The following is a 144,179-nucleotide window of genomic DNA, read 5'->3' as shown; positions in this document are numbered from 1 at the left end:
AATCGGAGTTTGTGCTGGGTGGTTCCAGGCCAGTCACTCATCACTCTGAGACTTAAGCGGTTTTTGTTTTTTTGTTTTTTTCCTTGTAAAAAGGGATTCTTTCACCTAAGAATATGAATCTCTGCCCGAGTTCCTCCCTTCCTCCCAGGATTGTGAGAGGAGAAAATTGATGTGAAGCAGGATGCCTTCCTGAACAAGGGAGAGTTCTGCAAATATCCGTGATTCCTAGGAAGAAATGGCAAGACTGTTAGGAAATGGTGAGGTTTGGCCTCAACCCTAAATTCTGGAACTCTCTTTCTAAAATTTCACTTTAAAGCAACTGGAAACACAGTTTTTTGTTTAAGTGAAGGACTCACCACACACAGAAAAAGTGGAGAAAGCATTCCTGCCTACTTATTGACGAGCGCCTGCTGGAGATCGGCAGGCAGCCTATCAGGTTTGCACAGGAATACGGATTGCACCTATAAGCGTCCTGTTTAGCAAATTCAATTTTTTAGATTTCATTCAATGATTATCAATTTGCTAATTTGATTTAGGTTCCCATGCTTTTGTCTTGGGGGGTAACTGGAGGAAGCTGTGCTGTGCAGACATCTTGAGCACATCTGAGTTCAGCCAGCTTATGAGAAGTTGGGGGGGCTGTGGACTCCATAGGAGCCCTCTGATATCCTAGCCAACAGGGCAGCTTCTGGGGTGTGGGGTTGTCAATTTCCAGAGAAGGAGTTGGACAGAAAAACATCAGAAAAGGGGTGGCGTTTCCAGACAAGGAGTTGTGGAAAAGGCTGAGCAAACCCAGGCCTCCCTCTGCACCTTCGATTATATAGACAAGGACCTGGCAAACAATCTTTTCCCAAAGTCCTATATACCCTGGACGGCCCAGCCAGAATCTTCTTGAGCTGAATCTCGTGCTTCAGCTGCACCATGTCAGCTCATCAACCCCTTGCTGTGTTCCGGGGGAGGAAGGAGCCCCCTTGACTTCTCAGGCAGGATTTCCTGTGATGAGCACTGAGCTGGCACACCAGAGGGTCGGGTTTCGTGACACTGTCTGTCAGGGCTTCATTTCTTTGTGGTGGGAGTTCATTGTTTTATCTTTTCTAGCCTTTGTCTTAGGTCCAGAGAAGAGTTTAACATTCTGTGATTATTTAATTGGTCTTTAACCCTATTCTAACTTACATACAACTTGCCATTTTGGCTCACAGAGTTTTCTGGCATTTTCACTAGCCACGTCTCTGAGCGTCCGCTGAGAAAAGTGGGTGGTCACAGTCTAGAGACAGTAAGCTTTTACTCATTCACTTATTTGCCCTTTTCTTTACTCCACAAAAATTATGCAGTGTCTGTATGTTCCAAACCCTGCCTTGTACCCTGGGACTTCACCAGTGACCGTAACTGATGAGCCCTGGGTGTTGGATGTAAGTGATGAATCACTAAATTCTATTCCTGAAATCATTATTACACTATACATTAACTAACTTGGATTTAAATAAACACACACACACACACACGCACACCACACACACACCAATGACCATAACTAGCAAAAAATAATCCAGCCAAGTAGAGTTCACATTCCAGAGAGGACAGACAGACCACAGGGTAGCAAAATATGTACAGTGTGCTACAGCGATAAATGCTATTGAAGAAATACAGCAGAGAATCAGGTAAGGGAGTGTCTGGAGTAGGGTTTGTTATTTTAGGAAAGGGGGTCAGTGAAGACTTTCCTGAGAGGTTGATATCAAGCACTCCAGAGGCGAGGGAACGAGCCATGCAGGTATGTAGGTGGGCTAGATTACTAACATTCCAGGGACGCTTTTCATGATGCTCTCCATGTTTGGCATTGCTCTATGCAAGTGGGACCAAGAGAGGGATAATCTGGAACCTGTGCCTCACACACAAAGACCCCTTCTTGGGATCATGTGATCAGGTGTGACACTGGGCACCCACAGCAGGGCGGATCCATACCCAAAGTTGATGTTTGGGTAGCATCTTCTAAGTTTCCAGAGGTACCAAGGGCTTCTAGGACAGGGAGAACGTATCCTGACACACTGAGGACATCCCAGCAGGACTCCAAAGTCTCAACTATTGAATCTGCAGCCAGTTTCATTATCAAGTGATGCAATTTACTGAAGCCACATTTTCTTTCCTGATACTATTCCACACCTCATTGTACACTGGAGGTGAGGCTCAGGGACGGGGCAGGGTCAGTGGGGGCAGGGTCAGTGATGGGCCGGGGAAAGCTGCATGTCCGTTCTGGCGGGGCTCTGCACTGGTTGAGGGTCCGGGATAGGCAGCGTTAGGACCACGGCACGTAGGGAGGGGTGACTCCAGATGTGCCTCCGGGGGAAACAGGAGCTGCTTTAAAGATACCTGTGGTCACATGCAGAACTTTCAGGATGTTAGGAATGAAGGCACTCCAGGAACTGGTTACTTTCTCCACTCAATTTTCTTTTCTTTTGCATCATTGACCTGAACCACTTCACCGTCCGGTATGTTGATAATTTGGCAGAAGCTACTGGGGGAATAGTTAATGAGTACTTCCACTGATGCAAAGATCTCTCATAAAATGCGGAATTAAACTTTGAAAAAGCCACCCTGGGAATGCTAGTGTAGCAGATGATTTGATGTGATGCTGCTACGCGTCTCCTGGGCTCATCTCTGGCAGTGGCTCCCGCTCATGAAGCGGCTCCCACATAATGGTGAGGTTTCTCTCCAGGGGTCTCTGGGCCAAGGTCCTGGGCGCTCACTGTGCCCGCAGGTAGAGCAGACAGAATAGAGAAGCTGGATTTCGTGCCCCCAGGACAGCCCTCAAGCAATGCTTCTCCACCTCTCTGCAGCACCCTTCCCAGGTATGTTCTACCTGTGTCTCAGAGGGCTCCCAGCCGGATTAAGGCCTGGTTGTCCACACCAATAATACCCTAAGCCTTAATTCCTCCTTCCCTGATTTTTCAGCTCTCCCTATCTCTCTCCTCTGGTCCTTCCCTGCTACCAGGAATCACGTCCCAGACCTTATCTACAGTCAAATCCTCAACTCAGAGCCTGCTGTCGGGAGCTCAAACAAGGACAGCGACCTCATTCGAGAACGTGCTCCTAACAAATGCTATGAAATTCATATACAATTCATAAGAAAGCCGAGAAGTCGTACTAACATTATGGAGACATAAGTGCTAAGAGTCTATAAGTGCCTTTTAGCTGTATTGTGTACAGAAGTGTGGGAATATATGACATAGCTTGTGATTTTCAAGTGTCTACCGTAGATGCAAAACATAGTAACGGAAAAGCAAAATGACTCGAATCCTACAATACATGAAATTTGTCATTCACCAGGACCACACATGACATACACCACCAACAAAAGGTTAATATCAAGATGTACCAAATCGAACGCAAGTCATAGAGATGCTGAAATCATCTGATGAAAATCGACAACCACTTTTTCATCCTAAAAAAAAAAAAATTATAGCAAGGTAAGAGAGAAGAAATTTGTTGGCCATTCATTCGAGTAAACATTATACTTCTACGAGTGAATTATTATATAGTTCTTTTAAAAAGGAAAGAGAACAGGGTAGTTACCTACCACAACGATGGTTTTACATTTTCTTTGAAGTCAATCAAATCAGCTATGGAATATAAATACGAAGATCATCTTGGAATAGAACACTCAAACGCTTATTATTTGACGTCAGCCTGGAAGCTAAGCTCAAGACTATTAAATCTCTGAGAGTAAATCATTTTTATTAAACCATCGTGTTAAATGATAAGACTGTCCACACATAAGCGGTGCTTGATTAGGAAACGTGGTGGAAACAGAGAGGTCCTTTGTGCTCTTAGGCAGGCAGGCGAGTATTTGAGGTTCTCAAAGTGTGGTCCTCTGGGCAGCAGCATTAGCATCTCTGGAGAACTTGTCGGTTCTCACCCAGAGAACCAGTGAATAAGAATTCTTGAGAGTATGGCCTGGCCCTGTGTCCTTTAACAACCGCCCCCCACCCCCACCCCAGCCAGGTGACTTAAATGCATACTAAAGATTGAGAACCACCGTTCAGGGTGCTCTGTGGCTCTCACCAGCACTGATAGAAGCCCCTCCGTGCAGCCCAGTGGATGATCAGTAGATGAGTCCTTCTACCAGGTGCCATTTCCGACCTCCTTCCATGTTCTGTTGTTTCGGGGTCACCGAACACCGCTCAGACACGTCGTCTTACTTGTCAGCACAAATTTCCAGGAGGGTATAATTATCCCCAGCTGGAGTCCCCAGAAGGGAAGCAGCTACCCAAGATGTCACGCCCAGGGAGGAAGTGCGGAGCTGGACCCACATCGGGTCGGCCGACAGACCCGGTTCTCACAGGCGCACTTGGGGGCAGCTGGGTCCCCTGCCCCCGGCTGGCTCACAGCCCACTATAGCACACCTGCTCAGATCAGGCTGAGCTAAGATGGCAAAGACCTGATTCTCTTTCCCCATCCCACTGTGGAATTGCAGAGAAACTTCTGTTTCTCCAAAATGATTCTCATCGACGCTCAACCTAAAATAATTTACATATAGATATTTTGATGGGAGAATTCTGGGTGAATTCCATTCAGTTCTACTCCTATGTCTCTCTCTGTCTTCTCTGCCGTGCCCCCAGCCCACACATCAGCAATAGTCTGAGTAGCCAGAGTCAGGAAGGTGCCCAGGGGACTGGGTCATTTCCAGGGACAAGGACAGTAGGGGACATGGTGGCCATCACTCTGTGACTACCCTGCTGTGCTGGCAGCATGGGCTGCTTCCCTTCCCAGGACTGTCAGGATGGGCTGAGATAGCCCTGAGGAGGTGTCCCTTGCCTTTTTAGAGTCACACTCAAGCCTCCTGGGATGGCGAGGTGGGGGAAGTGAGGTGACCATTTTACACAGAGCCTATGTATCTTTCAACGCCCCAACCCTACCTCTGCCTGTGCATTCTAGAATTCGTCCTATCATGCCAGTTCACTCCGGTTTAACTCTGTGAGGAGAGGAGATAAACTGGTGTCAAGGGCCCCTACTGCTTCCCCCACCCCCTCGCTGCCACACTCTGTCCTCGCCCACCATCCATCCGTTCTTTCTCAGGCCCTGGAGGTCCAGCTCACGTGGTTCCCGTGTCCTGCACTCGAAGGCACAAGCATGCAGGACTGAGACCACCCACTGCTCTGGGTCCCTACCGGAGGAGGGGTGCAGCTCCAGGGGCCGTCCCCAGAATAGGAGCTCTAGGTATGTGGAGCACAGGTGGAGACCCATCCTTACCTGCGGATGGAGTATGGCCATCCACAAGAGATGGGTCTCACAGGGAGGGCCACTGTCAAGGCAGAAGGGGTAGACGCTGTCCAGACATCTTTTGGGGGTTGTTTCCTTAGGAAGTTCTGGGCTTCCTGAAGCCCTTGCCGTCTGCTCTGCGATGTCTGGTAATCCCTGGGCGAACATTTTTCTGGCGCTGCCCTTCTGCATTGTTCCTCCCCGGCTCAGGACAGCCGGGGTCGGCTGGCAGGCTGGAGATAAGCAGGTAACAAATCACCTGTTGTAAGAACATGTGCAAAAATAAAGATGAAGGGAAGGGAGAACTGAGTTTACCATCTTACAAACACATACTAAGTGCTGTGGCAGAGGTCTGGGTTTGAATATATGAAGTGACACCAAGACGTGGGTCAGGATGCTACATGTTCGGAGTCTATACTGCATAGACAGCTGCCGTGGGACCAGAGGGGCTTGGGGCTGCCGTGGAAGGGCTACCGTGTGGGTTCTCTGGTTAAGCGATCATCTGGGGTGGAAAAGCCTCCAGTGCCTCAGGCCACAAGCACAGGAAGGCATACAGGCATATGGGCAGGCTTAGATCTTTCCAGACTGAGAGTCTGCAGGTCTCCAGGGAAATGGAGCTGCCTGTGTAGCTGGCCCACCCATCTAGATGGATACAAGAGGTGGCCCTGACGGGATGGCGGCCTCGAGGGCTGCGGTGTAAGCAGCGTCTGTGTCTGTGACCTCACACGCAGGGCCCAGGACAGTTACCTGTGCCACTGACAAGGCAAATGGGCCGGCAACTGTGGCCTTCTCAGGTCACTGCCCTGGTTGAAAACTGGAAGCCCACCACCTCGACTTCTTTTTCGAAGAAAACATTTTTAAAAACTCCAACAGGGGCGCCTGGGTGGCTCAGTCGGTTAAGCGTCCGACTTCAGCTCAGGTCACGATCTCGCGGTCCGTGAGTTCGAGCCCCGCGTCGGGCTCTGGGCTGATGGCTCAGAGCCTGGAGCCTGCTTCCGGTTCTGTGTCTCCCTCTCTCTCTGCCCCTCCCCCGTTCATGCTCTGTCTCTCTCTGTCTCAAAAATAAATAAAACGTTAAAAAAAAAAAAAATTAAAAAAAAAAAAAAAACTCCAACAGTGAAAAAGAAAGCAAAGGGCAAGAGATATTTCACAGCCAGGGGTATCGATTCCAAAGTTCTTAGAGACTCGGGCTGTCCACGTGGGTTGGTTAAATTCAAGTTAAAAAGAGGTAAAAGGAAAAGAGTGATTTGGCCTTAGGATGTCATTTTTAAATATTTATGTCAACTGTTGGGGGCAATCGCTTTGGTGAATTTCAAGTATCCTGGTGCTTCCTTCTGTTAATGGTACAGGGAGATAGGAGCCTCAGCTAACCCCACAGTGGCTTCCACAGCTACTCCAGGCATTTCGAACGTGCTAATGTTTTTCTAAAGAGATAAAACTGGGTGGTCTGGAGGAGACGTTAAGCTCTAGTTTACATAACTCTCGGAGCTCAAACAAGAGCCTTTCCTACCTTTCCTTCCCCTCCTCCACAGCCACTCAGCCGAAGGCCCTCTGTTCCCTTCCGTATTTTCTTCAGCCTAGGGGGTGTTCTCGTAGCCTGCGGGGTGTTCTTCCAGCAGAACGGAGTTATTTCCTTGGAAGGAAGGTGAAACTTTAACTCCATTACCCGTACAACTCCACTGGTTTAAGCCGGGCAACCGTTGGAGTGAAGGGGACCCGTGACAACAGTCTTGGAGACAGGCCATGTGGACGGGTCAAAACATAACCGTGCAGATGCCAACCCTGTGCTGGCCTGAACGTGCTCCACTGATGGACACCACGTGTGGCACACTGTGTGTGGCACTAGATGTTGGGTTACAGTGTAGGAGCGTTAGGCCCTGTCACCCAAAGGGCTCTGAGGCTCTGGTGTTTGTTTTGGTTCCTTCCTTGCAATTAAAGCATAATGCATCACCCCATTTTTTTTTTTTTTTCCCTCCAGCCGATTGTTTAATCGTGAGATTATGGACTATCATAAAACCTTCACTGCTCTCGTATTTCTTTTTGGCAGGGTATAGAAAAGTTAATTTGGGATTAGCTCCAGAAGCATTCTGACCGAGCCTTCCCGTCGTTTATCATTCCAAAGGCACTGACAGTGCTAATGAATGTCTGGAGTTGTATATCATTTTATAAACACAAGGCGCTCCCAAGGCGGTGCCAATTAAATCTCCAATAAAGGATTAACGAGGACCCGTCGGAACGAGAGGTAGTGATGCCTTTTGACAACGTACCGGAGGCTTGGCCTGCATGCGGCGGTGTGTGGCTTTTGGGGGGGGTGGGGGGAATCTGCTCCTTTATGGCCCCTGCTAACTTCTGCAGGGGCTTCTGCTCCCCAAGCCCACATTTATCTCAGCTGTCGCTAAGGCTACTCGGGCGATCTCGGTGATGGGGCGTCCGCAGCCCCAAGCAGCCACGGAGAGGGAATGAGGATAGAGCCTTCCCGGGTGCTGGCTGGGAGGGCGGGTCTGGGACAGTCTGCCAAGAGAAGGGGGGAGGGAAAAGATTAGATAAATCTGAGCCAGATTACAAAGTAAGCTCGAACACGGGCAGAGCAGATCCATTCTGGAGGGAGATGCGTCCCATCTCCATCTGAGCCATTAGCGGGCCTGACAGATAGGTGCTCGGCTGGCTGGAGGCAGCTGGGTGATCTGTCGCTCAGCTAACTCACCAAAAGGCAGCCCTGAAGAGCTGTCTGGGTGGACTGTTTATTTTTAAACTTGGATTTATTCCTTGCTGTTTATTTGTAGTTCCTCCCTGTTAAAGTAAAGGTGTCAGACTATGTCTCTCCATTCAGGCACGAAATGACAAACAGTGCCTGTGTCTTGACACGCTGTCGGGGAAATGAAGACCTGGGGGTACCCTGCCCCCCAAACGGTGTGCAGGAACCAGCTGTCCATCACACCAAGAGTCGGCACTCAACACCTCTTGAAGCCATGCCCCTCAAGATCCTAGCTTTCTCTTGGCTTTCGGATAGAATAAAAATTGACCGAAGGTCAAAGTTGAGTTGAACAGCCTGATTCCCCTACACACATCTACACGGGGCCCCACGCAGATGGGCACTGCCGGAGCAGGAGGCAGAGAAAAGGTGGATAAAGTCAGATGCTGCACCTCAAAACTGGGTCCTTCACATCACTGCCTTCTACTTCCTCCTTCCCGACAAGGACGCCAAATCAGCGTTCAAGCCACTTGCCAAAGTCACTTGGCTACTAGAACGTGGTGCCGGAGGGGGAGCCCTGGTACCTCTGGTTCACTGCCCACCCCCTCCCCTCACCCCGCACCACTGCAGCACCTCTCCAGCAAAGGCAGGGCTCTGTGTCCCCAGGCACGCCGCCCTGCCCTGTGTAGGTCTGTGAAATCGGCGTAGGCTCTCCTCCACATCCATTCACAAAATATTGGCATTTATAAGGGCACTTGGGTGGCTCAGTCAGTTAAGCATCTGACCGGCTCAGGTCATGATCTCGAGGTTCATGAGTTCGAGCCCCGCGTCAGGCTCGGTGCTGACAGCTCGGAGCCCGGAGCCTGCTTTGGATTCTGTGTCTCCCACTCTCTCTGCCCCTCCCCTTCTCACACTTTCTTCCTCTCTCTCAAAAAAAGAATACACATTAAAAAACTTTTCATTCAAAATATTGGCATTTATTTTACACAAGTAAAACATGAATGCCGTTTTGTTAATAAACAAACTGAATAATATAAGAACAGAGTAAAAAGCAGAATTTTCCTTTTTTCCTACCACAGCCTACTTCCTTTCTGAAACTTTTTCCTTATTTTAATATTTGCATGTATCTTGAAGGGGGATCACGTGGTATATAATGTCCTTCAGTTCACTTTATTCATCTGCTAATTGGTGTTGCAGGATTTTTTTAAAATCAAGTCAGGACTTATAGATCTTCCTTATTCTTTTCAAACTGTGGAATAAATTGTTGCAAAATGTATGTATCTTCACATATCCATTTGCCTGTTGATGGACATCCAAACTGTTTCCGCTATTTTTAAGTCAATACTTTATCGAAGTCCAATGTTCACACAAAAATGGGCACAAATCATAAGGGTATATTTGAAAGAATTTCCACAAAGAAAATATGCCTTTAACCAAATCGGCTCAAGAAACAGCCTTCACAGAACTCCGCAAGAATATGTCCTTCCAGGCACCCATCCCTCCCCTCCAACTGACCACCATGCTGCCATCTCCCTCCCAATATGCCAGCTTCTATCATAAGGTTCAACTGAAGTGGTAACAAATAGAATCTTTGTCTTATCCCCGATCTCAGAAAAAAAGACTTTCAATGGTTTCCCTGAAAGGTGATGTTTCCTGTGGAGTTTTATAGCTACTCTTTCAGAATGAGGGTCTTCCTTTCTACCTAAGATTGCTGACAGTGTCCGTCATGAATGGATGTTGAATTTTATTAAACACCTGTTCTGCATCTATGCCCTCCTGGATGTCAGGATATGTGAACAGAGAAGTCGCCTTTCTGGACACCACAGTGTCTACAAACTCTAAAATGATTCCAGAAAAACATGGTGTTCCATAAATGCCTGTTTGACCAATGCATGCATAGTTTCTTCCTGCACATACACCCTAGTAAAGTTCTGCATGTGGAAGCAGAAACAAAAATGGTCATGGAAACCACTACAGTTAATCCGTCAATGAGAAAAGCACCAAATGATGAGACGTGTAAGCAGAGAACATTAATTATGGTAGGTGATGTGATGGTTACTTTAATGACAGTGGTCAGGGGCACCTGGGTGGCTCAGTTGGTTGAGCATCTGACTTCCGCTCAGGTCATGATCTCATGATTCATGAGTTCGAGCCCCACACTGGGCTTGCTGTTGTCAGCACAGAGCCTGCTTCGAATCCTCTGTCTCCCTCTCTCTCTGCCCCTTCCCAGTGTGCTCTCTCTCTCTCTCAAAAATAAATAAACATTAGGGGCGCCTGGGTGGCGCAGTCGGTTAAGCGTCCGACTTCAGCCAGGTCACGATCTCGCGGTCCGTGAGATCTCGCGGTCCGTGAGTTCGAGCCCCGAGTCAGGCTCTGGGCTGATGGCTCGGAGCCTGGAGCCTGTTTCCGATTCTGTGTCTCCCTCTCTCTCTGCCCCTCCCCCGTTCATGCTCTGTCTCTCTCTGTCCCAAAAATAAATAAAAAACGTTGGGAAAAAAAATTAAAAAAAAAAAAGATAAATAAACATTAAAACAATAATAAAAAATAAAGACAGTGGTCAGAGGAGTCCTAAGGAGAAGAACTTTAAGTTAAGGGGTGAAGGAAGAGAGGGAGCCAGGCTTGCAAAGATCTGGTAGAATTTAGCAAGCAAGGTAGAAAGGTAGAAAGACAGACTATGGAGCCATTGAGATATGTAATAAGTCCCTGCTAGCATTCCTGCTTGATTTTCAACTCTTTTACAAGGTTGAAAAGAGCAAAAAGGATGAAGGAGAGACAGTACGAGGGGTGGGGAACAATATACAATTAACCAAAAGGAGAAGGTTATTTTATAATGCATACAGTTATAAAGGAAAAGATGAGCATATACTTTTTAAGTGTAATTCAAGGGGTTTCTCAAGGGTAGTATATTGGGATTCTCCAGAGAAACAGAAGCAGTCATATGTATATCTCTATCGGTAGCTGTATCTGTATCTATGCATGAAAAGAGGCACAGAGACAGAGAAATAGATTTATTTTAAGAAACTGGATCATGCAATTGTGGAGGCTGGCAAGTCCAAAATCGGCAGGGCAGGCTGGCAGGCTGGAGACCCAGGGAAAAAGTGATGTTGAAGCTCTACTCCAAAGGCTGTCTGGAGGCAGAATTCACCCTTCCTGGGAAAAAGACCATTTTTTAATCTCAAGGCCTTCACTTGATGGGATGAGGCGCATCCACATTGTGGAAGGTAATCTGCTTTCCTCAAAGTTGGCTGATTTAAATGTTGATCTCATCTAAAAAGGACCTTCACAGCAACATCCAGACTGGTGCTTGACCAAATATCAAGATACTGGTCAAGTTAGCACATAACATTAACCATCATGGGTAGTATGGGATCATGTAGAAACACTTTTCTTACCCTACTTAAAAAAGAAACCCCAGCTATATTACAGAATTCTCAGGTAATTCTCAGATAATTACTGTCCTTCACAGAAAGATGTAAAATTATAAAAGTTATTCATAGGGGCACGTGTACCCCAATGTTTATAGCAGCACTATCAACAATAGCCAAATTACGGAAAGAGCCCAAATGCCCATCAACTGATGAATGGATGAAGAAGATGTGGTTTCCATATACAATGGAATACTACTTGGCTCTGAGAAAGAATGAAAGCTTGCCATTTGCAACAACATGGACGGAGCTGGAGGGTATTGTGCTAAGTGAAACAAGTCAGTCAGAGAAAGACAGATATCATATGTTTTCACTCATATGTGGAATTTGAGAAACGTAACAGAAGACCATGGGGGAAGGGAAGGGGAAAGAACAGTTTCAAACAGAGAGGGAGGCAAACCCATAAGAGACTCTTAAACACAGAGAACAAGTTGAGGGTTGACAGGGGGTGAGGGGGAGGGGAAAATGGGTGATGGGAAATGGGCATCGAAGAGGGCACTTGCTGGGATGAACACTGGGTATTGTATGTATGAATCATGGGAATCTACTCCCGAAGCCAAGAGCACACTGTATACACTGTATGTTAGCTAACTTGGTGGTAAATTATAACTAAAAATAAATAAATAAATAAATAAATAAATAAATAAATAAATAAATCAAACGAGAAAAAAATATCGGGCCCCATCAGTAGTAATCTAAGTTGCTATTGGATGCCACTGAGAGCCAAGGCATTTTTGTTGCACATGTACCCGCTTTCCAAAGGAGACAGGCTTCCTGGCTGCAGCCCTGGGGCCTCTGGGAAGCAGGCCCTGGAATGTGGAGGGAGGGACCACCTCCCGGGGCCTTGTGCTCACAGACCACACCTGAATCACGGCTTTCATATGGGAAGTGTGTGCACAGAGGGTTGACCCGGGAAGGAAGGAGTAAATAATGTTGTATGCAGGCTTGAGTGAATAGTGCTGGGAAGAGACAGACCCCTCAGAGATGAGAGTTGTGCTTTAAATGTCTTTAAGGCTGTCATATAGAGGAAAGATCTGATTTGCGCAGTGGGGCCCAGAAGGCAGATGGCGTGGAAACCAGGAAGGCAGGTGGTGATTCTGGCGAACACACACACCTTGAGCTTTCAGCAGAGTGGAGCACACCTTCCCTCCTCTGGGGGCTGTTGGACCACCTGTGGGGTGTGGCAGCAGGGAAGGAGGCCAAATGGCCTTGAGATCCTTCTCCCCTTATGTGACCTTGGCAAATGTTGGAGATGCTTCTAAGGGAAGACGATAGAGCCAGACTTCACAGATGTCAGCGACCGAGAAGGAGAAGGCAGATTCGTTTGGGCATCTTGAGTCTGAAGGGTGAAACCCTGTACAAGGGGTGGCGTCCTATCACCACTGCAAGTGTGGCCCTGGGGGTAAGTGAGAAGGCACATGGGAGACTCGTCTTGTGGTCACTTCACAGAGAAGAATGGATGGGAGGCTGGGTGAGATCTTGCAGGGGCTCCATCAGAGGGTGATAGGTGAGAGCAGAGAGCCAGGGGTCCTGCTGTATCTCCTCGGGGGTGAAGACTGCGGGTCCTAATCTTAACCTCCCTTTACCCCCGCCCCCCCCCCCACCCAGTATGGAAACCTAATCGGATCTTACTAGAAAAAGTGTTAACAGAGGTGCTATCTTGGAAAGACAGAGAAAAGTGGAAGGAGGAAGAGAAGGAGACAGAGAGGGAGGACCTGAGATGCTTTTGATCATCCTTTAACTTATTCATATATATTTAGTTATATAAGAACTCTGCTGAGTATGTTCATAAAGATCGAAGTGAAATTTATGAGGTACATTCTTTCCTCCTACTCCTCACATAGATGTTCTTTTCTGAACTTCCTAGGACTTAAAGCCAGAGAAGGGGCTGGATTTCCCTGGGTCTCTAGGCTTTGTTGGTGGGAGGAAGATGGAGTCTCTGTGTGTAGATAGGTCCTGTGCCCTTCCTTTGGGCCCCGGAAACTCCAGAATAATGGGTTGCTTCTTCCCAGGACCATTTTTTATTGCATCTTCAATGCAGATTTATGAACGTGTTACTTGCTTAAAGATTGTCCTTTCTTTAACAGAATAGCATACATATCCTGTGTCAGCACCATAAAACTCTGGGAAGATGTTCAAAAGAAAAAGATGCTTATGATTACATCCTAAACTTTGATTCATAGAAAGATAAGTGTTTAAGGAACAGTCATGAACTTCCAAGATCCTTCTAATATTCACATTTTTGCAGGTGTAGAAAAGGAGGCCAACAGCCTGGAAGTGACATTTCCACAGTTAACACAGACACTGCATGTCTAGGTCACCAGTCAGTCCTGTGTTTTCTGACGTTAGGAATAATGCTTATAATTCATCTAACCATAATGCCTGTGATGCTCATATTCCAGTAAGGGTCACGATCCTAGGAGTATGAAACTTCAAAGGCAATGGCATAGAAGCCATGGCGGGTGTTGAAAGATGAAGTATAAGCACAGGGTTGGCCTAGGATAGCATGACTTTTACTTGGTGCCAGCCTTTCCTTGCTTCTTCCTTTCACACTCAATAAAGGGTGACCTCACACAAACAGATGTTATTCCTGTTAGGAATCAGTGATATTTTGATGACTTTAGATGGTCTTATAACGGAAGCCCAGAAATGCTCGAAGTCTGTCCCAAAGCCCAGCAATGCCTGTCTATGAAATTCCAGAGGACGATGCACACCCAGGGCTCTGCCAGTTTGTAGCCTGCAGGCTGATGAACTCCCTTGCAGGACTGTCTGGAAAACCGACTCAGAACCAATGGCACAGCATCTTTCTCTTTAAGCCCAAAGTGTACCTTCAGCTGCCCATGGAGCACAAAACCCTGAGCCGGCCATGAGAACAGTAAGGATGGGGGAGAGGAGAGTGAGGGGAGGTCTGTCTGGGACACTGGACTTGGAGACAGGTGGCCAGCTGAGCTGGGGACCTGAAGGGTGAAGGAGGAGAAAACAGGAGCGAGGGAGGTGGGAGGGTGTATAGACTGCAAGAGGGCAAGAAGCTCGTGGTGTGTGTGTGTGTGTGTGTGTGTGTGTGTGTGCGTGTGTGTGTTGCAAGGGGATGAGGCTTGCCCCAGAGCAAATCAAAGGTGAAATATTACAGATAATTAGTTCTCAAAAAGGACCACGAGGAAGAGGCAAAATTCTACCATCTGGAGAAGGCAATTGAGATTTAATGGGAGGCAGATTCACCTAACTGCACAAATCTGGGTCTGAAGTTCATTCCTCAAATCTCTAAAAAATTAACATGTATTGTTTGTGAAAGGCAAAGAGGAAAGGTGTGATGTGTCCTCTTCCTCCAGCCATGGCCTTGGGAGAGCACTTTTATTAGCAGCCTCCTCTTAACTTGTACCACTGCACCTTGTCCCAGTTGTCCCATATGCCTCCTCCTTGGCCCGCTTGCTGGAGCTTCTCACCCGCTTAGATTGCTCTGACTCGCACACTCGCACAGGCACGCGCATGTGCTCACGCGCATGCACACACACGCACTCACACCTCCCCGGATGGGAAGTGGGGAATCAGTACCAGATGTGCACGTGTACTGTGGGATGGATGTGTTGGGATGCTTACTTGTCTCTGCTCACCTCATAACGTAGCTGCTCCTTTCCTTCAGTCTGGCCATCTGTGACCGGGTGACAGTGAAGCGGTCCTATGTTGTCAGCCTTGCCTCCATCTGACTGAGTCATATAGTCAATTGCCTGGCTGAGTTTTGTCCTCGGCGGACTGTGGAAAAATACCAACCCCCTCTGCAAAGGTGTGTTAAAGAGGGATACCCTCGGATGCCGTCCTAGGAGGAAGGGTTGGTCATTAGAAACGTGGGGAAGATGAGAATGATAATTAGGACATATCTTATGCTTTTACCTCAGAAATAAGCAAAAAGTTTAAGACTTCCTCATCCCCGAGCCTTTGAATTGGGAATCTAAGGCTTTCTTTGGAAAGAAATTGGCAGGGGTAGATAGAAGTGGAGTTTAGAGTTGGAAGGAAGTTTTCATCGAGAAGAGTGACTAAGTTATTAGGGATGGAAGAAAGAGACAGACCAGCTGGTAGGATTAGCCTTTCTCACCTCTCTCCCCCAGTGAATAGGTGAAAACATGGCATCTTGGTGGAGGCAGGGAGCGTCCAAACTCTCAGCCACACTCCCCTGGAATTTATCCTCTGCAGCACTGACCTGGGTGGTAGTGACACCCAGGTAGAGATGAGAAATGATGGTGACCTGCCCTCACCAGGGAAATACTGCTGCTTCTGGCTGGGAGATGGGGGAGAGGGAATCCCATCTTCTCGGCCACAGGTGCCCATAGAAAATCTAGCTGGGGAGAGTGATGGGGGTGTGTGCTGTGGCTCAGCTCTCATAGACTCTCACTGTTCTGTGACGTCATAGGTTTGCTTCAATAAATGTTTCCTCATTTTCTGTATGCCCTCACAACAATTTCCAGAGACTTTAAGTGGTTGTTTTTAACATTAGTTTTTTTTGTTTTTGTTTTTTTTTAACAGCTGTGATTGTTTCACTGGAGAGCATGTTTGTAAAGCTCTGCACGCCACCATTCTGGAAAAGAGATACTTTATTTGAAAATGTCTTACCTGGCACAAAATGTGTTTTCCCAGCACTAGAACATGCTAAAAATCTTTACTTTGTCCCTTATAAACAATGAATTCAAAATGAATTAAAGACCTAGATATAACAGCTAAAACTATAACACTCTTAGAAAACAAAAAACAAAAACAAATCATAATGGAAAAGCTTCAGAACATTGGGTTTAGCAATGATTTCTTGACCATGACACTGAAGGCACAGGCTGCAAGAATGAATGAATGCATAAATAAGACTTCATCAATATTAAAAATTTTTGTGCATCCAAGGACACGGTCAACAGAGTGAAAAGGCAACTCATGGGATGGGAGAAAATATTTGCAATCATATCTGATAAGGGGTTAATATTCAGAATATCTGAAAGAACTCCTATAATTCAATAGCAAATAAGCAATCCAGTTTACAAATGGGCAAAGGACTTGGGGTGCTTGGGTGGCTCAGCTGGTTAAGGGTCCAACTCTTGATTTCAGCTCAGATCACGATCTCACGCTTTGTGAGTTCAAGCCCACACTGGGCTCTGCGCCCAGTGTGGGATTCTCTTGGGATTCTCTGTCTCTGTCTCTCGCTCTCTCAAAAAAATAAGTAAATAAACATTAAAAACAATTTGGGCAAAGGACTTGAATAGATGTTTCTCCAAAGAAGATATACAGATGGCCAATAAGCACGTGAAAAGATAATCGGCATCGTTGGTCATTAGGGAAATGCAGATCGAAACCACAATGAGATACCACAGCACACCTACTAGGAAGGCAATAAGCAAACAAAAACCAGAAATAAGTAGATGTGGAGAAATTTGAACCCCTCTATATTGTTGCTGAGACTGTAAAATGGTACGGCCACCATGGGACAGTTCAGTGGTTCCTCACAAAGCTAAACATAGAATGTATGACCCAGCGAATCCACTCCTTGGAGTATAGCCAAAAGAATGAGAACGGGAATTCCAAGAAACATGTGTATACCAGTGCTCACTGCAGCGCTATGCACAATATCCAAAAGGTGGAAGCTACCCAGGTGTCCATCAAGAGATAAATCAGTAAACATAACATGATGTATACATTCGATGGAATATTATTCAGCCATTAAAATGGAATGAAGTTCTGATACATGCTAAAACGTGGATGAATTTTGAAACGTGATACTAGTTGAAATAAGCCAGACAAAAAGTCACAAATATTGTCTGATTCCTTTTATATGAAATATCTAGGATAGGCAAAATTGGGAGAGAAAGAAGAGAATTAAACCATTCCTCAATGGTTACAGAGTTGCTGTTTTGGGGAGATGAAAAGTTTTGGAAATATGTAATGGTGCTAATTGTAAAATATTACAAATGCAATTAAATACCATCAAATTATATACTTAAAAATGGTCAAAATGGCAAATTTTAGGTTATATATATTTTACCACGAAGCCATAATTGGCTTACACTCTTCTGCTTACCAACTGGGCCAACTTGGGCAAGTCATTTACCTCTTCTGGGTCTTAGTTTTATCAGACACGATTTTGGGTTTAAGGATGATTTGTAGAGGATTAAATGTGCAAGTATTCAAAAGGTTTTTGTAAATATAGGTGATACATTGTCTGCGCAGATGACCCTCATTATTGCAGGTAGGAAGGGTGGAATATTTTGATAACACCCTTTAATTCTTGTTTTTGTGTTTGCAACTTTTTCTTAATGTGCAATCTTTCTTTTCTTCTTGCCAAGCCCACAGGTAACCCCAGCTTACACTGGAAGGGACTTACTGCCAAAATAATCTTTTTTGTCGTTGACATCATGCAATGTGTTATTTTTTGTTGCTGCTTCCAGGACCCACTCCATCTCTTCTACATCTCCAAAGTGCCTGCACAACATTAGCTTGTCCTGATCCCTACCAGGGCTATGGAAGGAATTCTTTCTTGAATTGTTCCTGGTGAAGATTTATTTCAAGTTTCTTAAGGGAGGTCAGGTAAATTGACCTCAAAATACCCTTTAGCCATGAGACTATGATTCTTGGATTCTATAACCTACTGAAGGAATGAGATATGATCCACTTCTCTCCCCATCTGTCCCCCAATAAAATGAAGTTGACAAGGGCCCCGGGTGATTTCAAATTTCCTTTAGTAGAAAATGGAATTCAGGTTTTTGTAGATACTGATCTTTATGACTCTTTTTATGGAGCCTGAAAAGATCTGACCTATTATTTGGACTGAAATCTCTTGTGAGCCACCTTCCATCTGATTTACATCCAGTTCAGACATGTGGTGTTCTTTCCTAACCATGTTCTGTTAGAGAAGCAAGGAAATAGGAACTGTGACACATTAGAAATGCCTTCCACCAGATTTGCCCAGCTTGAGGAAGGCATGCGGGACCCACACTGACCATGTGTTGCCCCAACCACCGTGTCTCTTCTACCCTCTTGGTCCCTCAGTGCAGCATTCGGAGGGGGTCCCACATAGCCCACAGCGGGGAGGCAGTGTTTCCCTTCAGGCCCCTCCCACTGTTTTAGAATCTCCATGTGACTCTATCCATCTTCAGACCTGACTACCTCCTGCCCATCTGACTTCTCCTGAGTTTTGAGTCTCAGGTCCCTCAAACACAAAGTATCCAGAAGGGAACTCCTTACCCCTAACTTGTTCTCTGCCTTCCATTAGCTCCTCTGATTTCATTCTGGTCTCTCCAAAACTGTTCTCCACACTAGTCTCCAGAGCACTAATTGGAAAATTCAGATCATATCATGTCATTCTCCATCACCAACTCTTTCCATGGTGTCTCCATTACCTTGCAATAAATATCCAACACCTGAAACTAGCAGAACACTGTATGTTAATTATATTTCAATTTAAAAACATAAAAAATAAACACCCAACTTTCCGTCAGAAAGCCAAGCTCTACCATGATCTTCCCCACTCCCAATGTCCGACATACAAAGTAGCAGTGGTGGTGTTTTGTTTGTTGGCCTCGGTGTCTTTTTCACACCGTCCCTGCTGTCTGGGATCCAGGTCCTGTATTCTTCACCTGTTCCATTAGTATTGTCTAATGTCTCACTCAAAATCTCCCTCCAGTGTCCACTCTTAGCTCTTCCCCTTGTCCCATCAGATACTGTTCTCTATTTCCATGACATTCTTTGAAAATTTCTATCACCAGATTTACCAGTTGTGTTGTAACTTTGTTTGTCTGTCTCCTTAACTGGACTGTGAGTCTTGGAAGGCATTGGCAATGTCAGATTTATCAGTTGACGCACAGGGTCCAACACAGAGATTGGCATGTGAAAGTCCATTAAGTGAATGCGTGGATTGGTGAGCGATCACCTGACTTAGCACTGCATTTTCCCTCACGGCTTTTCCTCACACCCCCCAGTCCCCACTGCGTTACTTTGCAGATGGACCTGGGCCTCATTCATCTTTGTGCCTCTCTGCCCATCTCCCAGCACAGGCACACAACAGGAAATCAACACATGTTTGCTAAACCAACAACACTATTGCTTAGATTCGATGACTTTTGGAAGAAGGAGCCGACATAAATGAAGACCAGCCAACCTGCCTATGCCCAGCAGAGGGGAAGGAGTAGAAAGATTTTCCACATGAGCCTATTGGCTTCTTTCAGCTGAATTCATTCACGCAAGTTTGCTGTGAATAGACTCGGGCTCTCTTAAGACTTGCGTTAGTCCTCTGGTTCAGGCATAGACCCTGTATCTTACTTGCACTCATCTTATCTCCTAAGGAAGCAGATCTCTATAGCTTAAGCGCCCCAGGCCGGAGAGCAGACGCTGTGAGCCACAGGCTGTCTCTGGATGAGCTCCCTGGGAGTGGGCAGGTTTCTGCCCTGCCTCCACACTGCTGCCCGGCCTGGGGCTCCCCACCTGCCCCCACTGAGGTAAGGGTTGATTACATCTGCCACACTCCAACATCTTTGCTTTCTTACCATTAACTAGAGGGTTGTAATAAACTACTTCTATTATCTCATTTGATTTAATTTTTACTGTGAACACCCTCACAAGTATAAAAGAATACACATATAGAGCAGTATTTAATGTTTATCTAAACAAGAGAGGGGGAGTGAGAGAAAATCCCAAGCAGGCTCCACACTGCCAGGGCAGAGCCCGATGCAGGGCTTGATCCCACGAACCGTGAGATCATGACCTGAGCCGAATCCAAGAGTCAGACGCTTAGCAAACTGAGCCACGCAGGTGCCCCAGGAGCAGTTTAAAGAATAATAATAATACAATGAACACCCACGTATGCACTTACCTTCTTCAATCATGCTCTACTTCTCCCACCAGAAGTAACCAAAATTCTGAAAATTCTCATTCCTTTGCCTTTCTTTATAAAATACATGATTAACACTAAGTGGCACATTAGTTTTACATGTGCTTAACTTTAAGGAAATGAAATGTTTCCTTCCATGTTTTTCTAAAATGTGTTTTCTCACTCAATATTTCGTTATGAGAGTCGGACATGTTTACTGCCATTGCCTTTACTGGTTTTTAAAATAATGAACTGATTTCATTGCATTCTCAAAAGGTGATGAATTGGGGATTTTTTTTCCCTAAAATTTTTATGAACTTCTGGATTGAAATAAGATTTATGCTTTTTAGTCTATAACAGATATAATTCTCACTGATGCCTAAATTGTTGCATTTTTGGCCGGTCTCTTCAGGGTGCTCTCTGAATCTTTGAGCCTAACCTCAGTAGCTCTTGGTAGCTTCTTTGCTTCCTGATATTTCAAGACGCTCCAGATTTACATGGCACACGTCTTGTTCCAGATTTCGAAACACAATTTCTCCAGGAAGTCCTAGTTAGTTCCATTTAACTGAAAATGATATTTAGAGACTATACTCTAGATGATAGTGGTGCTCTTTACTACTCAGTGATAATTTCTAGACTTTTCAGGGCAAATAATTAGGAAATAAGTGTTTAAAAAAAATTTTTTTTTAAGGTTTATTTATTTTTGAGACAGAGAGAGACAGAGCATGAACAGGGGAGGGGCAGGGAGAGAGGGAGACACAGAATCTGAAACAGGCTCCAGGCTCTGAGCTGTCAGCACAGAGCCCGACGCGGGGCTCGAACTCACGGACCGCGAGATCATGACCTGAGCCGAAGTCGGCCGCCCAACTGACTGAGCCACTCAGGCGCCCCAAGTATTTTTTTTTTTTAAGATTAATTACATCATGAATCAAACTGGAAATTCCCATTCAAGCTGAAGACTACAGGATTTTATTAAACTTTATCAATCCTACATCAATCTATCCTTCTTCTCAGGATGAAAGTCTTTGTTGTCAATGACCCAACATAATTACTCATTTGTTTCATCCCACCATATATGGGCACCAATCTTCAAATAGCAGTAACTCTGCCATAAGCAATATTTTTCCTAAAAGCTGCTTAAGATTTTTGTTCAGGTCTCTTCGTCCCTAGCGTGTATTCCACTAACAACACACAAATTACTGTTTTAAAATTATTTGAAATGGTTTTTCTATGCACGGTTGGCCCACCAACTCAGTCCACGGGTAAGTACATAACCTTGGCTTTATTTTCCCCTCAATTTTTAAAAAATTACTTTTTGTTAAACTTAATTTTGTCTTATAATTATGTCAACTATTTGCCTGATAGAATCAAAGTCAAATTAATAAAAGTGGCTGTACTTGGAGCGATGGACTTTAACTCTGTCTCCCATACTTTGTCTACTCCCTTCCTCACAGTTTTAAGGTTTTGCTGTTGTCTTTGTTCTAATTATAATATAGGGAAATATGTGCACACATTCATACACCTGCTTTCTCCAACCGCAGAGTTTGCATGTACCATTGTTTATTCAACCAATGACCTGCTGATGGATAGTTGGTTCCTCTTTAAGTTTTGTTTTGGTTTGTTTCGTTTTGCCTTTGCACAAACGAGGCTGCAGTGAAGAGCTTTATGCATGCAAACTTGAGCTTTTTTTTTTTTTTTTTTTTGCTAGAATGTTATCACTTATTTCACTTTTGTAAGGAATGGAGGTGGCATTTTGTCAGATGCCTTTTCTGCATCTTAGAGATCTAGGTTTGGGTTTTTTTTTCTTCTTAATTTTGCTAGTAGGAATGGAGTACACAAATGCTTTCTCCGATAGTGAGCAACTCTTATGCTTCTAGAACATATATATCCCTCTTTGCTGTAACGATTGGTGAAATGTGCTATTAAACCGTTTGCTTTTACGCATTTACAATTTTGACATCAACATTCCTAAGTGAGATTGGTCTGTGGTTTTCTATATCCGTTCAGTCTCGGTCAGGCTTGGGGACAGGTATCTTTATGTTCTAGTTTTAGATGCCATCTATTAACCCACCCTCACAAATGTTTACCTACAGACCACACTTCTGCTCTCCACTCCAGAACCATTCGTCCAGATGTGTTTTCAATACCTCCCTCCACCCCTTCTGGATGTGTGACAAACGTTTCAAATCCAGCAAGTCCAGAACTGAGCTCCTGACCTTCTCCTCACACTTTCTTCTCTTAGTCTCCTCAACTCCGGAAATGTCAGCTCCATCTTTCTAATTGTTCAAACCATAAACCTTGGAGCTTCTCTTGGCCCCTCCTCCTCCCAGTCCACATGGAGCCAGGGCACCGCCTGCCAGCGCCACTTGGCACACGCCCACCTCTTGTACCACTGTATCCCTCTTCCCAAACCTTCCTCATCTCTCCCTCGGGTTAACTCACCTCTCATTTTTCCCTCTGCTTCTCTCCAGACCATTCTCAGTGCAGCAGCAGAGGCCATCTTTGTTGTTGTTGTTGTTGTTGTTTTTGTTGTTGTTGTGTGATGTTCCTTTTGAGCCTCAGTTGTTGAGTGGCTTCCCATCTGATGGGCACACTCTTTGCAGTGGCCTGCAAGGCCTCATCTGCTCTGGTCCCATGTCAGCTCCCAGATCTCTCCCTCCACCTGTCCTCTTACTCAACACGAGTCATGCTGGCCTTCTGGCTGCTGGTCCACTGTTCCATATATGCTATGAACCACTCCGCCTAGAAGACACTTTCCTCTACAATCCACACAGCTCTCTCCTCTCTCCCTCACTTGCTGAGATATCACTTTCTTAGTGAGGTCTTCATGGATCAATACTTCCCATGCCCATGCACCCCCCTTTCTCTGCTTTATTTTTCTCCATGGCTTTTCTCATGTGCACCTATGTATTGCATTTACTGGCTCATAAGCTCTCAGCTCCACGAGGACTACGAGGTCTGTTCTGTTTTTGTTCATTGCTGCTGTATTTCTTAGCACACAGGGGCATTCAGGAAAACTTTGTTGAACTTGCTTTCCAGGGATTAATGCACCTTGGTTATCATCTCATTTATAGTTATAGCTGGATTTGTTTGCTAATGTTTTGTTTAAGAATTTTTATTTCTGTGTAAAATTTCTCCTCCTCGCATGGGTCTTGTCTGCCTTCATTATCAAAGGAATTTGCAAAGTATTTCCTTTTTGTCTACTTTTTTTTTTTTTTAACATTTTGTATAAGCTTGGAATTGAAATAACTTTTTTTTGTTTTCTTCATGGGAAGATCTTTTAGTGAATATTTAATTTAAACCTTTTTTCTTTTATTCATGAGTATCTTAGTAAACATGTTTCTCTATGAATTTGTTAGGTTTATTTATTTATTTTGACAGAGACAGAGAGAGAGTGCCAGCAGGGGAGGGGCAGAGAAAGGAAGAGAGGGAGAATCCCAAGCAGGCTCCACATGGTCAGTGTGCAGAGCCCGACTCGGGGCTCAAACCCATGAAACCATGAGATTATGACCCGAGCCAAAATCAAGAATCAGACACGATCAACTGAGCTTCCCAGGCGCCTCTCTCTACGAATTTTATTTTTTAATTAAGAGTTTTGTACTGTTTGGCACATGCCTATAACTATTTAAATTAAAGTTAATTAAAATCAAAATTAAGTTAAATAATCAGGGGGTGCCAGGGTGGCTCAGTTGGTTAAGCATCAACTCCTGATGTGGTCTCAGGTCATGATTTCACGGTCATGAGATCAAGCCCCACTATGGACTCTGCACTGGACGTGGAACCTGCTTGGGATTCTCCCTCTCCCTCTCTCTCTGCCCCTCCTCCTGCGCATCCCCTCTACCTCTGTCTGTGTCTCTCTCAAAAAAATTCAGTTCCTCAGTCACACTGGCCATATTTAAAATAATAGCTATATGTGGTTAGTGATTACCATAGTGGACAGCACAGATAACAGAATATTTTCACCAATACAGAAAGTTCTGTTGGACAGCACTGGTCTAGAATATTCTTCCTCCAGATATTTTCACAGCTGGCTTCCTTTTACCCATCACATACTAGCACACTCGTCCCCGGTGTGGGGCTTTTCTGAGCACTCAGTCCGAAGCAGACCCACCCCCGTCCACAGTGACATCACTCTGTTTTATCTTCTTTGTTATCCTACCACTTTACAAAGGGATCTTGTTTCTCTGTCTCCCCCCATCACTGACATAGGTCCTAAGAACAGGGTCTTTCTGGCTCACTGGTCACTGAAGTCCCAGAGTACAGAACAGTGCCTTGGGCAGAGTAGGTGTTTGAAAATTATATAGTAAGTAAAATAAATTGAGTGATCTGGAAACTCTGTCAATGCCAAGTGGAGATTTTTAATTTTAAAAAAGGCATAAAGTAATATATAATGTTCTCTTTTCAATCTCTAATATCCCATTTTTTATTCTTAATAGGTTTCATTTGTGCCTTTTCATTCTCTCTTACTTATGCCTTATTAATCAGTCTCACCAGAAGTTTGCTTATGTCACTAGTTTCTTTCAGAAAAACGACTTTGACCTTACTGATGATCTCCATTTTACATTTGCTTTCTCTGTCATTAATGTCTGCTCTTACTTTATTACATCCTTTCTTCTGCCAGCTTTGGGTTTATTCTGTTGACTTTGTGTTAACTGCTTTTTCTTTTAACTTAGCTCAATAATGTAAAGACTTTTTTCCTTTCTAATACAAAAAAAAATATTTAAATCTCCTTTGATGTAAGGCGTTAGCTAAATATTGTAAGTTTAGATATGTTGTATTTTCAGTTTTACTAAACTTTAACTATTTTAAAAATTTCCATGCATCTTTAATCCATGGAGTGGTTTCAAGGATGTTTTTGTTTTGGACTAGTTTCGTTATTGTTATTATTATTCCAAAATGCATGAGGCTGTTTTTAGTTACTTTGCATCATGGGGAGGGAAATTTTTTTTTTCTTTTCCCCTGCATGTTACGGATGCTTTGGAATTTGTTGGGACTTCCTTTAAAGCTTGATACTGGGTTAATTAAAAAAAAAAAAAAAATGTACCATGTGTTCCTGAGAAGAATGTTTATTCTATGATTATTGAGTACTGCGTTCCATATGTGTCCATTAAAAACTTAATTTGGAATATATTGTTGCGGTGAGGCTGGGGTGACCCTGATAGGAAAGGAAGCAAACAAAGGAAAACAAGTCCCTTCTTCTCTTTTAGCCTTGGGGCTTTCCTCTAGCTCCCCCTGTTGGTAGAGCTTGGCTGTGACTGGCTGGTCAAAAAGACAGGGAGTTTCTGAGTTCAGCCTCCAGCATCAGAAAGCAGAGAATAGAAGAACAAGCTGGCATTCGTGCTATGCGATGGTGGTTATCGTTTGCTTATTTATGTACATCTGAGGTTCCAAAATACTGCTACAAGAGACAGCATCGACCCATGATAAATCTGTAGTTGTGGGCAAAAGGTCTCCTCTGGATTTGTAAAACACAGCACCAGAGAGAAATGAAGGAGCAGCGGAGATTCGAGAATTCTTTTGAAAAGTTTTGTCTTTTCCTGTGTCTTGCCTTTTCAAACATCTCTGTCAGCCAATACACATTGAAGTATTTCTCATTCAGTAGTAAATGACCATTGTTCAATAAAGTGGACAGGATCTCCACAAGATAGAAGAGTCTCCAACACAGTTTTGATTTGCCCATATGGTCCACAGCATCCTATCCGTATTACACTTCTCGGGTCTTATGCCTGCCCCTGATCACAGCTGCTCACTGACTGATTCACGAGGCCATCATCGCACTTTGTGACCAATGACAGGAGACAGGATCGTTCTATTCTGCTGCACTACGCTGGGCATGTGAGAGCTGCACAGACAAAACGGAACCCGCCTTTATGGGACTTACAATTTGACAATGAGGAAAGACATGTGAGGTCGACTATAATAGAAGGACTCCATCACTTTTCAATACCGCCACATTTTCATGTTGCTGTGGCCCAAGATCTCAGAGTTATCCACTTGGCTCCAGTCCCATAGCCAGTCAGTCATGGATGCAGCTGTTTTTCACCGCAGCATCTTCAGGAAGCCTTAGATCTTTTCTTCCCAAACACCTCTTTAGAGGACCTCATCAGTCCAACCCCTGTTTTCTCTTTACATGCACGCTCCCAGCTCTTCAGCAAGTCCCCTTAACAGTACTTCCCGCTTAATCTGTATGACTCAACACTTTTACCATGTTCTTCCTCTCAACAGAAAGCCTCGGGGCTCCCATTCCCAAATGTGTACAAGACACGATCTAAAGTCCTTATGCAACTTCCAAGTTCCCCTGACTGTCCTGTCTGGTTTTCCTTTCCAACTTTATCTTTTCGCGCTCTCCCACCTCCTCTCCCATGCTGTTCACCTTGCATTCCATTGACTGTGTATCTGACGTCTGCCCCATTTCCCCTCCACCGGCATGGCCAGAGAAGGATATGCTGATTACTCCTTTAGACATCTTTTGAGAAAAAAAAAATCTTTTCAAAAACCTACCCCCACGGGAAGCTTGCATTTGAAAAGGAGTCATCCCGATTACCTTATCCAGTGTTACAACTTGGATGTCGAAGATGGTTAAATAAATGAAAGAGCTCATTTTTTAAAAATTCTCTTGGAGATAAAAAGCATCGCCATTATTACTCACAATTCATAAAATAACCACCTATATATTTCGCAAAGCCCGCCTTGGAAACTTTCTGTCTTTTCCAAGAACACTTACATAATTTACAGGATCTGGTGCAGAATTCAAATGTGAGTCCCTGGTTCAAAAATTAGTAAGAGTCTCAAGATGGCCACAGCAGAGCATTACAGTTTGTGAGTTGAGGGTTTTACGTCCCTGCACAAGTTGCTTGCCCATGAATCCAGCCCTGATCCTTCCTTCATACGCTTGATTTATTCCAGAGGGAATTCTAAGAAATGTAGGCTAAATGCAATGCCCACATATATACACTGTATTACCTGAGGCTCCTGATATCTCAGAAAAAGGCAGACGATCCTCTTGATTTAGGGCCCAGCCCCAGGAACAATACTGTGTGTATCTAATCCTAATTGCATTGGTTCTTAGCAAGTTACCTTACTTCTCTGAAGCTCTGATTCCTCATCTGTAAAGTTGGGGTAATAAAAGCACCCACATCACAGGGTTATTAGAAAGGGTTTAATGATTTAATACAAGCAATGTACTTAGGACAGTGCCAGGGATATAAAATGCTCTATAAAAGTTTGGGGTATTAAAATTATATCTTTCTTTGAAACGACTTCTGATTTCATTTTATATCCTGGGTTAAATACTTTCAATATGCAGCTACATTTTATTACAAAGCTTTCGAGTATCAATTAGAAAACCCAAGCAAATTACCACTTGGTACTGAGATTGGGGCATAATCAACAAGAAGCAGGTTAACCTTGGTGCCGAAGCTAAATTAATTAATTGATCTGTTGGCTGAATTGATTAATCATTCTTTTTTTGCCTAGTGATCTCTCCCGGAAGTTGGAATGGCATACGTGAACAGAACACAGGCCCACCTATTCAGATACGATATAATGCAGCACCACAAGGAAAATAGGCAAATGCAGCTTGACAGGTTCAAGGGAAAGGAGCTTGATTCAGTCCTTGAGGAGAGTGTGATGGAGAGAATTTGGGAAGTCTTTGTAGAGCAGGTGATGATGGTTAAGCTATCTCTAAAAAGATGAATGGCCATTTCCCAAACAGATTCATTCAGGGTAAAAGTATATTCAAAAGACCGATGATAGAGGAATAAGGCAAGACCAGGGTTGACAGGAATTTTCGTGTGGTGGAAGCTTAAGGTTCAGGTTAGGAGTGAGAGCAAAGAAGTGAAACACGAGATTGTAAGCTAAGGGGTTGCCAGACCTCGTGGGTAGCCTCATACCCCACTCTAAGGAGTCTGGCTTTCATCCCGTGCATCATGGAGAATCTGGAAGATTCGGAGGCTAGGAGAGGCCGGTGGAGGGTGGACAGTGAGATGAAGGAGACACCGGAAAAACTGACTGCTTAGAAGGCAATGAATTCTCCCCAGATGATGTCTGAACGGAATCATAACACACTGGGATTTCATCCAGTGAGTGAGGTCCTGCTCACTCAACCGATCCAAGAGCAGATGCTTGATTCAGACCAAACCAGACCGAGAGAAAGTGCTCTTATTTGGTTGATTTGCTTTGGTTTTTATAAATGGAGGAGACACTTTTTCTGCTGGAGCCAATATCAAACAAGACTTTGGAATTAAAATGGCTCTTTCAATCAATGTTACTTTAGGATGACAACTCGATTCAGGAATCTATCGGTAGGCTTTATATGATAGTTTCTTTCTTGATCATAGGACTTAAATAGCAATTTGGGCCTGGAATGGTAAGAAGGGGTTATTGTTGGTGTATATTTGCATTGGAGACGGATACATTTATTTTTTCCATCACACATCCACTACTTGACTCAAAATCTACAGTGAGCATTGCACTTCAAAAAAATCTGTTAAAAGAAAAAAAGGAAAGAATGCATGGAAGAGATCCCATCTTCTCACAAATGATGGATGATTTCTCTCGTGGATTTCTGCCCTTTTTCACAACTCCCTGAGAGCTTCCACATTGGCTTCAGCTCCACCATCACCACCCTAGTTCAGTTTCCTGTGGACGATCTGATACATTTGATATAACGTTGCATTTGGAGGGGCACCTGAGAGTGGCTCAGTCTGAGAAACGTCTGACTCTTGATTTCGGCTCAGCTCGGGAGATCAAGCCTTGCGTCCTCTCCACGCTGGGCAAGGAACCTGCTTCAGAGTCCCTCTCACTCTCCCTCTGCCCCTTTCTCTCTCTCAAATAAAATAAAAAAATAATCAAGTTTCATTTTGAGCTGGGAATGGCTTCCAGTCCACTTCATGGTGATCTTTGTCGGTGGAATCGTGTCAGATACTACCGTCAGAATCAAGCTGAACACTGAGCAGCAGGGAAGAAGGTTGCTCGTAGGGAATGTGGGTCTATGTAACATAGATCATCTTGCATATCGATATCTGAGAGCACATGACGTCAGTGAATTATGGTGCTATGTTCTTTTCAGTGTGGTTGCCAAAGCCACGTGGCAAAGTCAGCAATGCCAAGTCCTTGCTGATGTCAGGCTTTATACTCCTTGGAAGCCACAGATTAGTTGACATTTGCTGTTTCCTATCAGATCAATCTGGAGATTAGTTGGGAAAAGTCTATATTGGGGTGACCTCATAGTGGTCGTGCCAAATGCCTGTGGGCTTAAAAAGCTGCACAGATATCGGTCTATATGTACATAAAAGATAAGGATTCTGTGTATGTCTAAGCATACACCCAGCTCTCAATTATCTTTGACAGAGTGTGGTACGGCTAATAAAAGTTATTTGTGTTTGCACTTGGATTGTATTAGATCAACTTCTGTGTTTATGGAGAGGCTAAAACCTGCACCTGGAAGCCAACACCAACATTTGATCACTTGCTTTAATAGTTCCAGCTTTGTGATCTAAACTTTTCTGTTTCAATTTCTTCATCTGTAAAATGAATATAATAATCCTTATATCCTATCAAGCTCATATTCTGTTTTGAAGATTAAAAGTCATTAAGTGGAAGGTTTGAATTTTAATGAAGTCTGATGTATCATAGTTGTCTTTTACGATGTGTATTTTTGTGTCCTATCTAAGGAATCTTTTCTTAACCCATGACTGAGAAGATTTTCCATTATGTTTTATTTATAGAATTTTGCAGTGTTAGATTTTATCTTTAGGTCTATGATTTATTTCAAACCCATTTCTGCATGTGGTTCATGGGAAGTGTTCAAGGTTTTGTTTTGCTTTGTGTGTTTCACAAGGTTGGCCATCTGTTCTAGCATTGCTTGTTGAAAACACCATCACTTCTCAATTAATTATCTTGCACTTTTGGTTGAACATCAGTTGACTCTTTATTCTGTCCCATTGATGTATTTGTTCATCTTTCACCAATTCCACATTATCTGGATTACTATAGTTTTGCAGTAAGTCTTGAAATGAGAGGATGTGTCTTCCAACCTAGTTCTTTAAAATGACACTATTAAGAAAATGAGGGGCACCTGCGTGGCTCAGTCGGTTGAGCGTCTGACTCCGGCTCAGGTCATGATCTCACGGTTCGTGGGTTCAAGCCCTGTGTCAGACTCTGGGCTGATAGCTCGGAGCCTGGAGCCTGCTTTGGATTTTGCCTCCCTCTCTCTCTGCCCCTCCCCTACTCATGCTCTCGCAAAAATAAATAAACATAAAAAAATTTGAAAATGAAAAGATAAGTCACAGACTAGGAGAAAATACTGGCAAAGCACACATATGATAAAAGACTTGTAACCAGATTATACAAAGAACTCGTAAAACTCAGTAAGAAGACAAAACAATTCAATTTTAAAAATGAGGGAAAGAATGATATAGACTCTTCACCAAAGAGGAGCTACAGATGGCGAATAAGCATCTGATGAGATGCTCAACAACATTAGACATTAGGGAAATGCGATATAAAACCATAATGAGATATTCCTACATACTTACTTATAATAGCTAAAATTTAAAAGACTGACAACACCAAGTGCTAGTAAAGATACGGAGCAACTGGAACTTTCAAGTATTGTGGGTAAGGTACAAGTTGTAAAATTACATTAGAAGACAGTTTGGAGTTTTCTTATAAAGTTAAATATATACTTAGCACACAATCCAGCCATTCTGATCTTTGATACATACCCAAGGTGAATGAAAACAAATCCCACTCAAAGACCTGTGTGCAAACATTCAAAGAAACTTAATTCACGATCATCAAGGACTGTAAAGAACACTCATGTCCTTCTACTGGTAGATGAAACAATGAACTGAGGTACATCCATGCACGGAACGCTTCTCAGTAATCAAAGAGAATAAACTATTGATATGTGCAAAACACAGATGGATCCTAAAAACGTTACACTAACTGGAAGAAGCCAGATACAGAGGCCAAAACCTGCATGACGTCATTTGCATGACTTTCTGGAAAAGTCAAAAGTAGAGGCATTGAAATTAGATTAATGGTTGCCAGGCATGACGGGTGGGTGGGGACCGATTACAAAGAGGCATGGGGGCTCTTTTCGGAATAATGGACTGTTCTATACTGTGTGGTATAGATTGTGGTAGTGGTTACACAACTCAAGTATTTGTCAAAACTCATAGAACGGTACGCCTTTTAAAAAGACTGATTTTGGGGCGCCTGGGTGGCTCAGTCAATTAAGCATCTGACTTCAGCTCAGGTCACGATCTCGCACTCTGTGAGTTCGAGCCCTGTGTCGGGCTCTGGGCTGATGGCTCAGAGCCTGGAACCTGCTTCCGATTCTGTGTCTCCCTCTCTCTCTGCCCCTCCCCCGTTCATGCTCTGTCTCTCTCTGTCCCCAAAATAAATAAACGTTAAAAAAAAATTTTTTTTTTAATTATTAAAAAAAAAAAAGAAAAAAAAAAGACTGATTTTTACTGCATGTAAATTATGCCTCCATAAACCTGACTTTTTAAAAAGTCATTACCCAGTTGACCTGAAGGTCCTACCACTTACAAACAATTGTTCCAGCTTTAGACTTTCCACTCTCCCTTTGGAGAATGAAGGGCCCAGATTTCCCATGTGGCAAGTGTGACTGTCGTCCTAGGCAAGGCTGTATTGTCCCCACTCTGTGCATTTTAGAACTTCTGCTTTCACCCTGTTCATAACGTGTAGAGTATTTCCAAATATTATATATCCTATCCTGTCCAATCTACTTACCCACCTACCTACCTACCTACCCATCTAGCTATGCAATCAAGATGGCACGTAAATTTGGTGAAACCACTTTGGAAAATAGTTCCTCGTTAACCAATGAAGTTAAATATTCATCTCAGGACCCACAATTTCACTTGTTCGTGTACCTTTAGGCAAAACATTCACACAAGAAGGTCACAGCAGTGCTATTCACAGAAATTCTGAAAAGAAGCCAAATGCTTATCAACAGTAGAGTGCATGAATACACTCTGGTGTGTTTACACAATGAAATGTAAACTAACCAGACAGACGTGCCACAAAATGAATAAACCTGAGCTGTAGACAATTAAATGTGAAAAATAAACCCAGGAGATGATATACAGCATCGTGCCGTTTTTATAAAGTTAAAAAAAACCCAGCTAAATACAAAATATAATTTTAAGGCACGCATAGGGATGCAATAAAACTATATAAAAAGGAAGTCGCAGAAACAATGCAAGAGCAGCGGCAGCAACAGCAGGAGCCTGGAGTGTAGACGCCTGCTTCCTGCTCACGCTGGTTCCCACAGCAGTGGTGCCAGCAGCCAGTGTGGGCTCTGGGAAAGTCCATTCTGCATCTGCTCTAACCGCTTTATGATTGGAAATGGCCTGGTGCCATTCTCGAATACCTGGGTTAACTCCCTTTTCTCCTTTTGCCACTCCATGTCCTTCACCCTATTTGTAGCCAAGTCTCTGTTTTCAAATTCTACCCTCAGAAGTGCCTAAGAAAATTGTTACTCTTCGGATTGGGCATCCGTTTTCCGGACTCCACCCGATGGATGCAAAAGATGTCAGGAAACTCTTGACCGGAGGCAAGGCAGTGCAGAAAAAATGGGCTGTAAGCAATACACGATTGTTAGGCATCAAGAGAGTCACTACACAGTGATAAAATATTCAAGAGTCAAGGTGATACAAGGGTTTTAAACAGGCGTGCCCTTAGTGAAATGCTCTCCGAACGTGCAAAGCCAATTTGGCACAATGCCAGGAAGATTTGAAAATCATCAGTGTGTTAGCAACTTCAAAACACTTCATTTGAGGGGCACCTGGGTGGCTCAGTCGGTTGGGCGTCCAACTTCAGCTCAGGTCATGATCTCACACTCCGTGAGTTCAAGCCCCGCATCGGGCTCTGTGCTGATAGCTCGGAGCCTGGAGCCTGCTTCGGATTCTGTGTCTCCCTCTCTCTCTGCTCCTCCCCTGCTCATGCTCTGTCTCTCTCTGTCTCAAAAATAAATAAAAACTTCAAAGAAATTAAAAAAAAACAAACAAACAAAAAAAAAACACTTCATTTGATTACAGACACGTCAGGAAGACAAAAATTAGCGTGAATATTAAAGATGCAGGCAAATCAATTAAATGGATATCCAATGCATAGAGAATATAGACTACTCTCAAGCGCCCAACAAATACTACAAAATTTGATTGGCACTAGGTCACGAAGCAAGCCTCGATAGCATTCACGGCGTATGTAGGACAGAGTGCAGGTTTGCTCGTTTTAATAATCAAGTCGAAGCTGAAAACAAATATCTAAACTTAAAATCTTGCCTATTTGGAAACTGACAACGCCAATAAGTTGTGGTTTAAAAAACAAATTATAATGAAAACTTTAAATTCTTTGAATGATACAATAGTAAATATACTACCTATCAGCGTTCAGAGACGTGACAAGAGAGGTGCTATGGGGAAAATATATAGTCTTCAGTACTCCCAAAAGAAAAGAAGAATGAATGGCTTACAATTAAAGGCTAAAAATTAGAAGATTCAGGAAGGAATAATAGGAACATCCCAATGAAAAGCAGCAAACAGAAGATGAATACGGCCAAGTGTCTTTTCATGGGCAAAACAAAACTGAAAAAAACAAAAACAAAAAAAAAACTAACTAAAAAAATAAACAAATATTTCTCTGGCGAGATTAAAGGAAAACTAAACCAAAGAATATTTTGAATGAAAAAGAAGACATGAATCATTTTAAGCAGAGGATTCAAATCTAACATGACAGATGCCAACAACCTTAAAAACAGAGAACCTTGCAAAAGAAATAGTCAAAAAACAACTTGCCAAAACTGAAAAAAGAAACAAGGGACAAGAATATTGAAGCGATGGCTATAAATCTTCTGAAGACGAAAAACAATTGGTTTAAATAGTTTTACCAGTAAGTTCTACCGAACTCTTCAGGTATACACGATCTCAATCTTGATTTTATTTTATTTTAATGTTTATTTATTTTAGAGACAGAAAGAGAGAGAGAGAGAGAGAGAGAAAGAGAGAGAGAGAATGAGTGGGGGAGAGCAGAGAGAGAGGGAGACACAGAATCCGAGACAGGCTCCAGTCAGCACGAAGCCTGACGCAGGGCTCGAATTCATGAACTGTGAGATCATGACCTGAGCCAAAGTCAGACACTTAACCAACTGAGCCACCCAGGTGCCTCTACACCACCCCAATCTTTCATCACCATGCCAACAAACAGAAAGAAGGAACCCTCCTCTGCTACCATAACCCTGACACCCAAAACCACACTGACATGTTGAGGAAGTAAATTTATAACATTGCTTTACTCATTAAAATAGATTAAGGAACGTTAACTAAAATACTGGCAAATTGAATCAAACCTTATAAAAAGACAACCGATGAAGATAAACCTGGCTTAACACCACTCAGGTATAAAACGCCTATTACCATACGAATGGATTAAAAATTATGTAACAATTTCAATAGGTTGAGAAAAACCTTAAGGTAACATTCAATATGCATTCATGACAATAAACTTTTGGAAACTAGGAGTGCAAGGGCACTTTTATAATCTAATAAAGGGTATCTATTAAAATACCATAGCAAATGCCACATTGAATGAGGAAACACGAGAAGTCTCCCCACGATTCCTACTTTCGCTAGACATCGTATTGGGTTTCCACAATAGCGCAGTAAGGGCAGGAGAATCATCAGTTAAGTGCAGAAAGATTAGGAAGGAGAAAATTAACCAGTCATTAATTCCAGATGATGCGATCCTTTACATGGAGAAATCAAAGAACATACACAGAGAGATTATTAGAAATGATGCACAACATTCATTTATTCATTCACTTTATTTTTTGTTTTGTACTTAAATTATAAATACCTATTAACTCCCCATAAATAATAGAAAGTGTAATTGAAAAGACACTGCCATTTAAAATATTGTATTAGAGAGTGTCAGAACCTAATCATTCTAACGAGAAGCGTGTAAGCTTCTACGGGCAGCTAAATGGTATTCAGAGATGTTAAAGAAGCCTAAGTAAATGGAGAAGTATACTGTGATCACAGAAGTGAAACAAATCTTTAGGGTGTCAGTTGTCTTTAAGTTCATCTGTAGATTCGATGTAAATCCAACCCAAATCCAAGCGGGGATTTTCTTAAAATTCAGTAAGTTGATGGTAAGATTTGTTTGGAAGAATAAAACTCCTAAGAATAACCAGGATACTTTGAAAGAGCAGCGAGAAATGATTGCAAATTGCCTATATTAAAATTATAAGTCATCAAAAGACACCTTAAGGAAAATAATGTTATAGACAGGGAGATAATATTTGTAATATATGCAACTGATCAGCGTGAATAGTATATAAGGCATTCATTCAAATCTACGTAAAAAAGGAAATACAGGGGCACCTGGGTGGCTCGGTCAGTTGAGTGTCCAACTTTGGCTCGGGTTATACTCTCATGGTTTGTGAGTTTGAGCCCCGCATCGGGCTTGCAGCTGTCAGCACAGAGCCTGCTTCAGATCCTCTGTCCCCTTCTCTCTGCCCCTACCTGGCTCATGCTCTTTCTCTCTCAAAAATTAAAAAAAAAAAAAAAAGGAAACACAACCAGGCTCGCTCACATTCCCTTCCTCTACCAGTGCCTCCTGCTTCCCACTTTGTTTGCCATCCCGACCAACCCACTCCCACAGCCTGCCCCAGCGGCACCCCTCCCATGCCCCCCAGCACATGCCCAGGCTCCCTGGCCCTCTCTTCGGGTGGTGTTTTGCCTCACTTTCCACAAGGAGATCAGTCTGTGGGCGACCAAAACAAATAAATTCGAACCCAACCAGAAGGGAGCAAGGACAGGCTGTCCTTGGACCCTCCAGCCTCCTCAGGGCAGAGCCCACTTTCAATTTTCTCTGTGGCTATGATTTCAGTGAAGTCAACTTTCCTAAGTCAAACTTGGCAGATCTGAATGTTGTCGATGGGTTTTATACTTCTACCAAGTTTTACTCAGTATCAGGTTATACCGGGAGCAGTTTTAGGTGCTGTCAGCTGGGCCTTTTATTTAATGGAGGTGAATTTTTCCAACGTGATCTTCATTACTAATTATTTAAAAGGCATATAATCTCTGTTATTTCTTAACACACGCAAGGGTCAGGTTTTGCAATCTGGACACAGCTAGACTCAGAAAAACTAAGAGATGACAGAGGAGCTACGGCTCTTCTGGAGTATTTGTTGCTAAACCCTTGAATGCACAGCCAGGTTCTAGTGTTAAGGTCAAGCATGAAGCATTTGCTAGAAAACATGCCCTTAACGTGCAGCCCTGTCCAGCAAGCTGGGGATCTGGGCAAAAGGTCCCCATCGAGTTTCCCCAGGTGGGTCCTCCCTAAAGCTTGCTCTGCGCCACCCCTAGGAAATGCTACTATAGTGTTAGAAGGAGAAGCCCCATCCCTGCTGGACTGGAGGCTTATCTCTAGCCTCTAAGCCAAGGACCACAGGCTGAGCTCATCTTGCAAAGGCTCTGACATGACTGTGCTCCTCCGTGGGGAACCGTGAGGTTGCAGCCACAAGCAACACCACGGTGCGGAAACCATCATGGAACCCGGGTCCACCGGTATTAGTCCATCCACTCCCTCATCCAAGATTCACTCTGTCATTTAATAAGAATGTATTGAGTCTTACCACATGCTATGATCCAAATCTGGCAAATGGAGGGGTTATGCCATCATACAGCCTCACCACCCCTAATTGATCAAACCAAGAAGTGGTGAACCAATCAAATTCTTGGGGAAGCCACTGAAGGCACCAGGGATTCCCCTCATACTAAATTCTTCAAATTCGTGTGATCATAGTGATTCTGGGCAGAGGTACCACCGCCCGGCACATGAGTCCATAGCCCTGATTTACCATGTTCCGAAAACCAGCGAAGGTCTAATCACTTCCCTCCTCTCTCTCCCTGGAGCAAAATACTGAGGGATGGGAGGTACCAGGCCAAAATATCTTCTGATGCTCAGAAAAATTCTTTTCAGAGCTATTTGTGTGCATGTGTGTGTGCGTGGGGGTCTGGGTTTAATAAAAGTCTGTACAACAGCCAAACTATCAAAATGTTAAAAACCCACAAGTATGTGGCTTACCTCCTCGAGTTTTTCATGTCATCAACGATTGAGATGTTAGAATTACCCAGCTAACGTGAAAGACAGCCGTGGTACATGGGGTGTGCCCTTGACTTGGCATCAGAATGTTGGGTGTTCCTGAGCTTCCTAACTGCCATGTTTCCTTCATGGTCCCCCCAAACTCCCATGGTCTCCCCTGCTCCCCAAAGGAAAGGGCCATTCCAAGGTTCTAAGCAGAACTATTATCCAATACTGTGTTCTTCAAAATTCAAGTGCATTTACCAAATTTGATCCACCTCCCTTCACAGATTAGAGTAAATACAAGATCTAGAAGGAGGTGGTGGGGGAACCTCCCTCCCATGCATCTCCCTAGGTGCAAGGTGTTTTCATCTCCTCTTGGCCACCGCCACGGTCAGCCCCTCTGTGTTCCTCATCTCGGCCTCACCTTGCACACATCTTGGCTCATTTACCTCAAATAGGGACTTAAAGTCCTCCCAGCAGCCCCAAGGTCTTCTGGTGACTTACCTCCTCTCTTAGTTTCTACTTGCAATTCCATTTTTTTTTTTTTCTCTAAGACCAACTATACCTCCTCTTTCATGAAGTTCTTATTCATTCTCCCTTTATAAGGGAGCAGTGGGCCTCATATGTAAGATGATGAAGGATTCTGTTCCCTCCAGTTCCTGGCTGGAGAACCTTAGGTGGGGAGCCCGGGCTTCTGAGGAGGCCAGGGTGCGTGAGCCCGCTGTATGACAGAAGGGGAGGGCAGGGTGGCAGTCACAGGACTCTACAGAAAGACAGAGGGGACTTGTTTAGAAGGTGTCAAATTTAAATCTTTAGGGAGAAGAAGAGGTATCTAAAGAGGGTTTTAGGGAGAGTTTTCTGTGTGTTGTGTTGTCTAAGGTCTGTGCTATCTCTTCCGGATAATTTATCATAAAGAAATGGATTCTTTCTCATGGTTTGGGGGAATACACAGATGTTCCTTTAGTAGAGACACCGGATGCCATGGTATTACTCTTTTTTCCCCTCTTTTTCCCTTCCCTTCCCTTCCCTTCCCTTCCCTTCCCTTCCCTTCCCTTCCCTTCCTCTCCCCTCCCCTCTCCCCCTCCCTCCCTTCCCCTTTCCTCCCCTTCCCTTCTGTTCCCCCTTCCTCACTCCCATTCTCCTTCCTTCCCTCCCACTCTTCCTTTCTTCCCTCCCTCCCTTTGCAGGTTCATACAGAACAACTTTTTTTTTTTCCTCCCAGTCTTGAGAAAGAAATCATGGGACTTGGAAGTAAAGTAATATAACTGAGCTCCTTTCTAGCACAAGTACCAAGCTCTTGGAAGACCAGACCCTGGGTAACCGTTGTTTGAAGCCCCAGCTCTGCCCCTTGACTGATCTGTATTTTTGGACAAATCATTCAGCTTTTCTAAGCCTCAGCTCCTTCATTTGTTAAGCAAGGCATTATAATAATGGCCCTTACATTGTCACTGTAAGGACTGAATCATAAAATATGCGTGCAAGTGTTTGTTAAACTGCTAGATGACTATAACTTAATTGATTCTTATAATTCATTTGAATGCCTGTTCTCGAGCCCTCTAATTTAATTTGCAGAACACATATTTGAAAAGGGCCACTGTGGCTGCCATATTTTACTCCAGCTTGAATGAATCTATGTGCACACACTGGCCCCCAGCCTCCCCACTCCGCCTGGGCTCTGGGCACTGCTCGTGTGTCCAAATGATCAATGGAAGGAGGAGGGTGCCCTGAACCTGGTGTGCAGGCAGGGAGCTCTGCCAGAACCATCTGCTCTGAGAGTCAGAGGCCACAGACAGAGAAATGTGGTTCTAATTTTTTGAGCTAAGAACTTTCATAGAATAATTTCCCCCATTTTTTTTGATGTGATGCCTCAAGGAAAATAATAATAAAACAAAACCGGAGGAGGGAAGGTTATCTGCCAAGTGACATTTTCCCTATACTTTCTGCTTCTATTCCTAGAAAAGAGAAATTGAAAACTGCAAGGAAAGTGTTGGCAATACACCAGGCTTTCTTGTTCCGCTCCTAATCACCGCGACAAGCAAATTTCTTTTTTGGAGCATGACGGGCTAATGCCCCCCCCCCCCCCCCCCCCACTGCTGTCTTTAGATGATGAATAAAAGTAATGATGGTGACATTTGTCAGGTGCTTAACGCACGCAGGCACCATGCAAAACCAGAATGATCATGATTAATCCTGCAACCATGCTCTGGGGTTGGCATAAAATGAGGACACCCGGGCCCAGGGTGGAAGCGGAGGCCAGCCAGGAAACCAAGGATTTCTCTCTCCTTCCTGGGCACACATTTGGGACCATGACGTTGCCTTCCCGATTTGGGAATTATAAAGGAAGTTTAAATCCTCATACTGGAAGTTCCAAACGCTCACCGCAGAAGCGCAGACACACGGCACTGGAAGCCTCGCGGAAGCCCTAGGGTCCTTCTTGCTGACCCCACTTGCCCCTGCTCCTTGGAGATCGCGATATTTGAGAACAGGCAGCTCCTGCAAATAGCAAAAACCCCTCTGAACGTCTTGTTTTCAAAGAAGAAAAATAAGGTTTTGCCGAAGAGCCGGTAGGATCCCTCTCTTTAATGTGGTCATATTACTCTTCCTGGTTTCCGAAGGAATGGGATAGGAAGTGAAAGTGTTTTGCGGAGGAGAGGATTTATTAATGGTCGGAGCTCCGTGCAACAGGCCAGGGCGGGCCCGCAGTCCCTGTCCCGGGCGAGCTGCGGGTTGCGGAGCTCTGCGCTGCGCCAGCTGGACCAGACTCGAGAAAAGAGATGGTTCACAGCTTTGTACTGGGGAAAGCCACACTCAAGGGTTACTTAGCTTAGGAGCTCTCCCCGGGAGTCTCCATTAGCCGACTCACCATGGACATTCTCTGCCTTCTCCCCGTAGTGCACCTGACCCGTGCCCACAGGGGCCAAGTCCTGCCTGGCAGTGCCCGCCCCTCTTCCCTGCTCGGCTCTGCTCCTGTCACCGGCTCCCTACGAGCTTTCCAAGAGTCCATTGCCTTCCCCCAACGTCTATATGTGTCAGTTGCACTTGTGATTTTAATTATAGGATTTAACATTTTGTAAGCCGTTGAAATATGGGATTGGTGAAGTATATGTGTGAAAGAACGTGTTTTGGTGAAAATGATCATATTTACCAAATCTAAAACACTGTTGATTTTAAGGCAAGTCACTATTTTATGTATCATTTAGAAAGAAAAAAAATACCAGCAGTCAAACCACGATACATCATTGATCGTAAGAATATTCCTATTTTTAAAAATTTTAAATATGGGGGGAAAGTGCATGTTAGGATTGATAAAATGTGGTAAGTTAAACAATTCGGAAAAACTCTATGAAGAACAGATAATTGCGGGATGTAAAATGAATATGCAGTTGACCATCCGCATACACTGTGATCCAGTAACTAAACCTCTAGGCATCTATAGAAGAGGAATTCTTATAGAGATACTATAGAAAACACATACAAGAATGTTTATAGTAGCAACTGGAACCAACCCAATGTCCATAAGTGGAAAAGAAAATGAACACAATGTGGCATGTTCACAGAATGGAATATTACATGGCAGTCAAAATAAACAACAGTGACAAAAGTTTGGATGAATCTTAAGAATGTAATATTAGGGGCGCCTGGGTGGCTCAGTCGGTTAAGCGGCCGACTTCGGCTCGGGTCATGATCTCGCGGTCCGTGAGTTCAAGCCCCGCGTCGGGCTCTGTGCTGACAGCCCAGAGCCTGGAGCCTGTTTCAGATTCTGTGTCTCCCTCTCTCTGACCCTCCCCCATTCATGCTCTGTCTCTCTCTGTCTCAAAAATAAAATAAATGTTAAAAAAAAAAATTTAAAAAAAAAGAATGTAATATTAAATGCAAAAGTGACTTCCAAAATTATTTACAATGTTCTTATAAAGTTAAAAGTGATCAAAATAAAAATTTACACACATTTTTTTGGAATGTATACTGATGTAACAAAACCTTAAAATAAACAGGAAACGAGGCAACAATGACATGATATCCAGGGTGATGGGTAAATTGCATTGGAGGAAGCAGGGAAACAGGAAAAGGGGAGAAAATATGGTTAGATGTAGATTAAACTCAAAGTTCTTGCTCTTCATAGTGTGTGGTTCGTTCACAGGTGTATTGCATCATAAAATAATTATTAACAAATTAACTGAATAAGGAAAGTCATATATTAATCAATTATGACCGTGTGTTATGAACCAGAAATTATCCAATTCTGTGCAACTGGTATCTAATTAAAAGAATTAGTTATGGGTGCCTGGATGGTTCAGTTGGTTAAGCGTTTGACTCTTAGCTTCAGTTTAGGTCATGATCTCATGGTTCATGGGTTCAATGCGTTGGGCTCTGTGCTGACAGTACAGAGCCTGCTTTGGATTCTCTCTCTCTTCTCTCTTTGCCCCTTCCCCACGTGTGCGGGCTCTCGCTCTCTCTCTCAAAATAAAGCTTTTTTTTTTTTAAAGAATCAATTTATAAGCCAAGTGGTCTAGTAAGTGGCAATATTTGAAAATTATAGTAAAATATATGTTGTTATTAATTTGTAGGGTTTTTTACAAAATTTTTTGGATACAAATCCTTTGCTGGCTGTATGTATTGCAAACACTTCCTCCTACTAGGAAAGATGCCTTTTATGAACATAGTGTCTTAAATTTTAATACAGATTGATTTGATTTATCACTTGTTTTCTTTTGTAGCATGGTGTTTGTGTCCTTTTTAGAAAAAAAAAAAAGTTTTCTTTACCCCAGGTTCTCAAATACATATTATTATGTTTTCTTCAAGTAACTTTATTGTTTTAGATTTCATTTAGACCCCAAATCCATCTGGAATTTATTTAGCATTTGGTGAAACAAGTGGTCTTGTTCCATTATTTTTTACCCATGGACATCCAGCACCTTTCATCCAATGAACTGGACTATCGCCTTATTATAAATATATGTGAACTTGACTTTAGACTCTGTTCCATTCTACTGTTCAGTCTGTCTTTCTTCGACCCAATAATAAATTTATAATATCACGTGATATCTGATAGTAATGTTCTCCTACTATACTTTTCTTCTTAAACTGTTGTAAGTATTCCAGATTTTTTGCATTTGTGTAAACTTTAGAATCATCTCGTCAGTTTTTGCCCTCCCCCCTTTAAAAAAATCCCTCCTGGGATTTTGACTGGGCTCTCATTGAATGTACATATTAATTTGGGGGAACTTGACATCTTGACAATATTGAGTCAACAATACAGGATCTATAATTCATTCATTTTTGTCTTCTTTAGTTTCTTCAGTAAATTTTTAGTGTTAGTGTAGAAGTCTTATGCCATCTTGTTAGATTCATCCTTATTTATTTATATTTTTGATGTTAACATAAATTTTCTAAATTTAATTTGGTACTTCTTTGTGATTGAAGTCCAAAAAGACAGTTCATTTCTGTAAACTAAACTTATCTCCAAAGATCTTACTAAATTTGCTTCCTATTGCTAAAGATTTCCTCTAAATTCTCTTACATTTTCCAGGCAAACAAGATCATATTGTCTGCAAATAATAAAAGCTTTGCTTCTTCCTTTCCTACACTTACATTTTTTCTATCTTTTTCTTGCTTCATTGCACTGTCTCCAAGATAAATGAGGGATAAGAGTCGTGTTAACAGGCACCTCTGTCTTATTCCTAATGCAGGAGTAAGTTTTCTAATACTTTGCTATGAGTATATCAGCTGGAAGATTTTAGATAGATTATCAGATTAAGTAAATTTTCATAGATCTCTAACTCGCTAGGAATTTTTATCATTATCATTAGGAAGTTTTATCTTAACTGATTGAATTTTGACAAATGTCTTTTCTGCAACCATCGAAGTGATCATAGAATTTTCTACATTTTCTGTTAAAGTGATGATTACATTGATTGATTTTATAATGAGAAACCAAGCTTACATACTCAGAATAGTTCACTTAGTAAAATTATAGTGTATTATGATTTTTATATATTGTTGGATTTGACTTGCTAATATTTAACAAAGGACATTTGCTATTTGCTTATGAGTGATCTGAGGTTTTCTTATTTTTAAAATGTCCTTGGGGCACCTTAGTGGCTCAGTCGGGTAAGCCTCTGACTCTTGACTTCAGCTCAGGTCATTGTCTTATGGTCATGAGATGAAGTCCACCCCCCCCCCCATTGGGCTCAGCGCAGAGCATGGAGCCTGCTTGGGATTCTCTCTTTCTCCCTCTCCCTCTCTCCCTCTCTCTGCCCCTCTCCCGCTCATTCTCTCTCTCCCTCCCTCTCTCTCTCTCTTCAAAAATAAATAAACTTAAAAAAATGTCCTTGTTCAATTTCAGAATCCATATTGTGCTGACCTCGTAAAAACAGTTAGGATGTGTTCCCATCTGTCCTCTTCCTTTATTCTGTGGAAGAGTTTTGTGCAAGATTGGGATGTTTTTTCCTTCAGCGTCTGGAAGAATTCATTAACAAAGCCAGGGTTTTCTTTGTGGAAATATGGATTCAGTTTTACGTATATCAAAATACTCAAGATTATCTTGAGATCTGTAATAATGTTCCCTTTTTATTCTGTACATTGTTAGTTTCTATTTCTTTTTAGCTCTGTTAATTTTGCCAAGTTTAATCAATTTTGTTAATCTTAAAGTGCTTTCAGTTTCCTTACCTTTTTTCTGCAGTGTGCCTGTTCTCAATTTTATTGATATTTGCTCTATGTTTAGTATTTCTTTCCTTCTCTTTTCCCTGAGCTTGCCTTAATGTGCTTTCTTGCTTTTTGAAATAGAATGTTAAATGGTTGGTTTTCAGCCTTTTCTCTTTTTTAAAATAAGCATTTAAAGCTTTAAATTCCTCTGTAAGCACTGCTTATTTTCATCCCACAAATTTTGGTAAGTTGCCTTTATTATAATTTGCTTTAAAACATTTTCTAATTTTTATTTTGATTTTTTGGATCCGTAGACTATTTAAAGCATACCAGGTAATTTCCACATAGTTGGGGTGCTTGTAGTTATCTTTTTATTAATAATTTCTAGATTAATACCATTGTGGCCAGAACCATACTATGAATAATTCAATCTTTTATCAGTGCGTATAGCCATTACAGAAGGGATACCCACATAAAATATAGCCATCCAAAGTTCCATAGTGTTAGCTCTGCGTACAAATTTGTATTTGATGCTCACCCCCAATCTTATTGTCAATTTCTATCCAGGTATGTTGTATATTGGTACCTCATCGATGCATTAATTTGCATCTCCTTAATGACAAATGTTGTGGAGCCTGTTTTACATGTTTATTTGCCATCGATGTATCTTCTTTGGTAAGGTGTCTATTCAATATTTTTGCCCATTTCTTATCTGAGTTGTTTGTTTTCTTATTGTTGAATTTTAAGAGTTATTTCTATCTTTAATAGCTAGTCCTTTATCATATATGTGTTTGACCAAAAAAAAAAATGTTTTTCCAGGATATCACATGGTTTTTACATTCTATTAATGTCTATTTTATGTTCTATTAACAGTTTTTTTGACAGAACAGGAGTTTTTAATTTAAATGAAGTCCAACTAATCATTTTTTTTCATTCATGAATTATGCTTTTGGTATCAAATCCAAAAACTCAACACCAGACCAAAGTCACTTCATTTTCTCCCATGTTAATTCTAGATGTGTATAATGTTGCATTTAAGTCTGTGATTCATGAGTCATGATTCATTTGAGTTAATTTGTGAAAGGTATAAAGTTTGTATCAAGGTTCACTTTTTTGTACATGGATGTCCAATTGTCCAAGTCATTTGTTGAAAAAGCTATCCTTTCCCCATGGGATTGCCTTTGCTCCTTTCTCAAAGTTGTATTATCTTTGTATGGGTCTATTTCTGGTTTTTCTATTCTGTTCCACTGACCAATATGTCTATTCTTTCACTACTCCTGTGCTGTCTTGATGACTGAGATTTTATAGTAAGTATTGAGATCAGATAGTCAGTTCTCTCCCTTTCATTTCCTCCTCCTCCTCCCCCTCATCCTTCTTCAGTTTTGTGTTGGCTGTCTCCTTCTTCTTCTCCTCCTCCTCCTCTTTTTCCTTCTTCTTGTTCTTCTTCCCCTTCCCCTTCATCTCCTCTCCCCCCCTCCTCCTCCTCCTCCCCCTCCTCCTCCTCCCCCTCCTCCTCCTCCCCCTCCTCCTCCCCCTTCTCCTTCTTCTTCTTCTTGATTGTGTTGGCTGTCTCCTTCTTCTCCGTCTCCTCCTCCTTCCCCTCCTGCCCCCTCCTCCCCTCCTCCTCCTCCTTTTTCTTCTTCTTCTTCTCCTCCTTCTCCTCCTCCTCCTCCTCCTCCTCCTTTTCCTTCTCCTTGTTCTTCTTCCCCTTCCCCTTCATCTCCTCTTCCTCCTCTTCCCCCTCCTTCTCCTCCTTCTCCTCTTTCTCCTCCTTCTCCTCCTCCTCCCCCTCCTCCTCCTCCTCTTCCCCCTCCTGCTCCTCCTTCTCCTCTTTCTCCTCCTTCTCCTCCTCCTCCCCCTCCTCCTCCTCCCCCTCCTCCTTCTCCTCCCCCTCCTCCTCCTCCTCCTCTTCCTCCTCCTCCTTCTTCTTCTTCTTCTTCTTCTTCTTCTTCTTCTTCTTCTTCTTCTCCTTCTTGATTGTGTTGGCTGTCCCAGTTACTTTCCTTTCCATATAAGCCTTAGAATCATCTTATCAATATCTACAAAGTAACTTCCTGGGATTCTGATTTGGAATGCAAGTAACCCATACTTCAAATTAAGAAGTACTGATAGCTTAATAATATTGATATGTCTTCCAGTCCATGAACATTAAATATCTCTTTATTTATTTAGACCTTTCGTTTCTGTCATCAGGAGGTGATTCTCAGCTTATCTCAAAAGTTTTCTCCTATCTGGAATTTGAGCTTATATACTTGTTTTTGCTTCCATAGCTCTCTGACAACTTTATAAATATTCTTTGTTGTATTTATATGTTTATCACAGCATTATCAATAACCAAATTATGTAAAGAGGCCAAATGTCCATCACCTGATGAATGGATATAGAACACACACACATACACACACACACACACTCACACACACACACACACACACACACACACACACACAATGGAATATTACTTAGCCATAAAAAAGAATGAAATCTTGCCATTTGCAATGATGCAGATAGAACTAGAGACTGTATAATGTTAAGCAAAATAAGTCAGTCAGAGAAAGATAGATACCATATGATTTCACTCATATGTGGAATTTAAGAAACAAAACAGCTGAGCATAGGGGAAAGGAAAAAAAAAGAGAGGGAGGCAAACCATAAGACAGACTCTCAACTATAGAGAACAAACTGAGGGTTGTTGGAGGGGAGGTGGACAAGGGGATGGGCTAAATGGGTGATGGGTATAAAGGAGGGCACTTGCTCAGGGAACCTGGGTGGCTCAGTCAGTTAAGCGTCCAACTTTAGCTCAGGTCGTGATCTCACGGTTTGTGAGTTCGAGCCCCGTGTCGGGCTCTGTGCTGATAGCTCGAACCCTGGAGCCTGCTTTGGATTCTGTGTCTCCCTCTCTCTCTGCCCCTCCCCGACTTGTGCTCTGTCTCTCAAAAATAAATAAATGTAAAGGAGGGCATTTGTGATGAGTACTGGGTGTCATTTGTAACTGATGAATCACTAAATTCTACTCCTGAAACTACTATTGCACTATGCTTGAATTTAAATAAAAACTTGAAACATTATATATAGTTTGTTATAGTTTATCTGGTTTTTTTTCCTACTTGTTGCAATTGCAGTCTTGGACAACCCAGAAGCAGGTAGCTAATCACCTTTTTACCCTTTGGGGAAAAATGCATATAAGCAACTATGTACTGTATATATATGTGTGTATATATATATATATATATATATATATATATATATACATAGATACACATGTATATACACATATATGTATATATGTATATATATACATATATACACATACATATACATATACATATATATACATATACATATATATACATATATACATATGTGTATATATACATATATATACACACACACATATACATATATACATATATATACATATATACATATATATATATTTGTCTTCCCTTGTCTTCAGTGTACAATAACATACTGTATACATTTTATCATCACATTGTTTTTTTTAACCACTTAGCAATAACTACTAGAGATCATTTCACAGCATTATATATAAATATTTCTCATTCCATTTTAGAAGTGGATGTACCTGGGGCGCCTGGGTGGCGCAGTCGGTTGAGCGTCCGACTTCAGCCAGGTCACGATCTCGCGGTCCGTGAGTTCGAGCCCCGCGTCGGGCTCTGGGCTGATGGCTCGGAGCCTGGAGCCTGTTTCCGATTCTGTGTCTCCCTCTCTCACTGCCCCTCCCCCGTTCATGCTCTGTCTCTCTCTGTCCCAAAAATAAATAAAAAACGTTGAAAAAAAATTTTTTTAAAAAAGAAGTGGATGTACCATAGTTATTTACAGGGTTATTTCTTATCTTTTGGTATGATAAAGAGTGTAACAGGGGTGCCTGGGTGGCTCAGTCAGTTCAGTGACAGACTTTGCTCAGGTCATAATCTTGCGGTTTTGTGGGTTCCAGCCCTGCATTGGGCTCTGTGCTGACAGCTCAGAGCCTGGAGCCTGTTTCAGATTCTGTGTCTCCCCCTCTCTCTGCCCCTCCCTCACTTGCACTCTGTCTCTGTCTCTCAAAAATAAATAAACATTAAAAAAAATTTTGTTAAAGGAGTACGACATTAAAAACTTGTTTAAATGTATGTTTTTAATTTTCCTTTCACCAAAGGGCCATTATTTTGTTTCTTTTTCTTTAAATAAATGTATTACAGTGTCTTCAGAGAAATCCGATTATATATTTTTTCCTGTTCTTTGGAATATGTAAAAGTATTTGTTTGCAGCCAGGATACCGTTAATCTTCATGAATTTTTCAAATTTGAAAATTTGGGATATTGTCTATAACTAGGGTTCAGAGTCTATGATAAAGCAATAAATTCTACTTCTGTTGATTAGGTCGTCTATATCCTTTATATGTTTTGTCCATTTTATCTGTCTTGAAGTGACAAAGTAAGTTATAATATTTTAGTAGTAGTACTTTCTCTTGCACCTCCTAGAGTTTCTGTTGTAGATACATCGCTACTATGTCGTTGTGTTTAGAAATATTAATAACCATTAAATACTCATTGTGAATTATAAGATCATTGCATAAAATATCCTGTTATTTCTTTTAATACTTTTCATGTGAATTTTACTTCGTTGGAAATCAGGATTATGATTCCTACTTTCTTTTTCTTTGCATTTGCTTGATGTATATTGGCCCATCATCTGTTGCTGTCGTTGTTTTTAATACTCCAGAGTCTCTGTTTTAGGTATGTGTTTTGCATGCAACATAATATTGGATCTAGCTCTGTTAGCCAATCTAAAACATTTTACTTTTAATGCTATGCCAATTTACATTTGTAAAGGATACATGTGTCATATTTATTTCATGTATCATACTGTTTGATTGTGTCTTTTATCATATGGCATGCCTCTGTCTCTCTTTCTTTTTCTCCCTATCTCCCTCTCATTCTCTGCAACCCTCGCCACCAACTTCCTTCCTTCCTTTCCTTCCTTCCTTCCTTCCTTCCTTCCTTCCTTCCTTCCACTCTTGCTCTTACTCACTCTTTTTTAAGCTGTCTTTAGTTTCTTCTTTTTTTCAGCCCAAACCTTCAGGATTGATCATATGCTTTTTTAAAAATCACCAGTATTCCCAAGATTCTCATACTAATGTCCAATTAATGAACTCACCCAGTATAATTTCTATCCTGAATCAATCCTACTACTTGTCTTACACTAGGGTCATAGATCAAGATTAGCCTGGAAATTCCATGAGAGATATATCTATCCAGTTATCCTCAGTAACAAGCATGACACTGGACACATCATGGATGCTCAACAAATATGTGTTGAGTGATTGAGACAATTTCACAACTGTAGACCAAAACCACCATAAAGACATGGTCTCCATTTCAGCCAGTGCCTTGCATTTGGAACATATTTTTATTTGTTTTTGATATATTTCTTCTCTTGTTTCTCTCAGTAGTTATTTAAAACTTTCAGTTTTAAATTAAATCTCTTACCAACCACTCATTCTCAAGCAGTCTTATTTATTCGTTATTTTATTTATTAATCCAACATTCTAGGTGCCAGGAACTATGTTTGGCATTGGGGACCTAATGGTGGGCCAAAGTGGACATGATTCAAGCCCTGATGGGGCTTATAGTTTAATGGGGTAGACAATTTTTAGTCAAATGATTAGGTGAATATTTTAATTATGATAAATGCTCTGAAGAAGAGGAACTTGGTTCTATCAAGACCAATAATCTAGAGGCGCCTGGGTGACTCAGTCAGTTGAGCATCTGACTTCAGCTCAGGTCATGATCTTGTGGTTCATGAGTTCAAGCCCCACATCCAGCTCTGTGCTGATATCTCAGAGCCTGGAGCCTGCTTCAGATTCTGTGTCTTCCTTTCTCTCTGCCCGTCCTCTGCTCTGACTCTAAAAAATAAATAAACATTAAAAAAAATAAAGACCAATAATCGAGTAAGTTGACGTAGATGGGAGCATTCCAAAAGACTTCCTGTAGAATGTCACTTGAACTGGGCTCCAACAGGTATGGAATATTCCAGAGGGAAGCAGGCAAGTAGCAGATAGCTTCTGCCTAATTCATATAGTCACTTTCAAAGTCCAGATAACTTTCTTTCATGTCTTTTGCCTACACAGATTGATATCTGCAGTCAGAGAATGCCAGCATCTCAATTTCTCATTTTCCTGGTCTGTCCATTAGTCTTTTGTGACCTTGTTAAATAAGAGTCTGTCCTAGGAGATAGGAGTCTTCTCCAAGCCTCTTTGTCTTACCTGATTTCCCCCACCTCCCCCAACTACACCACACCTTTCCCTCAAACATTTAGGTTAACTAAACACATTTGACCCCCTACTCTTTAAGCCTCAATTTTCCTGCTTGACACATAGGAAGTTTAGACCAAGGGGGGCTTAAGAGCCATCCTCAAGCCCAACAGCTCCTGCAAGGAGCTCCCTCCACTGGCTGGAAAGCAGTTGCACACAGCAACTTGCAGAGAAGAGGGGTGCCTTTGTCTCACTGCAGGCCCGCCGTCATAGCCCCTGCCCTACGTCTAAGGGTCTCCTCTGTGTCTACATTCCTTGTGTCTACAAAGCCTCTGATGGCATCTCCTTCTTTTCTAGAAATACAGGATGTATCAGGTGTTGAGAGAAATCTGCCAAACTTTTGCCCTTTGGGGCAGTGGGAAATGAAGGAAGAATCCCTGGGTGAAGCTTTACTAAACTGAGGGACAGACTGGAGCCAGGCTCAAGGAGTCAAACAAGGGAAGGGGTCAAGAGACCCTCCCCCTGGGGACCTATGAAAGCACATCAGGGTTGGCCTTGTCTCTCAGTTTCCAGGGTCTTCACCATCAATTCCCCGGCTAAAACACCATGGTACAAGTTAAAACAAACAACACTGTGACCAGGTATCATTAGCCTGCAACCAAAGCAAAGTAACTACTGCTCTTTGTTAATTGATTCCAGGAATCAAACATTGGATGCTCTTATCCTTAAGATTTAGGATCAAGGTCACAGGCAACTGGGGCAATGCTTTCTTTGTGGCACTGCGTGGTTTAACTTAGAGGGAGAGTCCCAAATTCCTGACTGTTCAAGGCCCTTCTCTCCCAAATCCCTTTTTATATTATCACACACACACACACACACACACACACACCACCACCACAACCTCCATGGCTGTCATGCCCCCGCCCGGGGTGCCCACCCACTTCATTTCCCCCTGCTGACCCGCACGCCTTCCCCTGGTTCCTGCTCCCTCTCAGCTGACTTCCTACATCCCTCTCCCCAGTCCTACCCCCGCCTCCAGCCACTTCTCAGACCTCATCTCTGTCAGTCGTCCCTCCCTCGCTTTCATCCCTGTCACACCATGTTCATCATGCAAGGATAAGACCCAACTCAATTTTATGGAGTCAAACTGTTTGCTCATCTGTCTCTCCCACCAGACTTGGAGCTCGCCAAGTGCAGGAATCACACTAGGTCTTTTTCCCAGCATATATGCAAGACCCAGCACGCAGTGGTCATTGATGAATATTTGTTGAATTGGATCATTCTTACTCAACCCTGCGGCCTGGGAACGGGTTCAGGAGCAGCTGCTCCCTTAGCATAGAGATGGTGTTTGGGGAAAGATCAGCTACCAGGCCTGTCCCACTGCGTCTGGCCACGGGCTCTTTCTGATGGCCTGCCCCAGCTGCCATGGTTGCAGAATCTGCAGGTCTGGGCTCAACTCCTTGCACGAGGCCCCTTTAAGGCTACCAGCCTCCTTCCCGCAGCCCCTTCTCTTAAAGAGCATCTGACAGTGCTTCAAATGGAGTGGCACAAAATGTGACCACAGATGGAGCAGCCAGGACAGGAAGGCAAGTGGGTTTTGGCTCCGGAGAAAATAGAGGAAATTGTCCTCCCAAGCTCTAGAGAGATCCTTGGCTGAAGAGCAAAGAGCCCAAGTTCAGTTCCTGGTCAGGCACCAAAGGGCCGGTGGCTATGGGTGCTGGGGGGGGGCGGGGAGCGGGGGCAGATGGAGAGAGAGAGGGGCAGTGGGTGTTAAAAAGAGGGTTACAGGAAGGGGCCCTGGGGCAACTTGTTGGCCTCCCCCGGACTCCAGGTTCATTATCTGCAAAAGAACAGACATGCAATTTGAAATTCTCAAATTTTAACCCAAACAATTACAAATCCAAATGTGAAGCTGAGATCATTTTTATCCTGACCCACTTATTTTAAGATGTCCCCCCCTTTTTTTTTTAATGAACCAGATGGCAAATCCAAACCAAATTCACTTCCCAGCCAGTAGTCAGCGTCAGCAGAAGCAGGTGGAAGAGTCCTCTCTCCCACGTGGAGAAACCACAGAGTCTCTTGAGCCTGGGTTTTCATTTATGCTAAAATCCTTAGGGCTTAAGCCCATTTATTTGTATTTGTTTGCATTTTTTAAAAAAGAGATTTCCTGTTCTTTGGAAGGTTTAATCCAGGCATCCTGGGTTTCCGATGGGCCCCCACAAAAGATAGAATACATTTATTAAAAAGAGCTCTCAAAGCTCACATAATCGATTTCCCTGTAAGCATGCAAGCCTGGGTTTAAAATTGAAAGCAAAAGGGGTAGAAAAGAAAGTGTAGTTAGAATCCATCTTAGGAAACTTTTAAGACCTATTTTTGAAACATTCGTGGAGTCCAAGGCCATGGCTATACTGACTGTGATGCATTCTTTACTTGTGTCTTTCTCAAAAACTGAAATGCTTAAGGATTTCGTTCTCCTTTCCAGCCCCAAATGTTATATAAGCTTTTAATCAACAAACATTTCCCAAGCACTTTCCCTGGGTGAGGCCCTCTGTGAGATGCTAGGGATACAGAAACACATAAGGAACTCATAGAACGGAGGGGAACAGAGCAGGAAGCTTTGGGGCGAAAGGTTGAGAGTGCTTTACTGGAAGTTCTTCTGAGGTGGGCAGGAACCAGAGTGTAAGTCACAAGGCTCCCAAAAGAGCTCATCGTGGCTCTTAACAAAAACAAAAGAGGAGGAGTTGGCCAAGTAAAGAAAACGAGTGGCATCTGAGAGAGGGAATAGAGCAGGCAGGGCAGAAAATGTGAAATTGCACGTGTTTTCAGAGAAAGTGAATCAGGCAGAGGCTAACCAACAGATGACAGGATGAGTGAGAAGAGAGACATCCTGAACAGGCCAAATTAGGAAACAATGAAAATTCCAGACTCAAGTGTTAGGAACTGATCCTCTGGTCAAGGGGGGAACAAACTAGGTTTTTAAGCAGATATCACATTCAGACTTGCTGGTAGAAAGACAGGACGGCAGGTGATGAATGGGAAGGCAAGATACTGGTCACAGAAGGTAGGAAGTGCTTGCAATCGTGCGGATGGAGACAGCGAAGGTAACAGCAAGAAACTAGGAAGAAAGAGATGATCTCAAAAACCATTTAGGAGTAAAGCAGCCCGGCCTCAGAAAGATGGACGGTGAGGAGCAGGGTGGACCCATCAATAGCTTACAAGGTTTCCTTGGGATGATGGTGCTTACAAGTGAAAATATCATGATGGTGGCCAATGCACAGAGTGTTTACGTAGCCCGTGGGCCAAGTACGTCACACCTATGAAGTCATTCAAGCCTCCCTAAGCCTATAAATAGGTACTGTGCTTATTACCGCTTTACAAATGATGAAACTGAGGGGCGCCTGGGTGGCTCCGTCGGTTGAGTGTCCCGGCTTTGGCTCAGGTCATGATCTTGCAGTTGTGAGTTCGAGCCCCGTGTCGGGTTCTGTGCTGACAGCTCGGAGCCTGGAGCCTGCTTCCTATTCTATGTCTCCCTCTCTCTCTGCCCCTCCCCCACTCGCACTCTGTCTCTGTCTCTGTCTTTCAAAAATAAATAAACGTTAAAAAAATTGATGAAACTGAAGCACAGAAAGATTAGGTAACTTTCCCAAGGTCACCTGCGAAGTGGTGATCCCGTATTCGATCCAGGATTCAAACCCACCTGATCCAACTCCAGAATCTAGAGCTTAGCTGCTCCCCAGGCATTTAGTAAAAAAAAAAAAAAAAAAAAAAAAGAAAAAGAAAAAAAAAAAAGCACATTATAAGAGGGGATGCAAGCTGTGGAAAAGAATTTTAATTCAGCTTTGGACATGTGAGGCAGAGGTGCATGTTCACCAGGACTACAGGTGCAGGGGTGACTGGGAGTGCTTCAGAGCCTGCACATGCAGGGCCACCTTTGCCCAGGAGCCCGGCCATCCCCGGAGAAGCACCACAATGCAGCTAAACCAGCCCAATCCCCACCCGGGCTCTGCCAATTCCTAGCTGGATCCAATCACTTCATCTTTCCGGACCAGTCTCTTCATCCATGCAATGGCCATACTAACACTACTCCATGATACCGGGCGGATGAGATGCTCACATAAAGCCGCAGGTGCAGGCCCTGGCACGCAGAGGTGGCTTGACAGTGATCTCAATCCTCTTCCAGGGATGTGGGATTTTACGGGAAGTGATCCACTACTTATGTGACTTCGCGATCGTCGAGAGATGTGTGGTCACAAGTATCTTTCCAAAGTTAGGAGAAGGCTAGGGTTTGGTGTGGGAACCACTCAACTCCTACACTTCTGTTTCCCCGGCAGCAGCACCTGTGTATCTGTGAATGATCCATTTCCTGATGTCCATGGACATTTTACTGTCTGCCTGGCATCACCACTGGGCTCCAAGGAACATAAAGCCAATGCTGGGGAGAGAGCGGTCACTTCCACAAAGGGACGGGGAAGGACAAAAAATATCCCAAAGAAGGGATCTCTGAAACGACTCTTTACCCAATATGTGTCAAGCAACTTTGAGTTAATGCCCTTCTTCTCTGACATGGGCCATGGAGAAGGAAAGGCTATGAACTTCTGTTAGCACAACGGGCGTTTCTAAAATGAAGCCTAGCACGACAGTGCAAGTAAAGTGCTATCTCTTGCAACAGCGTGGGCATTGTTTTCAGAAATGCCCTCAGTTTTCCCCTCCCAGGGGTCACACACATAAGGTTTTAGAGGACTGAAACCGAATGGAAGGAATGGCATTCAAAAACCTGGATGGAATGTCTGGCTCAAAGGGCCGGCCACTTAATTTAAAAGTAGCAACATTCACGGTTGTTAAAGTGGAAGTTAAGTAAAGGTGGGGCAGAGAAGTCCACCGTCTTGGCAACAATCGGTCTGGGTAACAGCAGAGGATCTGGGTCTTGCCCCCAGTTCTCCAACTTCTGCTCTAAACGCATTGTGTTCAAGCAGGCCATCTGTGCCTTCCTTGCGATCCCTGGAACACAAGGTGGCAAAGGCCTTTGTGAGTGTCTCAGGAAACCATCAGACCAGGCTACCCCACATAAGGCCTCATCTTGGCTGGGATAGCTCTAGAGGAAAGCGTGACTTTCCTCCTTGGCTGGGAATTGCCTTCCACATGCCCCTGGAAAGTCCGTGAGGAACACCTACTTCTTTCTTCTCCAACCCTCTGGGAGGCACTTTGGAGAGATTTTCATCTTCACTCCTAGCAAGCTACATTGCGATGCCCTTTTGAATACACATGGGAAAAATTCAAGCACTCCCTTACTATGTCCATTATTAATAACAACAAAGTTAGAGCAATTATAGTGGGCAATTGTATTATTTTACTAACATCGTCTTAGCTTTGTTATTGTAACACACACTTGTTTCCTTAGGATGATGCTATCTCTTCATAAAGTTTTGTTATTCTTGGAGATGGTCCATGGACCATGGAAGCCTGGCACGCTACCACCGTCTTTAGGAAATCCTCCCAAGGTTGTTATCCAGCGCTGGCTGCCTTCTCGCTGTTCCATGGCACTTTGTTCAGACCACTGTATAGGACTGATATCTACAATGACTATTGGTTTATATGACACATCTCCTAGGAAACTAGGTCATGAGCCCAGCAAGCAAGAGCACGCTGTCGTTAATCATCATAGCTTTGGGGTTGCCATAGGAATCGACCCTGACTATTCCCTCATTCCACTAGAACTGAATGTAAGATGAAGTTCTGCGACTAGGTGCCCTGCTGATGGAAGTTCTCCATGAAAACCATCATGCTCAAATCCTATCCTCTGCCTCGGAGGCTGGTTCAAAACACCACCAATTCAATATCTGATTTTTGACTTAAGGTCTTCCATTTATAAGAAAATGAAAAAAAAAAATCCAGCTGAAGCACATGAGTGTGAAGTCCAGTGTCCAAGAAATAGTTTATATTAACAGCTTGGAAAAGCTGGGCTGGCAAGACATACCAAGCACAGCTTTTGGAATGTGCTCCTGCCTCTAAAAGGGAAAACCTAAGCATGCATGGGTGGTCCCCTCCACATGTAACAATTTAGACTTTAAGATATCCAGCAACATTTGGAGCCCTCTTTTAAAAGGACTGTAAAATGAATGCTTGGCCCATACACTTCATGGGCCACTTGGGCAAGAGCCAATTGTCAGCCATAAATAGGTCTTGTTATTCCAGCGCATGTTGAGGGTCAACTGTCCCCCTAAGAACCACTCCAATCCCTAGCTAATGACTTCCCCCCGAGCCGGTGATGGCGAGAACTTTCTTTGGGAAACTCCATCTTCCTAATTCTCAAGAAGGCCTGTGTTCAGGAAGTCCTTACTTACCCTGAATGCAGTTTGGAATGCAATTATGTTCAGCGTACTTGGCAGAAAATTTAATTTTAATAAGACAAGAGGAGTTTCCATGGTGTTTCACTCTTAATGCTGTTACTATCACTCTAGTCATAGTAAAATAACAATTACCATTATGGATTGCCTACTGTGTGCCAAGCCCTATTTGTTTTACCACAAAGGGACAGGAGACGTTCTTGTCGTTTTCAACTTCTAGAGAAGGAGCCTGAAGTTTAGAGACGGTAACTCTCTAAGAAGTCATAGCTAGAAAGAGTGAGGGCTAATGTTTGAAGCAAAACTACTTAACTATAAAAACTACATTCTTGACTGTTCTGTCACACTACCCGCCCCCCCGCCCCCAGACACACCCTGAGGGGCCCAACGCTACAGGTGTGGATTCTAAGCATCAGGCACTAAAAACACATTCTGCCCCATAGTCCTTGCCTGTGCCTTTTTCTGCCACTCACTAAATCATGACACTGTTGGCCATAAGAGAAACCAGACAAAGAAGTAGTCAACAAACAGACTATTGAAAGAGCAACTTTTTTGACAGTGTGGGAGAATGTCATCTTTGTAGATAAAAGGCACAATCATTTGACAGAGAAAATGGTAATTTGTCACCTATTTTTCCATGGCTTTATGATTTACTATTCACGTTCAGATTTGTAGGTAATGTAATAATGTGAACCCTGATATCTAAGGCCAAGGTTTTCCGATTTTGTAGAAAGAACTAGCAGGAAATAAAAGTAGAGAGGTGTGTTACCAATGACAGTGAAATGGAGTACCTTCTAGCAGAGATTTCTACTGGAAATACATCAGACGGGTCTGGATTGAAAAAGGCAGAGGACTAACTCATAATTTTCTGTGCCATCAGGAATGGGCTCCTGATCTCCCCATATCAGGTGGGTAAGGGTTGGCTAGCATGAAGAGGGACAGAAAATCTATGTGAGGATTACTTCCAGGCCACATGGCATACCAAAGCAGAAATCCAGAAAGCAAAGCCTTCTCCTTTGCAGTGAGCAGTTCGGTAGATGTGAACCCAATATATATTTCATAGTTACGTTGTGACTCTTTACCAGAGGTCAGACCTGGTAGAATAACCAGCAACTGTAAGCACAGAGTGCAGAGATCTCAACAAGGATGCACGGTGCTCAAGAGAAAAAAAGGTGTTGAAATTGAGGCCGATGCGTTTCAGGCATGCACCAGGGGGTAGGATCACCCAAACTGGCAGAAAGGAACAAGAACGATTTAGATAAGTTTGAGGAGACTTAAGAACAGGAGAGCGTGGCGCCACCGCCCTGAGTGTAGCATGACGTAGGGAAGGGCACACCCTTGAGGAAGACTTTTCTTTTGGTTGCCCGCATGCCCAGAGTGAGGTGGAACAGGTGGTGTAGCACCAGTGAGGGGAGGCGCCTGGATAAGCCATCGGCGCAGATGTGTCTGGGTTCCCAGAGCTGCTGTGCAGAAGCTCCTGCAATTCCTGGGGAAGGGCCATGTGGAAGAAATGGAACTGGAGGACCAGTAGAGTCCTGGATTTAGAAAAAGGAGGATGTCAAGGGTCAGGTTATCCAACAGAGACAGTATCAGGGTGCAGGGTCGGTGACATTGAACGTTATTGCAGGCTCAAAGGCCAGGTGGCACTGGAGTCAAGACCAGGGATTTGGCAAGGATAGAGGCCAAGGTAGACCTTACTCAGACTCTAGGCATGGAACCTTATTCCCCTGCAGAGCCCCAAGGACACATAGCCACACTCCCACAAAAACCCAAACATCGTATAGTGAGAAGTAGTAACGAGAGACTATAATAAGAAAAAAAAAAAACATTTGCACTAAATAAACTATTTTGAAAAAGAAAAGATTTAGATACTACTAATTGGCAGATTTAAGTAACCTTCTCCAACACCTGTAATGTTCACTATCGCAGGGAGTTAAGAGAAATACTAGATTAGAGAATTTGTTGAAAGTAATTTAAAATTTCTTTGAAATCTGTGTAGGGTTGTTGGGGTAAATCTAAGAGAAAAATCACTGAGACACCTGAAAGATACTTGAGATTAAAAAAAAAAAAATGCCCCTTCCTGAAGAGTAAGAAAAGCTGTTTCTCCCATGAGGAAAAAAGAAAGAAATTTCTGAATCGTATTGTCTCTAAGATCTGAAAGAATATTGAATCTATACACCGAATACTGGTATTCCTGAAGGAGTAATAGTCTGTGATATATCTTTTAAACACAAATGGAAATGAGAAGTATAATCTACTGCCCTGATCTCCACAATCACGGAGAAGTAATGAGTCAAGAGAGAATTAACTTGAGAAGTTTATCCAGAAATTAGAGGGGAACAAATACATGAAAATAAAATTAAAGATGAGGGAGTTTCGAGGGGGACAATGCAGTTGTCTCTCACAGGGCAGCCCGCTGGTGTGGATGCTGTGGACCCATCGCTGACCACAGTGACTGTTTCCGGGCTGAACGTGTGATTCAAGGTTACTTGACCGGGAGATCAGGATTTCTGTTTAGTAATTATGGGGAGAGGAAGTGTGCTTGGATGTGGACAAGGAAGATGACAACCTTGAATGCTGCTGGAAGCCTCTTGGTACCATGCAAGAAGCCAGCCTGGAGAGGAAGGCAACACGAGGAAGACTCTAGAGCCAAAGAAATTGACAGAAACAGTCAGGGACTCCTCTCATCCTTTGCCTGAAGTATGAACTCCCTCTGGATGTTCAGAAACAGAACCAACATATTTTATTTACCGTTTAAGCTAAGTTTAAGTTGGACTTTCTGTCATACTCAATTAATACGGAACTGAAAGGAAGACCCAGAATATTGAATATATATTTAACAGGAAACCTATAAAAAGAAAACGGAACAGATGCAGTTAATAGGATAATAATAAAAAAAGACAACTTAGCTAGAATAAAGAAAGCTTAATCTAAAAAAGTTCGCTAAGTACTAATAAAATTAATTAAAATAATTCTGTGCCTGAGCACTTACTTAGGATTTTTTTTTTTTAATTTCAAGGATAAGGAATCCCCAAAGCATCCAAGAAAGAAGAATAAAGAAGCAGAAGGGGGAGGAAAAGGGCAGAGAAAGGAAGTCGGAGCAGGAGGAGGAAAAGGAGGAGAAAGGAAGGGGAGGAGAAAAAACTAATGGAACAGAAAGGCTGGCTTCAAACCTCTTGCAATTCTGAAAAAAGACATTTGAAGAGAACTTAGTTTTGAAGGGAAAAATCAGGGGCACCTGGGTGGCTCAGTTGGTTGAGTGTCCCACTCTTGATTTTGGCTCAGGTCATGGTCTCAGGGTCGTGGGATTGAGCCCCGCGTTGGGCTCCCTGCTCAGCATAGAGCCTGCATAAGATTCTCTCTCTCTCTCTTTCAAATAATATCTATGCCTAGCAATGTTGCTTACTTGCACAAAAAACTTACACTTTCATTTATGAAAAGCCCCCCCCCCCCAAATCATGAAAATAATCAAAGCAGAACACTCCAGCCGACTGGAAGATAAATCCGTGTCCTATAATTTGCACCAGAACTTCGAAATAAACATTGATGAAAAAGGGATGAAACTCACTTGTTTCTCTAGAGCTTGGTCTAAATAAATGTTTTGGTTTTTTGTGTGTGTGTGGAAAATGTATTAAATAATTATTAATTATGTAAAATAATGACATTTGCATAAGAGCCCCAATCTGGATATAAAGTTCTGACGTAAAAAAAAAAAAAAAACAACTGAAGAGTTCTAAAACAAATCAACTCGACACTTCATACAGTGTTTCAGAGCATAGAGGAATAAATTGAGGAAAGAGGGGAGAAACATTGCAAATCATGGCTAACAGCAAAATCTTACAAAGATTTTTTTTCACATGCAGAAAAATGACTAGCCAATCCTGTTTTTTAATCTTTGGTTTTTTTTTTAAGTTTATTTATTTTGAGAAAGAGAAAGAGAGAACAGAGGGAGGGGCAGAGAGAGAGGAAGAGAGAATCCCAGGCAGGCTCTGTGTTGCCCGTGGCCAGTGCGGGGCTCCAATTCATGAACCATGAGATCGTGAGCTGAGCTGAAATCAAGAGACAGATGTTTAACTGACTGAGTCATCTAGGCAGCCCCCCATCCCGTTTTTTGAATCAATATGCAATGTTCTAACCGGACTAATAGAATCCAGCCAGTAATTCAAAAAATGATACATACTAGGAAAGTTGTACAAGAGACCGCCTCACGTGTTCACCTGTGCAGCCAGCTACACCGCATTTCCCAGTCTCCCTTGCACCTTCGATGGAATCACGTGACTACTTTCCACCAATAGAATGTGAGTGCGGTAAGGGGCCGAGCCACCCAGGCTCCCCCTGAAAATACAACTTCTGACCTGACTGAGTTATGGACCTCTGTTCTGATGCCGCTCAAGTCCAAGCCACAGGGCCCCCAAGATCCCCCAGAAAGCTCGCCTACGCATGAGAGGCATTCCCTCTTGGCCCTGGTCCCTTGACTCTGCTGTTGGTTCAGAGCCTTCCTGGGGTGTTCACTCCCTTTTCCTGATCAGAGGGGGTTTGGTGTTTGTCCTCTAAGAACTCTTTGAACTCTGATATATATTTAATTCTACGTGCATGAGGACATCACACCTAATCTACTGCATCAGGCCAGATCATGTCTGCCTGTTCCAAGAGAATCTGTGCATTTCATTAAGACGCAGAAGGGTTAAAAGAAGAGAGCGAACGAGCGGCCACGGAACAGGGAGTCTCTTGCTCCTGCCTACATCCCATGACAGTTTCACATTTGGCGGCAGAGGAATTCTGACTGCACGCATTGGCCAAAATAGGCTTTTACTCTGATCGCCCTAAATTTCCTTCAGAGAAGTGTTCCAAGATGGATTATTCTGATTTCTGGGAAAAATGCTCCACAGCCCCTAAACACACCTACTCTGCCATCAGCATTAGTCTGTGTTCCTTTCATCCTGGCCCTGGGAAGCATCCCCAAAATAAGCAATGATTTCATTATGAGTTGAACTGAGTGGCTTCATGGTATCCTCTGCCATGTGGATTACTTTAATGTGCTGCAGAGACTAGGTGATCCAAAAAGCAACAGGATTGTGCATCCAGAATAAACTCCATGGTGAGTTAGTATTATATTTTAATTGTTTTACTTGAATATATGCTTTTGGCATGCATTAGCATAGTTGAACGGTCCTTTCATAGAATTAGAGTCATTTTAGGGATGCAGAGGGAATACAATCTCTGGCCTATCCTTCTCATTTTTCAAATGAGTTGACTGTGGCTTGGAGAGGTTAAGTGACTTTCCCAGAGTCACACGATGAGTGGCATGGCTGGCTCTGTGGCATCAAGGGTCTGTCCCATTCATGAGGAAAGGGCTTTGCAAGTCATAGATGACAGAAACATAGGGCCACCGCAGTCAGGAGGTTACCATAGACCCAGCCCTGAGGCAGCTTGCATATTTCTTCATCGTTGCTTGGCCTGAATGTAACCCTTGCTTTTTTGCTTCCACTTTCCCATGGATATGACCTATCCAGGATGGTGTGGTTTCCCTGGTGTGTTACCAGTGTCCCAGGTTCCTCTTCCCAGCTCCTTTCCTCCCTCTTGGCATGGTGTTAGCCTTGGTCTCCAATCTCTGAAAGCCACCCACTCAGTGTGGCTTGGACCCTTCCTCTCCATAGCTCCAAGCTTGGGACCTGGGCTCTAGATTGCTGCTGAATTTCAGTGCTGAGATTAGACCCAGGCTTCCAAATTTTCAGAGCCCAGTTATCTGCTTACACAACACTTTATTTTAACAATTTATTTATGTTCGAGAGACAGAGACAGAGCACAAGCGGGGGAGGGACAGAGAGAGAGGGAGACACAGAATCCAAAACAGGCTTCAGGCTCTGAGCTGTCAGCACAGAGCCCAACATGGAGCTCAAACTCACGAGCTGCGAGATCATGACCTGAGCCGAAGTGGGACGCTTAACCAACTGAGCCACCCGGGTGCCCCACACCACACTCTTATCTTCAACAAAACGGGTTACAGACTTGAACATCTGGCTTTCCAAAGGCCAGTGCTTTATGAGTTAGAAATAATTTTAAACTAGTCTCCCCTGATCATTAACCCAGAGTTTGCTTTCTTCTTATAGCTGAAACTACAGTTAAAATATAATATATGCTCTCAGGGTAGGTTGCTTTGCATTTACGAAGAAAAAAACTGATAGTCCCTAGCAAAGCATCTCCTCAAAACAAGGTAGGAATCCTGCAATACCTGGGACCCGAGCTCCAGGGCTGGCAGGGGGACACGGAGCCAAATTCGATCACCTTGCAGTCACAAGTAGGGTACCGGCGGGCCCATGGCAATGGCATCGTCATGCCGAAGAACGGAAGCCCACCCAGGTGTCCAGCAGGTGGAGCTGAGGGGTGCTCTAAGATGCCACTGCTAACCCTGACCTTCCTCTGCCTCCCCCCCTTTGCCCCCCACCACAGGAATTGGGAGCTGTCAGCGAAGATTTGGCAGGAGCCGCTCAGTGGGCACCATCCCCCTGAGCTGGCTAGAGATGGAGACCATTTAGGGGACCGGGGCTCATCTGTGAAGCTGGAAAGTTTGCCCGCCGCTCACAGACAGACACATGTCAGAGTCCTGCTGGGACTTGGAAACTCGCACATAAACTCTCCTGGCTCTGCTCCTGATCAGCCTGCTGCACGATCCACCTGCCCAGTCTTCTCGCTGGGTCTCCGTGCCTTTCAGTTCTTGTGCTGCCGCCTGAAATAACAGCACGGAGGCCTCCAGAGCCCCTTATTAAAATGCAAACACCACAGGAAGGGTTCTAATTTACAGAGACGTTGGCCGGAATCTTAAGTTTGAGCTAGTTAAGAGCGTAAGAATTTTGTAAAACGCATGGTGTGAAGAAAGGGTGCGGGTGGAAAGCCCGGAAGACAAACCCAGCAGCTTCTCAGTTGACATCAGGCTGATGGCATTTGCAGACACATCAAAGTGGGGGAGAGGGAGAGAATGCGGCAGAGGACAGAATCGGATGCCTATGGTGCCTGAGGCCCAGACAGAGAAACTGAGGGCAAGATGATGAAATTCAACAAGGTGGAGGGACTCCCTCAAAACCGAGATGGCTGGCAAATGTTACAGGTGAAAAAGGAAGGTGGAACAGCTGCTTTTCACCTGTTCTAATCAGACCTAGGCTGAGATTGACATTGTTAAAAACACCAGAACAACAGCGACAAAATGCACAGAGAGGGTGCGTGAAGAAAATCAAGATATCTAATTTTGCAGATAAAATACTCAGAAAACATGGCAACATGGAAGCGGGGGGCGGGGGGGGGTAGTTAGACGACGATCAGTCAAGCAATTGTTGGTTTGAAAGTTGCCTTCCCCACCCTGTGGCCAGACATGGCTGAGGGGATCCATTTCTCTTCCCTGAGGAGCCACGAGGTAGCTTTCACCTTCCTCACCACAGTCCAGACGGTCACTGCCAACCCAATAGAAGCTGACATGGAACACATCTGTCATTCCAATGTCAATATTAGCTTTGAAAGTAAGAGGGAACCAGGATCAAAGGAGAGGTTCTATAGGGAAATGGGTTTTTCTCAGTACAAAGAACTATTCAAAAAATAGAACAATTGGAATCACCCAAGCACAGAATGAGTTTACTCTGTGAAGTGAGTTTTCTGTTACTTGAAGTTGTCAAGCAGAGGCTGTTCAATCATTTTCCAGAGGAATCCTGTGTGGGTGGGACACTGAAGCATGATCATTAGGGCCCCTTCCAGCCTACAAAACCTGTGATTAAAAAGAAGGAAATACAGCTGCTGTAATTCATCCACAAGGGTACTAACCTCTGGACTTCAGACAGAAGTGTCTCCAGACTCATGGGCTTGCAGAAACCAGACGATGTTCTCATCCACACAGCTGAAGGAGGACCCCTGTTGGATTCCACACACCTTAAAGAAGAGAAGGTCAAAATATAGAAAGGGAAGATGAGTCAGTCTATTCTGGATTCCTCTGAGCAGTGAGGAGCATGAGACCATATATATTTATTATTATTATTTTTAATGTTTGTTTTTATTTTTGAGAGAGAGAGAGAGAGAGGAAGAGAGGGAATCCCAAGCAGGCTCCGGCTGTCAACCTAGAGGCAGAGTTGGGGCTCGATCCCACGATGGTGAGATCATGACATGAGCCAAAATCAAGAGCTGGATGCTTAACCAACTGAGCCACCCAAGCGCCCGGAGAATGAGACCATTTAAATGCAAGAGGCCAGAATGAGACCATTTAAATGCAAGAGGCCACTTGATTCAAATGAGCTGATATTTACGGAGTGCTTTTCCATTCACCAGCACTGGGCTGAGTACTTAATCCCCACAAGAAACCTGAAGGTGGATACCAGGGACGCCATGATTTTCAGACAAAGATACTAAGGCAGCGCTGGACACAGATCTGGCTGATGTTAGGGCATCTTCCGGTGGTAGGATGGGAGAGAGAGAGAATGCATGACACTGGCTCCAGAAGGAACTGAATGTAATTGATGACTCAGCAGACCCCAAATTTGGATTTGAAAGGTGGCCACAACCGTCTTTTTCTGCCCCATGCACTACCTCATTGTTCAGTCACAACGACCTGTAGGAACCTTGTGGGGTTCCCATCTCTGTCCTCGGCAAGAACCACAGGTCCCAGCCCATGACAGGGTCCTTAGCGAATGCGAGAATTCAGAAGAGCAAATGTGCATCTATGGCCTAAATACTGTCCACACTAGCTGCACATGAACTTCATTGAGGTGAGCTTTTGAAGCTATTCACGTCAGGCCCTTGCTTACAGGCTGGCACCTGGGCATGGGTATTTTTTTTTTTTTTTTGTAGCTTGCCAGACGCTTCTAACGCACAGAACTGCCACAAGTCCCGCGAGACCAAGGAGAGTCTAGACCTTAGTTCCAGCCCTGTTTTCCTCACCTAAGCCCATACTTACTGAATGTTAACTTTGCGTACAGAACAGGAAGGAAGAAGGTACTAACTGAACAAGTGACAGAAGGATGGCAGTGTGATTTTAACATGTATTTTTAATAATACCTATTGCAAAACAAAAACAAAAGCAAAAAAAAAAACCCAATACCTATTGCATCTTCACATTCAGGGAGACCCTGATGCTTTACCCTTGGAGCCTTTGTTCACTTACATTCCTCTCATTAACGGAGTCCGCCTGGTTTGGAACCCTGAACTGGTCAGCAAAATTTAATTTCCTGTTGGGAAGATTAAAAAAAAATTTATTAAAAGAAACAAAATTTAGCGTTTCTCTTTAATAATCTCCCTGGATCTTCAAGGCCTCTGAATGTCAAAGGCCTGTTGCAAACTGATATTCTTATCACACTTGAGAAACAAAAGTTCCCCTAAAGGAATAGACTTTTGGCAGCTTTGACCCCATTATATTTTTTTCCACAAAGTAAATAATAAGATGAATATGAGTAGAGACGCCTAAAACAAGTCAAGAGAACCAGACTCCAGATTCCTGGGCCTATGTTCTGGTCCTTTCCCTTTTGCTTATTTTCCCTGCGAACTTGCCCCAACCACGGGATCTCTAGGGACACTCTAGTCCCCTCTATGAAATGAAGGACAGCGGGAAGGAGATGCCGTCGGGGCCTCCTAGCCTTGACATCATGAGATCATGAATCTCCAGCGATGAGGAAATCATAGGAGTGAGGAGGCACAATCTGTAAGGCGTGTTCCCAAGTGGAGAGAAAACCCCACCGGATTTGGGGTCAAAATCACTTGTTTCCGGCCAAGGCTAGATGATTGTGAGCAAATGTTTGGGTGTGCACATCAATTCAATCGTGTGCATGAGGGTATGTGAGTGTGGGAAACGAACTACAAGATCTTTTGAAACTTTAATGTGGGGTTGCCTTTAAGAATTTGAGGTTGTGGGGAGCCTGGGTGGCTCAGTCAGTTAAGTGTCTGACTCTTGATCTCAGCTCAGGTCTTGATCTCAGGGTGGTGAGTTCAAGCTCCATATTGGGCTCTGCACTGGGAGTAAAGCCTACCTTAAAAAAAAAAAAAAAAAAGAATTTGAAGTTGTTTCTGGCTTCCCAAATGCCTATTAGAGAGTTCGCTCTTTTGTTTGGGAAAGCCCTTGATTGGGGTTAAGACTAGACTCATCATTAACCTGAATGAGGATGTCAAAAACAGTTCCAGCCAGGCTCTTGTCTGGCAGAGCAGGCCAAGTGCTGCGTTTCTGAAGATCTTTTTACTTCTGGGGGGAAAATTCTTTTTGCTACGGATCTCGATGGTGCTCGATTACTGCTTATTTCTTTGAAAGCAGTCAATTGTGTGTCTTGAGTGCACTTGAGTGATTACATGTTTGCATTAATGCAGTAGGTCCCAGAAGACCAGAATGCACCACTAGATGTACAGGCCTGGGCACCGGTTTCGCTCCTGCTGGAGATCAGCCTAGAAACAGATGCACCTGGCTCGCTCTACTCCACTTCTGACTGGGCGATATTCGGTCTCCAGGTAAAGGTATTTAAAATGGAACAATTCCAAACACACTGTTTAGGGACCATTATGTTCTCAATATAATGTATATAAGATCACATTCCTGTCGTCAAAGGAAAAAGTTTCTCTTCCAAAGCACAGATCCTTCCAGTGCCAATCACTGTAGCCAGTCTGTGCCCCTTTCAAGGGCAAGGGAGTGGTTTGTTTAATGGAAGAGACTTTAGACTGTGATACTGAAGGCCCAAGAGGAAGGTGCTTGGGAAGGGGCAGCACCAGCCAAGTCAGCTGGTTTCAAAAGCACCCTAGATGTGAGCTCTCTGCGGTTCTGCCTCCTGCCAACAGCAGAGGACTTTCTTGGCGGATAAAGATGCTGCCAGATAAACTTATAGGCAACTTGTTTTCTCCCAACTCCCACACATACGCATACAACCAATAGGGCCAAGGGGTGCTGGCCCAATGCAAGCCCTTCAAGACTCAATCTTGCCAGATTTTTTTTTTTTAAGTTTATTCATTTGGAGAGAATGCGCATGCGCAGAGGGGCAGGGCAGAGAGAGGGAAAGAGATAGAATCCCAAGCAGGCTCTGCATTGTCAGCACCCAGAGCCCAATGTGGGGCTCAGACCCATGAACCCAGAGATCATGACCTGAGCCGAGATCAAGAATCAGACACTCAGCCGACTGAGCCACCCAGATGCCCCAGATCTTGCCAGATTTTCAACTCATAAGAGCAGTATCTACAACTTGCTCATAGGGGTTTCATCTTAACATATCTTTGCCCGAAGCTGTCCGTGGCCAAATCTCCTCATTTTCCCTGTGTGAAAGGAGACAACGCCCCTTGGGAGACTTGACACAAGGTGTGGGACCTGTACCACCTGCTTCCTCTCTATCAGAAGATGGACTGTGCTACATTGGGGTTCCCAGAGGCTACTGGATTGGGGACCCCAGGGATCATATCTGGAATCACCTTCTGAAGCCAGTTCTCTTCCCAGAGCACACTCCTTGGGAAACAGCACAATTCGAAAAATGTGATCATTTTTAAACCTAGTTGGGTTATCTCAGACTTAATATAAAGATGATTTGTAAAACATCTGTGCTTCATATGGACGAAGCCAGGGAAAATATTCAGCTAGAAGCGACATTTATTTCACATCTGCAACTAAAATGCTCTACAATTACGCAGTCTCTTGGGAAGAATCCATCCACGTGGCCACACGGGAGACTTGAATAAAATATATTGCACCTTCTTTTCCTATTATGCACTTTATTTTCATTAAGGCTCCATATTCCTCTTTCTCATGATTTATTGAATAGCCTCCATATTTCTCAAAAGCAGACAGAGCCATGGCATATTTTGTCTCTCCATTAAAAAGATAAGGAAACTGAGACATACACACCAACAATTACCTTTCCCAGCACAATTCAAGTGGTCGGAGGCAAAATCCCTCTAGGAGGCTCTCCTGCTCTCAGGGCAATCGCTCCATCCACTTCAATGTCAAATATAATTACATGCACATAGAATCAAAAGCTAGAGAACACCGGTTCATGCTACATAATAAATCTGTAAGTTTTCTAGTAGGGCCCTGGCTCAGCATTTATGAGTGAATGACCATATCCTCAAATTAGTTCATGCAAGGTAAGTATGATTGCATGCATTATCTCTTGCCATAAATCTACACAAAACAAGTATTTTTTTTTCAGAACAATCACGAAAAGCAAGATCCAGTTGCTTCAAGACACCCCAGTTGCCTGTCAAATGTCAAATGATGAAAAGGTTCTGAGATAGATTCCTCAAATCTTTGCACAGAATCGATCGCCCATAATCTAACAAACTTATTGGATAATATTTCCATGGAATTCCTTTACTTTGCTTTCATGGACAGCTCTGAGGAAGAAAGTTCATCAATATTCAAACCAGCAGTGAGTACTAGAATGGCAGTCGATATTTATCTAGCACTTCCTGTGTGGGGGACACTGCGCTTAACACTTTCCATTAATAACCTCATTTCTCCCTCTTGACCATCATCTGGGAGGATGCATTGCACTTGGGGAGTAATTTGCATGGGATCCTAAAACTGGAAGAGTCAGGATTTGCATCTGGACCTTTCCAATTAACCTTAAATTCTAGACCGGCACTCCCCAATACAGTAACTACTCCCCCCATGTAGCTGCTTACACTTAACTTTAACTAAAAGATTCAATTCCTCAGTCCCACAAGCCACATTTCAAAATTCTCAAAAGCCACGGGTTGCTAATGGTGACTATGTTAACAGCACAGGCAGCGAACCTCCCTATTATCACAGGCCTTTCTGACAGGCAGCCCTGAAGTGTAGCCTACTCCCTTTCTCAGAGGCCTCTTCAATGTAGAGTCACCATCTGTCTCCGAATTTCCTTACTCATATGGGAACAGAAGCGAAGAGGGCGTGGGGGAGAGACCCCTATGGTGCAAACTTGGGAAATAAGTCCATTGGCAAATCCCAATCCCCCTCTGTCCTCCAAGGCAAAATACCATTCAACTGTTTTATCTGCTTTGATATCTTTGTAAATCCCCTCCTCTTCAATTACAGGAGAGGAGAGATGGGAGATGGGAACTAATGTGTATTGAGTTCCCCAATATGGGTACACATGATCTCTTTTAATCTCTCCGGTGGTATATTTGAGAACATACTATTATCCTCAATTTCCCATGATGAGAAAAACTTGAATTACTTGTAGAGATTCCCAAATAAACTCCAACTCTTAAAGCACATCAAGTATTAGCATTGAAAAGCCAAGGGTTCCTCATCCCATCCTCTCCTCAGGGCACACACGGGTAATGCATAATAATTGAGACCTGCTCCCAGGCTGTTACACAGAAATATAGAGAAAAACTTTGCTTTTTTTCCCTACCACTCAGGAAAATATACTCAAACATTATGAGTAAAAACAGCATAACTATAGGGCTACCTGTTCTCATATATTAAAAAGGTAAATTATTTGTAAACTCTTGCATTTTCTGGATCATCTGGACCAGAGGAGCCACAAACTTAAACAGGAAGAGGGACTATGTAGAAAATGTAAATGAATGAAACAGACTGCTATGGGCCACTAGTTTTAAGGACCAGGAGCATTAGCATCACCTGGAAACTTGTAAGAAATGTATCCTCTCAGGGTCCACCTGGCTTATGAAATCAAAACTCTGGGGTGGGATCCTACAATCTATGCTTTAACGAGTCCTACGGGTGATTTAAAGTGGAAGTTTGAGCACCCCTATTTAAGCAGTGGCGATTGGTAAGGAGAGTGATGAATGGAGAATGCACACCCAATTTTCAGGGGCAGCCTCTCTCTGGCTCCAGTCATGTATTGCCTTATTGGAATAAAGGTCCAGTGGTGCCAACTCTTCCTCTGGCTCGAATGTCATTAGTGGGAGCAGAAGAATAACTGTATGAATCAAGATGTATATTGTAACTTAGAGGTTAATTACTGTGCTGTTCTATTTCCATACGATGTTGTTAGTAAACTGGATGGCATACAGATTAAATGCCCCTTTTTATTTTCTTGTTGTCTCTAATATTTTGGAACATGCTATCTTAATAGTATCACAGCCATTCTTGGTGGCCTTTCAAATCTCTTATTACATCTAGATTCTGTTCCATAGTTAGCTTATTTTTAGTCCATCGTTTTGAGGACTCTAATAGCATTCAGCAGTTAGTGAAGTCACAAATGATATTGTTATAAGATATACAAAATGGGCCATTTTCTAACAACACCGAACGTTTAATAAAAACACCAAGATCACTACAATTTCTTACAGAAGTTCTGGGAGGTAATGTCCTGAAAAAGAATGGTGGGAACTTCTGTTTATCAGCTTAAATAGCGCTCCTTTAAAAAAAAAAAAAAAAAAAAAAAAAAAATTAAGTGAAAATAGTTTGCCGTGTGTTTGGCGCCCCCTAGGTTAGAAATTATTTAATTTGGGGCTTTCATTAAAACTTTCAATTTTGTACAGACTGCAACTTTATTAATATTTTCAAGTAGCTCTGTTTCAAATTGACCTATTGTGGTTGCACTAAATAAGTTCTCTTTTATAAAAATTTTACAAATTTTACAAAAGGTGTAATGCACATTTATGTAATAACTATTCAGATTAATTTTCTTTTATTTCGGAGAGAGAGAGAGTGTGTGCGAGTGGGGGAGAGAGCTAGAGGGGGAGGTAGAGAGAATCGCAAGCAGGCTTCACGCCCAGCACAGAGCCTAACATGGGGCTCTGTCCCACGACTCTGGGATCACGACCTGAGTCTTAATCAAGAGTCCAATGCTCAACTCGCTGAGCCACTCAGGTGCCCCAGCTATTCAGATTAATAAATCAAACATTGAAAATATTGTTTGAAGCCATTTCTGTATCCATCCTGGCTATCATTCTTTCCCTTTTCTTCTTTTTAGAAGAGGTAAGCCCTCTTCTAAATATGTTGTTATTCCTTTTATTCTTTTATGTGTGTGTACATTTCCAGAATGTATTATCTTGTTTTTCGTATTTTGAAACATTTTGTGAGCGGAATCATTCTCTACACACATTTCTGAAACCTGCTTTTTTACTCTTATGTTTATGAGGTCTGTGGTTGTTGATAATCCTAAGTCTAATTCACTTGTTTTCATTGCTGAAAAATGTTTATTAAAAAGAGCCCATCAAAATGTAAGTATCATTTATTTCATGATAGGCATTTCAGCTGGCTCCAGTTCTGGGCTCTCAGAAATGCTGGTGCTGATACTTTATGTTTTCATTGACTATGTGTACAGGTGTTTTTCCAATTTACACAACCAGGAGAGGAAGTGCTGGGTTATAGAGAGCTTTTAGTGGGTCTTCTCATTCATTAGATCTAAGTGGATCTTCTCATTAATGCCATATCATTTCCAAGTGGTTATAATTTATATTCCTACAGTAAGATATGAGTGTTCCCATTTCAATATTTGTGCGCAGTACCTGGCATCGTCAGACTTCAACTTTTTTGTCAATCTTACAGGTATGAAATGGTGTTTTTCAAAGAGTATACTTAATGTTTATTATTCACATTCAAGTGAAACTTCTGGAGGCTAAACACAAGTTTGACCATAACATACTTTTTTTTTTTTAATTTTTTTTTAACGTTTATTATTTTTGAGACAGAGAGAGACAGAGCATGAACAGGGGAGGGGCAGAGAGAGAGGGAGACACAGAATCTGAAACAGGCTCCAGGCTCTGAGCTGTCAGCACAGAGCCCGATGCGGGGCTCGAACTCACAGACCGCGAGATCATGACCTGAGCCGAAGTCGGACGCTCAACCAACCAAGCCACCCAGGCGCCCCAACATACTTTTTAATAAAGTTAGTTTGGTGCTTCTTTACGTAACATGATGCAAAAAAAAAAATCTTCATTTTTAAAAATTAAAATCAAAAGCTTTTAAAAAAATATTGCTAAGTTCCCAGTTATAATGCTATTTGCACACTAATTCAAAATGTATGCACATGCACACACACACACACACACACTTTATCTACCTTTTTTATATTCAGTAATATAACTTATATGTAGTGTAAATAATTTGATTCTCTGGGTATTTTCTTCCTTCCAAGTGATTTAAAAGCTTAGAAAGGCAAGAACTATAGTAAAACAGAAAACTTATATTAGAATTAGAATATTTTGCTTTTAAAAACCTGTTTCCCCTTCCCTTATACAGTCTGTCCCCAACGACAGCCATTTCAAATCTACCTATGGATAACCTTTTGGTAAACTAGCCCTTTCGCCCCACTCCCTTTTCTTAAGGCACCTGGGAAGGGAAGGCAATGAAAAACAACACCCCCAAAAAAACAAAAACAAAAAAACCACTAATGCCTCAGTATGCTTCAATCTTGAAAAATCTAAAGCAAAGGAAAGGGAATAAAAGTAGGCACAAAATCATTTTAAAAGGGTCCCCACAGAATTTTTCTTCAGTATGAAGTTCCACTCTCCAGTTTGTGTTTCATGAGAAAGCACACACACACACACACAAAACCCTAAAAATTTCACTGGTTAGTACTACCAAACATTTAAGGAAGAAACTATACTAATTCTCTATAATCTCTTTCAGAGGACAGAAGTGAAAAGAATATTTCCTAATTCATTCTATGAGGCCAGCATTATTCTAATACCAAAACCAGGCAAAAACATTACAAATTTCAGCCCAATATCTCTCATGAACACAGATTCAAAAATCCTCAACAAAATATTAGTAAAACAAATATGATATTGTATAAAAAGAAGTATACACCAAAACCAAATGGGGTCTATCCCAGGCATGTAAGGCTGGTTCAACATTGGAATATCAATTAATGTAATCCATCACATCAACACAGTAAAACAGAAGGATCACATGATCATATCAATAGACACAGAAAAAGTGTTTGACAAAATCCAACACCCATCTGTGCTAAAAACACTCATAAAACTCAAAATAGAGTGGAACTTCCCCAATTTCATAAAGAATATCTACAAAAAAGCCTACAGCTAAAATCATATATAAAGGTGATAATATAGAAGCTTTGTCACTAAGATCAGGAAAAAGTCAAGCATATCTTTCCTCACCACCCCTTTTCAACATCATATTGGAAATACTAGCTAATGCAATAAGAAAAGAAATGAGATACACAGATTGGGAAGGAAGAACTAAAACTGTTTTTGTTCACAGATGACAGGATCTCCTATAGAGAAAATCCCAAAGGATCAACAAAAGAACTTCTGGAACTAATAAACAATTAGAGCAAAGTTGCAGAATAGAAGGTTAATATATAAAAGTTCAGTCACTTTCCTATATACCAACAATGAAAACGTGGAATATGAAATTAAAACCACAATATCATTTACATAGGCAACCCCCCCCCAATGAAATAATAAGTCTAACAAAATATCTACAAGATCTATGTGAGGAAAACTACAAAACTCTGATGAATAAAATCAAAGAAAAACTAAATAAACGAAGACATTCTCCATGTTCATGGGTAGGAAGACTCAATATTGTCAAGATGTCAATTCTTCAACACTTGATGTGCAGAGTCAATGTGATTCTGATCAAAATTACAAGAAATTACTTTACAGACATTGGCAAACTTATTCTAAAGTTTACATGGAGAGACAAAAGACCCAGAATAATCAACACAATGTTGAAAGAGAAGAACAAAGTTGGAGAACTGACGCTCCCCAACTTCAAGACTTACTACACAACTACAGTAGTGGAGATGGTGTAGTACTGGTGAAAGAATATACACAAATCAATAGGACACAATAGAGAGCACAAAAATAGACTCACTTTGATCTTTTTTTAGTATAAAGTTTATTTATTTTGAGAGTGAGAAAACGAGCATGTGCACAAGTGGGGGAGGGGCAGAGAGAGAGGGAAAGAGAGAATCCCAAGCAGGCTCTGCACTGGCAGCATGGAGCCCGACGCAGGGCTCGAAGTCACAAACTATGAGATCATGACCTGAGCTGAAAGCAAGAGTCAGATTCTTAACCATCTAAGCCACCCACTCACCCCACTCACTTTGATCTTTGACAAAGAAGCAAGTGCCATATAATGGAGCAAATTTAGTATTTTCAATAAATGGAGCTGGAACTATTGGACAGCCACATGGAAAAGTAAATAAATCTAGACACTGACATTTCACCCTTCACAAGAATGAACTCAAAATGGATCATAGACCTAAATGCAAAAATTCAAAACTCCTAAAAGATAACATAAGAGAGGGGGGCATAGATGATCTTGGTATGGCAATGACTTTTTAAATAAAACACCAAAAACATGATACATAAAAGAAATAATTGATAAGCAGGACTTCATTAGAACCTAAAACTTCTGTTCTGTGAAAGGCAATGTCAAGAAATGAGAAGACAAGTCACAGACTGAGAGAAAATATTTGCAAAGGCATATCTGATAAAGGATTGTTATTTAAAACAGATAAAGAACTCTTGAAACACAGCAATAAGAAAAGAAATGACCTGATTTAAAATGGGCTAAAGACAACAATGAGGAAACCACTGTACTAGATTAGAATGGCCAAAATTTAAATCACTAACAACAGGAAATGCTGGTGAGATTGTGGACCAACAGAAACTCTCATTCATTATTGGTGAGAGTTTCTTTTATTTATTATTTATGGTTATTCGTCGCTTCTTACAAAACAAACATACTCTTATCATGTGATCCTGCAATCACACTCCTCAGTGTTTCACCAAAAGGAGCTGAAAATTTCTATCAAACCAAAACCTGCGTGTGAATATCTATAGCAGCTTTATTCTTAATTACCAAAACTCAGGAGCAACTGAGTTTTCCTCCCAAGGGTGAATGGATAAATAAACTGTAGCACATCCAGAAAATGCATGTTTAAAAAGAAATGATCTATTGAGCCAAGAAAAGTCAGGGAGGAAACTTAAATGCATATTTACTAAGTGGAAGAAGTCAATCTGTACAATTCCACCTATATGACATTCTGGAAAAGACAGAACTATGGAGACAGTAAAAAAAAAAAAAAAAAAAAAAAAAAAAAAAAAAATCAGCGGTCGCCAGGAGTTTAGAAGGGGGGGAAGACAGGTGGAGAACAGAGGATTTCTAGGACAATTAAAATACTCTTTATTACACTATAACGATGAATACATATTATCATCCATTTGCGCACACTCACCGAACATTCAATACCAGGAAAGAGTCATCATGTAAACTACGGACATTGAATGATTATGACGTGTCAATGTAGGTTCATTGATTGTAGCAAACATATCACTCTGGTGGAGGGTGTTGATAATGGAGGAGGCTGTGCATATGGGGCAGCGGGGCTGTATGGGAAATCTGTGTACCCTCCTCTCAATTCTGCTGTGAACCTAAAACTGCTCTTAAAAAAATAAAATCTTACCAAAAACAGTGAGGCAAAGCATTGTAAATGTGCTCAGTGGTGAACTACCGTATGTATCAAAGGAGATGTGGCGAGACCTACACACAATATTTATTAAAAAGGAAAAATAAATAACAATGTATCAGTGAAACAGTGTATTAGTTTTTAAAGTGGAAATGTTGCTAGTAAGTGGCCAACATCTTTATTTTATTTTATTTTTTACTGAAGAACAGTTGATATATAATGTTACTTTAGTTTCAGGTTGTACAGCATAGTGATGCAAAATTAGGTACATCGTGAAATTCTCACCACAATAAGTGGGTACCATCTGTCAGCATACAAAGTTCTAATATTGTTGCCTATGTGGCACTTTTCATCCCAGTGATTTATTTATTTTATAGTTGGAACTTTGTACCTCTTAATACCCTTCCCCTACTTCACTCTTCCCCCAATCCCTTTCCTCTAGCAACGACTACTTTGTTCTCTATATTTATGAGCCCATTTCTCTTTTATTATTGTTGCTTTTATTTGTTTGTTCATTCACTTATTTTGTTTTTTAGATTCCACATATAAGTGAAATTATATGGTATTTTTCTTTCTTTGTCTGACTTACTTCACTGAGTTTAATACATTCTAGTCCACCTAACTTGTCATGAATAGTGAGATTTCATTCTTTTTTTATGGCTGATAGTCCATTGGGCATATACACATCTTTATCTGTTCATCTCTTGATGTACATATATGCTGTTTGCATAGCTTGGCTATTATAAATAATGCTGCAATTAAATACAGGGGTGTATTAAGCTTCTAAAAACTTCACACACACACACACACACACACACACACACACACACACACGATGAAGGAAGACATCTGGGAATCACTGACCATTCCTGATGCGTGATCACCGACATCAGAAGGGAGGAAGCCACTTTTTCCTGAGCGTTGAGAGGGGTCTTACAGACGCTCAGAGTGTTTCATGTTGCCCCACAAGTCTCCTTTCTCTTCCTTTTTCTTCAATACTTTTCTCTTTATTTTTTACAGCAGATGATTTCTACAAATCAATCGCCAAGTTCACTGGTTATTCTATTTCAAATACTATTTTGAAATCATTTCATGATTTGTTCACGTCAGTGATTCAAATTTCCATTTGCTTTTCTTTATAATTTATATTCCTTTATAGAAATATCTTTGATTGTGGAATTGCTGTTATTATATTTTTCTTCTATTCTTTTAACATGGTTTCCTTTTATCTTTTAACACTTAAGTGTTAAGATGGGAGTCTCGGGGGTGCACCTGGGTGGCTCAATTGGTTAAGCGTCTGACTCTTGGTTTCGGCTCAGGTCATGATCTCATGGTTCGTGAGTTTGAGCCCCACATCAGGCTCCACGTTGACAGTGCGGAGCCTGCTTGGGATTCTCTCTCCCTCTCTCTCTGCCCCTCCCCTGCTCGCGCTGTCTCTGTCTCTCTCAAAATAAATAAATAAGCTTAATTTCAAAATAATTTAAATAAATAAATAAAATGGAATTCTTAGTGCTCATTTAGGCAGTACATATACTAAAATGGACATCTTGGCCTGCCCAAAACAACCTCCAGGATCACTTGGAGTCAGTTTCTATTGACTTCTTTCTTTCTATATTTTTATGTTTGTTTTTACCTTATTTTTATAATGAGTAGGTGTTGATTTTTATTAAAAAAAATAGTTACTACTTTTTAATATGCTAAGAAGAAAGTAGCCTAGGAGATAGAATAAATCAGGACCAGGGACTTTGATGGTGGGGCTAGAATATGCACACATGGTCAGGTTTCTTGCAATGTGGCAGTGTTTCTACGCCAAGTGGGTATGTATTTACAGTCCTGATAAATAAGAATTTTTCTAGTTAAAAATAATTAGATTCAAATGCTGATTTCTCTTACTCACTATTTTTTTCCTTTATTCTTTTGATGTTCCATTTCCTAATAATATGGGGCCAATAACCCCAACCCTTTGTCAGTTTTAATGAGATAATATAATATAAATTCAAGTCTGTTTGGCTTTACTTAAACCCCCATTCCATGCCCTTGGAAGTCAAATTTCTCCCAACAGTTTCTGTGAATGCCTTAATCTAAACGTGTATGCATCTCCGATGTTCAATTCCTATTATATTGTCTCTGTTTTGCCCCCACATCAACTCAGACATGAAGCTGCAATTATTTATGAATTTCCATGCAACTGAATCACGATTAATTTTAGAAGCACTTTGGAAGCCCTCGAAGTTCACTGTCTTCTGTGATTTCTACTGATTCTCTGGTCTCTAAATTCTGCTCCAAACTCTGTACCAATGGGAATGACCCAAAAAGTCAACAGTATTTTGGTGCCAACCAAACCACACCAGACAGACAAACAATAAAAGGCAAAACCGAAACTCAAATCAAATGCAAATCACTTTGGAAGGTGGTTGTTACGAAATAGTGTATGTGCATGTTACGTGTGTATGTCAAATGCAGTACAGTGAATGTCTAGACACTAGTTTAGTAAATATTTACTTTCTTCTTCCTAGTTGATAATCGATTTTAAGAATGCATCACCATGTAGATGCTTCTGGCATAGGTTTCAAGGGCCACATCCTGGCCCCCTTTCTCTTTTTTTGCACCTTACCGTATCCTGCTGGGGGCAGCCAGTGGCCACATCTCAGACTCACAGAGACATGAACACCTCCTCTGGCCAAGCTCCGTTTCCTGTCAGCCATCTTCCTCGGTCTCAGCTAGCTATTACAGCGACTGAGGAGTGAGAACAGGAATCGGGGTTTACGGAACATATAACTGCATTTTTGGAGACAGCATTTTGTGGTCTTTGCCTTGCCAGCCCATCTGTTCACCATTAGCCCCCATTCAGATGAAGTCGTCATGTTCTGTTCATAATGAACCACTGCTGGTGAAACAAAGCTTTGTGGGCTTCATCGTTCTAATGGGCTTGCTCACCACGGAGAATGCTCCTCAACATGTGTCAATGTTAACAGCCCTCAGGTTCACTTAGAATCCCCTCTTGTGGGCTGAGAGAGACCCAGGGCCCTGCATGCATCCACAGGCTTCTCTTCTTCAACTGCACGTAATGGCTGAGCTCTGCAATCATCCATCTGACAGTGAAGAATTCCACTTCTTTCTGGGGCAAATGAAATCAGAAAATTATTCTTGCTCCTGCTTCGAGTTGCAAAACACCTACTTTCTGTGAGTATTGTGTCCCCAACTGCTATGAAATCATTGCTTATAATCTTTGCCACAGATTTATGAGGTTGAAGATCATTTTACAGCTGAGGGAATGGAAGCTTTGAGAATTTAAAAGCTTGTTCAAAAGTACACAGATGATAGGTGACAGAGCTAAGATTGAACCCCTCAAACGTTTGCTGTTTCCACTCACCACACAACCTGCCACAGGCAAGTTGTGCACAAGTGAGCAGTCTCTTGCTATTTCCGCTAGAAGACTGAGGAAGGGATATGAAAGCCACGGTCACAGAACACAGCAGTGTGCACACTGGGACCCATGCCCTCAGGCTTAATGAGATTGTTCTTTTCTGTGTTAGTCAAGGAGGTTGGGAAAGGGTGTGAATTGGGGTTACAACTCCGTGGTGACAAGCTGTTTGAGTTTTGAGCAAGTCATGTTGTTTGGGTCTCAGAATTCTCACTTGAAAGTGATGATAAAAATGAGAATTCTACATTCATATATGATCATCATGAAGATCCAATTCCGTCCCCATTAAGAGGACAGACACACAGATTGCAAGGATGCCAAATACAGTTGAGATCAAACAAGATAATATATGTTACAAGTCTTGGTAAAACCATGGGAATGGTCTTATAGTTTTATGTTATAAACCTCAAGAATTGTTCCCTGACACTTAAGTACAAAAAAACATCATTTTCCTGTAATTTCCCATGTGAAATTAAGTCTGGGAGAACACTTAGTCTCAGTCATTTGCTTGGGAGGAACATTCTTCCTTCCTTGGCATTATTTGAAGATTGACCTCCAATTTCTAGTCAATCATTCCCTCTTCTGCCTCAGAGATGTTCCCTGTCCAGGGCTCCTATGTATGTCCATCTTCACTGGTCACCTGCCAGGCCAAGTTCAGGCACCTCCCCCCTCACTACAGCTCCCAAGGCTGTCAGGCTCAACACATACACATCTTAGCTCCTGACTGCTACTCTTGAATCCATAGTAACTTTGTCCTTCATCTTTTGGAATCCAACTCCCTCCCAGGGTTTGCCATGCCTATCTTTTATCCCTGGAATACAAAACCTTCCATTTCTTCCATCTGAGACCATCCAGCCATGTTCTTCTGGATAAGCAACCACTGATCCAAATACTTACACAAACCAAACTGAAAGCCACTGGACAGGAGCAATATGGAGTTCCCTGGTGAACCGAGGAAAAGGTGCCTATTTGGTGAGGCATCCAATTGTCAGTGGCAGCTGATCGTTTTCTTGAGTGAACGTGGCTCTATCTTCCCAGAACTTCCAAATGCAAAAGCTCCTAACACAGACTCGGGAAAAGGAGCCCAGGTCCTGAAACATAAAGCCCCACTGAAAATGAGTTTTCACTGTTTCACTAGTTAAGACTACTGCGTCCAAAAAGAAAAAATCAAACTAAAAAATAAAAAAATAGAATTTATTGATTGGATACTGATTAACTTATTACAAGGAGTGTTTTGGATAGAAAGAAAAGTATTTTCCTGAACTTTCGCAGGTCTTATACCCAATAATTGTGTTAGAGGGAAGTTTCCAGGAACATTAGCGTCACCGTCACTGCCAATCACTTCTGCTGGGAAAGAGGGATCTACGGGAACAGGTGAGCACGTGGGCACCAGCTTCCTTCCTTGGCACAGAGAGCCCTGCAGTGGGTCACCCTCACCTTGGGAGCTAGCTCCACATGCAGGTGGAGGTGTCTTTGCCAGTGGTCTCCAGTTTGGCTGCACCTTTGGATCCCCAGAGTGAAGCTTTCCAGTACATGGATGACCCAAGTCTGTAGTAAAGCCATGGCATTGTTTGTTGGCTGACTGGTTGGTTGGTTGGTTGGTTGGTTGGTGTTAAGCCACCTCAGTGATTCTAGTGTAGCAATTCCTACCAGAAAGCTATTTTGTGGCAAGACCTGTCTGATCCGACGTGTCTCTCCTACAGGCTCTGCCTCAGGCTTCACACTGGCATTTCCTTCTTTCAACGTGCAGGTACAGCAGAAGGAGCACAGAGTTGGGAGCTGGTATGGCTGACGTTCGTCCTAGTTCTGTCCCTAACTAGTCATGTGATTTAAAAAGATTGTCTGATGGGGTGCCTGGGTGTCTCTGTTGGTTAAGTGTCCAACTTCGGCTCAGGTCCTGATCTCATGGCTCATGAATTCAAGCCCCATGTCAGGCTCCATGCTGACAACCCAAAGCCTGGAGCCTGCTTTGGATTCTGTGTGTGTGTGTGTGTGTGTGTGTGTGTGTGTGTGTGTCTGCCCCACCCCTGCTCACACTCTATCTCTCAAAAATGAATAAACATTAAAACATTTAAAAAAAATAGGGGTACCTAGGTGGTTAAGTCATTTAAGCATCTGACTTCAGCTCAGGTCATGATCTCACCGTTCAGAGTTCGAGCCCCATGCCGGGCTCTGTGCTGACAGCTCAGAGCCTGGAGCCTGCTTCAGATTCTTTGTCTCCCTGTCTCTCGGCTTCTCCGCCACTCGTGCTCTGTCTCTGTCTCTCAAAAATAAACATTTAAAAAACATTTTTTTAATTAAAAAATAAGAATAAATAAATAAATAAATAAATAAATAAATAAATAAATAAAAAGATTGCCTGAGCTGTTACCCAGCAAACTAAAGTGATGGGCCAGCAGAAAGCTATCTGCGTGGAGGCAAAGGAATATGCTTGAACTATAATGGAATCCATGTCGATTATGAAGGTGCAACGCATCTTGCATATATTAGGGTGAGTCAACAGAAGTCCTCTTCTGTGAAAGAATATTGGAAGAGATTTGTGTCAAGTTCGCCTCAGAAGCCAGTCAGTAGCTCCGCCCCCAGCAGAGGACAGAGGCAACCCTACGTCAAACAGGGTAACTAGCCCTGGAATGTCATAGCCCAACACCCACGGTGTCTACACACACACACAGGTGCACCTTTTTAGTACAGACAGCCACAACCTGATGATTCCTGGGACAGTCGTAGTATCCCTGAGAGGAAAGTATACCAGATCGAGCAGGAGGGAGAGGACTGCAGTAACCCAAGGAATGGGAGATTTATGAGTGTCCCAGAAAATGTTAAACTGAGGAGTCATCACCTAGGCAGAAGCTGCTTGGCAGCAGGAGGAATGGTGACTCAGAACTAAGGAGTCAGGAGGAACACAGCTGCGCCCAGACAAAGGGAGGTGGGTCATGAGCTTTGGAATCATCTTCTAGACACTCCCAGGAACACTGGGGTGTGAGGGGACGATGAGGAACAGTAGAGAAGGCTGGAAATCCACACCTGTGGCTTGGATCATGAGTTATGTGAACTTTGGTGTTCATGGGACCTCACTGGGAGTCTAGGTCAGTGGGTCCTTTAGAAATTCTGTTGACACGCTGGGTTTCTTGAAGCAGGATGTCCCTGAACAGTGCTGGAAAGAGACTTTGTGAACCACACCCACCCACACAAACACAACTTAAACTCTGTCCCCTGTTTCCAAGACTAAATAGGAAACATGAGTCCTGCGTCCTTCATTGCTTCAGATTCGTTCTTGTTGGCCATGGCACAAATCATAACGCTAAGACTGTGGCCCACATTGGGCCTTCATCGCATGGCAGACATTTAGCACTTAGTCCCTGTTTGTGCAGATCCCCTTAGACTCTGAAGGGATTTCTCCTTGGAAACCAGTGAGTAGAAGGACAGCTAATACCACATTACTGGCGATTCTGGGACTAATAAGTTAAAATAGTTTCAGAAGGCCTGCAGAACAGAGGTTTCCTCTTGTTTGCCAACTTCACTCAACTGCAGACAGATGAGTGCATTGAGGAGGACCCCTACCGCCCAGTCAGGCAAGGCTCAGAAAGAAAATTAAAATCTGACTGTTTAGAGACAAGAGCCCCAGACCTGAGAGAGTAAGAGCACCTGTCCTACTAATTTGCTGATTTAAAACAAACCTCTGGTGTTCTCATCTGCAGGTTAGGGAGCTTAGATGATATGCCCAAGTCACACAGTCAGTGGCAGACCCAGGGATGGGTGACTCCAAGAGTTGTGTCTCTTCCAGTAACGCCCACAGAACCCTTGGAGTAGGTCAGGACCTGTCAGAGTGTGGGGAGATTCAACCCCAAACACCCATGGAGAGGTGGAGCCCACAGAACCATGCAGACAGTATGGATGAACTCCATTAGGTCAAGGCAGGTAGCAATCAAGGTGGGCCATCCCAGGAGGAATGGATTGTTGTCTGGGACTGCACCTTGTGGATTGTCTTTGTGTCTTCCAATTTGATAAATTTCCTATGGTTCTCTAGCTGCTAAAAGCTATCAGCTTCCACTCTTGCTCCGTTGTTGCCTTACCTGTATCTTCCAGAATATCAGAAACTTCTTTGGCTTTAATGCCTGATATCCAAACATCAGCTTGAATGTTTTCAGAGTACACTGATAAAAAAAAAGAAAAGAAAGAAAGATGGAGAAGTTAGGAAAGATGGAAAGGAAGGAGAAGAAGGAGGGTGGAGGAAGAAATAATGGCAGTGACAATGACAACAATGACAACGATCGTGATGATCATGATATTAATAGCTTCTATTCATTATGCCCAGTCATTGAAATGATCAGTTTTCTCATCTCTAAAGTGAATAAAGTACCCCTCACTGAATTGTTTTTCTTTTAATTTTTTTTAATGTTTATTTCTGAGACAGAGAGAGACAGAGCATGAGTGAGGGAGGGGCAGAGAGAGAGGGAAACACAGAATCAGAAGCAGGCTCCAGGCTCTGAGCCGTCAGCACAGAGCCTGATGCGGGGCTCGAACTCACAAACCATGAGATCACGACCTGAGCCGAAGTCAGTGGCTCAACCAACTGAGCCACTCAGGCACCCCTACCCCTCACTGAATTGTTGTAAGGACTAAATGAGATAGTACGTATAAAACACAAGCACCCATGACTGACATATGGTAAGCTCTCAAAAGCAGTAGTTATCTATCTTTACAGATGTTATTACTAATATTCTGTAAAAGATGATTACTATGGCAATGTTATTATGTTACAACGGGGCTGTTTGACACCCACATTCCTATGCTGTCCTCAGTAACCTTATCTTCAGGGTTGAAGGAATTAACCACAAGCCCAATCCAGGGATATGGAGGATGAGGCAACGATATGCACAGAGATCATTTTGTCCATTTTACAGATCAGGAAGCTGAGGCACTGACTGCTGAGATAAGGGAGCCCTGAAACAACAGAGGATGCTTCCCTGTCGCGCATGAGGAGCCGTTCTTGCCATGACTGTGATGGAAAAGATACGTATGGTTGTTAGCCCTGATCCTGAGGGAGCCTGGACCCAGAAGAGGTGTCCCCTCACTTCAGACAATGAACCTACGAGCCCTCTCCTTTCGGCCACTCTGAATCCAACACTGATTCGTGGAAACCACCTTCCCGTTGTGTCCCAGCCAGGTTCTCCTTCCTGATTCTAAGTCCTGCTTCCCAGTCAGATGCTCTGAGGCGTTATGTGACTGGGTAAGCCCTGCCTCTGGGACAGAGAAGAAGGGCACGCCGGTGCAAGGAAGGACTCCTGGGAGGGAGGCCTTGGTGAGCCACAGAGACTCAGAGAGATGGACAGTGCCTGGCAAGAAGGGCCCCCAAAGAAAAGGAAGCCCTCGAGGCAAGCAATGCCTATGGTTTCCCCTTCTGAGATTGCAGGTGCAGGAGCCTGACCCGTGGAGGGGACAGAAATCAAAGAGGTAGGAGTGAGGCTTGGTGACCTACAATGTTAGGAATGACAGCAGACAGGAAAAGTGTGAGGGAAGCTCCAGAGTCACCTTAGAAAGAGGTGAGAATTCTGTATCCCTTTCCCAGGACCGTTACATTTGCTATTTCTGTCCTTATTGTTGTTTAATAGCAAACCACTTAAAATGAAAATGAGTGCAGGAGTATTTTCACAAAAGGAATGAAAAGAGAACTCAGGACTTTGTGTTCCCCTTCACATGCAGGCACACACACACACACACATGCACACACACGCACACACATACGCACACACACGCATGTGCAGCTCCCATCCAGACATGTCTCTGTAATCACAGACCAGTCTCTGTAATTGAGACAACAACCCTGATTCTAGAAAGGAAACTACTCAGGATGAAGGAAGCTATCTATCACCTCTTTCCTGTTTTGTCTTCTCGTACGTCACTGTGTTCCTGCTTCGTTTTGGTGTTAAACAAAGTTGTGCCAACAGCTGCTTTGACATCCCAGCTTCCGGCCCCAGGTGACACATCTGACAAGTGACACAGCCAGGACTGAAACATGGAATGGAGGGGCCTCTTCCCTTGGGACTGCGGTTAGCCAGTGGGTGTGCTCGGTCGAATCAGGGCAATCTGAATGACAGGTGGTATGTGGGTCCATCCAGGGAGAAGAGCTCATCAATGGAGAGAGAAAATCAGTGTAAGCCAAAAAAGGGACCCTCAGAGCCTGGGAGAGAAATGCCTTTTTGTTTTCTGTCAAGGACTGACCGCGTATATGGCAAGAGCTGTCCTATGGCCCATAACAGGGCCATCCGAACTCTGTCCTACACCTGGGGAAGTCAAGTCCTCCCACCCCCAGGTTTGTTTCAGGTAGGTCTGCCTCTTTGAGGGAATCCAAGCCACTAGACTAACTTTTATTCAACTTCCTCATTGTTCTGATGCTCCTCAGTGGCTCCATATCAGATACACTTTCTTTTTCTTAATTTTTTTAATGTTTATTTATTTTTGAGAAAGAGAAGGACAGAGCATGGGTAGGGGAGGGAAAGAGAGACAGAGACAGAGACAAAGAATCCAAAGTAGGCTCCAGGCTCCGAGCTGTCAGCACAGAGCCTGACTCAGGGCTCAAACTCATGAACCATGAGATCATGACCTGAGCCAAAGTCGGACACCTAACCTACTGGGCCACCCACACGCTCCGCAGATACAGTTTTAAAGAAGACAAAACAGATGAGGGAATAGAAATGGAAGGAAAACCAAGAAAGTTGTGGGTCTTCGTGCCACATAGACAAGAGCAGAAGTCCTCTCTGAAGGGGAAGGGAGGACACTGACTTTTACTGGAAAGTCATCACGTGTCCAATACTTTCCATTAGTTATCTACTGATGCTTGAATTGCAAGCAGGACCAGCTGGGGGGAGCATTCCAAAGAAAGGGAAAGCCTACGAAAGCTTTAAGGCACACATGGGGACTTATGAATCCTCCCGATTGACTGAAATCAGTGAAGATGGGACGAGACACACAGTCAAGAGCTTTATTGTCCGAGCAGATAAGGAGGTATACTCCCACGACATCATCATCTCTGCGTTCCTAGACTAGGATGCCTGCCCGCCATTGGCTGTCCATTTCTCTCCATCACTAGTACTGGGAAGCTCCCATCCCCAGGGAGCACTTGGGCCGAGGCTTGGGCTTTCTGGGAATCCTCATGTAAGGTTCTCTTTTTTTTTTTTTTTTTTTTTTTTTGTAAGGTTCTCTTTCTAATCCTCAGCCCAGCCACTAAACTCTGACAGGCGTGAGCACCAAGCAAGTTCGAGAAGTGTTTATCCTGAGGTTGGGAGCCGTTTTCACATTGTAGCTCTTACCTTTCTTTGCCGTATCAGGGAGATTGTGCTTTTATAGCCTGGCGGGTATTTATGGCACCTCTGTGAGTTGATTAGGCTCAGCTGGTTCAGTTTTACCTTTCAAAAGATACACGGAGCCTTTTGTGTGATTTTTTTTTTTCTTTTTGTAATCCTTCAAGCAGGAGACAAAGCAAACTGGGGGAAAAAAAAAATGTGGTCCTGGAAAAAAATCAAAGGATGTTCTCCAGTGCTGTGAACCCCTTTTCCTTGCTTTTGTGATTCAGTGCGCCCTGGGGGCTGTGTCTTTATGGCGTCTCGCTTCCAAAGAGCGAGGAATGGGCTACAGGAAGGTGGAGGACTTGACTTGGACCCAAGCCCATAAAAAGGCCGAAGGAAAGAATAGCTTACGCTAGAAACATACAGATCTGGCCTCCCCGACACTTCACTAGAGCGCTTGGAAAGTTCTCTACGATGCGTCTGCATCGAAGACTGGCTCTCCGAGCCCCTGATTTATCTAAGGGGACTGGTAGGATTGGTGGTCTGACCTAGGAAAGCTCCCCTCTCTAGAGAGAGGTAAGTGATTATTACTTACTCTGTGCCCGGCACTCTGATAAGCCCTTTCCTCATGATTTTATGTAATCTTCACAATCAGATTATGAGGGGGGTTAGCATTACATTTGGTGTATGGGCAAGGACACTGAGAATCTAAGAAATTAGGTAGCTTGCTCAAGCTATATATATATATATATATATATATATATATATATATAAATAATTTTTTTTTTTTTTAACAAAGCCGGGACTGGAAGCCAAGCCGCATCATTTTAGAACAACAGGCCCCAAGCACCATGAGGTCCTGCTGCTAGTTAATCAATACCGCCAGGGAGATACGCAGAGCCATTTGGAAACTGTAAAGCTCTCACCAGGCCGGAATGTTGGTGCTGCTCCTGCGGCGTCTGTCCACGTCTGCCTGCCAGCTGCACGCCTCACTCCTCTGGCCGTGCCCAGCCTATGGCTAAGCGCGCCAGGAAAAGTTGCTCTCATGCCCGCCTTATGACCTCCTTACGACCCCAGGCTCCGCCTCCCACCCTGCCCCTTGAATTCTCTTTCCCCTCAGCTCCCACCCTGCCACATCTGAGGCCAACCTCTGTCTCCCTAGCCTCCTTGTGGTGGGGGCCTCTACGTGGCTGGCCTTGACCCCCTTCAGTCTGGCTCAGCATGGAGGCAGCGTCCTCAGGATGGCCACCTCTGCCCTGGGCTCCGGACTGCTTCCTGCCCCGGGTCTCTGGCCTCAGCAGCCTCTCCTTGCGCCACAGTTCTTGGGGACCTCCTCCACGTCCCTGATTGCCTCCGGGTTCCTTGGTCTGCAGCTTTGCACATGGTCTGTTCTGCACCTGTAACCGTCTTCCTGGAATAGTCTACCTGCTCTTAATTTCAATCGTCTTTCTCCCTCAGCTTCTGAATCTGCAAGCCGGGTGCTTGGCCTTGCGTGGGGTCCCACAGCGCCCTTCGTTCACCTCTTCCGTCCGCTCATCAGCCTCCATCACCTCACACCATGACAACAGAGGAGCAACTGAAGCAAGGATGACCCAGATTTCAGTGACCCAAATCCTAGCATAGGCCTGGCACACAGCAGGTACTCCCTTGAAGACTGTTTAGCACCGGACAAATAGCAAAAACCCGAGTGAATTCTGCACTCCACACCACCAAACCCAAGACCCAGGAACCCACGCTGCTTTGTCAATTAGCCGAGAGTCACGCTCCTCCCTTTACCTGGACTCCTCACCGGAGGGTCAGGGGAGACTAGAAGATGAGCAGCCTCCTGCTCCTGCTCCTGCTCGCAGATTCAGAAGCTGAGGGAAAAAAACGATTGAAATTAAGAGCAGGTAGACTATTCCAGGAAGACTGTTTCAGGTGGAGAACAGACCATGTGCAAAGCTGCAGACCAAGGAACCCGGAGGCAATCAGGGACGTGGAGGAGGTCCCCAAGAACTGTGGCGCAAGGAGAGGCTGCTGAGGCCAGAGACCGGGGGCAGGAAGCAGTCCGGAGCCCAGGGCAGAGGTAGTTGGCAGCCTACTGTGGTCTGTAAAACAAGGGGTCCCAGGGCACGGTCTGCATCAAGAGGCTTTTTTTTTTTTAACTTTTTATTTTGAAATAATTATAGAGTCACGGGAGGTTGCCAAGAATGTGTAGGAAAGTCCCGTGTGCCCTTTAGCCAGTTGCCCTCAACAGTAACATCTTACCTAACTACCATAAAAGCCAGAGAACTGGCATTGGTAGAGGCCACAAGCCTCACTCAAATCTCCTCAGTCTCGCCTGCATTCAACTGTGTGTGTGCTTGTGTGTGCACGTGTGTGCTATGCAATTTTACTACGTACATAGATCTGTGGAGCCACCACCTCGACCCTGAGAACCCATTCGTCCCCCCGCCCCAACCATTTTCCGGGTATCATCTCTTTGCAGCCACGGTCATCCCTCTCCCCATCTCTAACTCCTGGCCACCACTCGTTTGTTCTCCACCCCTACGATTTTATTTTGAGAATGTTACATAAATGGAATCATACAACATGTAACCATCAGAGATCGATGTTAACATTCAGCATCACCCCCCTTGAGACCATCCAAATCGTTGCGTGTCAATACTTTGTCCCTTTATATTGCCGAGCAGTGTTCCATAGTGTGGAGAGACCACAGTTTGCTTCACCAGTCACCCTACGAAGGACATATGGGTTGTTTCATTTGGGCTATCACAAATAAAGCTGCCAGGCTCTCCTGTGACCATAAGACTTCATCTGGGGGGGGGGGGTGGGGAGTGGATAAATATCCAAGGGTGTAATTACTAGATCTTAGGATCGTTACATGTTTCTGCTCTTCAGAAACTGTTTTGCAGTGACTCAGCCATTTTACGATCCCACCAGAAATGCACGCGTGATCCAGTACCACCTCTGGCACTGTCCCCGTGCCTTATTTCAGTCATTCTGACACATTCTGGGCAGTGGTATCTTATTATGGGTTTAGTTTGCATTTCCTTAATGGCTAATGACATTGAACATCATTTCACGTACTTATTTGCCTTCTGTGTACCCTCTTGGCCTTTCCATCTGTCTTTCCATCCCTTCTGCCCATTTTCTAAGTACATTTTTTTTACTGTTGAATTTTGAGATTTCTTTATGTATTCTAGAAACTAGTCAGATCTATTATTGGCAAGTATTTTCTCCCAGTCTGTGACTTGTCTTTTCGTCCCCTTCACAGGATCTTTTGTTGAGCAAATTTTACAATTTTTGGTGAATTACAGTTTATTATTTTTTTCCTTTTATGGGTCATGCTTTTATTGTCAAGTCTAAAGGCTCTTTACCTTGTCCTAGGCTCAGATGATTTTCTCCTAAGTTTCCTTTCCTAAAATGTTTATAGTTTCACCTTTCATATTTTAGTCCACAATCCATTTTAAGTTAATTTACATAAAAGACATGAAACTTAGCTTGAGATTCTCTTGTTTTTTCTTTTTCCTGGTGGATGTACAATTATACCAGCACCAATTGCGGAAAAGGCTCTTTCCTCCGATGAATGGCTCTTGCAACTATGTTAAAAAATCACTTGGGTTAATTAGTGTGGTCACTTCTGGATTCTCTCTTCTGTCCCATTGATCTTTCTGTCTATTTCTGTACCGGTACAACACTTTCCTGATTGCTGAGTTACTCTTTCACTAAAGTTCTTTTTCAAGAAGACTGTAGTTATTAGATGGCCTGTGTCTTTCCATGTAAATTTTAGAATGAGATTCTCTAGGTCCACAAAACTATTATTGGCAGTTTATTAGTAATTATATGAAACTTATCTTGATCTAGGGTGATTTTATTTTGTTGCATTTCTTTCCAGTTCCTGTCAGTCATCTTTGAGAGGCTTGCTGTTGGGGCAGTGTGGCCACACGGACGAAACCCAGTTCTCCCTCTTGAGGATGTTGTTACTGTTCTATTCTGCACCAGGACTGGACAGGGCACAGCAGTCTTAGATCCTAAAGGCAGCAACACTTCCCTGTAACCTGCCCACCACATCTCCCTGGCCCAGCTGCAGGTTGCCTGGGAGTAAATTGCATCTGAAGTGGTATCGCGTCGCCTTATCATTCACAATCCTAGGCCGAAGTAGGGTCAGAGCCTCCTTTTGTTCCCTGCTCCCCTTGGCAAGAGTACAGCTTCTGACTTGTAAGTGTGGTATGGAATGAACAAAGGCACCTGCCTTAAGTGGGTCACTAGAGCTTGGATAATGAGCAAATCTATGGCCAACATAAGCAAGTGACATTGACATTGAAAGGGCCCTTCTCTCATTTTCCTGCCATGAAGTCTTTTCCATGCCCGTGTGAGTCTACAGAACAAAACTAGTCAGGTGATACTGGACTATTCCAAGATAACAGATTCACTCCGAAATGCCCCTGGCTTCACTCAATGAAGATTCCTTTGTTGCTTCCAGAAAATTCGATGTGGACCTAGTGGCCTTATCCTGTATAGAGCAACGCCATCTGGAAAGCAGGATGTTGACGCTTGCTGAGAAGGGAAAAGAGAGCTGGGGGGTGGAGCTGAGACTTCATACTGCCTCAGCCCAGAGACGGTGCACATCCCTCTTGTAGTTCATTGGCCAGATCTGGTCACACGGCTCCACTCAACTTCAAGAGTCAGGGAAATGCAATAGCTATGAATACGACACATCTCTGGCAATGGCAATGAAAATTGAAATTCCTTCCACCTAGAGGTAAAATCCAGTTTGATTTAAGAGAAAGAAAGTAATCTAACAATTCCCACACACACATTTTTTAGGTGATACCCTTGCCATATGTTTTAGGCTAGGCGGCTTTAAGCTGAAGCATATGAATGATGCGGCTTGAAAATGTTTAATGCGTGTATCAACACCACACTCACTTCTACATGTCATGCTAACACTATTGCTTTGTCTCCTCTTACGTACTCAAAAGAGGGATCAACGGCCAAAAGGAGGATTAGCCCCACATAAAAGTCAGGTTTCAGGTGCTGACTGTTCCTGGGAGGTGTAAACATCATACTCCAAGACTGCCGGGCTGCTGTCTGCTCTGCTTCATCACGACATGCGGTCGACGCTGGTGGACCAGAATCGAAACTGCTGCACATGGAACTCAGACCCTGGATTAAGTTAATATTTCTGCAAAGGCCTTAATGTGCTCCTTTAAGGGCATTTCGGTGCCTTTAAGGAGCTGCATGCGGTCATAGCTATCTGAGGCAACCATTTAGGCCGTGTTTTGTTTGGTTTGTTTTGGTTTCTTCATTATCATAAGAGTTGCTTTCCCCTGATCTCCCTGAGGATGATTGTTGGGGCAAATAGAGAAAGGCTGAAAAGAGAAATGAAGTTTAAATACATGATGCTTTGCAGAGGATGACGAAAATGCCTGCACAACGTAGATGTTCAATGTCGGGGCCGGTGGCAGCTTTTTCTCCCCAAAAGCAGAGATGGCTGAGCTGGATAAATATCATTTCTGATTTTTCCCCAACAATTATTTGGAGCATATGTGTTTTTTTCCCTTTTCCTTGAACTTCCTTGTCGTATTAATATTCATCAGCACAACGCCAAGTTTCTGGCTTTGGAAATTGTCATTTTGACAGCTGAGGCAGGAAGGAGATGGGGAGCACTCTCTTGGCACTCCCACCTCTCCCTGCCATGACAACCTCCCTTCGGATGCGTTTACTTTCAGGGACAGAGTTTGAGTGGCTACACGGTGTGTGTCTGATAGACAAATGCATTTCATAATGAATCCTGGCTGAGTTTATTTAAAGGGGGTTGGGGTTTGCCTCCCTTCCCTCAAACAGCCTGGGAGTGAGGCCAGCGAGAAGTACGACCCTCAGGTCGGGAGGAATCGCTCTCGGGGCATGTTCTCAACTCAGCATGACAGGTTTCTCGATCACAGATGGGCCCTCGGGTTGTTCGATGTCCAGGGGCCCGGCTCTGAGAGCCAAGCAAACAGCCACACCCCAAGGGGCTGGAGTTGGTGAACTTTTCATCCAGGTTTCAGTTTGCCTCAGCCATTGCCAGTGTGGCACTAGAGATTCTGCAGTAGGTGGGGGAGGGGTGTGCATGCACGTGTGTATATATACATGCATATATACATGTGTGTTTATATAGGTATGCATATATATGTGTGCTCATGTGGCATGCATGTGTCGGTACACGTGCATACACATATAAATACGTGTGTATACATACGCGTGTATGTGTACATATAATGTGTGTATTTAACAGAAATAAAGGTTCATTTGGCGTATTTATTTGTGTTTTTTTTTTAATATTTCAAGGCTGGAAAGGGCATGCTTCCCATCTTGTGTGCAGAAGGACTCCACAGACATAGAACTGTGGCGCAAGTGAGCCTGACTGAGAACACGTATTTGCCTCCCGTGATCAGTTCCTTTTGCCTCCCGAGGGCCCCACCTTCCACCAGAGACACATAAACGCCATGGGGCTCTGTCACTTTCCTGGAGACTATGCCCACATCAGCATTCTGAGCAAGGAGATTGCCCGGTGTGACAGGGGCAGGAACACCTTTTTTGGAGATTGGAAGGCATTACCAAGCTTACACTGATCCCGTTCTCCTCTACGACTAAAACCTCAGAAGGGAAACGATACAAGGAGAGCTCTGAAAGTATTCTCTTTGGAGGTCAAGATCCAGCTAGGTTCAAAGCGTGGGATTGGAATAATTGCCCCAACTGGAGGATGAGGCAGCCTTGGAGGTAACTGGGAATTCTGGGGCTGTGTAAGGATGAGGGGCAGTTGAATCCCACGGCATACTTCTAATCCTAGGATTGCACAGAAAATCAACTATTTTCTTTGAGTTACCTTGGAATGTTGGTTGTTGCAATTGGAAGGGTCCAGGCCGTACCATTTGTGCAATTTGGAAATAAAGACCTCGGCACTTCTCGGGTCAGCTACGTGTGAGTGCCGTTCTGCATACTTCATTTCTTACTGGTCTTCATAAATTCCAGTGCTGTCAGCTCAGGTTTTATTTGTGGGAGCTAACACAGGCAGTGGCCAGGAAGAGCAGAGTGAGCCAAATTGTCCATCCGAATCTATTTAGCATCTAATACTGCGAAGTAAAGAAACTGAGAGAGGGGGAAGGCAGATGAGATACTCTGGTGGAAACCTGTTAAACATTGAGACCACTTGGCAAGAGAACCTCAAATAAATCACCAGTGGTCTGAACCTCACAAGGAGACACTTTGGTCCCTGGAAATCTTGGTGGGGGGTGAGATACAGGATAGAGAAGGCAGGCAGTTCTCAGGGAATTTGGTGAAATCGTTTTTACACAAAGCTCCATTCTCTGGACCACTCAAGTCGGCCATGCACAAATCCCTCACCTGTCAACTTGCCCCCGCACTGGAGTTATGGCGCGGGGGGTTGGGGGGGTGAGTCACACAGGGTGGCGTCACCGGGTTCCATGGACCCAGGCAGATGCCCCACAATCTTTCTGCTAGCCACGCTGTCTCCAGGACCAGCCAGTTCAGAAATCATTCTCCTGAGTGCAGCATGCGCCGTGGAGCCCAGAAACATGCCAGCTATAATGGTAGTTAGATGATTCCCGCTTCTGAAGCACAGAGAATCTACAGCCTTGCACTTACCATAGAGATAGTAATAGTGATCGTATTAGCTAATATTTATTGAATTCTATATGCTCATCTCTGTGTCACTGAATATAAGTTGCTTCATTAAATATTTATAAAAACTGTGGTTTTCTAAACATTCCTTTTGAGTTCTAAACAGATTGGGGAGGGGGGGTCTTCTCTCCAGAGTGTAGCACAGGGTTGACCCTGTATTTGAGTTGTTTAATAAGGAAGTGAACACTAGACCAGTGCTTTCCAATGAAAAACAATGGGGGACCACATATGGAATTCTAAATTTATTAGTCCCCATATTAAGAAAAGAAAAATATGCAAATGGAATTAATTTTAATAGTAGCCCAATACCTAAAATGTTATCATTTAAACATGTGATTAATGGGGCACCTGGATGCCTCAGTCAGTTGAGCATCCGACTTCATCTCGGGTCATGATCTCACGGCTTGTGGGTTCGAGCCCCTCATCGGGCTCTGCGCTGGTAGCTCAGAGCCTGGAGCCTGCTTCAGATTCTGTGTCTCCCAATCTCTCTCTCTCTCTCTCTCAGAATAAAATAACATAATAATAAAAAAGTTTTAAACATGTAATTAATATAGAGTTATCAACAGATATTTTGCATTCTTTTTCTGTATTGCATTTTACACTTACACTCATCCCAATTTAGATGTCACATTTCACATTTGACAAGTTGAGTAGCCTCCTTTGGCTGCTGGCTACCTTATGCCCCAGGTTAAGCTTCTCGAAGCTCTCTACCCACAACAAACCCCTAACTCTCTAGTTGTTACTCACGCCGACGTGAAAATCTGGAAGAACTCCTACGAAAAGTTTTTGTTCCATTAGTGACAATAACAACAGTAAGAAAACAACAGCAAATTTTTAGAATCTATATTATTATAGATACTCTACTAAGAGCTTTACATGGCAGATCTCAATGATTCTTCACTAAATCTTGGGAGATATCTGTTGTTACCATATCCTTTAGAGTTGAGCAAGTTCAGGATTAGAGTAGTTCCGTAGATTCCTCAAGGTTACACAGTGAGGACAGGCAAGGCCAGCTCTGAGTCTAGGGAGGCCATCTGGTTCCAAACCTCCACCAAAAAAAAAAAAAAAAAAAAAAAAAAAGACAAAAGAAGATAGGCCCAGAGGTATTCCTCAGGTCTACCTGGGATTTAAGGAAGCAGAATATGCCGGGAGCGGGGTGGGTAAGAAAGGCGCTTAAGCATACACTAAAGACATAAAGAAATATCCCAATGATCAGATGAGGCCAAGGGATATAATTGAGACTAGGCAATCACCTGTCCCTCCCCACTGGAGATACTCTTTGTCTAGCAAGCCTTGAAGGTTCTGAGTTAAATTATTAAGCAAAGCTTTCCTGTTGTTGACAGTACATTTGTGTTCTTACAGGGGACTTGAGAATCTTGAAGAATCAGTTATGGATTTGTAAGGACAGCAGCAGCATGTGGGGGTAGAGTGAGAGAAAGACAGCTTTGGGCATTGGGGGGAAACGTAATGCTTTAGACATTCAAATATGCAAAGGCAAGTTCTCTGTGGAAAGCCAAGGGGAAGAAAAATCTATCATCCTAATTTTCAAAAGTCTTAGAGTTAGACTAAATACATGAGTCCAATCCCGCACTTCTTGCTTTATGCTTCACAATTAAATCCCCCCTAAATATGTCAAGCATATGGGAGGAAGAGTGATAAACTCACAGCATGAACTTTGAAGTCAGGAAGACCCCAGTGTAGTGTTGTACAGTTTACTAATTTTCCTCTCTGCACCTGTTTACTCAATCGCAAAAATGGAAAAATGCAAAGATCACTCAGTTACTTTGAGTTTTCAAGGAGAAACTAAAATAGTGTATGGATCATGGGAGGTGTCCAAAATGTCTAATGACAGAGAACTCTTCGAGAGAACATCTTTTATTTCTGGATATGGTGTTAGTCTCCTGTTGCTGCCGTAACAAATTACCACAAATTTCATGGCTCAGATGATATAAATGTATTAGTTTGCAGTTCTATGGATCGGAATCTGGTACGGTCTCATCAAGCTACATCAAGCTATAATCAAGGTAATGGCCGGTTGCATTTCTTTCTGGAGGGAGAATCCCTTTCCTGTTTATTCAGATCATTGGAAGAGTTCAGATCCTTGCAGCTGCAGGACTGAGGTCCCTAGTTTTGCTTGCTGTAAGCTAGGAGCTATCCCGAACTTCTGGAAGTCACTGCCATCCTCAGCTTATGGCCCCTTTCCTCCCTCTGCAAAGGCGACAATACTGGTGGATGAGTCCTTCCCGTGTTTTCTCTCTCTGACCCACTCTTCTGCCTTCCTCTTCCACTTAAAAAAGAATTTTTTTTAACATTTTATTTATTTTTGAGAGCGAGAGAGAGAGACAGAGCACAAGTGGGGGGAGAGGCAGAGAGAGAGGGAGACACAGAATCCAAAGTAGGCTCCAGGCTGTCACCACAGAGCCCGACGTGGGGCTCGAACTTCACATACGGTGAAATCATGACCTGAGCCGAAGTTGGACACTTAACTGACTGAGCCACCCAGGCACCCCCTCCCTCTTCCACTTTTAAGGACTCATCTAATTAGATTGAGCTCAACCAGATAATGCAGAATCATCTTTTCACCTAAAGGCTCGTAATCTCAATCACATCTTCAAAGTCCCTTTTGTCACACAGGGTAACATACCCAGTTTCCGGGGATTAGGTGTGGACGTCCTTGGGAGGGACACCGCTATGCTTACCACAAATACCTTTTGGAGACTTTCATCTACTGATGCTACTTGGGTTCCATGTCATTCCTTTGTTGCAAAGTACTGTTCTAGTTTTTTAAGTTTTCACTTAAATTCCAGTTAGTTAACATAATGTGTCATATTAGTTTCAGGTGTACAATATAATGATTCAACATTTCCACACGGCACCCAGTGCTCATCACAAGTGCACTCCTTAACCCTCGTAACATATTTAACCCATCTCCCAACCCACCTCCCCTCTGGTAACCATCAGTTTATTCTCTCCAGTTAAGAGTCTGTTTCTTAGTTTGCCTCTCTGTCTCTTTTTTCCCCTTTGCTTATTTGTTTTGTTTCTTAAATTCCACGTATGAATGAAATCACATGATATTTGTCTTTCTCTGACTTACTTACTTCACTATGACTTATTTCATTATTAGCGTAATACTCTCTAGCTCCATTCATGTCATTGCAAGATTTCATTCCTTTTATGGCTGAATAATATTCCATTGTATATACACCACAATATACAGATGTACACGGTCGATTTTGGACACAAATATACAGTCTTTTTTGTAACCTGTTGGTTCTTCTCTACATTTTCGATGTCCCTCTTGAAGCAATAAATTTTATTTTCAGAAACGGGTTATGTAATGGTGATGATGATATTGATAACTGCTATTTATCATGCTTTTTATTGTGTGTCATGCATGATGCCAAGCACCAAGTCTGTTGGCATCACGTATATTATATAGAAATACGTTAATATGTATGTTTATATGTATATATATCATCTAATTCAATCCTCCGACATCCCCATGAGGTAGGGTCTAATTGTCATTTTACAGATGAAAAAACACCTTAAATATTTACTACATGGCAGCTTTTATTAATACATCAGATGAAAACTTCAAATATAAGTTATTTTTAATACACTGGGTTCTAAACAACACCATCAATTCACAGTTCTGCCTTCCTAACTGTGTGCAACAATAATATTCACATAAAGCCTTGAAATCTTCCAATCAATAGGTAAATTTCTGAAGGTTATACTAGCCTGCACTCTTCTCTGACAAATGTTGTCTCTTTCTTGTTCAAGGTTCTAACTCCTTCTAGCTGACTGCCTACTTCTGGAGATTTCCTATTTTGAGATTTCCTATTTTGGCTTCATCTCTCAGCTGCCTCCTGCCGCATTACCTCGACCACATGCCCTTGATTCGTGCACTGCGCAAGCTTCCTTTCTTTTGCTATAACAGCTCATAATCATTAGCGTTTTGTTGCTTGAAAATCACTTGAACCCTCTGCTTAAATGATGTTGGTCTTTCCTTCAAAACATCATACAATAAAACATCCCAAGTCTGCCTGCCATTTCATTTTACATCTTAGTGAGAGCTTTTTTTGGCTTGTGAAGACCTTGGCTTGCGGCTCAAGGACTGGATTTCTCTCTCTCTTTTTTTTTAAAGTTTAATTTAAATAATGTTTTCCCACCACATGGGACAGCATAATTCAAAGGAGAGATGTGCTGTAGAAATGAATTTTGGTACTGCAATGTGAAAGTAGCTGACATATATCAAAAAATGTTCCAAATCCATGGGCAATTGGAAAATGCTGAAGCCATTGGAGCAAAAACCTCCACATCGTCCACAGGCCCAACAGGTCAAGTGAAGGGTGTCTGGAGGTACAGTCCAGAGCCTGTTTACTCATTTCTCTTTTCCCTGAGGCTTTCCCCAGACACCTCATCTGTTATAGACTGAACTCTTCAGGCCAGAAATCACAGTCCCATGTCCTCCTTAAAAAAGGGCTATGACTCAATAACTGCCAAATTCGGTTCTTGCTCTGGAAGCATTCTCATACGAAAGCCTTGGGTGGTGGGTGGGATGGGAAAGGACACATGCAGATGAAACATTTCTGAGCCATTTGTGTGGTTCCTGAGATACTACAAATGCGGAAGAATGGTTCAGCTTTAACTTTTATGCTAACATTTTTTAATAGAAAATGTTAGGTTTAAACCACCCTGGGTATGGCCACATACACAGACTTGGGAGTCACCCAATCACTGTGCATGTGGATCTTACTTCTCATCCTGGACACCTGAGGACCTCACATTGCATTGGGCAGAAAGGATCGTTTTCCTCCAATTATTGTTTTCTGTTAATAATTTAATGACAACACGATGGGAATAAGGACAAATCATTGGTAATATAACAAAATATTTGCCTCTCTTCGGAATGCAAATACATGAATGCAATTCATAACAACAAGTGTTAAATGAGTTTGCATTGCCAGAAATTAAACCAATTGCTAAGAGAGCAAAAAATCAGCATGGAAACATTCTTAGGCAATAAGACGTAGTCAATTTGGTATTAGTCTGCAGGTGGATGTACATACTCAATAAACATTTATTTAAACAAATATTTATAAATTATTTACCATGAGCAAAGTAATATCACTTTACCTGAAAGTGGCAAAGGTAGGCATATGAGATGTATAAGATATACTTCCGATGTTCAGTGAGTTTATTTGTTTGTTTTATATATTTTTAATTGTTTTTTAATTTCAGGAATAGAAGTTAGTGATTCGTCACTTACACATAACACCCAGTTCTCATCCCAACAATTGTCCTCCTTAATTCCCCTCACCCCTTTAGCCCTTCCCTGCACCCAACACCCCACCGGCAACCCTGTTTGTTCTCTGTATTTAAGAGTCTCTTATGGTTTGAGTCCCTCTCTGTTTTTATCTTCTTTTCACTTCCTTTCCCTTATGTTCATCTGTTTTGTATCGCAAATTCCACATATGAGTGAAATCGTATGATAGTCATCTAATTATCTTTTCATCACACCTACAGGAGGCTTCAACTGCGGGAATGCTGGACAATGATAATGTTCAGGGTCTGAGGAGAGATGTTACATCATGTGCAAGGTGGAAGGGCTTTCTTGTATAAGGGCTAACTTTTTCGACAGAGTAAGTGAAGAATTGTAAGTGAAGAATCTTGAGACAACCTCCTTCAAGAAGAAAAGGGATCTGCCCCAGGGAACACTCACAGGACGTCCACTGGTGTTGGAGGAAAGACATACAGAACCAGAGTGGATGAGACTCTGTTGGCCATCCCATCAGGGGCAGAAAAGGCTGCTGACCATCAGGGAAAAGTCTGGGCCCAAGGAAGCCACAGCCACACTTCCAACTGCCTGGCAGAAAGTCTGAGAAATGACAAGAGTCCCAAAACACCAGGTTGATGAAAGCCAAGATCCTGTTGTCCTAGATAGGAGTGTTTTCCAACCCACCCCAGGCTATGTGGGTCAGTTTGCTTTTGAATTTATTTGTCCAGATCTCTTTAATTTTTACTTCTAACAGACAAATATCAAAGCCTATTCCTGAATTTTATATGGATAATCAAATGAGGAGAGGCCAAAGGGTGCAGAGTGAGTGTCAAATCCCACGTGTCTGTGTCACTACGGCTACCCCGGGGAACGTCAATGATTCTCAGTGAACTATTTTCCGTTAGTTGTCAGCTGTCTGATAGTGTTCACCGGTGTGATTCCAGCTTGGAACACTGTGCCTAGCGCATGATGGGTGCTTGGTAAATATTTATTGGAAGATTTGAAGGTTTCATGTGAATATCATTGTTTTATATAGTTAAGAAGACAGAACTGTGAACTGAGGGTACTGTTGAGAATTTTATGTTATTAAAAATAGCTTGCATTCTAAGGTTTCACTTAACATATTATAATAGCTATCACTTAGTAAAAATGTAAGGTGTGCTATAAATTTATATGTGCATGCCCAAACTTCCCAGTGGTTCAGCTAGGTGTGCTTTATGATCGCCAGTTTACAAACGAGGAACTCGTTGCTTAGGGAATTGAGAGATTTAGCCAGGGCCATACAAAGGTAAAGGTGGATCTGAAAACCTGGTCTGGCTGACTCTAAATGTGGTCACTGCTCCTTTACGCAGATACAGTTCTACCATATGTGTGGGACTCTCAAATCAAGTCCTGAGCATGAGTTGGTAAATTAGAAACATTTCATCAAGACACTCAGGCTTCTGATTCAAGAAACCGATTCACTGTGGCCAAGCTCAGGTTAGACTGACTTCCCAAATAACAATTTGCTAATTTGTGGAGGTGGATGTTGGTTCATAGGGGACCTGAAACACAAATATAAATGTGGAAGAATTTTATTTCCCATAAGTCTTAGTGAGGTCCGATCGTCTCTGTCCCAGGTGAGCAGGTGTGTGCCTAGAGGCTGAATCTTTTATTGAGTGCTTGTTTTCCTTGAAGAATGTGGAAGTTTTAAAACACGGTTACAAATTATTTAAAAATTGCCTCCATCAAGAGGTTATGACATTTGTCCTGCACCCTTTAATTTGATTGAGCTTGTGACTGCTTCAGCCAACAGAAATTGGAAGAAACACACGAAGTATCTTTTGTAGCTAGGGCATTACTGGAGCATTTGGTCTTTGTAGCCCTAAATTGATGTGTAAGAAGTGTGACTACCCTGAAACTCCATGCTGGGAGGGAACCCATATCACATGGAGAGGCCACCCGAGGCCCTCTGATTCATTGTCACGGTGAAGTCCAGCTTTCAATCAACCGGACCCAAGAAATAGACTTGTCAGTGAAGAAGCTTCCAGATGATTATAGGGTTCAGCTACTGAAGTCACCTCTAGCTTTTAAAATGCCTATTAGAAGCCCTGGACATTGTGGTGCAGAAAGACAAGCCATTCCCACTATGCTGTGCCTGAATCACTCACTCACAGAATCTGTGAGCCTAATTAGTTAATCACTAGCTATGCCTTTGAGTTTGAAGTGGGTTGTCTTTTCACATGATCATTAAAGGATTATGTCTTTTAATGAACAGAAGGTTTTAGTTTGGGTGAAGTCCACTTTATCTGTTTTTCCTTTTTTCTCATGGACTTTTGATGTCATATAAAAGAAACTATTGTCTCACTCAAGGTCATGAAGATATCCTCCTGTGTTTTCTCCTAGGAGTTTTTTTTATCAGTTTATCTCTTACATGTAGTTCTGTGATCCATTTTGAGTTAATTTGACAGTACTTTTTTAAAGGAGACATTTCGGTCCATAATAGGATTCATTTTTAAAATTAATTAACATCTACAATAAATACAATTATTTACATAAAAACGTTAGAAAGTGAAATCCATGCCATAACAGAGGTGAGGAGAATAATTCTACCGGCAAACCTCGATTAAAGAAAGGAGAGTAAGGGGGCGCCTGGGTGGTTCAGTGTGTTAAGCATCCGACTCTGGTTTTGGCTCATGTCATGATCTCATGGTTTGCGGTTCAAGCCCTGAATCGGGCTCTGTGCCGACAGTGCAGAGCCTGCTTGGGATTCTCTCTCTCTTCCCCTCTCTCTCTGTTCCTCCCCTACTCACACTCTTTCTCTCGTTCAAAATAAATAAATAAATAAAACCTAAAAAGAAGAAGAAGAAGAAAAAGAAGAAGAAGAAGAAGAAGAAGAAGAAGAAGAAGAAGAAGAGAAAGAAAGGAGAGTAAGAAAACAAGCATGGGGGGGCGGGGAAGAGAGGCAAACCAAGAAACAAACTCTAACCATAGTGAACAAACTGATGGCTACCAGAGGAGAGGGTGGGGCGATGAGTGAGACAGGTAAAGGGGATTAAGCAGGACACTTGTGATGAGCATGGGGTATTGTGTGAAAATGCTGAATCATTAGATTGTGTCCCTGAAACTAATATTACATTGTATGTGAACTGGAATTTAAATTAAAACTTAAAAAAAAAAAGAAAGAAAGAAGAGATTTTACCAAGATAATATTTTCAACTTCAGGATAATTTGTCTTTTGATTAGTCACTAAATGTCATCAATATTGAAATGATATTTAGTTGGATAGAGTGAAATATTTTGGAGAACAGATCTGGGGGATGACAAATACTCTTCCTTCCACTAAACTTGAATGAGGTTACTATGAGTTTTCCTTCTGATTAAGCTTTGACCTTGGGTCAAGCCCTTGACCCAGGGCTCTGTCCTTGGCCTGCTTATTCCAGTTTTAGCAAGAATCCTGCTGAATGAGTATAGCAAAAATTCCCCACCTTTGATATCATATCACCCTGGCCTGCCTAAAATCCCATTAGGTCAGTTTAGTAAAGAATTACACTACCTTTTAGTAGTTTTCCATTCACCGACCTCCCACCCTGCTCCTTGGCTATAAATTCCCACTTTCCCTTATTGTATTCTGAGTTGAGCCCAATCTCTTTCCCCAACTAAAAAAGTTCATTGTAGCAGCGCCCCCCCCTTAAATAAAGTCTTCCTTGCCATCTTTAACAAGTGTCATGAATAATTTTTCTTTAAACGGAACAGTCTAAAAGATTCTATACATCAGGCAAGAGCTGTACATGACTGCTTTATAGCTGTCTCTGCAAGAAAAATTTGTTCTTTCTCCTGGCCACCTCTTATTCTGCCAATGCCTCATAAAACGTGGACATGAAACATAAATATCCCCAACCGTTATGTGGTGATTCAGCAGAAAATGGAATATAGTTAAACTGCACTTTGCTTCTCTGCCTGGACTCCAACAATGGCTCACACTTTGGGGACACATCTACCTGGCATCACAAGCCATTTTCCCTTCCTAAATCCTTAACAGACAGCCAATGGCAAGGAAAATGTAAAGTGCAGAAGATATTTTTCAAAACAAATTGACTTCAAATTAGGCATTGGTGTGCCTATAGGTAGCATGAAAATGAAATTATCCAGAAAGCAATTTTACATTTAGCGAACTCCGAATGTTCTGCTCATTGGCAACTGTTAACACAAGATTGCTGGGAAGGGGATGTTCAGGAACGTCAGAACTAGTGGGTAGCTGGCATAGAGTTCTTGAGGACTGCTTTATACTAGCACACCCCTTTCCAACTTCCTGCCGGCAGTTCAACATACCACTCCAACTCTGTGCCTGAGACTCCTTCCCTCTCCTCCTCCAGCCAAACTCACTTGAAGAAATATGGAAATAACCCAGAATATCTCTGTAGGGGAAAAAGGAAAGCATTTGTAAATACTTTTCCATCACCCAAGTCATCTGAGATCCCCACTGAGGCTGCTCGTAGGGAAAAAAAGAGAGAACAATGATTCTCTCCAAGGAGAAAAGGAGCACGTCGACATGGGTGCCTTCTCTCCGATTCATTCTTGAAAACATTAAGTTTGTGAAAATTTCTGCCAGACATCTACTTCATCAAGAAAATCTAGATGACAGTGTGTTGCTATTAATTACCCACCAACCTCCTTCCTTAATACACAGCACACAACACACGTGCATGCACACATGCCCACACACATACACAAATTAAACATGACAAGTACGGTGGTTAGTTTTCCCAAAAACTGTAATGTGATGTGGGGACTGGGAAACTGGGGTGAGTAGTTCTTACCGACTATTAAAATATGAAAGAGAAGTTGCGGCATGTCCTTGGACAAGAAAATAAAGGATCTTTCTTTATGTGTTAAACATTTATGGAGGGTCCAATATGTTTCTGGTAATGGGAAATTACCAAGGTGCAGCATCTGTCCTCTAAGGAGCTTTATAGTTTGGTGGGGATAGACGGGATATGGAAGGGAAATAGGTCTGTAATAAACACGCAATTAATTGTAACTCCAAGGCCAATAATCTCAGGGCCATAAGAAAAGTACAGAGCATGAAAAGCTTTGTTAGATTCTTTGTTCTTCCTGTCGTCGTGATTGATTTTGAACCTGGCACCTGCCATCCTCATGCTGACCACCTTCCCTGACCACAGGGCAGCCTCTGCTCCTTCCCAAGCATGGCTTTAGCAGTAGAGTGAGCCTTTCACCCCACTGAGGGTCTATATCTAGCTGGAAAAGCAACAATTTTCTATTACAGATCTCATTACATGAGGATCAGTCAGACAATTTAGGGAGCCTTGCTCCTGACAGTAAATCCCAGCGTGGTGGTTGTAAAATAGTGAGAAGGAGCTGGGGTTCAACAACAGGGACCAGAACTGCTCTGAGACTTTATTTCTGGCCCACCAAGACCCTGCGTGAGAAATTTCCTCTGCCAGCTTTGGAGAAAGTCAACTCAAGGTCCATCTACTCCAGGGGTTCTGCTTACACTCTCAAAGGCAATTAACAGGCACTTCTTCTGAGATTCCATTGTAACCATGATGGGATTCTCCCATGACATTCCATTCCATGCCTTGCCTTACATAGTTTTTACCCACTAAATTAAGTTCCACAGGAGTAGGGATTCTGTTTAATGAAGATGAGCATAATAACAAAAACAATAATAAAAGTCCACTTTCATTGAGTTATTACTATGTATCTGCAATGTGTTAAGTGAATTGTATGCATTTTCTGTGGCATATTGTTCTTTCCAAACACGGTCACAATATTGTCACCCATCCTACATGCACTTTTGCAGGGTGTTCTTGCTCTGTCCCATCAAGGGGTGGGATCTAACTAACCTCCTTCTTCAGTATGAACTGGTCTTAGTGACTTACTAGTGACGAATGAATTGTGGCAGAATGCATGTCTTCTGAGACTGGCTCTGAAGACTTACAACTTCTGTCTTGGTCTCTTGGAATAGTCCCTACTGGGTCATCCCCACTTGAAACCCAGCTCCCACCCAGTGGGAAGCCTAAGCTACACGGAGATGCAACCTGCAGGCACTTCAACAGACAGTTGCCTCCGAGTCCCCTCTTTAAGCGATCCAAGTGTAGGTGCTGGTCCCAGAAGCAAAGACATCTTCTGACTTTTCCAGTCCCAGCCATTTGAGTCTCTCTGGTTGAGATCTTGCCTACTGCGTCTTGTCTGAATTCCTGACCTGAATTTCCCGAGAGCATAGTAAGTAGTATTCATTTTATGCTTCCAAGTTTAGTGTGGGTTTGTTACACAGCAATAGATGACCTGAATCCCTCACATACTATGAGGAGGTACCATTACTCTCCCTAATTTATTTTTTTTTAACGTTTATTTATTTTTGAGACAGAGAGAGACAGAGCATGAATGGGGGAGGGTCAGAGAGAGGGAGACACAGAATCTGAAACGGGCTCCAGGCTCTGAGCTGTCAGCACAGAGCCCGACGCGGGGCTCAAACTCACGGACCGCGAGATCATGACCTGAGCCGAAGTCGGCCGCTCAACCGACTGAGCCACCCAGGCGCCCCTACTCTCCCTAATTTAGAGATAAGTACATTGGGGCTTTAATGGCTGATGAAAATAGTAATGACCAGAAGCATTTATTGAGCCCTTCTACATGCAGGAACTTTACGTAGATCATCTCATTTAATGCACAAAAGGCTGGAGTAGGTTATTTTTAAGAATCATGTTTCAAATATGCAAGAGGTTAAGTGACTGACCTCAAAATTTACAGTGAATCATGAGAAAAATCAAGATTTGAACCCAAGGAGTCCTTTCTAGGGATTGAAGTTTGTAACCTTTATACCGCGAATCCATACTGCAATGAATTAGACAAATAAAATAGTCAACGAGCACGAGGGTTTGGGCAACAAAAAATGTCTGACTCTATTAGCCATATGTTACATGGTGAGCAAAAGTTAAGAAATCTGGGCCCGGATTGTGAGGAGACAGAGAAACGGATATTTTGTTTGTTTATTTGTTTTCTCTTTCCAATTCTATCAGGTTTTGCCTCATAGATTTTGACATTGTATTGACAGATGCATGCACATTAAGGATTGCTTTGTCTCCCTAGAGAATTGGCACCTTTGTTATTGCGTAAGGAGTCTCTTTATTTTTTATCCTTTGCCTTGTTCTGAGGTCTGCTTTATCAGAAATTAATATAGATGTTCCATACCCTCTTGGATTATTGTTCCCATGGCATATTTGTCTCCATCCCTTTGTGCTTAACCTGTCTTTTCAAAGTGGGTTTCTTGTAGACAATATATGAAAGGGGCCTTCTTTTTCATCCATTCTGACGATCTCTGTTGTTCTTGTTGTTGTTTTTTAATTTGTGCATTTGAGCCACATACACTGTTAAAAAGAAAACCATGGGACCAAAATGGCATCACTTGGCCTAGTCCCCAAATCAGGGTTTAATACCTAATCGCATTAAGTATTAAATTAAATTAAATTTGCAGTTGCAAAACCTCCCCCAGAAATGTAGTCTTAACCAGTCAGCCAGGAAATCTCTGATCAGGGCCTGTGAAATCATCTGCTAGAAGGGCCTCCCCATCCCCCAAAGGAAGATGAGGTAATCTGCATAATAAGATCTCCTGCTCTTCTCCCCAAAGGACAGACCTTGCCTAGAACAATCTTTTTCTTTTGCTAATAATTTTCTTACCCCACCCTCCCTCCTATAAAATCCTTCCATTTCACACAACTCCTCAGAGCTCCCTTCTTTTTAAAAAAATTTTTTTTAACATTTATTCTGTTAGAATAATCCGAATCCGAAGCAGGCTCCAGGCTCTGAGCTGGAGCCCAACGCGGGGCTCAGCAGAGCCCGACGTGGGGCTCAAACTCATGGACAGAACTCATGGACCAGGAGATCATGACCTGAGCCAAAGTCAGAAGTTTAACCGACTGAGCCACCCAGGACCCCCCTCAGAGCTCCCTTCTAATGGCTAGATGGGATGTTGCTGGATTCATGAATCATTTAATCAAGCCAATTATATCTTCCAAATTAATCAGCTGAATTTTGTTTTTTAACATTTAATGGGATATTAAAATATTTGGACTAACATCAACAAATTGTGGAATTGTTTTGTATTCATTGTGTTTGTTTTTTGGTTCTTTTCTCCCTTTGTTCTACCTTCTCTGCTTTTGGGTTTGTTTTTTTTTTTAAGTTTATTTATTTTGAGAGAGAGAGGGGGAGAGAGTGGCACAAGGGAGCAGGGGAGAGAGAGAGAGAAAGAGAGAGGGAGGGAATCCCAAGCAAGCTCTGCTCTGTCAGCACAGAGCCCAACACAGGGTTCAATATCACGAACCATGAGATCGTGAGCTGAGCTGAAATCAAGATTGGACATCTAACCAACTGAGCCACCCAGGTGCCCCACTTCTCTGGTTTTAATGGAGCGTTGTACGATTTCGTTTTATCTTTGCTCTAAATGTATAAATTGTACGTCTATTCTTTATTTTCATGATTGCTATAGAGTTTCCAATATTCGTTTTTAACTAATCTAAGTTTACCTTCACATCACACCATTCTGCCTAATGTGCAGCACAGCTAACTTAGAATATTTCCACTTTCTCTCTCCAGCTTATGACAGCTAGGGAAAGTGGGAATGAGGTGTGCTTGCTAATAGATATGGGGTATTTAAATATGTGTAATTAGTGGTGATGTTTGCACAATGTGGTGAATATACTAAAACCACTGAACTGTGCATTTTAGAAGGTTAAATCTGGTGACTTGTAAATTATATTTTAGTAAAGCTGTTGTTAAAAATCTTGCGTACTATATGATTCCATTTATGTAATATTCTGAAATGGAGAACAAATTAGTGGTTGCAAGATGTTGCTGAAGGGGGGAGACAGACAGGGGAGAGTTGGGTGGGTGTGTACATAAAAGGTCAAAGAGGGGACCTTGTGATAATGGAGCCGTTCAGGGTCAGACTGTGATACAAAATTACGCATGTGATAACATCCTAGACCAGGAAACACACAAATGAATGCAAGTAAAGCTAAAGAAATTCAGGGGGGAAAAGGTCAGTGGATTGTATCAATGTCAAGAACCGGCTTGTTGCTTTGTACTATAATTTTGAAAGTGGTGGTCATTGGAGAAAACTGCTTAAAAGGTACATGGGATCTCCCTGTATTATTTCTAACAGCTGCATGTGAATCTACAGTTATCTCAAAATAAAATTTTAACTTAAAAAAGGTGTAAAGCAACGAAGATACCCTTCTAGGTGGATACACAAATAAACTGTAATACACCCAGAATATGGAATATAACACAGTACTAAAAAGAATGGAGGTACCAAGCCCAAAAAGAGAAGGAGGAAACTTAAAGGCATATTCCTCAGCAAAAGAAGTCAATCTGAAATGGCTACATAGTATCTGATCCCAACTATATGACATTCTGGAAAAGTTAAAACCAGGGAGGGAGTGAAAAGATCCGTGGTTGCCAGGGGTTTGGTGGGGAGACAGAGGTAAATATGCAGAGCACAGAGGATTTTTAGGGTAATGCAACCATTCTGGGTGATACTGTAAGGGTGGAAACTTGTCTTTATCCGTTTGTCAAAATCCCCACAACAGTAGGGTGCATTTTTAATGGTTTGATAGAAAACATCCCCTAGAATATACAATACAAAGAGTAAACCCCAATTTAAACTATGGACTTTGGTTGATAATGATGTGTCAATGCTGGTTCATCGACTATAATAAATATATCGCCCTGTGGTGTTTGTTGCATGTGTGTGTGAGGATAGGGATGTGTGGGAGAACTCTGTACTTTCTGCTCGATTTCGCTGTGAACCTAAAACTGCTCTCAAAACTAAGGTCTATTAGGGTTTTTTTTTTTGTTGTTTTTTTTTTTTTTTTTTTTTTAGTGTGTAGAGGGAAAAGTAGCCCATCCATCATCTTTTCTGTTTTTTGTTTTTTTTTTTAATTTATTTTTCAGACAGGGAGAGACAGAGCATGAACAGGGGAGGGTCAGAGAGAGGGAGACACAGAATGTGAAACAGTCTCCAGGCTCTGAGCCGTCAGCACAGAGCCCGACGCGGGGCTCGAACTCATGGAACGCGAGATTGTGACCTGAGCCGAAATCGGCCGCTTAACCGACTGAGCCACCCAGGCGCCCCTCTATTTTTTTTTTTAACAAGAAATATTACAACAGAAGCTATCTTATTCATCCTTAACATGCTGAATTAACCAAGCACAAGCTGAATTAACTAAGCACATTGAGCAATACACATGGAAGTGCAGGAAGCTTGGGACTAGCAAACTACTCTTTAGCCTAAACACACATTTCTGCACTTTCTAAAACTGTTTATATCATTTATATCCGTTTTACTATAATCAAGTATTATGAAACTAATGTACCAGTATGAAGAGACAGACTGAATGTAATAAAATTAAGCTGGATATTTTGGAGGAATCCCATAAGACATTAAAATACTGTTCTCAAATTGGGAATGGAAGAAACAATTGTAAAGTATTGGCATTTTTTTTTTCATTTCAGAAAGTCTAGCAAAATTCTGCATTCATGGTGCTTTGCCAAGGTTGTACTTTAAATTAAACTGCAAATAGCTATGGATATGGTGTGTGTAGGAAAGGTGGGCAGACACAACTTGGCCCCATTCACATTTTTGAGACTGACATAAAATGGTTATGGTTGAGGTCTGGAATCTTTATAATTCCTGCTTTACCAACGTGTTCTGACTGACCGGTCCGCCTCGTGCTGTGAGAGCTGTACTTGATACTCTGCGCCGTTGAGATAACACGGAGAGTGAAATTGTGCTGAAATGGGCATGTGCCACATCCGCGAAGGATGCATTTAGAAATCTGTCAAATTTGTACAGAGCTATTGCTGAGAGAATCTGGAAAATGTCATACGAGCTCTGGGTAACTTACAGTCTATAAATGACAGACCATGTTTAGTGTAGGGGCCCCAGGAGAAAAGGGGGCATCAGGCGGGCCTCAAAATCATCTGTGGGACAGGTCCGGCGGGATTTAACCCTGTCTCCAGCACACAATTTGCAGATGAGATAGCACGTGCTTCCACACATGTGGAAGGTGCGGTCATAAGGGGGAAGAAAGGTTTATTTCGTGGCTTTATGACACCATTTAAGTCTTTTTAACAAAAATCCATCCACAGGCTTCAGAGCCATGGAAAAGTGATCCATCGTTCTTTTCACTGTATTTTCCAAAACTATTGGCACTTCATGCATAACAGCAAGGCATGTTTTTAATGGGCTGATGGCAAACATCACTCATGTCCAAAGATAGGACCCATGGAATGTTTGTCACACGGCTTGGCTTAGCACTTAGAGCTGAAAGCTCCTGCTGTCAAAAGAAATGTTTGGATGACTCAGCCAAGGATGTCGTTTATTGGTTTTTGCAGCAGACAACAGGTGAATATTTCATGGAGAAGCGAGGTTTTAGTGGCTGTTTATACAATCTGCCCAGCCATGGCCACAGTTATTTGGACTGGTGAGCTGGACGATATTTCATTTCTCGTGAGCCTGATGACTCCTGTTGATGGGTTGATGCTGCTGCTATTTGCTTAACATGATTGGAGGAAAGTTCTCACTTCACCAGTATACTCTCCAGCTACCCAGGGAAGCAACTTCTAGGATTTGGGGTATCTGCCTTTGACAAGTTCCTCTAGTCCAGTTTGGCAGGAGCACGCAGGCAATTCCTGCTGCACCTTTTTAATGAGCTGGGACGTCTAGATGGCTGTCGTGACTCGGGCTATAGCGTGCATTTTATCACGAGAGCTCGGCTGTGTTTGTGTGTATATGACAGCATGGTGAATACCCAGCCTCCCAGGCATTGTGGTTATACTACGTGTGAACAGTCAGGAGGCCCTCATCCACTCCAAAGCAAGAGGCAGGTGGAGCTATGTGACATGTTTACACTTACAGTATGCAAAACACGCTCTCACGCACACGCAGAAAAACAAATCGATGGGTCTGCCTGAAAAGCCACATGGCGCATTAAAAAGACATTTCCCTAAGACAGGGACCATCTGGATTCTGCTATCAATATTTAGTAGTTTTGTGACTTTGAGTGTCTCCCCTTCTTGAGAAAACCTGTTTCCAGCTTGAAGGGTTGGTCTCTAAGTTATTACTCAGGCCCGACATTCTATGATAAAGTTTTATTTTTTTTTTAATTTGAAGCAAATTTCTTTTGTCATAGAACTAAGAAAAGCAAGTCTTTAGTGAGGGGTGTAGTGAAATATCAGAAGACAGTAGGCATTTGTAGGTGCATAATGGACATAAGACTGACAGAATTTTCCACCTGTGCCAAGGGCACATCCCTGAAACCCTCTGAGCACGCTGGGGAAATTGGAGCCATAACACCTGCCTCACATTGACATGAGGGACTACCACAGATCATGAGTGAGGAGACACTCTAATGAAGAGAAGACAGTGCACATATACTATTTGTAACATCAGAAGAGCTTGTTCAGTAGTCTAGCCCATGGCGATTCCACTTAACGGTTGCCATCTTTACGGGGCCATCATATATAAAAATCGTAATTCTAACAATAATAGTATTTTTAATAGCCCCCTTTCCCGTCGCCAAGTGTTAAACAACTTGCCAAGCATTTTAACAGCATTATCTCATCTCACTCTCGCAACTCGGCAAAGACTGTGTCATCAACCATATTTCACGTTGGAGGAAATTGAGATGTGAGGAGGTAAAACACATGTGTAAGGTCCACAGCTGACTAGGGTCAGAACCTTACTCCCTTTGAGCACAGCTCTTTATGAAGTGATAACACTGACCATAATCTCTGCACTGAAAAGAACTACCCAAGGGTAAGAAAAAACTTCCAAAGTCTTGAATCAGACTCTTTTTGATGGTTTTCGCTCTCACTGGAAGAGCACATCCCATTTTCCTCAGTACTCTGAAATCCGTCAAGCGTTCTTAGGAGGCCTGTCTGATAATATGGGAGCTCGGTCCCTCTCCCACGCTCATGCCAGGCAGGGCCCTGTGTCCACGGGATGCGGCAGGTGCACAGGGCAAGGCAGCATTGAACACGCTCACTCACTCATTTGTCCTCCACGATCACCTGTGATGTGAGCAGAGTATACGGTTTAATCCTAGTTCTACAGATGGGAAAACTCGGGCTCAGAGTTTTCCTTTAATACCTCATCACCCCTGCCTCGGAATCGGACACAACTGCCAATTTCTGTTCTACATGAAGTAGTTTTATCCTGAGGGTCTGAAATAATACTCAGTCATCTAACGGCCCCCTGCTGACTCTATTGCCCCCCTGATCTCACTGTTACCACGTTCAGTGACCCTTTCGAATGAGAAAGTGAAGTTTTAAATGAACCAGCTTAGCTCACTCATTTCCATTATTCATTTTCGGATTAGTTTAGGCATTTCCATTATTCATTTTCAAGCCACTCTAACACACATTTTCTGAACTTTTGCTGTAAGTTTCAGCTTTCAGGGCAGTTTTCTAGTTGTTCAAGATGTGAAGTCAGAGCTGTTCCTCTTTGTCAACCATTGATCAGCCCCGGTCCCTCTTTCTGCCTGCCGAGGGTCATCTGGCCCTGCCCCCGCATGCCTGGGAGATTCAGCCTAGGTATGAATGCCTCCTCTGCTATATACTCTGCACTGTGATACCACAGGCTGTATTCTTTTATTATTATTATTATTTGAAAGAGAGACAGAGGCAGCATGAACAGAGGCGGGGCAGAGAGAGAGGGAGAGATAGAGAATCCTAAGCAGACACAGGGCTCGAACTCATGAAACTGTGAGATCATGACCTGAGCCAAAACCAAGAGTCCGAAGTTCAACCAACAGAGCCACCCAGGCGCCCCCCATATACTGTGTTCTATGCAGAAAACCACTAGATTCCGAACTCACACACATACATGTACGCATGTGGAAGAGTATTTTACCCTGAAAACGAACTGAACGATATATGTACATATACATACATGTATGCAGGCATGTACATCGTGGCCATGGCAATCCTGTGTGTATCCACGTAGGCCAGGTACACAGGTAAGGCTTGAACCACTGTTCTAAGTCTTGGCTGGATGCCTGTGGCCTCCCCAGAGCTCCTGTAAGGAGCCACTGCAAGGCCATCCCCGCCAGCCTCCCTGCCTCCCCGGGGAGGCTGTCAGGAGGCTGTCTCACCATCTCCCAAGGTCTGAAGAAGTGGGGAGCCTTCAGTCCCCCCACCCAGGATATCGCTGCCGGCTCTCCAATCCCTAAGCTACAGGCTGGCATTGGCTCCTCAACATAGGGTGTCCCATCACTCATGCTGTAGTCATCTGGCCACTTTGTTTTGGGTGTCACCCTGGGTAAGAGCCACAAGAAGCTGGCATCTTTGGAAACTCTTCCTTCTGCTGCTTACATAAGTAATAAACTGTCTTTATCTAAAGAGGATTCATTCTCCTTTATCAGTTCAATCTGTCAGGCCTTAACCCTCACCTTTGCCTTATGCTTGACGTGTGTGTGTGTGTGTGTGTGTGTGTGTGTGTGTGTATAAAAAAGAGTGTCACACCTCCTCCCTCTCCTTGCCTAGTCTTTGTTCCTAAAGCTATTCTCGTTCATCTTTTCTGGTTTTCATTCATCTCTCCGTAAATTGAAAACCATAAAAACATCTCCATTTCTTCTTTTCTTTCCTTTTTTTTTTTTCCATTTCTTATTTTCAATGCTAGACTAGTGTTCGCAGTGAACGTGACGACTTCATGCACCGTTCCTAACTTCTACTCCCGTGAGCCTTGCCCAAAACGTCATGGCTTGTTTATCAAATACTTATGTAGTACCTGCTATTGCCAGGAACAAAGTAGTTTACAAATACTAACTCATTCCATCTTTGTAACAACCTTGAGGCAGACACTATTGCCAATTATGTTTTACAGATGAGGAAGGAAAGGTACAAAGAGTTTACCTAATTTGCTCAGGGTAATGGAACAACTCATGACAGAGCTGCACGGGAAGCCAGGCTTCCTGGCATCAGAAAATGGACTGACACCACTCACTCGTGTTATCTCTTTTCATTGGTCTTTCGTTCGTCTGTTAATTTAAATGACCTATGTGTGTTTCTACTGCTTGTTCTGGGTTTTCCTAATGGAAGATGAAAATATTAGTCTCTCTCTTTCACCTCCCTCCCTCTCTCTCGTTCTTTCGTGCCTACATTCCACCTTCTGCCAATTTTATTTTTATATTGTCAAAGTGTTCACAGTCTCAGTCTGTTTTATAACCGTAATCATGTCTTCCATGCTTTGTCTATGGTTGAATTCAAAAGTTTAAAAGTTAAGCAATGACATTAACATTGTTATTACTAAAAATATGGTCCATTTCATGGCAAAGTGGTCTGTAAGAATTATATCTCTGTGTGGTCCCTGTATTATCCCTGGGCTGCGAATTTTCATAGCATTGAGATAAAATATGTTTGGTTTCCTTATTCTGCATCAATTGCTTAAAATACGGCACATTTGACTGGTTTCACATTTGGGCCACGGTTTTCAGTTTTCTGTTTTCTTTGGAGTTTCTAATTTCTTTCTTGTTTCTCTTGTAAGAATAATGATGTGTCTTCAATGTATCTTCAAGTTCATCCAAATCCTCAATTATAATGTCTAGAGCATAAAGTACTCTATTTTCCCCCAGGGCGAATCTTCCTGGCGTTTTCTGATTTGCTGTTATAATCTCAAGGGTTGTTCACTTGGAAAGCTACAGAGCAGTCGTCCCAAGATTTTCATTTACTGCCTCTCTGGGCCTCCAGCCCCTGTTTTCAGGATCCCATTTCTTTTTCGTTGTGTCTGTTTACCTATTTTGCTGGATTCTATCCTCAAGCAACATCAGCCACCAAGTATTTTCTCAGCTCTCTCTGTCTGTGACTGTTGCTCAGACAGTTTCTCTGGCTCATCCACTTACTCTCATACTACCTTTTTGTCTCTTTTGATCCACATCTTGAATTTTATTTAACTTATATTCCATTTTTTTTTGCATTTCTAAAACTTTTTTATTTGCAGATCACTGTAGATTCACATGCAGTTGTAAGAAACAATACAGAGAGATTATGTGTATGTTTTCCCCAGTTTCTCCCAATAGGAATTTATTGTATAATGGTAGTACAATATCATATTCAGGAAATTGACATTGATAGAACCTATCATTCTTATATAGACTTCACCATTTTGATATGTATTCATTTGTGTGTGTGTGTGTGTGTGTGTGTGTGTACCAGTTCTATGCAATTTTACTGCATATGTTGATTTATGTGACCACCACTACAGTCAAGATACAGAACAGCTCCATCGCAAAGATGCTTGGTAACTTACTCTCCTTTATAAACACAGACACCTTCTTTCCCCTCCCCACTCAGCACACGACACCCCACTAATCTGTTCTCCATCACTATAATTCTCAATATCGCATTTCAAGAAACAAAGCAGTCTTTCAAAAATGCCATATAAATAGAACCATATAGTATGTAACCTGTGATTGCTTTTTTTTCCACTTTAGACCCATCCAGGTCATGTGTATCTATAGTTCTTTTTTATCGCTTTTTTATTTCGTAGTGTGGATGTACCACTGTTTGTTTCACTATTCATCGATTGAAGGATATTTGGATTATTTCCAGGTTGGGCTATTACTAGCAAAGTTTCTCAGAATGTTCATGGACAAGTTCTTGTATGACTATGTCTCCATTTCCTTGGAATAAATGCCTAAAAGGAAATTGCTAGGTCATGTAGTAGGGGCATTTTTTTACTTTTGTTATAGACTTCCATATTCTTCTCTAGGGTGACTAGATCATTTTATATTCCCACCAGCAATGTGTGAGTGATCCGGTTTCTCCACATTCTTGCCAGCATTTGGTGTTGTCACTTCCTATTTCAACCATTTTGATAGGTGTGTAGTGAGATCTTATTGTGATTTCAGTATACATTTCCCTAGTGACTAATAATGTTAGACATCATTCCAGGGGCTTATTGGCCATGTGTATATTCTATGCAGTAAAATGCCCGTTTGTGTCTTTTGCCAATTTTCTAATTTGATCCTTTTGAAATTGTGACCTTTTGAGTTCTTTTTTTGTTTGTTTGTTTCCTTCCCGGCCCCTCTCCCGCCAAGTTTTTTTTTTAAATTCCAGCTACGTAACATACAGCGCAGTATTGTTTCATGTGTAGAATTTAGTCATCCATCACTTACATACAACATCCGGTGCTCAACACAACAAGTGCACTACTTCATCCCCATCACCTGGTTAACTCATTCCCCCCTGACCACCTCCTCTCCAGTAACCAACCATCAGTTTGTTCTCTGTAGTTAAGAGTCTGTTTCTTGGTTCGCCTCTCTTTTGTCCTGTATGTTCATTTGTTTCGTTTCTTAAATTCCACATATGAGTGCAATCATGGTAGTTGTCTTTCTCTGATTGACTTATTTCACTTAGCATTATAGACTCTAGCTCTATCTATGTCATTGCACATGGTAAGATGTGCTGGCTGAGTAATATTCCATTATGCATACACACACAAGAAGACATACATATCTTCTTTATCCATTCATCACTTGATGGAAATTTGCGCTCTTTCCATAGTTTGGCCATTGTTGATAATACTGCTATAAACATCAAGGTGCATGTATCCCTTCAAATCAGTATTTTTGTATCCTTTGGGTGAATACCTTGTAGTGAAATTGCCAGATTGTAGGTAGTTCTATTTTTAACTTTTTGAGAAGCCTCCATACTGTTTTCCAGAGTTGCCGCATCAGCTCGCATTCCCACCAACAATGCAAAAGTGTTCCCCTTCCTCCACATCCTCACCAACACCTATTATTTCTGGTGTTGTTAACTTCAGCTGTTCTGACTGGTGTGAGGTGATATCTCATTGTGGTTTTGATTTGTATTTCCCTGATGATGAGTGATATTGAGCATCTTTTCATGTGTCTGTTAGCCATCTGGATGTCTTTGGAAAAATGTCTATTCACGTATTCTGCCAATTTTGTAACTGGATTATATGTTTTTTGGGTATTGACTCTGATAAGTTCTTTAGAGATTTTGGATACTTACCCTTTATCAGATATGTCATTTGCAAATATCTTCTCCAATTCCACAGGTTGCCTTTTCGTTTTGTTGATTGTTTCCTTTGCTATGCAGAAGTTTTTTTATTTTGATGAGGTCCCAGTAGTTTATTTTTGCTTTTGTTTCCCTTGCCTTAGGAGACATATCTAGTAAGAAGTTGTTACAGATGATGTCAAAAAGGTTACCCTCTATGTTTTTCCCTAGGATTTTAATGGTTTCCTGTCTCACATTGAGGTTTTTAATCCATTTTGAATTTATTTTTGTGTATGGTGTAAGAAAGTGGTCCAGTTTTATTCTTTCGTGTGTTGCCGTCCAGCTTCCCAACACCATTTGTTGAAGAGACTGTCTTTTTTCCCACCGGATATTCTTTCCTGCATATGGAAGATTTGAGTTCTTTTTACATCCTAAATTAAGTCTCCGGTGGATGTGTGGTTTGCAAATAATTTCTCCCAATTTCAAGTTTGTCTTTTCATCCTCTTAACGGAGTCAAGGAGCAAAATACTTCAGTTTTGATGAGGTCTGGTTTATCAATTTTTCCTTTTATGGATCATGCTTTTGTTGCCAAGTCTAAGAATTATCCACCTAGCCCTATGTCCATTCATCTGACAAAGGGCATTTTGATTTTTTTTCCCATTTGGGACTATTAATAAAGCTTTATTAAAGCATTCTACATATAAATCTGTGACGCATTTTGAGTTAATTTTTCATAAGGTATAAGGTGTCAGTCAAGGTAAATTTTATTTCATATTTTTGCTGATAGAGCTTCAGTTGTGTTTGCACCATTTATTCGTGTATTGAAAAGTCTATTCTTCCTCCACTGAATTGCCTTTTCACCTTGGTCAGAAATCAGTTGGGCATATATGTGTGGGTCTGTCTCTGGTTTCTCTATTCTGATCCATTGATCTACTTCACTGAGTATGTCCTCACTCAGCGTCCCCATCAGTCTCTCATATCAAGGTAAGCCAGGTGTTATGGTTCCAGTTTTAGTGACACTGAGGCTCAAAGGGTTTCAGTGATGTGCCCTTGGCCATGTAACAAGTGAAGATGAGATATTCTGTTCTCATGTTTATACCATGTTCATTCTGCAGCTTATAAAGGCCAACTGTCCTCTGAATTTCACTAATTCCTTCCTTTAATAATGAGAGAACGTTTTCGAACTCATTTTATAAGGCCAACGTTATTACCCTGATACCAAAGCCAGACAAGGACACTATAAAGAAAAAAAAATACAGCCCAATATCCCTGATGTTCATAGGTGCCAAAAGTCCCAGCAAAACACTAGTAAACTGAATTCCACAGCACATTAAAAGGATCATACACCATGATCAAATGGGTTCTACCCCTGGGATCTAGGATGACTCAATGTAATGCAAATCAAGAAATGTGATACACCACATTAATGAAATAAAGGGTAAAAATCGTATGATTATCTCAGTAGTTGCAGAAGAAAGCACTTGACAGAATGTAACTTCCTTTCAAGAGAAAAAAATTTCAACAAATTAGGTATAGAAAGAATGTATCCCAACATGATAAAGGCCATTTATGATAAGTCCACAGTGAACATCGTGCTTGATGACAACTTCAAAGCTTTTCTTCTAAGATCAGGAACAAGACAAGAATGCCCACTCTGCTGCTATATGATCTCACTTATAAGGGGGATCTAAAAAACTCAAACTCATGGAACCAGAGAGTAGATTGGCGGTTGCCAGGGATTGGGAGAGGTGGTGGGAATAGGGAGGGCTTAGTCAAAGAATACAAATTTCCAGTAATAAGACGCATAAATACTGGAGAGCTAACGTACAGCATGGTGGCTATGCCATATTGTATAGTGAAAATTCGTTAAGAGAGTAGAACTTATGTCTTCTCACCACAAAAAAGGGAAACAGTGTGAGTTGACAGATTTGTTAATTAACTTGATAGTGAAAATCACTTCACAATGTATGTGTATATTAACTCCCCATCCTGTACACCTTTAAAAATTCCATCGTATAACCCAAATATATAGTTTTCTTTGTCAATCATACCTCAATAAGGCTGGAGAAAAAATAATAAAACACCAGAAAGGATGCTATCCCACAGTCAGCTGTGAACACTGACCCATGCATGGTTGCACGATTGCTAAAGTCTGAGAAGTCACCAAACGATCCTCAATCTAACTGCTGCTTGCTCGTGATTCCGAAACACATTCAGATATTTTTACTGAACCAGAGATCTCGCATCCCCATTTTAATGAGTCTGGTATCCAGGCTGCTACTGTAAGCCATCTCCTGTCCATGAGTGCTGTGCAGGGGACAAAGCACAGTATGTTCAGTGTAAGACCCTTTCCCAAGTTCCCATGGAGAAGCTCTGGGAATCCAGGGAGTTGCTGCAGTGAACATGGGGTGTTTCGTGGATGAATCAACATAAAGCACAGCCATTACAGAGGTGATCAATACTGACTATACAGACAGCTGGAAGGAAGAAGTCCTCTGGCTGTGATTTACTTTTCGTCGTATCTCCCATGATAAAGTCTAAAAACAAAGCCTGGGCTATTTTCACCATAGGGAGGAACAGCGAACACATGAGAGAATTTTCCTTTTCATCGCTCAATTCCAGTGGCAGTAGGTTTAAATCATATGTTCCCTTGGATTAATGTTATTTTCCATTTGGAAACATTGGCTTAACTTTGTTCTTTTGATTAAATAGAAGACGTGAGATTCAAATAATTCTGCAAGCAGCTTTGAAATTCTTTTATTAATAGTTTGCACAACCTAAAACCAAGAAACTTACTGCGAAAAGAAGAAACCCTGTGTTTTACCTGAATTATAAGTGGAAAAACAATTCGTGACTTACAGATTGTCTTTGTCTAGACATTAGCCAGTGTTCTCTGGTTTATCTACACTTTTAAGTTTCTTGAAGCAGGACATATAAAATGAATGCTAGTCATACATTATGCATTCTAACCTTGGAATGTTTTTAAATGTGTACAAAATGAAAGTTCTACATGGTTACGTTTGCAATCTGAAAACAGTCAGTGTGTGAACTGTTTAAAGCTAGTTTGGTTAGGAATGATGTAGGTGCCACGGTTCAGAAATTCCTCCGAGATTCCTTCTTGAGTTACCTCACAGTCCCTAATTCATACCCTGAAGCCAGATGATTTCAAGCTGGCCGGGGTGGTGAATCCGTCCCACTATAACGAACAGCCAACCACGAAGTGTGGCGCAGTATGATTACCTACCCCTGGACCTCGATTTCTCATGCCACTTTGAAATGTTCTGCAAGCCTGATTTTATGATGAGAGATATATTCCAGATTTTGGGTTTTGAAGTAAACTTCCTTGTAGATTTTCAGAGAACACTGCCAAGAAACTGGGCTCTAATGAAATGTCATCCTTAGGGGCCAGTCTTGCTTTGGGAAATGTCCACTGAAAGGATGCACTCAGAGGAATTCAGACATCTTCCAATCTCTGGATCCTGTCCAACTTCACACAGGCCCATTTGGCACTGGTCATACTCCAGCTTTCCCACAAGGCTCTGGAAGGGCTCCAAGAGCTCATTTAGGCTCTACCTCTATATGTGGATCTGAGCACCAGACAGGAATCATGGAGGAAAGCAGCCTCAGGCACCAGTCGCAGAAGAGACCTTGGGGAGATATAAAGGGACAAGTGTGTTTGCCATAGTGATTTGCCCAGTGATCTGGGAAGCCAGACCGAGGCAGAGATCTCTGCTTTGGAGCCCAAGGAGAGAGGAGCCAGACATTAAGCAGGGGTTCTCAGGGACCTCTAGGCCAGTACCCTACACAAACTGAACATATTTCCAGGAGAAAATGAGAAATGCGTGTATCTGTGTGCACATAACAGAAAAGAAATTTACAGAGAGAGAAGGTTTGATTGTTTTTCAAGAGCCATGAGGTGCTAGATGAAAGGAAACTCGAGTTGTAATCCTGTGACACCCATCTATGCTCATGACCTTTAGCAAACTTTTGATGTTATCTGTGCCTCAATTTTCCCATCTTCCCATGAGGACAATGGATGAGACAGTCCCTTAGGTCACTTCTAGTTCTTTCATTTATACAGGCTTAAGAACAACAGAGTCACGCTTCCAACTGCCAATCCAATTACAAATCATCAGCAATTGACAGATCACCACAAATAGAAATGACATTAAGTGGTAAAGACGTGTATCCAAAACACATACGCAGTTTCCTTTCAAGGAAGGTAAATTATAGCTCTCGAGCCCTTTCTGGCTATAGGACATGAGCCTTCTTTCACAGGATATAAGCAGTTGCAAAATATAGGTTAAAAGATGAGGACACAATAAAGATACGGTTTCATAATTCGAAAATATAACGTTACTACCAAATCAGTAGAAACACTTGAATTCCCCCAGAAGAGGAGCAAAAGATAAATTACCAAAGACACAAATGGCCAATTAACACATAAACACTTAATCTTAATTGCTATCATGTAATGTTAATTGATAAAATAGTATATCCTTATGTCATCAATGGAATTAATCAGCCAAATGCTGGTGGAACTGTAAATGAGTTCTGTTTTCAGTTTTCTGAGAAAAACTGGGCAGTATAAAGCAAGAGCCAAATGTAGTGAAGTCCTTTTATTCAGAAATTTTTGCTCAAAATACATTCAGGGACAATAATCAGAAACGGGTATAAAATTCATGTATTAATATTCATCGAAACATTGTTTACCATAATAAAATACTTTTTAAATTTAAACAACTAAACGTACTTTGACACAGCCAGATGCCGTCATTAAAACTTTTGCTTTTGAAAAACATTTAATTACACTGAAAATGCTACAAATGTAAAATGAAAACAGGAGGATATATTGCATGTTCCCAATTCCGTAAACTATAAAAATAAAAACTAATACGCAGTTTCATTTTGTTTTATTTTACTCTGTTTTCCAAATTCCCAACAATAATATGCACAACTTTTATTATCCTAAAAATAAATACTATTTTTAAACGAATCAATATTGAAAAACTCTTTGGTAACGTCTACTCCATCCCAACATGCACCAGTTCAACGAGCAATTCCTCTTCTAGGCATATATGCAACAAAAATACATACATATGTTCACCAAATTTTATATCCTAAGACATTCATAGCAGTGCTATTTATAATACCCCAAATCTGGAAACTGTTCAATGCCCATTACTAATAGAATAAATTTATAAACCGTGGTATAGCCCCACTACAGAGCGCCATATGCAATGACTGCACACAGTGATACGGATGAATCTGACGAATGTCATGTTAAAGTAAATGAAAGAAACCCAACAGAAAAGGGCACATGCTTTATGATTCCATTTATATAAAGCACAGCGATGGGCCAGCTCGATTACGTTATTCGTTACCCCAGGAAGTGTTAGGGCAGAGGACGTGAGGATTTCTGGGGCGCTGTCATTTTTGGTGTCTCCATCTGGGCGTAGCAGTCCACAAAAAGCCATCCAGCTGTACGTCTCTGAGCTCTTTGCTGTCTGTTTGTTGTACTTCAATGGAGTATTTTCAAACAAACTGATCAAATAGTTAGCTACTGTGAGGCACGTGGGAAAGATGGGAAGAAGAAGGAAGCAGCAAGATGAGACCAAGCATGTGCTCGGAGCGCCTGAGCAAATAATACCTTTTCCACATGAAAGAGGGAGAGGGTAGGCGCGGGGTGGGGTGGGGGTGCGGCGATCCAGCATTATCCTGCAGTTTGCACAAGAGCCTCGGCTAATGGCCCCACCGAGCCCTCTGCCACACTCCTCCAGCTCACATCACTTTGTCCCTCACCATTCCGTTCATCCGGAAGGCTTGTTTTTCCGAATCTGTACTTGGCCCACTCCATTCAAAGCCTTGTCCAACCATCACCTTCTCCGAAGGACCATCCGTGGACCGCTTATTTAAAAATAAATAACCTCACTCCAACCTTATACTCATCCCCTAGTCCTGCTTTATTTGACTTCAGAAGACCCATTGCTACATGTAATTAGATTGCGCACACACAGGACAGTAGAGAGGAGACATAGATAGATAGAGATATGCAGGGGTAAGTATAAGTAGAGGTAAGAGATGTAGACATTTGTTTATTCCACTAAAATGTAAGCTTCACAAAGACAGAACTTTGTCTTCTTCCATCTTTCTTACCCTAATGCCTTGAATAGTTTCCAAAACATCAAAATGCTCAATAAATACATGTTGAAAGAATATGGTTCCCTTGGGAACCTGTTTTTCATAAACGCACACTTAGAAAGATGCCGATGGCACATAAATGGAAATGGCCTTTCTTGGTGACCATTCTCCGCATTTCTCTCTTCATGGCAGCCCAACACTGTCCTGAGCAAAGGGTGAGGCCACGGTTGCAGCTTCCCAGGATAATTGGAAACAGACTCAGCAACTGCACACATTGAAGTTAGGAAAGCAGTTGTTTGGAGAACGGTTGAGTCCTAAGTGCCTTTGTATTTTTGTTGAGCAATCTGAGCTGCTGGGCACATTTCATGTGAAGGGTCAGCATCATGCTTTTCGAGAACTCCACTTAAGAAATAGTAGATGAACAAAGGTCAAGACAATCTGAGTCCATATGGACCTCTTTAGTACAGGGAATTGATGTAAAACGCTGTGAAGTGTTCTCACGGGCTTGTGTGTAGTCAGGATTCAAAAATTCCCAGAGTGTTCGGTTCACATGTGATTTCCTTATTTTCCTATTGAATTACAGCAGCTCAAGGGCAGCAGCCTGAAGTCCTTGTTGCAGCTGACCAAGCTGACCAAGTAGGACTGGTCTGTCCTACTTTGGGGAGATAACGTCAAAAGTCTACTAGGTTGACTTCGTGGCTCAAGGCAGCCTTTATAAGCATTCACTTTTGCAGATGGGGGAGCTGATGTTCACAAGTTGTAGATGTCCCTTGCTAGGGTCATCCTTATTTAGGACAGTTGCCCCATGTGGCCAGGTGCCCTGTTCTGGTCATTGCCTGTTAACATCAGATGGCTAGTAAATGGTACAAATGAACCTCCAGTCTTCCCATTTTAAGACAACATAAAGTTCTACCAGTGCTTTATTTTCAGACCCCTGGCCTCCAGATCGGAGAGACAATACATTTCTGTGGTTTAAGCCCCTCAGTCTGTGGCACCTACTACTAAACTAGGGCACAGTGTGAGCAACTGGGGATGACAACCAAAAGTCAGGCACCTGATCCTAGATCCCGCCAGATGGGCCAGGTCCCGTTGGCCCATCTCACACATGTCACCTTGTTCCCTGGACAGGCTCTGCTGCTCACCGGCCCCATCTTCTTTTGTCTGAGTATCCTCCCCCATGGCTGTGGGCCATCTTGCTCCTGATGGCCTGTGCCTCACTCCCACTGCCTACCTGACCTGGCCTGATTTGAGCACATCCCCACTCGGATTCTGGTTCTTAATTTCTTCTGGTTTCTTCCCTGGCTCCTGCTCATCATCCCAGGTTTTCTTCACTGCGGCTTCGTCTCCCCCGTGCCCCCGAGCACAGTGCAGGGGTCACGCAGGCCGCGGACTCGGGGGGAGCTGAGCTGAGGAATCGGTGGGCACTGTCACTTACCACAGGCAGCATTCCGTCATTCTGAGTCAGCCTCCTTTCCTCATTACCATTTTTGTCTTATTTACTCTCCTATACAGTAGCAGGGTAGTGAAAACCACTTAGCACCTCGTACAAAATATCCCGATGATGAATACGCAGCTTTCAAGCTTATTCCCTGAGGCCAGATCCTGCTCTTGAGAAAAATGATGAACTTGGGATGTTGTTATTTACGGGGCCGAGCCCATTAAATCTGATCTTTTTATGATGTTTAGGAAGTTGGGAATGAATGAACAAGCGCATGTCTGTTCCTACTTAGAGCTGGATGGTTGGTGTCTATAAAACAGCCCCTCGGCAGGCCTTCTTTTCCCCTGCAGTACTTGGGAAGCAGTGAGGCATTTCCCCGTCATTAAATCAAACCGCCTGATTCTGCCGACCCGGTCTGCAGGGCACGACAATAGGGGCTCTGGAGGGGACCTGTTCTTCTGCTCCAATTCTATGTTTCATCCATCTGCACTGTGCACATCAATAATCCAGGAACGGGACATGGTCTGTTGGTGAAAAGGATGGATGCTACTTGTTCAAATAAGTGCAATAGTGGGAGTTTCCACTGTGACCATGCGTGCTTCGACCAGCACAACCCAATTTGAAGGGAGACATCCGTGGGATTTTGAGACAAGAGGCTGGCACTGATACGCCCCACCCAGTGACTCCCACAAGCAAGCCGGGTTGTTTTGGGTTCCTGACCCCGTCAAACTCTTCTTACCCTTCTGTTTCAGCCCTATCCCCGCTCTTTTGTTAGTCTGCTGACGTAGGTCTTTCCAGTTCAGCAGTGAGTCCTCAGAGGTCATTGCCCTTCCGGCTCTACCCACCCAGAATGGGGCCCCAGCTCTGATGGCAGCACCAACCTTCTTTGGCTATGCCTTTCTCTAGGCAAGAGTTGATCGGTTTGGCCACTCCCCCATGTTTCCAGGGACATCCTATTACCAAAGAAATGTGATTTGGCCTGTAATTATTTTTTAAAACAGATTTTATACATCTTTTGTTGAAGTGTCTCTTCTATTTTTCTATTTGAATATTACTTTTCCAATGGCACAAGTAATACAGGAATACATTTATGTGATACCTGCTGAATACAGTGCTCCAGCAATGATTTATGCATGTGTGAACCTTCAGCCATGTTGTCCACTAGGGAGCCACTAGCCACATACAGCTTTTTTTTTTTTTAATTTTTTATGTTTATTTATTTGAGAGAGAGAGAGAGAGAGAGAGAAACAGAGTGTGAGCAGGAGAGGGGCAGAGAGAGAGAGACACACAGAATCCAAAGCAGGCTCCAGGCTCTGAGCTGTCAGCAAAGAGCCTGACGTGAAGCTCGAACTCTAGAACAGTGAGATCATGACCTGAGCCGAAGTCGGACCCTTAACCGACTGAGCCACCCAGGCGCCCCACCACAAACAGCATTTGAAACTTAAGTGATTTTATTTATTTTTTTTAATTTTTTTTTAACGTTTATTTATTTTTGAGACAGAGAGAGACAGAGCATGAACGGGGGAGGGTCAGAGAGAGGGAGACACAGAATCGGAAACAGGCTCCAGGCTCTGAGCTGTCAGCCCAGAGCCCGACGCGGGGCTCGAACTCACGGACCGCGAGATCACGACCTGAGCCGAAGTCGGCCGCTCAACCGACTGAGCCACCCAGGCGCCCCAGAAACTTAAGTGATTTTAAATTAAATAAAATTTGAAGTTCAGCTCCAGAGTCACGATGGCCACGTTTCACACGGTCTAAGCCACGGGTAGCTAGTGGCCACCATGTTACACAATGAAAATCATAGGATGTTTCGATCATAGCACGTCCTATTAGACAACACTAATCTATTGCAATACATGGCTCTCTGCTTATGTAATATGTGTGCCTGTTTTCATTTTACATAAATTTACCACACTGCACATACTGTGTCGTAACCTTTCTGTCACTATGTAATGTGTTTCGCAGATGTTTTAATGCCACTGCATGTTTATCTCCCGCGTCTGAGCGCCTGCATTTCTGCCCTGGTGGAGTCTAGGTGGTTCTCGTTTTGATTTGCTGTTATAAATAACGTTACAATTAACATCCCCATATGTCTCTGCACCTGCCCCTTCAGGAACCCGTGCAATTATTTTTCTAGAACTACCAAGAAGTGGAATTTCCAAATCAAAGCGTGTGTCCATTTTCAGTTCATTGCAGTTTCTGTGAAGTTCCCTTTAGAGCGGCTGTGTCCACGTGCGGTCCCGCTAAACCTGTCACCTTGTTGTCACCAACTTTATCGAACTCTGAAAATTTCATGATTTTAAACAAGTAGTATCGTTGCCATTTTAAATGGACTTTTCCAGGTGAGAAATGGACCATCGGTCAATTTGTATTTCCTTGACTGTGAGCAGCCTCCTCAAGTATTTTGACCCTTTTTCTACTTACGTTTGTCTTTTACTGAACAAAATAAAGTCTTCGTGCATTGAGGATATTGTCTTGCATCTATTACGCATGTTAGTGATACTTATTGGTTTCTATTTCTTAACTTTTTAAAGTAAGGTCTATTACTTTTTTAGACCTTTTAAAAAGTTTTTGATTTTACAGTTTTGAATGTTGACTTCATCATATTTGTCAATCTTTATGAGTTCAGAATGTATTTCTTATTTTAGGCCTTTCCTCCTTCTGAGTCATAAACATTCTCCCTTCTATTTTTTTTTTAGTTTTTTTTTTTTATTATTGTTTAACTCTGTAACACATCTGGAACTTATTCTTATGAATGGCATGTAAGGTAGAGCTGGAACTTTTATTTTTTTTTCCAAGTTTCTAGCTAGAAGTTCCCATACAATCATATTAGGTAGTTCATTTCTTTCCATTGATCTTAAATATTATTATCATGTATTAACGACCCTCATATATGTGAAAATGCCTACACCTTCAGTCCTTCAATATATTTGTCTCTTCTTGCACACGGTTCTTTGCCTTTACAATAAATAATGATAGGCAATAAGGAAAATAGTTGCTTCTTTTCCTTTTTCAAAGGAAGTCTGTCTGATTTCAACTGCTGTATTCTCCTTTTGGATCGTGGTACCATAAAGCAGTCGTTGATTTATGACACATACCACACTTCAGAGGAACGTGTACCCCCTCACAATGCATTGTGTCCAAACTGATGTCTCAGCTGTGTTTGTAAGAGGCTATTTCTCTGCTGGCCAGCCAGGTGGCTTCTGGGTGTGTGGTATGGGAAAGCCCTCGCTGCACCACGAAGCAGGTCGCTTGTCTGAGGTTATGTCATGTGAGATATAACACGCAGGTGGATTTAAGAGTTTAAGCCCTCAGACAGTGATAATGACCAAGACTCTCCAGGCTGAAAAAGCAAACCAATACTCAGAACACTTGTCAGTCATGGTCAGGATGATGCTTCACGCCTTCCAAGGTAGAGAGGTTGATGCAATCAGCATACACACCTTATTTCTCTGGACTGGCAGCTATGGACCTTGGCGAGCATTCAGGGTGGTCCACATGGGCTGCAAGGGCTGTTGGGTCCTCAGAAGCACCTCCAGGTCCAGTGGGCAGGCATCAGCCGTGGCCTTGGAGCCAGTGGTGTTCACACGCTTAGCTGCGGGGACCAGCTGCAGATACTCAGGTAGTGGTAGGGTTACAGACATACACATCGTGGTGGGGCCCAGGCAGGCAGTAAAGTCTGAAGCCAGTGTCAGGCTCACCAGAGACCGTGGGGGGGGGGGGGGACCTCAATGTCAATGTACGATCTGTGGCAGCACACTCTTCCCCCGTGTGTGCACACTGCCACACGGGTGGGTGATAGGCATCGGGCCAGCAGCACGAAAGTGAACAGCTGGAAGGGCTATTCCAAGGGCACACACAGCCCTGGGGACAACAAGGCTGGCTTTTTGCATTCATGGAGCTATAGAAGTCTAAGCTGGCTGCCAGTGTGGTTCCTAGGCTCGGGCGCAGGGGGTTGGGTACTCCCGGTACCTGGTGTCAACGAACACAAAAACCTGTAGGGTGAAAGCAGGTTCATGGTGGCTTTGCTGGCCGTTGGTTTCGTGAGTGGTGAAACCTGCTGAATTTGTCTACAGAGCAGGTCTCTGAATTGCAAATGAGCAGGAGATTAGACTGAGAACTCCATTAGAAAGTGCAAATCACATCTTATAACCAGAGATCCTCTTAAACACCCGGGTTCTCTGGAAAGCGGATTTATGTCCATTTATTAAATGCAGCTTTCCCTTCTGGAGAGGCTCTGCAGGGAATCTGTGCACATGAAGTTTCTTTTTTTTTTTTTTTTCCTTTTTTAATGTTTATTTATTTTTGAGAGAGAGAGAGAGACAGAGTGTGAGTCGGGTAGGGGCAGAGAGAGAGAGGGAGACACAGAACTGGAAGCAGGCAGAACTGTGCTGACAGCTCAGAGCTCAATGCCATGAATGTAAGATCATAACCTGAGCCAAAGTCGGACACTTGACCGACTGAGCCACCCAGACACCCCTGTGCACAAGAAATTTCTATTTTTCTGTTCATCTATTACAAACAGCGCCTTAGGAAAACAACTGGATTTTCTCATTTGAGAGGGTATCTATAGGATTGTATGCCTCAATTTCAAGTTAGGTGGTATATTTGAAATGTACACTGAAGGGAACTGGGTGCTTTTCTAAAAGCCCAGTTAGCCTCCAGAGCAGCAAAAACGAAGGTACTGGGAGAAAACGGTGCACAAGGGTGAGTAGCAGTGTGAATTTTTTTCAATATTAGCTAATGTATCTCTTTAACAATGCCTGGTTAACCAGCTCCTTAGTTCGTGATTCTGGAATTATATTCCCTTCTTGTTCCATTTCTTCCAAGTGAAAGGAGCTTTGAAGTCTTGGCGAGAATAAATTAAGAAGAATTTTAATACAACCCATATCATATCCCTGTTGCCTAATCAGCTGAGAAAAGCAAGAAAGGGTGTCTCTTCATTGGAGATATGTCATTTCAAAAAAGCCGCTAAGCTGCCTTGGGGGTAGAGGAAACCTGGAAGATAACTGCATGCCATGAAAGTTGAAATCCAAAAAGGAAATAGATGAGAAGGAGCACGATTCGGCAGCAAGAAGAGAGACCGTTTCCACCAAGCCATTGGTAAACAGAGGGGAGACCAGCCTGAACCTAAGGAATGATACTTGACCCCACCTCACCTGCACTGGCTTTCCGTGGCCGCCATCACCAATCACCAAACTCAGTGGCTTCAAACAACACAAATTGGTTATCTTATAGTTCTGCAGATTGGAAGTCTGACATGGGTCTCCCTGAGCTAAAATCATCAAGGCGTCAACAGAGTGCATTCCTTCTTGAGGCTCTAGGGAAAGATCTACTTCCTTTCTTGGATCCAGTTTCCAGCTTCTAGAGAATGTCCTTGGCTGGTGGCCCCTTCCTCTATCTTCAAAGCTGATAACATTTCACCTTTGACCCTATTCCCCTGACCCTACTCCCTTCATCACATCTCTTTCTGTGACCACAGCTAGGAAGTTCTTCCATTTTAGGGCCCATGTGATGACATTGGGCCCACTTGGGTAAACCAAATAATTTCCCCATCTCACAATCCTTAATCACATCTGCAAAGTCCTTTTTTCCATGAAGATAACACATGAAGTTTCCAAGGATTAGGACATCTGTGGGGGCGTTATTCTGTCGACCACATCACCCAATGTGACATAACATAAGGAACTTATGATGAGAATGAAAAATGAGATAATTACATCCTAAAACAAATAACTAGAGTGTCTTTGTTTTAGTTACACCTGAACTAAAGATATCCTTTGAGTGGTTGGGATATCATGCAGTATATCTCTATGGCAGCATGTTATCTAGGCCAATCTGTCTTCAAGGACGGAACTTAGACCTAGATAGTCCTAGGTGGACTTCCACACAGGCCCCTCTTGGTGGAAAGTGTGGAAAGTGAGAGCCACAACAAGGAGGGAGGATAGGGTGTCCTAAGAAGAATTTTGAGCCCTTCGGGTAACTTCAGAAGGAACCAGCTGTCATAAGGTTCTGCCTGTGGTTTGCATTAAAAAGTCAGCAAGGCCAAGGAACCCTTGAGCAGTCCTGAGGCAGAGAAACAGGCAAGGGAGGTGAAAAATGGGGACGCTGATGGATTTCAGGACACATTTGTTTCAGGGTCCAAGTCTCTGAGGGATTTGAAGTAACAACCTTCTCTAAGGCGCTCTGAGAGGAGGGCACTTTGACATGCCTACTGAGAACAGAACAAAGTGTGCCTATGGCGTTTCCTGTTAAACTCTTCTACAAGCTATTCCCCCAGCAAAAGAAGAATTTGGGGCTGACCTGGGGAGCCATTTTATCAGAGATAAGATTTCTGGGTGGGAGTCAAGGCCACTGAGAACATGCCAACTTTTGCTGCTTGGTCAAGTGATATCTTATGCCAGCTGGCTGCTGAGATGAAAATCAGGAATCTGTGCAAGATCCTTTCACAGATACTACTCAACTGAGTTGGGCCACAATAAAGGGAGTGATTATGTGACTGACATCTTCCACTAAAACGGTCTCCAAAGAGCAGATTATGTGCAGGGTCTGCGTGCCTGGCCTGGGCCTTTTGGTCATCCTTTCCGTGCTCAGATCTCATTAACCTGCCATAGTGATAAGCATGGTGGGGGGCTTGCTGCAGGGAGACAAAGAAAACCAGATCCTGCAGATGGGTGGGTGGCAGAGAGCCTCCCTGCCCAGAATGCCCATGCACAGTAACCCCCGTGCTCCTGTGGGCTCCTGGCAGATGAGACGCGCAGGGGGATTATGACCAGAGGGCTGTGGTCCAACAGTTGCATGGACCCAGGAGCACAAATCATTGGGAGGCCCCAGAGTAGGACTCAGGAAAGGGCCAGACCCACCTTTCCTGGTTCGTACCTCTAAATTCCATTAGCGTCTCAGGTATGGGGCACAGGAGGAAGAGGGATTGGGACTTCTAAAGGGTAAGGCAGCAGCTTGGGAGGGAGAGAACACGGGCTGGGAATCCAAAGGTGGGAAAATCCAGGTCCCTCCCACCTCTGGCTCAGGGCTTTGGGTGTGCAGGGCACTGACTTTCCCAAACTCTAACTTTTGATGAATAACATCTGCTAACCCCCACGGGAATGCTATAGCATCAATCAGCTCCCTGGGACTACGATGGCCACACTGCAAATCTGAGTCCTGGCAATGGGATGCAGTTGCACAGGGATCGGTGAACTTCCCAGATTTCCTTTTTGGCCTTGTCCTTCCCCGTGTCCCCAACCCAAGTACACACATGGACACACACATACACACCACTTGCACACCATTTATCTGTATACCCCTTGGACCTGCACTGAGTTTGACTATCTCAGTGCGTTTTTGTAAAAGCAAAAAAAGCAAAACATTTTCTAGTTGCGATTGCAAAATCAACATGTGTGTGAGGATACAAAGATAAGAGTGATGTTTACAAAGTAAGTCTGTAGTCAGAAGTAAATACTTGGGGCATGCATAATGAAAAGACAAAAATAGTGCCAAAAATTTATTCTAATTGAATAGTTGTAGCTTATTTCCATCTGGCAAAAAAATAAAAAATAAAGTAAAATAAAGAGATGAGAGATAAAGCATGACTCTCCACTGGAATTGGATGACACCACAAAATCTGTTTCTTATATACTCTCAAACTATGATATTTCAACTCTCTACTCCTTGTTGTGGACATTTGGAAGTGAATTGTGTACACACGAAAGCTTGAAATGCTGGTCGTTTGCATTAATAACGTTTTCCCTTTTCAGAAGAGTCTCCACTGTTCCTTCATTTTCAGGCTTTGGCCTGACAGTTTCCTCTGAGTACAAATTAAGACCAAAGAGACAATATTTTCAATAGCTAAATTAACAAAAGTTTACATGAAGGTATATGGAGACAACCCTGAACCCTGATAGAAGTGTAAGTTGGTGTAATCTTTCTGGGAAGTAACCTGAAATATACAAAAAAAAAAGGCCTTAAAATCTCCATCTCTTTTAAAGTATTATTCTCCTTCTAGCAAATTAGAAACTTGGACAAATAAATACATGTGAATAATGCATTCCATAGGATGCAATGCCAACCAGCTCATTAAAACAATGAATAAAATCTACACTTATTCAGAGGATAATAGCTGGAATCTTTCAACAGGTGAGATAAATTTAAAAAAAAAAAACTGAAAAACCCTGGAAATCCTGAACTCCTCATAGTAGGTATATGTATGGGTTTGCATGTATAAGTACATCTCATTCATATACATATAGAAGCAACAAAAGGAAACTGGAGAGATGAACAAAATCCCACTAACATATACTGAAATTGCAAGTGATTCCACTTATTTCGAGTGTTTGAATTCCTTGAGATTTCAGAGTGTTTATTACATTTATAATTAGAGTAAGCTATTTTCGTTTTGAATGCACTCTGTTGAAAATTTGGAAATTTTGAAAAATAAATAAAAATCCCCACTGGAACGACAATATAGAGATAAAATCCATGTGTGTTTTCCGATTTAGGTGGATTAGAAACAAAAGTAAATGAACGTATAGGTAGGGCTGCGGATGCAGACACACACATGGGATTATATGTACTCAAATTTTTATTTTAATTAATATGTAGCATAGTTCATCAGACTCCTGTGACTGCCACTATTCATGCCAGGTTACTTATTATTAAGTGTATGACTTGTTCTTGCTTGCAGATATTTTGCTACTAGGATAACAGCGACAGAATCTTTGCCGGTGGCTCCTTGCATATTCTCTGGTTAATACTTCTGGATAAAATAATAGAAAAGACAATGAACTAAAGTACACACACACGTAAGTATATACATACTTGCATATGTAGCTAGAGGGGTGTGGGGAGTAGATGCAGGAGAGAAACTGGAACTTGCATCCCGAATCTTTCTTCTCCTTGGAATCCTCGTGCAACCCTGTCACTTTTCTCCCTTGCGTGCGGGACCCGTCTTTCATTTTTTTGATAGCAGACCCTTTCTTTTGTTTGGTTTGTTCCATAGCTATGGCTAACGTTTTCACTGAAAATTTTGTTAAACCCACAAAAGAAAACGTGGGCAGCAGAAAAAGGCGTGCTTCCTGAGGGATGCTCCTGTTCTCGTTCCTATGAGGAGGCCCGACCCCCCAGCAGGTGGCCCTCTGGCCCCGAAGGTAGCCCGCAAGCACGGTCTCAGCCGCAGTTTCGCCCTTGGCCACATGGCCAGGTCCCTGAGGCCGCATTCCGGTTCCCCTCACTTTGCCCCTCACTGTGGACATACAAAAGACCAAGAAGTGGCTCGTCACCTTAACAGAGCCTGGAGAACGTGGCGGGCTCTGCAGAGAACAGCTGCTGGCCTTCCATAGGTGGAAGCCGGCAGCCAGAGCCCTCCGTGGCCGCCTAGCCCTCTCCTCCTCCACTCTACATTCCGCCTTTATTTCCAGGTTGACCTACTCTCGGTTTCCATTCTTTGCACGTTTGTTTCGTATCATTTTCCTCTCGCTGACCTATTTCAGTCAGCAACTTTTGTGTTACTCCAGTATCTCTAGCATGTGTAGACTCTTTACTGTAGTTTATGAGTGCCCAGGGACAGCCCGCTGAATGATCTGGAATGCACAGGTGCATTTAGACCCAAGCCCCATTGTTCTAGAAAAACAGGGTCTCTGGAAAAAAGGAATGAGACAACCACAGACTCTTTTTAGTCAGACGTTTGAATCCCCAGACATTTCCAATAGGATTTCATTTAATGATCACACCATTTCTCTGAGGTAAAGATTATTCCCTTTTTGCAGATGATAAAGACTGAGTTCAGAGAGGCTAGGTAACTTGTCCGAGGTCACTAAGCCTCTCAGTGCTGGAGCAGGGATGCAACCAGCTATGACTTTCTCCAAAGTCAAGGTTCTTCGCACTATTCCCTGTTGCCCCCCCCCGCCCAAGTCCAAACTGTGGGAACTTGTCTCAATTTCACTTTCTATGAAGAAGGATAAGGTCCCGATGAATATTCTCTGTTATTATAAGGTAGCATGAAGTCCCGTCTCCTTTCTCTTAACAAACAGAATATTATTCTTTCGGCTCATTAGGTAATTTACCACTGTTTCTTGCATGCCTTGAGCATTTCAGTGAAAGATTGTAATCATTTCAAGTTGAGTTTGATTTTTTAAAATTTTTTTAATGTTTACTTACTTATTTTTGAGGGCGGGGAGGGGCAGAAAGAAAGGGAGAGAGAGAACCCCAAGCAGGCTCTGCCCTGCCAGCACAGAGCCCATCACAGGGCTCGAACTCATGAACCACAAGATCATGACCTGAGCTGAAATCAAGAGTTGGATGCTTAACTGACTGAACCACCTGGCGCCCCTCTCATTTCAACTTGAATTTTAAAGAGAGGACTGTATCGAAGCCCTTTAAGAGGGTGGACAGGGAGGAAAGACTCATCCCTGCCCCGAGTCATGCCCCTTCCTTGAGGTGTAGAGTTCAGAGCAGATTAAATCAGACTTCAGGAGACCAGGCTCTGGTCCAGGCCTGCTTCAAGAAGCCCTTGTAAACCCCAGCCTCCCTCAGCCTCAATATCCCTCCAGTAAATTGGTGAGAGTTCGACCATCTGAAGGATAACAGGTAGGTTTTAATTCCCACGCCCATTCTGTGCATGTGGCCACAGCTCCCTAGAATTCTGTGTTGGGAAGGGCCCTAAGGCTCTAAGGGACGGTGTCTGTGATAGTGACAGAAGCCCATCTGCTTTGGGCGCAGGAGACCCACTGTGCACGTGTCTTCTATTCCTTAGATAAGGAAACCACTAAGATCCCTTTAACTTAAGACAGTTGTGGCCACATAGACCTGCCTCTTTGGCCTTGTCTAAATTCAACACCCTCGTAAATATAAGTCCGCTCGGACCGCCATGGGTATGAGGCATCATGGAAGATGAAAACGGGAGACTGAGGAGCGGTCCCCTCCGCGGGGCACAGGAGGGTTAACGGGGCGATGCCGATGACTCCTCTCACACTGTAGCAGGGTCAGAGCAACGTCACAGTATTTAAAGCTGCAGAACACATGCGATTCAGGAATGTCAGTGTTCTTCAGTGGTTAAAAAAAAAAATTAAATTCTTAGCCCTTTACATTAAAACAAACATCTCACAGAATAGAATAAAACACATTTGCATGGTTTTTTAAAATAGGGCAGGAAACTTCAAAGAAACCTGCTCTCTCCCAAAAGCCGACTCAAGCTCCCTCTTTTCTGGCATGAGTGGAACCCCATGGAAAATTCGAGAAGCAGCAGTAGGAAGAGTACCAGGAAAGCGATGACCGAAGGAGAAAGGACCGAGGCTCCAGGATCTTGTCACTACAAAGGGACGGCGACACTTGGTGCTGGGAGCTCTTGAGAAGAGCCCAGGGCCCCCAGAGGGACACATTAGCATGAACTCTGTAGAGCAGTCTGCCTGAAAGAGGGCCATTTGTGCTGCTGGGGTTGGCAGAGAGGAAACCTCTTCTGTCTCTCTCCTGCATGAGCCCATGCCTACTCGCTCCAGTCCCCATCTTCTCTACGGCCTTCAGGTCAATGTATTCATTTGGCAAGTATTTATCAAGCATCTATCAGGTACCAAGTATGGTGCAAATTCCACAATGCATTTATCACCCCACAGGTATCTCGTGTCTGTTTTGCCCATGACTGCCTCGAGCTGCTTCCCCTCTGTCCATCTTGGCAAGTGCTACCTGCATCACTGCGTGATCCGAGCTGGAAGATGGGCATCATTCCCCTTCCCCCTCCGGCTCACTCTTTATCACCTAGTCGATCTCCAAGACCTTCCATTCTAGAACCGACTCAGAATCTGGCCAGAAAGAGACACCTGAGTTATCTCTTCTCTGTGCTTTCGGAGCTAGGACTCAGCCAGTCTCACAGCATCTGCTTCCTGTTCTGAAAGAAGAAGCCTCTGCTTTCCCGTGGGCTTGACAAGCAAGCCATCCTTTTCCTGACTTGCCTCAGTGCCATGAGGCTGCGGTCCTAGGGGCAACAGCAGAGCGTTCAGCCCCTGTGAGCGTGGTCAGTGCTGCTGAAACTGAGGGGCAAGTGCGGCCTCTAGATGGAGCAGGTGTGGCCACAAGGATCGCACTAGACCAGCTCTGGGTGTGATGTGGGCCATCATCCTGCCTATGGCTTAGCTTCCCTTGTGCTTGACCAATTATCTGGACTATTCCACGGCCCTCTCAGGGGTCCTCTGAATTGCCCAACAGCCTTTCAACAAACCCCTTTCCTTAATATCATCAGCCAGAGTCAGCTTCCGTTGCACGCAAGCAAGGATCTTGCCCAAATGAGCATCAGGCTTCTGGGTATCATTTCCCAGGGAAGAGAAGGGCAGGGACAGAATCACAGGTGACGCCCGGGATGTGGTCTCAGCAACAAGGACTGGGACAGACAAGGCACAGGCCGGGTCTGTGAAGTGGCAGGTGGAGTCAGAGAGGGAAAAGTGAAATCTGGACAAGTGCTCACAGCTGAGCCAGAGAAGAGGGCTCTGAGATGAGTCCCCAGGAGTGCTACGAAAAGGGACGGGATCCTGTGAGCAGAGCAGCGGGGGAGGCCGGGGGAGGGGGGGGGGGCAGAAGCATAGGATGAAGGAGCTAAGAACAGAGGCAGAACAGCCCAAAGCCTCCTGCAGTTTCTCCCGGGTCAAAGTCATGGGATCAGAACTTAGTGGAGCTCTGACTACAGCCTTAGTTCCCTGTGACTTCGCCCCTTTCTTCCGTGTCTGTGCTCGCCCTGCCTTGCTCCTCAGTTCTCCATGAGTCTGAGCCTCTGACTGTCCCACACACAGCCTCACTATCTCTGGCCACGCTTGCTTGTGGGGTCCCCTCCGTAATGCCAGTCCCTCCCGCTGGACTCTGAGCTGTAAGAGGGAAGACGCTGTGTCTGCTTTGACTCGCCACCCTATCCCCAGTGCAGGCCACCCAGAAGGCACTCAATAACCACTTGTTAACGTAATGTCTGAGAGGAAAACGACTGATGCAGTAATGGCTCGTGCCATCTTTTTTTTTTTTTTAAACATTTTTATTTATTTTTGAGACAGAGTGAGACAGAGCATGAACGGGGGAGGGTCAGAGAGAGAGGGAGACACAGAATCAGAAACAGGCTCCGAGCTCTGAGCCATCAGCCCAGAGCCCGATGCGGGGCTCGAACTCACAGACCGCGAGATCGTGACCTGAGCTGAAGTCGGATGCTTAACCGACTGAGCCACCCAGGCGCCCCTGGTTCGTGCCGTCTTAATAGTCCATCCTCACAAGTCCACGAAGTAATCACCATTGCCCCTGTCTTACAGTTGAGAAATCTCACACAGATGAGGTGATGTCTTTGGCCCAAGGTCACGGGAACTTGACCCCGGCCTATCCTCACCCGCGTTCTTCCGCCTCCTACCTGCTTGTGCACCCAGATATAACATGATGCAAGGGACCCAGGACTTGTATTGGGTACCACCACTTTCTACCTGTTGACTTGTGGGAAGCCGCTGTCCCTCTCTTGTTCTAACATACAGCCAAGGAAGGGAGTCCGAAGCTGGGCATAAGTCGGCTGGCAGGTACTGCCCACAGACCTGCTCTCTTTAGCCAGCATGTAGTTTCAGGTGAATTTGAAGGCATTGGCAAGCAAGAGCTCTGTAGTTTATCCGCTTCTCGCCCCACGCAACCCTCCCTTCTTAATTCTCAAGATGCAGTCCAAGCCTTAATGTTACCTGCTTGGAGTTTGTAAGCTTTTGAGCCTTGAACCCCTGACGTAGCTGCCTCTGTACCTAATTACTTATGACTCCACAGACACTCTTGTCCCTTCCCCCACCCCACCCCATTTCTTGATGAACCCAGAGTCTCCTACCCAGGACCCAGGGCCAACACAAAGGCAATGTTACAGTACAGCCATCTCTTTGTCTATATCAGTATATCTGAGGGCTATTTTGAGTATTTGGGGGATAAGCACTCAAAGATGTGTTGAAACCCTCAGGAAAAAGAAAAGACGCCTACAAAAATACCTCGTATTATTGAGAGGAATTTAAACCATGTGTTTTTGCTTCTTTTACTGATTCTTTTACAAGTAAACCATTAAAATGCACTCCTCCAAGAGCTGTTTGATGTCCCCAGAGCTCCCAAACATTTTACAAGCTGTTTTCCTTAGAACCAAAGGATATGTTCAACTTATTTAAAAGACATGGAAGGCACCCAAATCTGAAGGATTTTTTCACAACCTTTGAATTGAACGCAATAAATTGCCTGCCTCTAAGTCTCCATGATGGATGAAATTTGTAACTGTCCTTGTGAAACCAGTCTGATGTGGTTTCTGGGAGCATTAGTAAGAAGGTCCATGGAGGGGCCAGGACCTTAGGAAAATTGTGAAGTTTGTAAATGTGGCTTTCCTGATGCTGGCCCTCACTCTTGAGCTGGAAGTTGCTACGGAATCCCCCGCAAATTACTGAAGGCCAACGTTAATAACCTGCTCATCCTAAGGATCCCCCCCACCATATTTCCCTTACAAGGTTGTTTTACAAATAAATGCCATTTCTTTTACCATTCTGCTTAGCAGAATGTAATCACTTCACCTCACCGAGCTGATTTAAGTTCAGCAGAAAGTAAAGACACATCACAATCTCATCAGCCTGCCCTACCTTGTCCAGGCTCCGTGCGTAACTTCGACTTGGTCATACAAAAGAGTTTGTCATTCTCCCATCTCTGCTTTCTGGGGCTCTTAACAGACATGTTCCCCTCCCAAGGTATTATTTTTTTTATCTTGAAAAAAAAAACATATACAATAGTAGCCTAAACTTGAATTCGTACAATTGATTCAGTCTTTGCAAATTCCCCATGAATTTTCTTACTCTAATTATTCTTATGATAGCCCCGGGACAACCTTCTCACCCTCCCGTCATCCAGAGAAGACCAGTGATGCCCCAGGTAAGAAGTTAGTGAGGACAAAGCAGAGACTCAAGGTCCTTGATTAAAACAGGAACTGCACCTTCTATTTTGGGGTCTTTAAGCACAAAGTACTTACTGGAGCACCAGAGCGCAGTGAATCTACCCCGTGGATATTTGTGATGGAATCAGCGAATGAATGAGTGAACTTCTAGCACTAAGGAAGCTGGGATGGCGGTGGGGTAGGGGCTACCTGAGAGGTGGGCATCCAACCAGCAGCTTGTAAGGTCAGCCTTACAAGGTTGAGGAGAACTAGCCTCCCCCGTGAGCTAATGAGAAGCCCACAAGGCTGAAGAGAGAATTCAGGTAAGGCTGGACATCCGCGCTTTACTTCAAGAAGAAATAAATTAGTCAAATTAAGAGACTTCTAGAACTTCCTCATTTGTGCAGTACAAAATAGCCTTGGGCACCTGGTTCTTTTCACGGTGAAAGCTGTTTAGAGAAAAGCCAGTACTTTGCAGTAATTACTGGTTACCCAATACTTTGTGAAAGGCCTCCCTCCGCAGGGCCACGATTCAGAGTGGAATACAGCTCGGGTTGTGCTTTGGGACAGGATGACAGAGAACACCGTACTCTCCTTCCTTTCTCCACGGCCAGAGGGCAGGAATAGGGCAACTCCGTGGATCCCCAAGTCCCAGGACCTCTGGGCCCAGTGACAAGCGTTTTGAGTAGGACAGTACGTAACCCCTTAACAAAAGTTCCACCAGCTGGAGCTTCAGCTTAACTCCTTTAGTTCTTTTTGGTCTAATGTCTCCTGACAAAGAAAGGGGAGCATCCCCGGAGGTGAGGAGTTCTGCTTTCTGTCTGTCCTCCGTCCAAATGGTCCTCACCCTCCAGCAACAGGCCTGCACTTCCCACGGAACTCTTAGGCAACACATCACTAACACAACAACAACCGCCAAAACAGAAAGCACTTTTTGACCTCCTCAACGTGGTCACAGAGCCTCGGATTATGAAAGGTTCACCCTGGATCACACCATTCTGGAACGTCACCACGTCATGGTCTCTCACGGAAGGGAGTCTCAGAAGCTCCTTTTGGGTCCAGACTTCAATTCCCAGCCTCTGGAACCAGGCTTCTCTCTCAACCAGCTGCCCATGCTCTTATTTCTGTTTTCACCCAGCCTTACTGCCATCCGGTTCCTCCAGTTTTCTTGTGTAGGATCTTACTTCTGTCTCCCTACCTGACGCCTCGTCCTGACACACACACACACACACACACACACACACACACGCACACACTTCTCTGGATCCATCCTTTGTGCATTATTACAGTGACACGTGTTGCTCAGAGAGGCTGTCACTATTGCATCCTGGCATCAGATGCAAACCTTAGCCAAGGCTGCTTGCTCTCAGTGGTGCTCCCATGGGCGGTCCCCCCACCAATGGCTGGGTCCCCGTTAGCTACAAACACAGGCTTAGAGCCAGAGAAGCTTGTGTTCCAATCCTGTGTGCACTGCCCCGTGTCTTTGAGGCCTCGGACAACTTCTCGGGCCTCTAGCCCGAAGACAATTAACACGAAGACAATTTCCTTAATTCCAAAGGCTGCGGACAACGAGTCAGTGAAATTATCCATGCCAGGCCCTGACATTTCGTGCGTGTTGAGCAGAGGTGTTTGCTGTCACCGTCACGCTTTCATTGTGACCATGCACTCACCTTCCATCTCAGTGCAAGGCATTTTAACCATCAGGACTGGGGCTGCTGTGGCTTTTCACAAACAAGGCAATTCCTTACGATGTTGAGCCTTCCAGATCCTTAGAAGTGATTCTTCTTCCGGAGTCACGTCCTGCAGAACCAAGGACCAGCCTTCTGACCTCCAAGCAGACTTCCTTCCTCACATCTCAGGCCCGGGACAAAGCACCATATTTGAATCTTGCTAATATTATTCAACTCTGTCAAAGTGTCCCCTGAGAGATGAGGGGAAGGGAGCCTTCACCCCATCTGTATTCATTTGCTAGGGTCACTGTGACAAAGTACCACAGCCTGGGGGCTTAAGCAACAGAAATTTCTTGTCTTACAGTTCAGGAAGCTAAAAGTCTAGACCCCAGATGTGGGCAGGGTGGGTGGATTGCTTCTGAGGACTGTGAAGGAAGGGTCCGTGCCAGCCGTCTCTCCTCGGCTTGTAGAGGGAAGTCTCTCCCCGCGTCTTCACGTGGCCCTGAATGTGCCTGTGTCCAAATTTCCTCTTCTTACAAAGACGTCAGCCCTTTCGGGTCAGGACCCACCCTCATGACCTCATTTTAACTTGATTACTTCTGTAAAACTTCTATTTCCAAGTAAGGTCACCTTCTGAGGTGGGTTAGGGGGTTAGGACCCAATGCTACTCAAAATGCCATCCTTCGCACTGGTAAGGCCAATCCTGTTCCTGATCCTCACTTCTTCATCTGGCACATTATCCCCCATCCTATTTCCTTCCCTGCTTTCACTCCTTTTATATTTCTTCAATGTCTCCCCATCATAATTCTTCATTTCCCAAAATAACGTACTTAATCTTTCACGGACTGGAATGACCCCACACCACACCAACGCTGGGCGAGCTGTACTGGGGGTCTGCTCGCTGGTCTAGGTGGTCACACTTCTTGTGCCTAGGAAGGAAGGACCTGGTCCCAGCTTTTAGGGAGTACTATTGTCAATGCCAGAGACACAGAGAGCAGGAGGAACCAAATTGGAAGGACCCCCGGGGGCACCAACCTTGGCAAACGCAGGGCAGTCCAGAGGTGGCCCCGCTGGGTCAGAAGGCAGGTGGCTGCCAGCTGGGGAACACAGGTTGGGAGAGAGATGACACCGGGATGCTGTGAGATATCACAGGGTATCGTGCATGATCCGTGTGTACTGAGCCTTCTGAACACTTTTCTGAAGATGAGGCCTGAGAGCTATTGGGTCTTTATCGTCTGCAAAATCCCACGGGTCATTGGTACATATGGACGGGCCACTTATGTGAGAACGTCACGCTCACAGGGTCTCCCACAGCTGGGAAGTTACTTTCCTCTCAGGGGCTGTGCAAACTATGTGCATTAGCCCACTGAACCCCCTCTCCACTGGCTCCTGAGTGCAACCCTCTCTCCTGATCAGCAAGAACACAGAAGCCCCTGGAAGGAAACATTGATGTCTTCCTCATCTACAACATTAGGCTTTCCTGGGGCGCCTGGGTGGCTCAGTTGGTTAAGCATCTGACTTTTGATTTCAGCTCAGGTCATGATCTCACAGTTTGTAAGTTTGAGCCCCTTTGGGGTTTCTACTGACAGCTTGCAGCCTGGAGCTTTAGATTCTGTGTCTTCCTCTCGCTCTGCCCCTCCCCCACTGGCACTCTCTCTCCCTCTCTCAAAAATAAACAAACAATAAAAAAAAAGAAAAAACCGATGGGCTTTCCTGCCTCTATCTGTGGACCCCCCTCCACCCACTCAGGCCTCCCCTCCAGCTTCAAGCCCAGTCCCCTACACCTTCTCAGAAGCAATACCTTAATAATTATCCTTTCTCTCCCCCGACTCAAACTTCTTCCTCTCAACTTTGGCTTTGGAACACTCTCACATGCAACCCTAAACAAATTGCAACCAGGAGTGCCCCCCCCCCAAGCACTCCCAAACCCTCCATTTACCTCTCTTGGTTTTCCTGTTCCCACGGACAAACGTCTCTCAGGGCATCTATGCTTTCTGTCTCTCCGTCTCTGTCTCCTCATTTATTACTCACTGCTAGACCCATTCAGGTTGGCTTGTGGCCTCATTCACGCACCCATTCATTCACTCAACCGATGCCTACTCTGCCCCAGCACTTTTCTTTCTAGGTACTGAGAATATGTTGATTTTTTAAAAAGACGAAGTCCTCCCACCTCATGGAATTTATATCCTAAGTGATGAGAAAATGAGAAAAAAAAAAAAAAAAGCATCGCTTATCAGGAGGAGAAAGACAGTGAAGGGCTTGGAGCAGAGTCAGGGCCACCTGGAGCTCTGACCAGGGTGTTATGACGGTCAGCAGAGTGGTCAGAGCAGTCTTGGAAAGGAAGACATCGGAACCACACTTGCTTTCAAAGACTGCCAAAAGGCCTTGGCCTTCTGCCTCCCTCTTGGTCCTCTCTCTTCTTCTTTCTGTCCAGGCTTAGCCTTTTCTGCCCCCAGTCAA

The sequence above is a fragment of the Panthera leo genome, chromosome D2 (assembly GCF_018350215.1).
Source record: "Panthera leo isolate Ple1 chromosome D2, P.leo_Ple1_pat1.1, whole genome shotgun sequence".
Lineage (NCBI taxonomy): Eukaryota > Metazoa > Chordata > Mammalia > Carnivora > Felidae > Panthera > Panthera leo.
Note: the sequence above shows the minus strand (reverse complement) of the source record.